The sequence below is a fragment of the Amaranthus tricolor genome, chromosome 5, assembly GCF_026212465.1.
Source record: "Amaranthus tricolor cultivar Red isolate AtriRed21 chromosome 5, ASM2621246v1, whole genome shotgun sequence".
Lineage (NCBI taxonomy): Eukaryota > Viridiplantae > Streptophyta > Magnoliopsida > Caryophyllales > Amaranthaceae > Amaranthus > Amaranthus tricolor.
The window spans coordinates 21399353-21524153 of record NC_080051.1 but is presented as its reverse complement, the minus strand read 5'-3'; the positions used below and the strand labels follow the sequence as shown (position 1 = coordinate 21524153).

The 124801-nt window shown below is 32.3% G+C and overlaps 14 protein-coding genes, 2 long non-coding RNA genes and 1 pseudogene across 18 annotated transcripts; 10 read left to right on the top strand and 7 right to left on the bottom strand.

The window, feature by feature from the left end:
* The first annotated feature begins 3756 nt into the window (after positions 1-3756).
* Positions 3757-8086, top strand: LOC130812954 (transcription factor MYB46). The gene is made up of 3 exons (XM_057678611.1): positions 3757-3956; positions 5526-5655; positions 7121-8086. The coding sequence occupies exons 1-3, from the start codon at positions 3824-3826 to the stop codon at positions 8073-8075; spliced, it is 1218 nt and encodes a 405-aa protein (XP_057534594.1). The 5' UTR covers positions 3757-3823; the 3' UTR covers positions 8076-8086.
* Positions 8087-12531: 4445 nt separating this feature from the next.
* Positions 12532-16493, bottom strand: LOC130812513 (uncharacterized). The gene is made up of 4 exons (XM_057677999.1): positions 16103-16493; positions 15921-16013; positions 13130-13226; positions 12532-12820 (listed from the first exon to the last, which is right to left on the bottom strand). The coding sequence occupies exons 1-4, from the start codon at positions 16323-16325 to the stop codon at positions 12748-12750; spliced, it is 486 nt and encodes a 161-aa protein (XP_057533982.1). The 5' UTR covers positions 16326-16493; the 3' UTR covers positions 12532-12747.
* A 395-nt stretch (positions 16494-16888) lies between these two features.
* Positions 16889-22110, top strand: LOC130812512 (uncharacterized). Its single transcript, XR_009042065.1, has 8 exons — positions 16889-17191; positions 17471-17639; positions 17857-19269; positions 19401-19583; positions 19669-19785; positions 20633-20770; positions 20864-21053; positions 21251-22110. It is a non-coding gene; the product is annotated as an uncharacterized LOC130812512 (long non-coding RNA).
* A 25-nt stretch (positions 22111-22135) lies between these two features.
* LOC130812511 (uncharacterized) lies at positions 22136-26354 on the bottom strand. 2 transcript variants are annotated; one of them, XR_009042064.1, is made up of 4 exons: positions 26162-26354; positions 25937-26065; positions 25083-25143; positions 22136-24541 (listed from the first exon to the last, which is right to left on the bottom strand). XR_009042064.1 is itself a non-coding variant. In XM_057677997.1 (3 exons), exons 1-3 carry the CDS (start codon positions 26208-26210, stop codon positions 24417-24419), a joined length of 303 nt encoding a protein of 100 aa, XP_057533980.1. In that variant the 5' UTR covers positions 26211-26354; the 3' UTR covers positions 22137-24416. The 2 variants fall into 2 exon arrangements, 1 of the variants encoding a protein (XP_057533980.1); XM_057677997.1 differs by lacking the exon at positions 25083-25143 and having other exon boundaries at positions 22137-24541.
* An 844-nt stretch (positions 26355-27198) lies between these two features.
* On the top strand, positions 27199-29083 carry LOC130813565 (uncharacterized). Its single transcript, XM_057679399.1, has 6 exons — positions 27199-27265; positions 27362-27460; positions 28394-28464; positions 28550-28612; positions 28698-28969; positions 29056-29083. Exons 1-6 carry the CDS (start codon positions 27199-27201, stop codon positions 29081-29083), a joined length of 600 nt encoding a protein of 199 aa, XP_057535382.1.
* A 1366-nt stretch (positions 29084-30449) lies between these two features.
* Positions 30450-34993, bottom strand: LOC130813221 (uncharacterized). Its single transcript, XM_057678997.1, has 10 exons — positions 34473-34993; positions 33575-33669; positions 33068-33135; positions 32950-32993; positions 32381-32458; positions 32140-32293; positions 31791-31931; positions 31565-31672; positions 30963-31028; positions 30450-30871 (listed from the first exon to the last, which is right to left on the bottom strand). The coding sequence occupies exons 1-10, from the start codon at positions 34748-34750 to the stop codon at positions 30776-30778; spliced, it is 1128 nt and encodes a 375-aa protein (XP_057534980.1). The 5' UTR covers positions 34751-34993; the 3' UTR covers positions 30450-30775.
* Positions 34994-36202: 1209 nt separating this feature from the next.
* Positions 36203-41186, top strand: LOC130813281 (transcription initiation factor TFIID subunit 7). The gene is made up of 2 exons (XM_057679082.1): positions 36203-36822; positions 40590-41186. Exons 1-2 carry the CDS (start codon positions 36336-36338, stop codon positions 41075-41077), a joined length of 975 nt encoding a protein of 324 aa, XP_057535065.1. The 5' UTR covers positions 36203-36335; the 3' UTR covers positions 41078-41186.
* Positions 41187-43548: 2362 nt separating this feature from the next.
* LOC130813168 (protein STABILIZED1) lies at positions 43549-47061 on the top strand. Its single transcript, XM_057678928.1, has one exon. The coding sequence runs from the start codon at positions 43752-43754 to the stop codon at positions 46827-46829; it is 3078 nt and encodes a 1025-aa protein (XP_057534911.1). The 5' UTR covers positions 43549-43751; the 3' UTR covers positions 46830-47061.
* Positions 47062-48359: 1298 nt separating this feature from the next.
* On the top strand, positions 48360-55497 carry LOC130813237 (glyoxylate/succinic semialdehyde reductase 2, chloroplastic). The gene is made up of 12 exons (XM_057679023.1): positions 48360-48706; positions 49314-49392; positions 50245-50310; positions 50800-50875; positions 50951-51006; positions 52132-52216; positions 52368-52428; positions 53300-53352; positions 53429-53499; positions 53597-53669; positions 54843-54947; positions 55044-55497. Exons 1-12 carry the CDS (start codon positions 48484-48486, stop codon positions 55200-55202), a joined length of 1107 nt encoding a protein of 368 aa, XP_057535006.1. The 5' UTR covers positions 48360-48483; the 3' UTR covers positions 55203-55497.
* Positions 55498-57603: 2106 nt separating this feature from the next.
* On the top strand, positions 57604-61647 carry LOC130813877 (nucleosome assembly protein 1;4-like). 2 transcript variants are annotated; one of them, XM_057679778.1, is made up of 12 exons: positions 57604-58010; positions 58096-58139; positions 58255-58350; positions 58957-59049; positions 59136-59220; positions 59385-59446; positions 59547-59731; positions 60211-60388; positions 60477-60520; positions 60632-60809; positions 61244-61285; positions 61368-61647. In XM_057679778.1, the coding sequence occupies exons 1-12, from the start codon at positions 57941-57943 to the stop codon at positions 61380-61382; spliced, it is 1092 nt and encodes a 363-aa protein (XP_057535761.1). In that variant the 5' UTR covers positions 57604-57940; the 3' UTR covers positions 61383-61647. The 2 variants fall into 2 exon arrangements, with proteins under 2 accessions (XP_057535761.1, XP_057535762.1); XM_057679779.1 differs by lacking the exon at positions 61244-61285 and having other exon boundaries at positions 57608-58010.
* Positions 61648-63949: 2302 nt separating this feature from the next.
* Positions 63950-66873, top strand: LOC130813900 (uncharacterized). The gene is made up of 3 exons (XR_009042255.1): positions 63950-64812; positions 65581-65654; positions 66110-66873. It is a non-coding gene; the product is annotated as an uncharacterized LOC130813900 (long non-coding RNA).
* A 2180-nt stretch (positions 66874-69053) lies between these two features.
* Positions 69054-69926, bottom strand: LOC130813182 (cell wall / vacuolar inhibitor of fructosidase 1-like). Its single transcript, XM_057678942.1, has one exon. The coding sequence runs from the start codon at positions 69850-69852 to the stop codon at positions 69304-69306; it is 549 nt and encodes a 182-aa protein (XP_057534925.1). The 5' UTR covers positions 69853-69926; the 3' UTR covers positions 69054-69303.
* A 13611-nt stretch (positions 69927-83537) lies between these two features.
* Positions 83538-84306, bottom strand: LOC130812876 (cell wall / vacuolar inhibitor of fructosidase 1-like). The gene has a single exon (XM_057678509.1). It carries the CDS (start codon positions 84217-84219, stop codon positions 83662-83664), a length of 558 nt encoding a protein of 185 aa, XP_057534492.1. The 5' UTR covers positions 84220-84306; the 3' UTR covers positions 83538-83661.
* Positions 84307-94918: 10612 nt separating this feature from the next.
* On the top strand, positions 94919-104064 carry LOC130813190 (kinesin-like protein KIN-14C). Its single transcript, XM_057678950.1, has 22 exons — positions 94919-95120; positions 96466-96643; positions 96723-96889; positions 96970-97080; positions 97183-97333; positions 97716-97840; positions 97922-98005; positions 98112-98189; positions 98274-98366; positions 98465-98494; positions 99069-99578; positions 99957-100038; positions 100119-100214; positions 100457-100633; positions 100736-100842; positions 100926-101104; positions 101339-101503; positions 101646-101899; positions 101993-102156; positions 102671-103104; positions 103649-103746; positions 103848-104064. The coding sequence occupies exons 2-22, from the start codon at positions 96568-96570 to the stop codon at positions 103913-103915; spliced, it is 3249 nt and encodes a 1082-aa protein (XP_057534933.1). The 5' UTR covers positions 94919-95120; positions 96466-96567; the 3' UTR covers positions 103916-104064.
* Positions 104065-106016: 1952 nt separating this feature from the next.
* Positions 106017-110595, top strand: LOC130813189 (fructan 6-exohydrolase-like). Its single transcript, XM_057678949.1, has 7 exons — positions 106017-106279; positions 106529-106537; positions 107170-108044; positions 108352-108510; positions 109431-109669; positions 109985-110075; positions 110174-110595. Exons 1-7 carry the CDS (start codon positions 106072-106074, stop codon positions 110396-110398), a joined length of 1806 nt encoding a protein of 601 aa, XP_057534932.1. The 5' UTR covers positions 106017-106071; the 3' UTR covers positions 110399-110595.
* A 373-nt stretch (positions 110596-110968) lies between these two features.
* LOC130813564 (fructan 6-exohydrolase-like) lies at positions 110969-114200 on the bottom strand (annotated as a pseudogene).
* Positions 114201-118554: 4354 nt separating this feature from the next.
* LOC130812951 (auxin-binding protein ABP19b-like) lies at positions 118555-119518 on the bottom strand. Its single transcript, XM_057678608.1, has one exon. The coding sequence runs from the start codon at positions 119441-119443 to the stop codon at positions 118817-118819; it is 627 nt and encodes a 208-aa protein (XP_057534591.1). The 5' UTR covers positions 119444-119518; the 3' UTR covers positions 118555-118816.
* Between the last annotated feature and the right edge of the window lie 5283 nt (positions 119519-124801).

Genomic DNA, 124801 nt, shown 5'->3' with positions numbered 1-124801 from the left:
TACATGTGACCAAAAATACTGTATTGTTTTCTTAGTTGTCATGTATTTCTTTCTCCCTCGATACCCCTTTGGATTCTTGACAAAGTATGTTTCCCTGTACCCTATGGTTGAAAAATTTGGAACACATGTGATTACTGAGACCGGTCATTGCAGACTGTTGGATTCCTTTTCCGATTCCTGGGTATTATTGAAACTTGTATTTTTGAGCTTTATTACCTGTTGTTTGGAACAAGGAAGAGTTTACCTTGTAAGGACTTGGATTTTGATTTTTATCTTCCTATTTTCTTCTTGAGTGATTAGTTCCTGGTGTGTCGCTGATCTCCATCTTGGCTTGGTACTGGTCTTGTTAGCTGTGTAATCGCATGATGAGCATGATAGAAGGCGTTCATTTGTTAAAAGCCATGCCACATTATTTCAGAAGACATAAATTGCCATATGATCCTTTATTTTAAGCCCTACATTTTCTTTCATAACTATCCGCATTATAAACCTTTTGACCCTATTTGATCAACCCAAGTCTAGCTTGGGGGAGCAATTTGTTAGTTAGTGGGCGGTATATATTCTGTCATCTGGCTCACATTTACGTGCATGGGGTACTTAAGTTAGGTTGATTATTTCCTCATTGTTGGAGTGTGCTTATCTAGTTTGTCATATATCATCATCTTCTTCATTGTTCAATTTAATTTCTAAAAAAAAAATAAAAAAATAAAAAAATAAAAAAATAAAAAAATAAAATTAAAAAAAAAAAAAAAGAAGAGTAGAGAAAAACCCTCTTGGTTTGTCATACGTTGTCATCTTCTCATTATTCATATTTATGTAGTTTCTTTCAAAAAAAAAAAAAAAAAAAAAAAAAAAAAAAAAAAAAGGGAGTAAAATTTGTCTCACATCTTTTATTTTATTGTACATTTTCGCCTTTGCAAGTTGTAAATCTCCTATCGTTTAATGATGATATGACGGTGCTTTCCATTAGTTGGGTTGGTTCGGTAGTTATGAGTTGAAGTTATTTGGAGTTGTTTTAGCCTCATCTTTAGGCTACGTTACTTTTTAGATTATGCTCCCCTAAAATAGACTTCCAGCCCGAATATTTCCAAATTTGATCCTACCTTTGACCCAAAACCTCACTACAAGCCCAATAAAGACCTTCTTGATAATCGTGCAGTTATATGTGCTTCCTCGACTTAGTACCTTACCAAGATCTGAGAGTATGTGATGCATTTCGAGTCGACCTTTATAGGCTGAGTGACATTATCTACCCTTTAAACACATGAGTGTTGTTGAGATGGGAGGGTGCCTTATTAGCATTTTAGGCTACAAAAAACTGATTCATATGCACATCTTTTGCATATTTATGGGCGGAGAGCGATCGAGTACATTTTATACTCGCCACAAATAGAGGAGTGTCCACCGTGAGAACTCTTCCCTTGATTCCTCGTTATTCCTCAGTGATAAGGCTTGAATTTGCTTATATGATATTTCACTCTTGGATCGGTATTGAATTAATTGGATGCTTTGATTGAGAGGATGTGATCACAAGTGCTCTGCGATGTTGCTTTTATAGGGTGAAGCATACTTTTATTCTTAGAACCTTGTCCTGTTTGCTTGAGGACAAGCAAAGGTTCGGCTCGGGGGAGTTTGATGTGCATGTTTTATATACTATTTCTTACCATTCCCCCATTGCATTTTCATAGCATTTCTCGCGTATTATGCTTCATTTTTCCATTGGTTTTTATACTTGGTTGGAGTGTTTGTTTCCCATCTGTTTTGTAGGAATAAAGCTCTAATTAGGCCAGGAATCGACCCTCGGAGCGAGATTTGCAAGTTGAAAGGTCGTAAGCTACTCGAAGTATCAATTTTGTGCTGACAAAGACACGCACCCGGGCGGGTTTCCACATACCCGGCCGGGTCAGCATCCAATACTTAGAAGATTTTTGAAGAGGTTTTTTTTTGGCAGAAATGCTATCACACGGACCCGGGCGGGTATCCACAGACCCGGCCGGGTGAACCTCTCAAACCCGGGCTGGTTTCCTCATACCCGGCCGGGTCTGTTCCAAAACTTAGAAAATCTTTGGTCTTTGAGATTTGGTTTTGCCTCGTACCCGGGCGGGTTTCTTCATACCCGGTCGGGTCCAGCGGTTATTTTTTTTGTAACTTCCGGTAACCTCCGATCTTTTTGGAAGGAGATATATATAGCATTTGAAGAGAATTTTAGGGCACGCTTTTTTCTCTGGTTTTTTTTCTTTTCCTTAGGATTTGATATCAATGGGGATTTCTATTATTTCTTGCTTTGGAAGATTGTAATTCAACAATCGGAATTTGTAATTTTAATTATATTAAAGGTATTTTCTTTCAATCCTAATTTCTTGTTCTCGTTTATCATCGTTATCCTTGCATGATTATCTCTCCATTAAGTTTGAATTTAATGTCCCCCATGAATTTCATTCTTGAATCTCTTGTTAGTTTTAATATGCGTAGTGAGTAGTTTTATTGCTAGGGCTTGGTGAAACTATGCAAAAGATCATGATTTTTGTTTGATTTTAGGATTTAAACTTGGTTTGTCTAGGTGATTCAATTGATAGGTTTTGTATTGATTGCATGTTTGGCCAATTTGCAAGTTTTATTCACTCAATTCTATAAGCGAAAGTTGCGAGTTTGAGTGAAAGATTTCCTTCTTTGAACAGTTAAGCTTTAATCGCGATAGCTTCTTTTATTGTTTGATTGTCGAATTTGTTTGCGAGAGCAACACATTCCTTCGCCTATATTCATTCCTATCCCAATTATTGTTCATGAATCATGATCGATGCATAGTGAATCCTTCTTAGCCCTAGGTTTTTAATTATTGAATTTCATTCATCTCTTGTTTTTGCATTATATTAGATAAACAAAAATTTCCAACATTTGATTGTTAGCGTTAGTGAACTTGGTTCAACTTGTGATTTTACTTGTCCTTCCACAGTGGTTCGACCCTACTTACCCAACTATACTAGTTAGGTGAATTAGGAATTATTTTTGGTAGCAAAACGACCTATCAATGATAGGTAGTGTTCTCGTTGGGAATGTGTTATATCAGCAAATGCAACTACATGGCCTAAAAACAATTAGCATAAAATTCAAGTACACAATTGAATTATGGTGTCCTTAATAATCCCACATATTGATTAAATATGAATAATCTCAATTTTTGAGGTATTTGCCTAGAATAAACTCGGGTAATCAAATGACCTATATAGTAGGTGATTTTAAAAAGTAAATTAAAAGTAATGGAAAATTAGAGAAATTTTTTAAATTTACATAAAAAATTCTAAAATAATAAAATAATTCAGAATTTTTTAACATTTTTATATATATTTTCTTCGACATTTATTTTAATTCATCTTTTTTTTAAAAAAATAAAACTTGCTATAACAAGTCATCCGGTTACTGGGTTTACTCTAGGAAAACACCCCCCACAGTTGGAATTATTCATGGTTAATCAATAGGTGAGACTATTGTAGGAAAATCATGAAAAGGTTAGATTATTTTAGGTAAAATTTCTTATATTATAATATAAAATGATAATATAAAATTGAATGAAAGATGACCTAGGCTAAAAAAAATGATGTTATGATATAGAAAATAGCTAGGAATGCAGCCATAGAAATAAATGATGAGTAGTGTGACCACCCTATTTACGTGAAATGTGCAACTTTTTTTTGTGATGATAATAAGCCAAAAACCATCAAGTAGTGACACCAACTTCTCGTTTAATTGACCCTTAAAACCCCTTCTTCCTTAGTAGTCACTCTTCAAAATTTTCACAACACAATCAATAAACAAAAGAGTAAGAATGGGGCATCATACATGTTGTAACAAGCAGAAAGTGAAGAGAGGATTATGGTCTCCTGAAGAAGATCAGAAGCTTATTAGCTACATTACTACTTTTGGTCATGGCTGTTGGAGTTCTGTACCTAGGCTTGCTGGTTACTTACTTACTCCTTTCTCTTTCTTTTTTTCTTTTTTCTTTTGTTGAGTTTAAAGCCCGAGGACGTTACCAAGAAAAATGTTACATCTCTCACTAAAGTCGCTAAAATTTAATTCTTTTTTTATGAAGTTATAGATGAAGTTGGAGAATTTCTACTGGCAAATAAAACTGAGAACTCAATCTTATCTGTCAGGGTGTTTTTGGATAGAAGGAAATAGATGGAAGGAAAGGAAAAGAAAAGGATTTGGAGGGGAGGAAATTAAAAGGATTTAATTAATACTTTTATTAAGGCTTCAATCTCTCTAAAGTTGGAAATAAGTGAAGGGAAAACTCTCATCTCCGTTCTTTTTCTTTCCATTCTCTCTATACAAACAAGAGATATTTCCCTTCTATTTCTCTAAAGTCAATGTCCATGTCGAAGAACAATCTCAATCAAAAGGTTAAAGCTAATGATTAAAACCCCATAATATATTATATATTTTGTAGGTACAAGTAAAATGAATAGCCTTCAAACTAACTACATCAACATTCTCTAAAGTCTCTATATTAAATTGATTGAATTTTTTGTTTCTTTGTTGACGTCTTTTAGAAACAACCTGTCAGCCACAGTTGACGTCTTCACAGGGTCTCCTTTCTTTTTGTTTTTGTTTATTTCTTCATTTAAGAGTTTTTTAATTTTAAATTAAAATTATTATAGATAAACGAAAACTACATAGCAATGCCTTAAAGGTAAAAATTTGGTATATAAACTTTGGTATGCGGTATTTATAGTGTGCATTAATTTAATAATAGCGAGAATTTTTCTATGATTTTACTTTTATTTGTCAAATACAAATATTTATTATTTTAATATATTTTAAAGTTAGTGCACTTTAAAATAATATGAATCAAGTCCATACAACACTTAAGCAAAAGGCTAAAACAGCCTTAAACAATGAGTGGATTTTCTTTGCTTGTAGTCTTTGGTCACTAATTTGCTACACTTAGATTAAAAATAAGGAATTAAATTATGTTTGCAGTAGGAGCGGAGTAAAAATTGAAATTTTTTTAAAAAAACTGTGCAATTCAAAAATTATGATATTTTTCTAATAATTTTGTATCCTTAGACACTATCATATACTGCGTAATCCACTACAACAAATTATGCTTTTTGTAACATTGGATTTAGTGGCATTAAAAAAAGCTACTGAATCATATTTTTAGTGCAATAATTATTGGTTTTTATTTTAAGTTCTACTATAAAGTGATTTAGCGCCACTTTATTTGGTTTTTAGTGGCATATATAATTGTCACTATAGTCTATAGTGACATTTGTGAGAAATGTCATTAGATCCTATGTCGCAAAAAGCTTTAGTGTGACTTTTTATTATACTGCTAAAGGGTCTAATAAATGTCACTAAATCCTCTATATATACTATAACAAATTTGAAATAACGACATTTAAATTAAATATCACTAAATATATCCTACTAAAAACAAATTATATTGTAGTGATCTAATAGTTAAGCCTCCGATTTTTCAAAACCCTATACGATTGAACATGCTCGGAATTTCTTATGATTTGCAGGGTTACAGAGATGTGGAAAGAGTTGCAGACTAAGGTGGATAAATTACTTGAGACCTGACTTAAAACGTGGGAGTTTCTCTCCTCAAGAAGCTGCACTTATCATTGACCTCCACAGAATTCTAGGCAACAGGTTTTTCTTTCTTTTTTAATATCCTTTTCTTCTTCCTTTTTGCCCTATTTTTCACCCTACATCTACTTCCTTTTATGTTTATTTTTTTAAAATTTAAATTATATTTTCTCTATTTCTTATTATGTTAACATTTGTTTTTTACACAATTTTAAAAAACATGTATTCAAAGTTTAGTATCAATAAATGCCTTTCATAAAAATATAAGAAATTGTATAAAATATATAGTAAATTTTATGGTCGAGATGAATATAAATAAAAAAGTTAATATTTAACTAATAAATACAAGTTTATTTTTCTTTAACTAGAATATTCTTTATGGTTATATCAATAAAAAATGGGGGGAGTATATTTATATTTTGTCAATTAAGAATTATTCATCTGTAAGATTGACCTTTACTAAGGTTTGATTTATTGGTAATTTTTTAAACGAAAAAGAATACTAGAGTATAATTCCGTTCTATTCGGAAACTATGATTTCATTTCAAAATCTATAATTGATCAGTTAAATTTAGTGTTAAGGAAATCCAAAAATACAAATTTTAATTTCAGCTAATTTTACTCTTACTTATGCGAATAATTAAAGTTGAGAAGATAAGAATTGATACTCAAATCTTGTCATTCGATTTTCAAATTTTTCATTTACGAATTTGTAAATTAAAGTTATAATTTAAAATAAATTTTCAGTTTTCAAACACAACCCACATTATTTGTACATATCCAAAATGTTGTTAAACTCATTAGTTTCTCTAGACTATACAGTTTCATTTGATAGGTATTGAACCATTACTTATACTCATATACTATTTTACTACATTAGAATTTATTTTTTTTATCAGTTAAGATTAAAGATTACCTACAAATAATTGAGAAAAAAGAGTTCAATCCTTTCAATAAGTATTGAAAAGTGTAAAAAATAATTCTTCAACAACTTAATCTAACCTACAATTTTTAAAATAATTATTGCTGTTTCATAACATGGTGAAATGATTATAACTTGGACTAAATAACACAAATAAAACATGGCATATGAAAAACTATATATATTTATATATATTACTGATCATTAATAATAATACAGTAAGTCATAATGATATAACATGATTTAAATTAATAGGCCGCCATGATGTTTGAATGAAAGAAGTTAACATGATATATTTTTATTATATTTTGGTCAATATCGAAATCATTATAGATGTTCATTCGGATTATTATTGGGTCAATTTCAGATTATGTGTTGCAGATTGGTTCAAAATAGGTTATCGCGTCCACATAGATTTTTATATAATTTTAAATTCATTTTGAAATCGAGTTAAGCCGGATTCGATTACAAAGTCAGGTATATATAGTGTTGTCGAGTCTGTTTTGAAACACCTGTAGAAAATAACATATAGTCAACTTTAATTTTTTGGGATTAAGGCTTTGATATTATTGGTTTTGATTGATCTTTCAACATATTATGGTGTAGATGGTCTCAAATAGCAAAGTATCTACCAGGAAGAACAGATAATGAAGTGAAGAACTTTTGGAATTCAAGCATTAAGAAAAAGCTCCTTTCACAAGTTGTTGCTAACAATACCACTAACAATAACCCTATTCTCAGTTCTAATAATCATCACCATCTTAATTATCTTCCTAACAATACTTCCTTAAATAACCTAATTGATCATAATCATCATATTGTTGGAGGATTTCCCCCTTTTTTGCCCTTGATTAGTAATTCCATTATTAGCCCTAATTATCTCCTTGATCCCCTACAAAATCATAATAACCAAGAACAAATTCCTCATCTCATTAATAGTTCTAATCAATCAATGAATCCCATCATCCAAGGTTTTGATAATTTGGATCATACTTTTCTTCCACCAATTGATACTTCTAATTATGATCCTACATTTTCTTCATCAGGGTTTCATGATTTAATTAATGAAGTTGGGATAGATAATCATAGTCTAGATTACCAATTTGGAAATTTTCATGAGTCATGCACACAATCATCATCCATCATTCATCCATCACCATATCATGATGATCACAATCGTCAAACAATCATGAAGATGAAGCTAACACCCATGATGCCAAAATTGGAAACTATGATCTCATTTGAAGGAGAGGTTAGTAATACCATGCCATCATCATTAACATCACATTATCATGATCATGATAACACATATCATACAATTCCTAAGCCAGCACTAATCACTCTATCATGTATACCAAATCCACAAGTACTAGAATACTATCTGAATCATGAGGATCATGATGAGCATCATGTCATGTTACCATCACTACCATCATCCTCATCATCATCATCATCACCACCACCACCATCATCATCATCATTGGCAGTCTTACCATGTGGTGGCAGTGGAGCTGTAATGAACCCTAGCATTATCCCTAGCACAAGCAGCTGGAATGCCTGATTATAGCAACTTTAGGCTTTTATAACATTTACTTCTTAGTCTTTTAAATATGTAAATGTGGAATATAATATATAATATTTAAATATATAATGCATGAACAATAATTATTATTATGGTATAGTATTTATGATGTTATTATTCCACATGTAATCTCGCATTCAAAAATTCAAACAAGTTAATTGACTCTTATAATATATAAGGTTGATGTGCTATTCCTCTTATCACCAATTGATTTTAAAATGAAACCTCATCGGGTTTGTATGCAGTCAACTCTCTTATTATGTGGGTCTTATGTACAAGCCTAAATTTATTATGGTATCAGAGCTGACAGTTTTCAATCAATTTGAAACTTAAAAATCTCAGTCTTCCATGAAAAACAATGTGAAGGGTTCGAAAGAATGATGTTCTCGCCCAATTAAAAAATGGACTCACATGTGAGCAGAATTGTGAAAAAATAACCCCACATGTGATCAAACCGAAAAGTTCAAGAGTAGTTGACTAACTATTATGTACAACACCAAATTTAACAATCATTAAATACAATCCATTAATATGAAGTATTATAATTATTTAGTACTTGTTTTTTCCAATTAAATATTGAATCAGAAGGAAACCTAAATATTTCTAGTTCAGGGTCTTAAGGAAGAAAGATAGAATGCTTAATCAGGTAGATGTAGATATGGTTTCACATGTTTAACAATAAAAATATAGTATGATACATTGGACCCACATAAATAGATATAGAAGTAAAAATAAGTTAATAAGAATAATATACATAAGAATCAGTTATTTTTCTGTGAAGATGAGGTTTCTAATTCAGGAAATGATATGTCTGTTTGTGTATGAAGAGTACATCTTACATTTATTATTTTACCAGCAGATCAAGCTCTTTGTATATGTATCTCATCTCATGATAGGACTATCTTTTTTTCTTCACCACACAGTATATACCCCAGCAAATCTCTACAGTACAATTTTGTTAACAGATCAATAATATCACACATAATAATATCCATATTTACATAAGTCAACTGTCTTGATCTTGATTTTTTTTTTTCTAGTGAGGAACCCTAATTATAGTTTGTTTTCTATGAGCGGAATACACTAGTATGATGATGACATAAGTCAACTCTCTGAAGCTTGAGTAGTTGAGCCCAAATCACAACCTTACCTGGGAATAGTTTTGAAGTGTAACCGTCTAGGGCCCAGCTTAAAAATTAGTTTATAAATTTATTTAACATTAATATGATGAAAAAAAAATTATATGACGCATAGGAGAAAAAAAACCTAAAACTTTACTCATACAAGAGTCTTTTTATGTTTCTCGTTTAGAGCCCAAAAACTGCCAGGAATAACACTACAGTTACTAGTATATATATTGCATAAGCAAAATGCTATTAAGTGGCTAGCTCCTATATATAGGATGGGGTTTGGAGAGCCATTACGCTAACTTACTCTTATGATTCTTATGTACTGATAAAATTGACAAGTTATTGTTGTTTTTGATTGATCCTTAGTAGCAAATATCATATGCAACTTTCCTTGAATAAGAAGTATAGATACATAATTTAGTAAGTCATTTAGACTATAAATCTAAAATTAAAAAATATATATCTTTAGTCCATCAAAATAAAAGACATTAAACCTTTCTAGTACGACAATTGTTATTTCATTTACAATAAAGTAGGTTAATCATTTCAGTTAGAATTATGATTGGAGATCAAATCAATGAATGAAGGTCATCCTCAGTGGTAAAGGTTTTATTTGAATTTTTTATTAAATGTGATAAACAATACTTCCTCCGTTCCCTTTTAGTTGTAATATAAGGATTTTTCACGCGGTCTAATACACTAATTCCATCCTTAATATCTCTAATTATGTATAATAAAAAATTATAAAAACTTGATATTATTAATCTTTACACCGAGACGAATCAAATAAGATCTCACTTGACTATGTTTAACTTATAGATTAAAAATTAATCACAGATTAAGAGAGCTAAGTGAATAGCGTATATACTTCCAATGTTACAACTAAATTGGAACGGAGGTTGTATAAAACAGTGCAATCAATTTATAATAATTTGATAAATCAACTCTAAGAACTTTGATCCCAAAAAAAACTTTAGTTCTATTTCATTTACAATTAATAAAGTGATTACACTATTTTGAAACATATAGATTATTAATTTTAAGGCAATATTGATAATTTAAAGAAATAATTTGAACAAAGGGCCACAAGAAGTAAAATTCAAATAATTACACCATTTGAATCACAATAGAAGTCATCTTGATGTGTAGAAAAATAAGACTCTAAATGTATGTTTTTGATAAAAAGGAAATCAATTTCTTATGAAAATATTAAGCCAAAATAATAAAATTTAAAGATTTTAAGCAGACAAAGATCAGGTTGTTTTTGATTGATCTTTATCATTTGCAACTTCTCTCAAATAAAAACTACAGATGCATTATTTAATGAGTCATTTTAATATAATCCATTGTAATTTAGAATCAAAAAATTATAAATTTGTATTTATTTAATTTTTTTTGAAAATAGACATTGTCAGGCTAAGGGTAATTATACAAATTAAATTGACTTTTTATTATATTTATATTTATTTATTTTTGCAAACTTAACATATTTTAACTATATTAAAAATATTGTTTGCTGAATTAAACTAGCTTACTTTATTGAAAGAAAAGTTTCTACTAAATATTTTGGAACATGATTTTATTATTATAATTATATAAATTTAATTTATATGATATCTAATTCAAATGATTTTTGGTCATATGTTTTTTTATTCAAATTCTCACAATAAATTGGATTTTTTCTTGATTAATTTTGAAAAATTCTACAAGGTAAATCTCTCTTAACTTTTCTATATGATAGACAAGTGTTTACGTGGTAACTCTTAACATTTTTACAAATTGAATAGCATGACCTTTTTTTGCCAAAAATTATTATGTGACCGTTTAAAATGATAAAATTATAAAACCAACCCTATTTTGATAGATAGTAACACTAAATGGCAAATTCAAACTTTTACTAGTCTTGTAAGAGATTATCTCTCAGTGAGACAGCCTCAAAATAAAAGGTTTATATATTCATATTTTACATTAGTTGAACTATTTAACCTATAAATAATAATACGCGTCTTACAAAAAACCGTCTTATATAAATATTTATGTATGTTAAAATATGTGAAGAGGATGTTAATTGGCGGTCTAAATCTAATTACACAGTTAGTGATTTAATTTTTTTTTAAAATTATAAGGTAGATTGAAAGATAAAGAATATTAGATAAAATTGAATTTATGATCTTTTATAAAAGTAGTGCTCGCTTTTCAATCGAGTTTTATCACGATGCATCCAAGAAACTTGCATGAATGAAGAATTTTACTTTCTCCCACTAAATCAGGTAAATTTACTTTCTTAGTCTTTGAAAAAATTACTATTCTTGAGCAAAAATTATTCAATATTTAGGTCTAAACACAATCTAGCTAACATTTTGCTCAGTAATAAAATAAAGCATATTCTTCAACAAATAGATCATGGAATTAAGATAAATTCGGAAAAATATTATATAGTAACATTTAAATTGGACAAAACGCTAGTGATTGTATTTTTAAAACTTTTTCAACGTGGTAGCAATAAGGTTTCGAAGTTTTCTACGTGGTAGATAACATCACCTTTTATCACTTTTTCGACCTATTTTCCGCTATTGTCTCTAGTAGCTATCTCTTACTTTTTCTCTTCTAAGAGGTGAAAACATTGCCCCTCTCCTTTCTCTTTGAGCTACTCTTATAAAAGACCGTTTCTCGATGAAGCAACTTCAAAACAAGAAACTCAAATGCTAAAAATTATGTTAGTTGGGCTTTTTAACCCATCTATAAAAAGCATCTCACCATGAGACAGTCTCTCACCAAAAATTGTGTTTCTCTTTTCCTTACACCTTAATTTATTACCCTCTCTCTAATTGGTATCTCCTATTTACAAGGTTACAAATATTTGTTTCCCTAAATTTTATAAACCCACTAGACAGTAGACATGCCCTTATATAAGGGAGTTAAGTACCAATCAGCTTTAAATTGGATGGGATGAGATATATGCTCATAAAAGGGCCACAGACCATAGTAAGAGTGGATGAGTTAAGGAATTGTGACCAGGTGTAAGCATAACAAACTGAATATTTGAAATAATAAACGTTTTTTATAAAAAAATCTCAAATCAAATTTAGCAAAATTTTAATTCCCAAAATAAATATCTTCCAATCTGAATGTGAACGTAAATCGACAAATTCATATCTTAACCAATCGTCCCCGTTGAATTTGAGTTTATAAAACTCGTGGGTAAACTCAAGCAAACCGGTGAAGATACCATATCCAAAGGACCTGCAGTACATAGATTATGTATGTTGTAAACACTAAACAGCATTGAAATGAAAACTTAACAATTTATGTAATTATTTTTCCATTAATTTTATCGAGAATGTAAATTAAACAAAGATGAATACGAATCATCAACGCACTATTTTATGTGATACTCTACTAGCATCATATACTTGTATCCCAACAAAACAAAGCCAATCCGACACACCAGATCAAGGTTTTCTCTTACGAACCCAAGTGTTGCAACGTTTTAGCGGAACTACATACGATTGACAAAAGCTCTAAGCTGTGACTCTGTGTCGTCCCTTTGCTATTCTTCGGGCAATCACTCTTCGCCCACCTTTTGTAGCCTTTCTGCAACGCAGAATATGTATAGACTTTAACATAATTGCCAATTGCTACCATGTCATTTTCATGACCAATTCAATTCGAATCAATTCTCTTATATTCTAGTATCACATTTTGTTCTCAATGTTACTATTCCCATTTTATCAAGTTTTCAAACAGAAGTTAATGAAGGAAATCCACTTGTTTGTAATGATACATGATGTCAAGGAAAAAGAAAGACGGTCAATCATTCAACCGCAACTTCAACTAGTCTGTTCCGCCAGCTTCAAAATGAAATGTGATGCAAAAAACAAAGCAAGGACAAATGAGACTAACCGTGCAAAGAAACCGTGATTCCTCTTACGCCGGAGGGTGCTTGGCTGGAAAGTTCTTTTGGGAAATAAGATCATTGGATCACCAGAAGAATCATCAGCTGCAAAGAACAACCACAAATTTATCAAGTTGCGGACAACATTCACATGAACTATGTTATATGTATAAGATCCACATGAAATATGTTATATGTAGCACAAAAAGATTACTCCCTAATCCTTACTTCAAAATACTACCAATAGTCAAATACTGCTAACATCCAACAACTTTGGTCATCTACAAGAGTGAAGATTAACACTACTTCATAGTCCTCACTCCTTACTCCTTAATCCTTACTACTATTAATCAATTAAACTTCATGATGCACTGAATCCTCTCTAGTCTGACTATATAATTTTGATGGGATGAAGTAGATCAAGTCAAAATATGTATTTGTTAACCACTTTTTTGTGGGCTTAGCAAAAAGGAGGGATAATGTATATGAGATCACTAGGTGATGAAGCATTGGTTCCACTCTCTTCTTTCTCCTCTCAACAAATCCTTATGATGGAGATAAACCTTTTTATGCACAATACAATTGGAGGATTATGGATTAGTGTAATGGTCGAAGGTTTTCTCTTCTACGCTTGTGATAAGGATTCGATTCTCACCACATAGGATGATCGATTCCTCCACCCTCTCTTGCTTGTAGTGGGAAAAAAGGCCAACCTCTACAACATGCGACTTACTAGGGTTGAGAAAAAAATGGGATTTCAAAATTAGAACTAAAACTGGTGTGGACCCATTGTGAAACTGACGGTTTAGGGGCCAAAACCACTCCAACCCCGTCTCGGTCCGATTGCCATTCCTAAAACCAGGCACCGTCTTCAACCGATTCTGGTTCCCAATTTATCAAAAGGTTTACCCCTAATACCCACCCATCATTTCTTCCATGCTTTATCATTAACTTCAAGTTTAAAAACAGCGTTGACTTTCTCTCTTTGCATTGCATTTTACAACTTCTAAGAAGTATATATAATTTCAATAATGTAATATTTTGCTTAACCTTAATAATTAGAAAGAAATGGTATTGGCACACTTTGGGGAGTTTGTTTAGTACTTTTTGATTTGCCATTTTGTTTGTGTTCTTATAAAAGTGGTTTTTAAATTCATTTGCACTGGAAATATTCATTTTTACATACAAATACCAAAACTTACGAAGTTAAGCTGCTAAAGGCTGAGGTTCAAGTTTCAGTTCTTGTTCCCCAAAGTTAGGAGTCGGTTCTTGTACCCACAATAATGAACAGGTACACTAACCGAGCTCCCCTTGCGACTTACAGTTTCATTCTAAACCAATGTTAACTATCATAGCATCTAGTCCAAAAAGATTATCGTCAAAGACAAAATTCCTATATGCAGTAACAATTAAAAATACTAATTTTGAGCCATTAAGTCCAAGAATATATAATTTCCACACCAAAAACATGTGGTTTAATGTAGTTGATAACAGACAGATGTAGTTAATAGTTGATCCCTTATACTAAGTCCACAAGTCTTCATTTTGACTTGTATGCCTAAAATATGGATAGTATTCTCTCAATGTTGAGAATATGTTAAACAAAATTCCAAAATCTGATTTAAGTGTTCAAGCATGTGTCTTTGCTATATTCAGCTTCTGAATTTGGAAAAAAAATGGTTCTCATTGCAAAAGAGTAGGCCATTTTAATCTCTTACAAGCGATGACGGAAACTTAATTTGGGACACCATAAAAATACCATTTTCAGAAGACACAATACCTAACGCTAAAAGAACAAGCCAAATGATCAATAGTCTTTAGACGCACTTCCATAATTCTAATCCATAATTATCAAGCATAGCACAAGAAAAGGGTCATGAACTTGAAACAACCAAAAAGAATCAGTTTAATATAAATACTTAGAATTTTAACTTTTCTATTATTGAAAATAAGCACACGTTTTACATCCAACTTTGAGCATATTATTTCAAAATTTTAGTTTAAAAATTGATGATGAAACTCTCGCCACCTAATTTCTACAAAAACTTCCCATAATCGACAAACCTCGATTAAGGTGCTACAGGAAAAGGTCTGACAAGGGAGACACAGCACTTGCTCATAAGTCATAACTCATAAGCTCTTCTTAGAGCCACTAAAAGGTTGGTCCCTAAGTATGTTGGACCACATGAATAGGTCACTTGTAAAAGCCCAAAGCAAGCTCAAGTAAAGCGAGCCCAGCTCCTACTTTGAGATCAAGTGATGATGCAGGCTAAGTTCAGTGGAGCTGCAAATAGGTGGTTTGTTCCAATAGATCTTTTATTTAAACACAGTTATATGTTAGACAATAGTTACATAGTATATAATTATAAATTAGCAACAAACCCATTGGAAGTATCAGAACTTAAGCTCTTTATGGCCAAATTCGAGTCTTTCAGCAACAAAATTCAAACTTGTTTTTCACCTCCAAATCTTCTACTCTCTAAATTCAAACATCTTAGGAACAACAACCAGCCCTTCAAACACCAGCCATTCCAACCTCAATTAAATTTGAGCTATAATTTCATTAGACCAATTTGAATTTCCTAGAAATGATCAAAAATAGACAACAAGAACTAAAAGTTGAATCATCACATTATACAATTCTACAAATCCCCCATAAATACATCACACATATCTTAGTATATTGCCATTATCAGAAAATACAATCAAAAAAAAAAATACTCCCAAATATCATACAATCATCAATATAGAACCACCAGAAAGTGCAAATCTTTTCGTAAATAATGGAACAAGAATTACCATCAGGAAGGAAGAATTCAAGGGAAGGCTGACCACAAGGGTTAACAATATTTGCAATCTCCAATCTTTTATCTTGTACCATTTTATCTTTTCCTACATTTTCATGATCAAATCAAACAAAAAGTTAAAAAACTAACCCAAAAAATTACTTTCCCTTGATATAGAGGGAGAATAAAGTGTACCATCAAGGAAAGGAAATGTAAAGCCATGCGAGGAGGTGATGTTGGACGAAACGGTATCGTTTTGAGGAGAAAATAGAAGAGATCGAAGATTTGATAGTGAAGGAGTAATCAATAACTTCGATTGGATTTGGTGAGTTAAATTTGATGAAAACTGAGTTGAACCCGTGCTGAGGAAGCGAGTTACGATGGAATTTCCTGAACGGAGTAGGGTTTTAGCTGCCATTTTTTCTAGATTTTTTGGAGGAAAAGAGGGAGGAGATGAGAGTAAAGTGCAGCCGTGCAGGAATCAGGATACTTTCATCTTTGTTAATGGGCCTTCGGGCCTTCAACTTGGTCTTTCAAGACCCATTTCATATAGTCCTTGTTTTGAAATCGTTTTATCAGCAGACGGCTAATCTGTAAATGATTAATTATAAATTATAATGACATGACGTTAAATAATCAATTTAAGATCATAAAATAATATTTCTAATTTTTTTAATTTGATCACCCTTATTCTTATAATATTAAAATGACAAAATAATATTAAAATGCTTATTTTTTATACTCGCAAAATAATTACTTATTACCATAGAGTGATCGCTTAAACTCTAAACTTTATAAAGACGGAAAAACTTTAATTTAGAAAATTGATTTGAAATCGGTTCTTATAAGCAGTGACTCATTGTCTAGGTTTTGCTGTTGTTTGTTGGTTGTTTATTTCTGAATACTTGACTTAGTGTAACTTTTCTTCGTATTTGGAAAGGCAATGTCTAAAATAGGGTTGATCCGCGTTAACTTTTGGGTGGACCAAGTTTTCACTCACTCCCGTACTCACTCTACTTCCAAGTTTTTTTTGGAAAAGAAAAAAAGTTATATTCCAAAAAAACACAAACAAAACTTTGATAGTTTCACTGCTACTTACCCATCGCCGATCGCCGATCACTGCTACTCGCCTCTCACTCGCCAATCACCGATCACCAATCACCAATCACCAATCACCAATCATCAATCACCAATCACCTTTACCGTTCACTCGCCGGTGGCCTTCAACGCTCTTCTCACTCATTGTCTCTCACTCACACTTTTCTAGGGTTTCATAAAAGAGAGGTAAACTTTCTTGAATTTGTGTATCAATTTTTTTATGCTCTCAATTATTTTGACAGCTTTTAGGGGTATGTAATGAATTTCATATACAAGAAATTTAATTAAGAAAGGATATTTGCATAATTGTATCATGTGAATTTGGGTCTTTATTATAATCATTCAAAAGAGGGTTTTGTCTTGGGTTGAGCTTCTCTGTGATGTTGCTGGCCTTTATTATGTTTCGTTGCTTCTGTTAACATTTTTGCTAAGGTTGTGAACAGAAATTTTTGTTTGTGTTTATAGATATGTCTAGCGAATCAGATTCTGAATATAAGAAAACGAGTGAACGCAACAATACTGATACTGAAGAATCTGATGTCAAGCCTAATAAAAGGAAAAGGAAGGGAAAATCTAAAAGGATTGAAGCTAAGAAAAAAGGAACGAAGGTTGCTGGAAACTCTGAAGTGCAAGTGTAAGTTTGTTTTGTTCTAATGTTGTTTTTGATTTGTACAAATCATTAGAGTCTTAGCATTTAAAAAGGGTAACTATGTTCTACAAGTGGGGTAACATCTAAAATGATTGAAGCTAAGGGTCACTGACTTGTTAGAATGTTACCTGGTTGTTTGTGCATATGTTTATTGACTGATTTGGTCATTTAATTGTATGCTGCATGTGTCATGTTATTTTAGGATCGAAGATGTTGTTTTGAGACAAGGTGTCGTCCATATCATTTGTACAATTTAATCAATCAATTTTCTGAAGACCAAATTAATTCTGTTAAGGAAATTGGGTTTGAGGGCTTGCTCCATTTAAAGGTGACGAACATAGTTACCAAAATGCTTTCTTGGTTTGTTAACAATTTCGACCAAAGCAGTCGTTACTTTGAAATAAGTCCTGGAGTTAGATTTGTATTGACCCCGTACGATGTGCATGATGTTTTTGGTCTTCCTTTGAATGAGGGAAACAACGTCATTGAGTGCCGTATGAATGTTGAAGATGACCTTGATTTTCATTTTAAAAGGGAGTTAAAGGATATCTTTAATTTGGACAAAGATATACCTTTACAAATGGTAGAAAAGAAAATATTGGAATTGAAAGAAGGGGGTGAGACTTTTAAAAAATTGTTTGTGCTTCATGCTTTCTCAAGCTTTTTGGCTCCCCATCGAAAGAGGTTAGTAGATATGAGGTTGGCAAGAGTAGTGTCCAATGTGGATCAAATTAGGACCTATGATTGGTGCTCATATGTTATTAACAGATTATGTGAAGTTGACAAGGCTTACAAGCATGGTAACTTGCAATTTCATTGTGGTTGTTTTAATTTTGTTGGAGATAGTTTATTTTCACCGTTTAAGGTTTAGAGATATTGGGGAACCAACTACTTTGCCCCTAATTCAACATTGGACTGACGAAAAATAAAGGTAAGGATCAACGGAGAAAAAGAGGCAAAACGTTTTGGACTTGGGATTCTTGATACGGTTACTTATCCTATAAGCAGAAAGTTGAAATTTGTTAATGGATTTGTTGTTATTGATGATGAGAGTGAAAAAATTTTAGATGAAGATTTGTTTAATAACAAAGTTTTTCTAAAGTTTGCTGACAAATTGTGTCAACTTTATTGGAAAGATAAGGCTGCTTTGGGCAATTTTGATGCAAACTACGAGGCTCAATTGGGTAATTTGACAGCTAGGGCCAATGAAGTTATTGGTGATGTTTTGATTGATAGAAACGTGACGGAAAATGCCCAAAATGATGAACAATCTGGACCTTCAAACCCTCCACCAAATGATAATTCAGAACCCCCACTTTCACCACCAGCCGAAGCTTCAAATGTCCCTCTTTCACCATCACTAGTAGCACAATTTGAGGAGGGTGAAAGAGAGGTTTTAGATTATGAAGAATATGTAGCGTTGGATGATGGCAAGTCCCTTATTTCTTCAATTCTCACTAGTGGGACAGCTGGGTGCTCATTACTCGAGGAGTTGAAGTTTTGTTTGTTTCACATTTCATGATCAATTCAAGAAAGAAATGAGGAACCTACACAAGCTCCAACAAGAGGTAGTTGATTACGTGTTGGTGGAGGATGATTTATATTGTGATGATGAGTAAGTTTTTTATTTCTTGTTTTTTTTTTTTTAAATTCTGTTTAGCCCTTTCATTAAGTTTGATTGTCACCAAATATGAATCAAAATTGAAATGTAGAGACTTTGACCAATGCTTATTTTTTTCATTGTAGTGAAGTAATGGTTACTTTTGGGCCTAAGCACAGCATTTCAAGATACGCGATCAAGAATTTGGCCTGTTACAAAAGAATCAAGTAGTTCCCCCAATTGTTATCGATTGTTGGGCACTAATTCTTAATAATGAACTTAGCAAATTTAGCAAGCCTCGAAAGTTTTGGTTTGGAGCTTCTCAATCAGTAAGTAAAATTACAAACTACATTTCATGATTCATTTATTGATTTTGCTTTTCATTTAATATCATTGTTGTATATTTGTTGACAGACTGAAATTGTACGTCTTATGGAGCTCGACAATGAACCAAATACCCAGGATAATGATTATGTACAATCAGTTTGGCTTGAATGGATCAATGATGTTAGTTTCGAGAACATTGAATTGGTAATTATTTTTTACACATTAACTGAAATGAAGTAGTAATACACTTTTTTGTTTTATTTTAGAAGATCAAGGATCTATTTAACCATGTTCAGTCTCTCTATATCTTGCTTGCCTTGTTACTACTCCTTTTTCTTAGCACTATATGATACAGAAGCAGCTGCATAGTACCTTTGTTTTGTTTATCATATTGATTATAATAAAGGGTAACTTCGTTTTGTAAGAGGGGTAACATTGACTCAAATCGGGGGTCACCTTGTTTCAAAACTAAAATTTTAGTGGTAATTATAAATAACTGTAAGTTTTATGTAAAAAAAAAATAACTTCACAAAATTGAGGGTAAATTTTATTTGATAAAAGGGTAACTTTGTTTTTCAAGTGGGGTAACATTTAATCACAATAAAGGGTAACTTCGTTTTGTTCAAGGGGTATCATTGACTCAAAATGGGGGTCACCTTGTTTTAAAACTAAAATATAATTGATAATTATAAATAACACTTAGATTTATGTAAAAAAAAAAAAAAAGGAAAAACTTCACAAAAAAATTGTGGGTAAATTTTATTAAAAAAAGGGGTAACTTTGTTTTATAAGTAGAGTAACATTTAATCACAATAAGGGTCATTGTTTTGTCAAAATGCATAGTGCCTTTTGGTTTGGTTTCTGAAGTATAATTTTACTTTGGATTTGCATGATGTATTTGCTAACTAAATTACATGAAGTTACTTTTTATATTTATAATGTATACGCCTGCTACATGATATAAAAGTACTATGATCTACAACGATTCTCTTAATTGACAAATCAATATATTATATAGAGTGATAAACTTTAACTCCTTGTGTTTTTACAGGTTTTTGTTCCCATCCTTTACAATGGACACTTTATGCTTTATGTAGTAGATTTCAAGAACATTCAAATAAAGTTTCTTGATAATCTTACTTATGAATCTACCGAACTCAAGACAATAAAGAAATTATCAAGTATTGTGGTAAGTGATTGAATACAATGTAATTTATTGATTAAATATTACTTATTTCGGTGGAATTCTAACTATGTTGTTATTTTTGTCTCCCCCCTGTAGGTTGATCAACTTGATTACGTTCTTTTAGGTCAAAATTTATCTTTGAGTGAAGAAACTGTGGCTTAAATTTAAGCTTATTCTGCCAAACTGGAAATCAAGTAAAGATGTTGATAATGAGTCTGCTATATACTTGATGATGACAATGTTGTTTGATGGAGAAAAATATCTTAAATGTGTTGAACTCACAAAGGTAAGTTTTCTTTTTGACTATGTTCTTTTTTCGTTTTGTAATGTTGTTGGATGTTGTTACCAAACCTCCCATTACAAGAGGGGTAACTATGTCTTACAAGATAGGTAACTATGTCTTACAAGAGGGGTAACTAATTCTTACTAGAGGGGCAACTATGTCTTACAAAAGGGGTAACATTGTTATTTGTGCCACACTAGTTTTATGTGACGTGAATGCTCGAAGAAATGAAATATTGGATCGTTGTAAAGCTTATAATACCAAAAGGGAAGAAAGGGAGCAAATAGTGGCACAACGACGTAAGCAAAGATTAGCCGAAGAAATATCAAGCAAAATATTTGGGAGAAGCATCAAAAGAAGACAAACATGGAAGCACAACCAAGAAGAAATGAAAAACGAAATGTACAAAAGAAACATTGTTGTTCCGGAAAATAAAACTCTGGTTAAACACTGTTATTTCCTATAGTAGTGTTTGAAAATTTGATCTTAATTCATGTAATTTGTTATTGTGTTTTGAAGGCTAACATTACCCAAGAATATTATAGGATCATATTATGTCCTTTTGAGTTTGGATACTGAATTAATTTATATTGCACTTGCTAAAGTCAGCTTGCACAAATTACTCCTATCCGAAACTACCAGAGCTAATGGTTTGAGATGCAACTTGGGCATGAATTTCTCTATTGATCAAGGAAGCCAATAGGCACTACTTTGACTACAATGTTCAATCTAAAATTTCTTAGTCCCTGGGCCACATCACAATTTTGCATATAAATTTATTATCGTCATTGTTGTAAAATTTTAAACAAAAAAATACAAGTTATTTATAATAAAGGGTAACTATGTTTTACAAAAGGAAAAATTTGTATATAATAAAGGGTAACTAAGTTTTACAAAAGGGGTAACGTTGAATAACAAATGGGGTCGCCTTAATTATAATTTTGAAAATAAGTAACAACTTTTTTGTTTAATTACTAACCAATTTCAAAATTTATTTTCAATGTGGTAGATTTCTAAATCAAACAAAATTAATACAAGATAATTTATCTTCCAAGAAGGATTACATATGTATATAATCAAGGGTAACTTCGTATTACATGAGGGGTAACATTAAAAAAAAAAGGGGTCACTTTAATTATAATCTTGAAAATAAATGATGTTCTTTGTTGCATTACAAACCAATGTTGGAAAAAAGGAGGGTAATATTTTTAGTGTGTTGACAGTAAAGGGTAAAATTTGGTGGACAAAACATTCAAAGTGATGGACAAAGTGTGCTAGATATTAAATCAAGCGTACATTTGGAGTTTTGGAACCAAATTCCTCATGTGCCTTTCCCTTCCCCTTCATATTCTTGCTTCCCTTTTTGTAGTGATCATAAGCTCCATTCATTCTTTTGCCACTGCTACCTTTTGTCTTTGAAACATTTGGATCACGAACACTTGGCCTAGGAAGAACATCAACCATTTGATTTGTTGTATGTACCAATGTAGCATCAGCAGTTTCAGCTCCAATTTCATTCTCAACTTCTACAGGCTTTGTCAATAAAGCATTGGTTTCCGCTACCATTAGCTTGTATTTTTCTTCTAAATAACTCCTGCCCTCTTCATTTGTGTGGCAATTGAGAATGAGATTTAAAATTTTCTTGCCATTTGAGGGCGCCACAGTGTGTAACTATTGATCAACCCCAATTCTTTACTTTTGGCATCCACTCTATCCCATACATCTTTCTTTGCAAATTTTGTCCACCTTGACATGATGTACTGTTCCGGAATCCTCACAATAGAAAACATATGCAAAATTATTATGATGTGGTAGCATAACCATCCAGACTCCTCAAAATTCTTACATGAACACGTTATTGTATCCACATTGTATGTCACTTCATGCGAGGAGTGTTGTTCAATGCTGGGAAATATGACTTGGTACTTGTTACCATGTGTAACGCCATGCTCATGTACTTAATTTACTATTGTACCATGGCATGTGTAAATTCATTCTCAAAATCACGAATAAGTGTCTCCGTGTAAACCTCCGAGGCATGCTCCAGCAGCCCAATCAAGGGCATATGTGAATTTGGAACTGATTTTGTACAGTGAAACTCATCATCAATTTTCGACCTTCTCCAACGTATCATTGTGTCTTCAAATATATGGAAGAACTCAATCAAGGTCGTCCTATTATCGTCTCGAAAACCAACAGCACGGTTTGAGCTTTCACTTCTCTGTGAAGATAAAATCCCGGAAGAGAAGAAGTCTTTACTTAACGCTGTTGCCCACTTTTCCTTCAGATTATACAACCTTTTGAACCATTTGTTATTCTCTAGCTTATATGTTGTTATCATAGACTTCCAACACACATCAAACTCATCCTTGTTCGAGCATCCACTTAAGCACTTCTGGAAGGTTTTCTTGAATGTAGCGTCCTTCTTTAGTGCACCATATCGCTTAACAGCATTCTAACCTTATCTGCCAGAGGCATAATCTGTGCCTTGATCCAGGAAAACACTTTTTTATTGCGTTAGACATGGCTGCATCTTGATCTGTAAATATGGTCACGGACACTTTCCGCCCATTGACTTCTTAAAAATATTAAGAAGCCATACGAACGACTCAACAGTCTCATCTCCCATAAATGCACAAGCAAACATTGTGTTCTTCCAATGGTTGTTAAAACCAACAAAGAGGGCGCATATGAGATTATACTTGTCTTTCTTGTAAGTTGTGTCCATTACAAAAACATCACCGAATATTTTAGAATCTTCCAACATCATAGCATCAAAATATACAACAAATCTTACCTTCTTCATCGAGTCTAACTCGATAAAAGAAGTCTGGATTATCAGAAAGTTTCTGGTCAAGCTGTTCAATTACAGAATTCGCATCACCACCATCAATTTTCTTCATTTTTAGCTTGTGGCAGAAGTTCGGATGGTCTTTCATGGTGTGACCTATTGTATCCTCACCACCAGCTTCAGCAGACAAGAGCCTATATGATTCCATTGGTTATAGTCCAGCTAGTTGCATTGTCTCAATTGCCTCTTTCTTATGATCAAGACATTTTTCGTTCTGAACGATGTCGGTAGTTCCATTGTGTTCTGGTCATTGGGTGATTGTGTGCCATAACATGGTCCATGACCTCAAAAAGTCCAAATGTATTCTTCTTTGCTCTTATGCACGCATTACATCCGGTTCTAGTTATTGCCACTCGTCTTTCTTTTCTTATTTTCGTTTTTTCTGTACCCTCTGTATCATGATTTTGTGTTCCTTTCAGGACCTTCTTCTCTGTGTTCCTAGTTCCAGCAGGCGAACACAGATAGTACTTCTCAATGACTTCAGAAGTTCCTTGTTTCATTCGATGTTTTCCCTTTCAAATGCTAAAACCAACTAAAGACACATGTTGTTTGTACAGTTCAAACATCTCTTCAAGTGTCCCTCGAGTTTCACTTAACAAAGAGCCACTTAAATGTTCGTTCGTTGTCACTGTGGTGCAACCTAAACCAAACAAAAAAAGAAGCTATTTGTTGATATACAAACAGAGCAAAGTATCTCCAAATAAATCTCATACTTTCTTTATGGATATATAAACAAAAAAATATCACCAAATAATTCCCACACTTTCTTTCTAGATATATGAACAGAGAAAATAGTAAACCAAATCCCCAAATTAATTTTACAGGGAACCAAATCCCAAAATTATACAGGGAATCAAATCCCAAAATTATACAGGGAATCAAATCCCAAAATTGTACAGGGAACCATACAATGAAGACTTACGGAAAAGTTTGGTTGCTGTTAAACATTGACTCACAAGAAGATATAGTTTATCACAGACATGGGTACAATAGTGAATAAAGACATAGTTACCCCTACACTGAGTTGTAGTTACCCCTAGCCGCCCTAGGCAAGCTTCTGGTAACTTACGTTATATAGAATCATACAACTTTTGTCATTTAGTATTTCTTTTGTATTCTACTCAATCATAATTTAAAGAACAAATTGAAAAGTTATTTGTTGATTTGAAAACTAATTTTACCTTCTGTGTGCTGGAACACATGACCCCTAATCCTAAGACCCTGAAAGAAGAACACAAATACCTGCAGAATGATAAAAAGGAACGTAAATACCTGCAGGATGGACTGATGGTCAATCCTGCAGAACGATAGCAGCGAATATAATGACATGGCATAAAATAACTGCAACCTTACTCAGAGAAAGCTGTCAACACTTGTATAAGGTGAGGCACCACACCTACCTCCTACCCTACCCAGGAAAATGTACTAAAGGACAGAGAGTGAGGACCACGGTACAAAGATCAGCAAATCACCAAATGCCACATAAGCTTACGAGATATTCCACTGATCCTTAAAAATATTTCATTCAAGGTAAAAGCCAAAAACGGCCATTAGGGTTTTGGGATCCTCTCCTAAGACCCGCTACTATACATACACGATGCCATGCAACACCAAGGGTAACGTATCTTCTTACACTAAAATCCATACAAAATATTCTCTTGAGCTTTAACAGCAATCTTATTAAGACCTTTACTAAATTAATCATCAGAGGAGGACCCCTCTCCGGCCCTCGTTTGTTACCTTGTCCAGGAGAACATAGTGAAACAGCCCAAAAAGCGACTTAAACCTCCCCAGTGGTTCATATCTACTGTGACTTAAACACTTCAACTTTTATATGCCTACTAATCATCTTTGGTGGTAACTTAAGTTATATATAATTATACAGCTTTTGTCATTAAGTATTTTTTAGTATTCTACTTAATTTTTGTTCAATCATAATTAAAAACAATAACTTAGAATCACTCCCAACAATTATATTTATCACATTTAAAGAACAAATTGAAAATTTATTTGTTGATTTGAAAACTAAATTCACCTTCATTTAAAATACAACTTGTAGAACCTTGGCTTGTTAATCCAACTGAATTTTCATCTCCTTCAATCTGATTTTCACCAACTTCAATTTGCATGAAATCCAACTGTATTTCAGTTTCATCAAATTGTTCTTCACAACAAAAAATTCAAAGTAATTAATTATAGTTGAATGAAATTCAACATGAATTTGAAGAAACCCTAAAAAAAAATTAAACTAGGAAATTACCTTCATTCAAATCGAATTCTTCAATTGGAAAGTCGTTTAGGTCAAACATTTTTTTTCAATTTGAAGTATTGTGGAGACAAAGTTTTCGAAAGAAAGTGAAGAAGATTAGTAGAGCATTGAGAGAGTTTTTTTGGGAATAAGTAATTTTGAGAGTGAGGAAGGACACTATTGATTTTTCAAGAGAATGACGGGAGTTGGGGAAATGGACTGAAAAATGAAAAGTGAGGTCACGTGTGCAAAGTAGTGTAGTAAGCATTTGGTCCACACAAGTCCTACTTGTTTGGGAAATGTTTTCTTGTAGTTTAGGTTCTAAAAAGTTTTTTGTAAGTTAATATATCATTTATTTATTGTAAAAAAAAAAATTTGAAATATTAAAAAAGACGAAAAAATTTAGAATTATTTTTTATTTATATTTATTTAAAATTTTTATTAAAAAAAAAGTTTATGTTATGTTTGAGAATGATTATTTCATTTGAAAATTTGAAATTAACTCAAATTTATTGTTTGATAAATTAAAAATTTTCAAATTTAAATTTGGATTAAATTCCACCATTATTTTTAAAGTACTTAAAGTTGAAAATTTAAAAAAATCTAGCTAAATTTTATTATTTTCAAATTTATTGATTTATGATTTCATTATTGAAATTCGTAAAATGCAGCTCCCGAACACTACATTAAACATTTAAAATCTCTATGTATGCCAGGGGTACATTGCTTAAGTTATTATTTTGGGTGTATATTTTGTTTTTTCTTTTTTTATCAATAAAACCTCCCTCTCCGTCTGCTTGACTGATTCTCTGTCTCCCTCTTCTTTCCGGCTGCCGTCCATCAACACCAGTCATCGGCCCACCGCATCTGCTTCCAGCCGCCAGCCGCCAGGTATTCTCTCTTCTCTTCTCATTCCATTTTTTGTGGTTTAAGTTTAGGGTTCTATGTTTTAAGTATTTCGAAACCTGCCTTTTGGGATCAATTTAGGTTAAATAAGCATTATTTAGTGTGTTGAAGAAAACGTTCTTTATTATTAAAGCTTCATAGTAATGGAAAATAGAACTACAAGCAATGAGTTGCTGCAATTGGAGCACAAGAACCCTTCTTCCTCTAAAGGTGCCATTTATATCTGATCTTTTCATATTTTTCTCTTTATTTTCATAAAATTTTAATTTTATCATTATGTTTTGTTTTATACGTGCGAAAAACCAGAATCAGGGCTGTTAATTTGTGGGAAGACCAAAAAATCAATCCAAGAAACCCCTAATCTTGAAGGGAAGCCTTTTACTGCACCACTACCTAAAAGCCAAGGTGTTTACTTCTTATTTAATTCAATTTTTCCAGTATTATAGTCTACTGCTATGGAATTCGAATTTTCCAATTGTAAAACCTAGTATAGAACCCAGGTATACATTGAAACTTTTGAAAGAATGAATAATGCATTTTTGTGTGGTTTGATAATGGAGTTATTCGTTATTAAGGGAGCATTTGGTTTGGCAGAAAGCATTTTCTTGGTGAACAGTTTCCTTGAAAACACTTTCGTTAGATTGATTTTATAGAACCTTTTATGATAATTGGAGATGTTAAATTTGAAGAACGGAAGAAAATTGGATTTCTTTAGGTGTAGGTTGAATTTTTGAAAGAATGAATAATGCATTTTGTGAGTGTAGATTGAATTGTTTGAAAGATTGAAAAATGCTTTTCATGAGTCTGATACTGGAGTTCATCAATTTTAATGCTATTGAATTTTTGTGTGATGATGGGTTAACTGGTTATTATGTTTTTTATGCATCCATTTTGATTCATTTTTGTATTTCTCGTTTCAATATTGTATAAGACCATCTCTAATTAGGACGGTCATTATATATTTTTTAGAATATTGTAAGTAGACATTAAGAATAATGTAAGTAGACATTAAGAATAATGTAAGTAGACATTTAAGATATTGAAAGTAGGCATTAAAGATACGGTAAGTAAGCATTAAGGATTATGTAAGGAGGCATTAAGAATACGGAAAATATGCATTAACCTTTAATGGATTGGGCTTGAGATACGTCTTTCAAAGAGACGGCCTCTCAAGAGATTAGCTGATATTGTATATTGGAGAATTTCTAAGGGTTGTAAGATTTTCAGTTTTTTTCGTCAGTCATATAAGGCCTGAACAACTTGATTGTGAAAATAATACTTCACATTAGAGAATTTCGATTAAGCATGTAAGAGTTAACTTTCTAGAATGTTGTGCAGTACTTGGTAAGGTTAAAGATTTTTTAGGAGTTATATCTGAAGCTAACAAAACTCTCGAGCTCAACGCAAAGGTAACAACCTTGTAAAAAAAATATTTCGGTGTGTTCTTTAATCTGTACCATGGTTCCTAAACCGAGCACATTTATTGATGCGCAGGACAAACCTGAGGATTTTGATATTGAAGTGCTCAAGGGTAATGAATCGGAGTACATCGAAATGGTATATCATAGTTAATTGTGTGTTAGGTAGGTAGCCTTAAGTGTGCTATGATGGCCCTAAAACTCAATTGGTTGAATCTTTATAGGATTTGATGTTGGGCGTTGCCGATCTTCACACACCAGAGGCAATGGCAGCCGCAGAGGCTGCAGTTGCTGGAAAACAACGGGTGGTTGATTTGCAGACCAATGATAGCTCTTCAGAATCAGATAGTAGTAATGATGATGATGATGATGATGAGGATGAAAAAGGGAAGGCTGGTTCTTCTAAAGGGCAATCAGAAACGGAGGTAGATGATTCGGTAAAACAGCAGCCTGAACGTCGTACAAAGAGAAAATGGCCGAAGATTGTTGAGCTCTCGTAATACGAATCGCTTTTGAATGTATCCTTGTGCAGTGTTGTAAGAGTTTGAATGTGATCACTTGCAATCTCTCAAGATTTTGCAGAGATGTTTCTGTCAATTTTTGGACTTAGGTACGTACTGTTTGTTATTTTGCACTCACAAGTCACAACACATTGCTGTTGAAAGTTCCTTAGTTTTATGTTTTAGGACTACCAAATACAAATGTACTTTGCTCTTAAAATCATATTCAAATTGCAAAGGTTCAGCCCTTATTTTTTTTCCTTCCTGAATAGCTATGTCAATTATTTGTTAATCTAATTTGTCGATCGATTTATTTCTTTTAAATTACTTAAATAAACAAAAATATATGAATTTCGTTTTAATTTAAGTTGAACTCAATGTAGACACAACTTTGAAATATCAAATGATTTAATTTCAATTCAATTATAAAAATATAAAAAAAATAATTTCTAAATCAACATAAGCACATTGTTGACAAAACTAAAATCAATCAATTAACTTTGATTTATTTAAAAAATAAAAAAAAATATTAAATTTGTTTTAATTAACGTAATCGCAATATAAACGCAAATCTAAAAATGTCGATCAATTTAATTTGAAAATATTAAAAATGACTAAGTCACACAAAATGTGCGACTTGGCTAGGTCAAGTCGCACAAAATTGAAGGCTAAACAGTGTTGTTATGGTAACATTTAAAATTCATTTATTTATTTATATTATTGTTATAATGTTACTTTGCTACCCATTGACCTTTGACTTTGACCTGTAGTCAAAGTCTTCTTATAACTTTTTCTGCTTTTTAAACTGCCATGTAATTTTTCTTATTTTTAGAAACCCTAACCCTCCTTGTGTAACTACCCACTACTCTCCACTTGTTACCATGATCTCCCATCATGCCAATGACCCCCATGATCCGAGTAACCTACCTTGCTTTCACTTATAAATATTTGCTAATGTCACATATAAGGACGGGTTCATAGATATCATGTCGAAACTCTATCCAAACCTCTACTCATTATCATCTTTATCAACATACCAAAACATAACCAATTAACATCCTGACACATATAGTCTTACATTCAATCTATTATCGTTCATTCATTAATCTCTTTTCTCCTATCTAACTTGAGTGTCGGAGGGGTTTTTCGGGAGATCACCCTCCGGGCAAGGCTAACGTGATCTCCCTTCCAGTTCGGGTCATTTCTACAGAAGAATTAAATCTCACTTCCAGTTCGTTGATCGTTGACTTTGATAACGCTTTCACTTCAGGTATTTCAAGTGTCTATTGCACTTCCTCGTATCATTATTGAAACATGTGCTTTGAACAATTGACTTAGAAGCTCGCCCTAAGGATTTGCCTTGCCCAACCTTATCCAAGCATTCGACCCGTTGGCCCATTCAAGGCACCAGCCCTAGACACGTCTAGGCAAATTTTTTGCAACTAGGGGTGAACCACAAGTTTAGAACACTCCCTAACAGAAACAATATTAGATCAAATGTCTAGTTTAGTAGGAAACCTTGATTACAAAATTTGTTTAAATACAACAGCCAAAAGCTGCAAGCCATAAGAGAGCTGCTTAGTTCGAAATAACCCCAGACTCCCAACTTGAAATGGTGGGAGAACAAGAAGAGAAAGTCTTTTACAACATACTAAAATTAGGAAGCATTTCTTAAGCTTCCAAAACCAGGATTAGAAAGGAAAGACAAGTCGAAAATATGGACCTAAAACGACCCGCGTGCTCTCTTAGTATATTGCTCGATAGCTTGTTCAAATTATGTGAGAAAACTCCTGAGCCTCTCGTTAGTCTTCTTTGAACGCAGACATAATCCATTCTGCAGCTGATGTTTCAACGTCTGATTCAGGGTATGGGGAAAGACACACGGGAGTAACAGCTACCTGTCGATAAATACGATGAATACCGAGTGAATTAACATATAATTCTTAGATTGGTGACAAATGGGGAGAAAAGCTCCAAATATTCACTTACAAAATTGCTCTCAAGTACTTTGACATCTGAATTTTCATCCATTCCATCAGATTCTTTGTCAATAAACTGAAAAGATTCAAAGGTATGACAGTTTATCTAACTCTGCCAATACAAAGCTTAAAACTAACCAATAAACTGAATTACTGACTTTGCCTGCAAGAAAACCCACCATGTGGCAGCCTGAAATAGGCAGCCTGGTGGGACCCAGAAAGAAGAATTTGTCCAGCAAGAATGCATTGTGTTGATACAGCATGCAGGACTACTTGCTTATACTGGTGGTAAAATAGTTGTTGCTTTCATGTAGGATTCATCCCACTTAAGTTATAATCTACGTTACTTGGACTCTTCATTTGTTTTACATACCTGTGTTCGATCCTTGATGCTCGGACATTGGTATGGCACTTAGACACTTCTTTTTAAGCTTAAAATTGAATATTTAGATGTATCCGACACTTGGACACGTACCAGTATCCGACGTCAGTATTCGAGTCCGAGTAACATAGGTTATAATGACATCAATTGTTTCAATTGATACAGAAAGAAAGCCTCAATCCTTAATGTTGATCTTTATTAGACTGTCTAGCAAATAGAACAATTCTTACCTCAAGGCGGAAATACTTTTTATTCTGGCCCGACTTGTGTTTTCCAGCAGCCCCAACAGATTCAATCTCTAGATTTTTCTTTTGACCGATCCCATGACGAGCTGCACCCTAAAGAACAAGTGGGATTCATTAGAAGAATAAAGATCACGCAAACTACTACAAAGGAGGAGAAATCAAAAAACAAGGTACAAGGAAAGATCAAGCAGCGATAGTTGGAGTTACTCACAGCAGCAGATGCATCTCGACCAAGCTGTGCAAGCTGGAAGCCTAAACCATGTTGGTTAGACATGTATGGATGTTTTTTGGTAGATGTTGCTTGCCAACACAAAGTAGATCTCCACAAGCTTTGCTTAGTCACCTTGAAACCCTGCAAACAGTCGAGTTCAGGTTCATGCCGTCTCTTAGGATCCTCAATTTTAGTAATGTTCATTGATTAAATAATGAAAACAAAAAACTGTCGTAAGTCACAACTATAGTAAACGAAGTGTTCTGTCGAGTAATTAGATTTTAAGCAAGATCGGAAAAATTATTAGACTAATGTTTAACAAGATACTGCATTGAAAGATGGTGTAAACCTTATTTGACGAAGGAGATGTTGGGATCTGTATGCAGAATGCACAATTTTTAGGGAATACACTATTTTGTATATCCCTGATAGCGGCCTTAATTACTGGCAGTGAAAGAGACACAGCATCCTTGATATTACTTTCCTGGCTTTCGTCCTTCTTCCTAAAAGCACATCATAAGACTGAGTAAGGTCTAATAAAACAATGCAGCTATAATAATTGTGGAAAAAAAGAGTCTTGGATTTTCTACCAATTCAATGATATGGAAATTGAAGGTACGCCACTAATCAATGCTTCTCTAGCCCCAGCAACAACACCAGAGTAAAACCTGGAGGTTCACGAGATATAACACAACGCAATGGGAATTACTGTAAATAAAAGGATATGGGTTGTTACAAAATATTTTCTCATTGTGTTATATTTGGTACATATGCTTCAATTTCCAATTCAACCAAAAACTTAAGCTGATGGTTGAGGCCCCAAAATATGTTATATAATCTAACACGTCCCCTCACATTACAGCCCTTTGGGTTAGAAGTGTGGATGCAGCCCTGCCTTATACATGGCCTTGAATATTCCACTTTAAATGAGGGGTGAGATTCGAACCTGTGATCTCTTGTCACATTGGCTTCTGCTATTATGTGAAGAAACCAACTTAACCAAAAGCTTAAATTAATGGTTGAGGCCTCAAGATATGTTATATAATCTAAAACATTGTTTCCAACCCATTGTTTATTACAAAGTATTTTTGATGTAATTGCTTAAGATTCCATATAACTATATAAGGAGATAAAGAAAGCATACAATACAAATACTTACATATTATGCCCACAACTTGATCCTTTGTTAATTCCACTAACCACCTAAACATAATACTAAATGGGTTAGTTTCCACATAAAATTTTAACGTTCCCAATTATGAAATTTCAAGTCATACCAGCATAGGCTTGGACCAAGTAAATAGAGCACCAGATAATGCCAACGACACACAGTCAACAGGTGTTCCTGTAATCAACAAAAGCAATAGCAAATAAACTTGGAGAGCTACCAAGAGCAGAATTGCTTGATCCACAGCTGACACAAAATTCGGCAAAGCTCAGACTGAAATGATTTATGTCCTTGTTTCTTATGCAATACTCGTTGGTGCGATTGCTAAAAGAACATAATTTAAGCACAAAATAAATAAAATAAGCGCGAACATTGAGGATCCAAAGTTCAGAATAGGGTATTCTCAGAACAGATCATCGGACAGAAATTAAGCGCCCATTTTATCCAAGAATTAAGAGATCACGGTTTGAACATGGGCGTTTTTGGTTCCAATGAAGTTCTAATTTTGTCAAATTCTTCTTATTTGAACCACTAAGAAGAGACCCAACCAATTGTAGCTTGAGAAAAATAATCAACAAATAACCAGTTTAGCTTAAGGGAAAAGATCTAGGCCTACCTGAAACCTCAAAAGCTGTGGCACCATTCATTTCAACAGAACTTACAGCTATTGTTTCTCCAAAGGTCACACCATGCCCGGATGATGATTTATCCCTATAATTACAAATCAACTTTTAGTTAACCAAACAAAGTATCTCATCAAGAAAATATATCTACCATATAGGAGTACATCAATAAGTGGAAATCACATTTTGGAAAATAAGCATTGCATCCTACTGTTGAAATGCCCATGAACAAACCAGCAAACTACCTTGGCAATTTGTTACATAGACCACGGATATTTACATTGTGTTTGGATAGAGAAAAGCAGAGGGAAAGGAACAGGAGGGATTCGAAATGATGGACGATCCCTTATTTGAATAACAAAAAGGGACGGGAGAGATTCGGAGGGAAAACATTAACAAATTTTGTTAAGAATACAACATCTTCAGAAAAAATACTCATTTTTCTTCCTTTTGTCTAGAACTCAAATAAAAGCTCAAGAACCCGCTCGATACTCTCTCCATTACTTTGATTTTGTTACACAACATAAAAAAGAATTTGACTTGCGATATGTAGCAAATTCAAAAGGCATGGTGCACATTTTGCAATATCTCCTATATAAAAGGGCATATTTACTTTATAGTGCAACATGGTAGCATACAAGTGGGTATATAACACTAGGATTATCATAAATACATGCCGGAAATAGATACAAGCAAAAGTTCATCCCAAAAAAGTGAAAACAATTATGATTAACCTATACCCAAATGACAAAGGATTTCTCATTAAGAAAGAAGAAACAGCCTTTTAAACTGGAAATACAATTCCATACAAACCCACATAACAGCGCATATAAGAAATTTGAATATAAATAATTAATAAAACAAAGATATTGAAGAGGAAAAAGAACCTACATTTGAGGGGCACAAACATAGACATCATAAAGACCCTCCTTAACAAGAGCTTCAACAATGTAGGTAAGACCAACGGAATCAATTCCATCACCATTAGTAACCAAAATCCTGGGTTTTGTACAGTCTTCTTCTACATTAGGGTTCACATTTTCATCCTGTGAAGAAGACGTAGTGGGTTCAGATGATTCATCTTGTTCGACATCTTTCCTTCTTAAAAGTGCCTGATTAAGGTTTGAAATTAAGTTGGGTGGCATGAAATTGTTCTTCACGGTTGTCATTTTCAACAATATTTCAAAAAGTTCAAAGGAAAAAATAAATTGGAATTTGATTATTGAAATAGGGGGAAATTACAGTTGGGGAATTTCAATGTTTGAAGATGGTGAACCGGATTAAACGGAGTGGTGTTGATAGAGAGAGAGTGAGAGAGAGAGAGAGCAGAGGAATTTGAAAGGGGGAGAGAGGGAAAAGGAGAGCGGGTGAAACAGGGGATAGATTGCTGTCTTAATTATTAGTAGGATGAGTTAAAGATGGTGTTTATCAGATTGTGAAAAGCATAATTGCATCTTTTGTGGAGTAATTTAAGCTTTTATTGGATGGCCTAACTACTTTTGTACACCTCATGCTCAATCACTTTTTTAAACAAGTTTAGAGAATAATATCAACTAATTAATATACAAATTTATAAATAACAACCATTAAATTTTTTACAAATTACTGCATCCAAAATATCAAAGTGTATCTCATTCAGACTAAGTGACTGTTGACTAATCTAAATGACATTTGACCAGCCTAAATGATTTTTGACTATCACTAATCACCTTTGACTTTCGTTGAGCATCTATAATCACCTTTGACTTTCCTAATTACCAATAGTATCCTTTTGTTTAGCACTTTAACGTCATTTTTACCCATCATAACGATATTTTTGCAAAAAAAGGACGTTACGCTTTTCCTTAGGACAACTCTTTCGGAAGTGCAGTCGAAACAAGCACTTATTTGCCTATTTCCCGATACGTAGACCGAAAAATATATTTAATGTCATTTTTACTGGATTAATTCAAACCAAACTCACCTATTTTTAATTTAAAAAAAAACTAACATATTTGATATAATTGTTATAATTGCTGAAAATAAAGTCAACAACCTCTTTTGAGAGCTTTTTGAGTCAAATGATCTGTTACAGAGGGACAAATAAAATATTGTTTATTCAATTACATGATTTACAAAGAAAATTTTAAAACAATTACTCCTATATCAATAGATTGATTTATTTTGAATGAAACACTGCTAATGCTAATGTTAATATTATTGGTAATAATTTTTGAAAGCAAAATATAGGAAACTAAGAAGCGTGTTTGATAAGATAAGAGGGAATTGAAGTTGGAAATTGAAATTTGATGCAATAAAAAACTTTTTTGTTTGTTCGAGAGGAATGAGAATTAATAAAGATTTAGACTTAGACATAAATATGGGAATGAGAAAGCCCAAAAAAAAGTCTTGAGGAGAGGGTCATAATTGGGGTTGAGAGTTAATAATTTAAAATGACATTTTTAAATATAATCAATAAATATAATCAATTTTGTAAATATAATCAATTTTTATCGAATTTTTTTATTTATTTTTATCATTTACCAATAAATATATAAGACATTTACTTTTAAATTTCAATTCAAGTTTTATTCTAAGTCTCAATTATAATCACTTAATTTTCATTTTCACGTACCAAACAGCGCCAAGGGAGATGATATTTGGAGACTTGGAGTCCATTAACGCTGTGGCCCTTGAGTTCGGCAAAGACAAAAGACAAAAATAACAATTCCCTCCCGAGTTGGTGAACTTCAACAAACGGCACATAGATCAACAATGGAAATAGAAGCTTCAGATGGCTCAAAAATCCTACTTAAACCAAATTCAACTACTATTTTCGGCAGAGGAAATGGGTTTTCTTCAAATGACTTATCAGTTTCTCGCCGTCACATTTCTTTCGAATTCATTCCCTCTTCCGACCCTGAAACTACCCCCACTGTTTCGTTTGAAGTCCTGGGAAAAAATCCTGTTTGGGTTTGCTTAAAACAGCAGGAAAATGGGGAAAATATCAAATCTTTCAAGAGACTTCAACGGGGTAAACTGGGTTTTGATGATATGTTCTGCGTTTCTGCTAAGACCCCAATTTGGTATACTCTTAATAAATCTGAAGAAGTTGATGAGGAAATAGATAGAAAAAGTGAGGAACCTGAAGAAAGAATCAATTCTGAATTGAGTCAAAGTTTGGAAACTGCTTCTGGGTTTGAAGGTATTCAGGATTTTGCCCTGGAAAATGTTGATGTTTCTGGTATTGACCCAGTTCAAGGTTTGTTTAATTTTTTCTAAATGGTTCCATATTAATTTTATTGTACTTCTATATGTTATGTTGATTTTTGCATTTTATTGAATAAGTGACCATTTTAGCAACTTATAATCTGTTTATTTTGCTGTTTTTGTTGTAGAATGTGAAGGTTGGATTGGGGGTTGAGTGCTAAATGCTAATTATGTCCTTTTGAAGTAGAAAATGTGGAGTCCTTCAATGAACTGACTTAGTATCTTTTGTTCAACAAATTTAGTCAAGTGACATAGTATCTTTTGTTCAACAAATTTAGAAAATGTGGAGTCCTTTAAATTGTTTATCTTGGTTAGTCTTGCATCTCTTGCACTTTGTGAGACTATAAATCCTTCATAAATTTTATTGTGGTGATGAAATTGGGTATTGGTAAGTTGATATTGGTTCTTAAAGGTTGCTATCCATTAGCAAAGTGGGCCAATTATTGGGACTTGGTCTGAGAATTCCATGTCCCTTATGGCTTCCATGTTGAGAGTGAGAAGAATTGTGCTTGTTTCAGGTTGTGAGGGATAATGAGAGGGGGATAGGCCATTGGTAAGATTGGGCCCACCGACAGTTGGGCTAAAAAGCATTCCATGGGGTTAGCTGAATGATGATTTTGTTAATTGTGCCTTTAGTTATTACGAAACTTGTGATGTTGGCCGTTATTGTTGCTACAACCATGATTTTTGTGAGTTGTGTCCACCATGGTTGACGCTGTAAGGTAATTGTGTCGGTAGTGAGGTGGTGAGGGTGAGTGGCGGGATTTTGGAGGCTTATTTGTAGAGGTGTTTTGAGAGATGAATGCGGTGTTATCGGTGTCATGGGAGTCGCATTGGATGATTGTTGTTTCTTCCAATACTAGCTTTGATTTGGTGGTGTCAAAGGGTGGTAGTGGGTTATTAACCGGAACATCAACATTGCCCAATTGATCCGCAATTAGTTTCAAACGATTACAATAAGTCGTGGTATTAGGAAAGTCTACCAATTTGGTGCTAGTAAGTTGATTTTCAAGGTGGAAAGCTTGAGAATGCTTATTGTCTTGAAACACGACCGCAATACGTAACCAAGCTTTTTCGGGGGTATCATTAGGTATAAGAATGAAAGAAAGAATATTCAGAGCGGCATACATGACATCCATTGAAGAACTGCATCATCTAGACGTTTCCATAGGATGGGATCGACATCCTTTGCGGTATCGAGATTCACACTTTCTTTTTCAACGGTAGGAGGAATAATATGTTCAAGGCCATGTTTGTGTCCTTCTATTTCAGATGACCTTTCTATATAATGTCAGGTTGCGGACACTAGAAAAGAGGGGATTTTTTTGAGTAACCTAGGACCCGACTCAAGGAAAGTGGTATCCAACTGAGACAAGACTCAATTCTCAAAAGAGAGGGGATTGATAATTACTTTGTGATTTCCTGATTATTTAACCTTTTTGTTTTGTCTTTGAAATTATGGTGATATAACAACTTTTAAGATCTTAAAGAGTATGTGTGTATAAGTTTTTATAGGGGAAGTAAAGGAAGGGAAGAGAAAGGAAGAGTCTTGTGTTTTTGTTATGAACTGAGGACTCACAGGTCGAGCACCACATCAATCAATGAAAAGCAGGACTGCTGCATTGAGATTCAGGTAATGGGTCTGCAGTAGAAATGCAAAATAACAGTAGGTGTAGAGAAGATGCAAAGTAACAGTGATGCTATGAAGTGAAATGTGATATGTAAATGTAATAGATTATATCAATATGATGAGTGATTGCCCGGTTATAGTATTTTGAGCATATTCCAAGCTCCCAAATGAGTAATACACTCTAGAATATTTTCATCATCCCGTTTTCCTTCTTTCATCCTGTCTGTTTATGATGCTCCATAGATTAAGATTTTCTTAATAGCAATAAGCCAACATCATAACCACCTGTCAGATTTTCCTAAAAAAAACCAGAGAATATTTGATAGCTAATTCATTTGTTACTATTCCTTATGTAGATGCTACTTGTAGTTGTGCTAAGCAACTAAGCTGTAACGCCTTCTCTTGGTATCAGTGGGTGTAGGCCATTCATAATAGTTTTTCCTTTCAAATCTTTTCATTGTGAAGGAGGTGTTCATGGGCGGGGTAGCTATGTAAGAGCTTTAGTTCATACTCCAAAACATGAAGAGACAAGCAACAACATGGGTCCTGATGGAGTCGATTAAAATTGTACATTTAGTCAAGTTACTTTTGTTAGTATCATTTCTTTCGACAGCATGTTTCATGGTTTTGGCTGCACCAACAAGACAAGCCATTTTACGTTGAACAAGGAGTAGAGGCCCGGCCAAATAAGATTCCCTGTTTGGTTCCAAGTTGTGGTACCAATCCTAGTAAAATTAGGATAATCTTAGTGGATTCATAGATTCATAGTAGATTTATTATTAGTAATATGATGCAGGAGTGTCGCTCCTATGCACACAGAAGTTGTAACTTGTAACCCATGTAAGGCTTGAGAAAAAGACTTGTGCCTGATATTGTTACGTGCAAAGGAGTCAAGTAGGTGCATGGGGCTAAGTCTTGTTGGACGGTTAGTTGCACGAGTAGAAAGGACTATAGCGAGCTTGTGTTATGTGCGTGTTTCTAGAGTTCCAAACCATCTGTATTATTATCTTGTTATCTTTTAAGTACTATATATACAACGGTCGTCACCCATAGATCGATAGAGTGAAAAAGAGAGTTGAATGATTAGACAAAGTTGTGAGAAATTAAACTTAAAACTTACATCTAATTAACATTATCAAGAGTGGTGTTATTGAGGAAAACTTGATATTGTTTCAGGATTGATCTAGGGGAGAAGAGCATTTGTATTTATTCTAACAATGGTCTAAAACAGTCATATCCGTATGACCTTTAGAGGTTACGATACACATCAAATTTCTTCTCAACAATTCCCTCCCCTCCATTTTCATCACCTTATGGTATTTAGATGAAGAGAACTCCCTCCCTTTAATTTCCTTCCATTTCTTTCCTCCTATTTTCTTCTATCCAAATATGCCAAAAATGACTACGAGCATTAAGGAAATACACTTGAACTTAATTTGTGATTGAGGCCAGATTACATTTCAAAAATATTACACAATTATACTAATGAATTAAAGATCCTTAATGAATAATGATGGTTGCATACCCCTTGCTGAATATGTTGTGAGTAGAGGTGCTCATTCGAGCCATCGGGTCAATTTCGAGTCAGATGTTTTGGGTCTATTCTAAATTGGGTCTTGTGTCCATGTTGATTTTTACATAATTGTTAATCCATTTTTAATGATGGGTCAAATCGGGTTTGATTACAAGGTCTCGGATCAGTGTAACATGATTCGCCAGTTAATTCGCTTTTTGAATTCGCGATTCGCAAGGAGATTAGTGAATCATGTGACAATTGTCTCGGATCATCGGGTTTGTTTGAACATTTCTAGTAGTGGGCCTGCACCGCAAATTACTATATGAGAGTTGTGACTCATCGGAATCAGGGTAATGCAATCGGAAAGATGAATAGAACTAGATTGCCAGTGAGGTACTTGTAGTTCATACAACCGTAGTAGAATGCTAGTCTTTCCAGAGCTCCTACTGGAACCCTTTAGGTACTTATTTATTTGGAAAGGATGTCGAATTTGCTAATGTCACTGGTGAGTTTCTAGGATGCCTTTGTTTCCTTTACTAATGACTATGCTGTAATGTGTATTTGTAAAAGGGATATAGTGACTCGTTTCCTTTGTTTCCTTTTTTTTCCGCAGAATTCGGCTTTCTAGTGATTGGACACGAGTTTGATCAATATCCAAAGCAAATGATTCGTGATATCAAGAAATGGGATTGGTTTCTCGAGGATCCTAGGGAAGATACAGACGATGAGGACCCTAAGAAGAAAGGTTCAACGAGTAGTAGGAAAAGGAAGAAAACTAGTAGAGGAAATGATGACGCAGACGAAGAGTGGACTGCTGAAAGTGAAGGCGAGGAACTAACCACAACACCGAAGAAAGCTCAAAGACCAAAATATCATACTCGATCAAAAGAACACGGTGTACAGAAAAAAGGTAGAATAAATAAAAAATCTTCTGCCGAAACAAGCAGAAGGGAAGAAGAGGAGGAAGAATCTGAAGATGAAGAGGATGAGACCTTGGGAGGATTTATTGTTGATGACGATACTGCTGCCGAAGATGAAGTAAACGAAATAGACGAGGATGAAGAGGAAGAATTTATCGAAGACGATGAACTTGAGGATTAAATTTTAGTGTGGACTAAAAGTTAATTCTAATCAGATGTTCAACATCTTTTCTGCACATTGTATATATTCTTCTATATAACTTCTCTAAGACTTCAACATCTTTTCTGCACATTGCATATATTTGACGAGGATGTAGGGGTATGATTTGCCTGCTATCCTACTCCCTCGGAACTCTTCTTTGTGCGAGATACTGGGTTGCTGACTTTGACTTAACTTTGCCTTGTTGTACCCGACCTTTGTATGAATAGAGGACACCAACACCTTGTTACATTAAAATTGCTTTGGTCTCATATGTCCAGTTGAAAATCAACATGAAATTGATAAAAAGAACATCTGTGCAAATATATACAAATATCCTGACTCATTAACGTGTTCAAAAACATAAACGATGATACTCTTATATTCTAGTTTTCATATAATCTATCACTTTTTTTTTTTTTTTTCTTATAATTCGCTTATTTGTCCTCTAAATTTATTGCATTTTCAATTAAGGATGTTCTCATAATTTTGCTAAATTTTCTTTTACGGTCCGTTTGGTTAGTGGTACTAAATAGTAATAATGGGAATGATTTATAGGTGTAAAATTTTATCAAAAGTTTCATATCATTTCTATAGTAATAAAACTTTGATCACAAAAAAAATTTTGTTTACAAATTTTCATTACCACCTAATACCACCTCTCCCAATAGTTATACATTGGAATGAATTTTATGAAGAAAATGAGATGATTAAAGTTGGACAAACATGTTCATTAAAGTAGTCAAGAGATTTTCCAACTAAATTACACTAATTTTTCATTATCATTACCACCGTTTATTACCAGCTAACAAACGGGCCGTTATAGTAATATCTCTCCAATTGTCATTAATTTTACACATTAGTTTTTTTTTTTTTATATAAAGTAGGAGTATCATTTATACAATTAATTTTTCCTTTTTTTTTGGTCAAATAAAAAAATTAAATTTTATATTTAGATAACCGTAGCAAATTTATCCCAACCTAAATTTATTATAATACAGCTTGGGGATAGTACTTTTTGGACATTGCTATATCTATTCACCGGAAAATAATTCATTATTGATTGATATCAGTAAAAAGTAAAATCTAACTTATTAACAACAAATACTATATTTATAATAGTAAACAGTTTATTCACCGTGTCAATTATTTTTTTTATCAGGACTCATGAGTGAGTGCCGTAGGAATATGGTATTTTTCAAAAGGGAAATAGTTAATAATAAATCAACCTTTGTTTGATCTGCTAAAAATAAATTTATTTATTGTTTATTTTTAAATGAATCCACCTATTAAATTTATTTGCTAAAAATAAACCCATCTATAGTTTATAAGCATTTGCAAAACTTTTTTGTGATCAAGCAATTAGGAATAAACATTAGTTGAGTAAATTCAGCAATTATACAAAATAAGTGAGTTTATTTAAAAATAATCAACAATTAGGTTTACAACAATTCTTACTTGAGACCATCTTTTGTAAAGACGGTTCTCAAAAGCCCAGCCCATTATGTTATTTTAAAAAAACAACTGACGCGCGCGTGTAAGTATAATATGAAAAGTCACATAATATATTTGGGGTTAAACAACATTTATTTGAGGTTATAATATAATATATTTGGTGCTATACCAGCATATATTAGGGGTTTATAACATAATTTATTTTGGATTATGATATATTTGAAGTTATAACAATATATATATATATATATATATATATATATATATATATATATATATATATATATATATGTATATATATATATATATATATGTATATATATATATATATATATATATATGTATATATATATATATATATATGTATATATATATATATGTATATATATATATATATATATATATATATATATGAGGTTATAACATAACATATATGGGGTTATAACAACATATATTTGTGGTTATAACATAATATATTTAGAGTTGTAACAATGTATATTTGAAGTAATAGAATAAAAAATATAGAGTTATAACAACATGCATTTGGGGTTATAACATAATATATTTGGTGTTATAAAAATACTTTACCCTCAAACACAAACTATTATATATCCAACTATATATTTTATATAACACCAAATATATGTTGTTATAACCTCATATATATTATGTTATAACCTCAAATATATATATTGTTATAGCTTCAAATATGTTATGTTATAACTCCAAATAAATTATGGTATAATCCTCAAATATAAGCTGGTATAACACCAAATATATTATGTTATAACCCCAAATAAATATTGTTATAACTCTAAATATATATTATGTGACTTTTGACAATACTATTACACACGCGCGTCAGTTTTTTTTATAAATTAACATAATAGACAGGGCTTTTGAGAACCGCCTTTAAAAAAGACGGCCTCTCTATCTATTTTGAGCGGATTGATTAAAGTCGGTTTATTTTTTACAAATTTTTTTCCTTTTCTAAAATACAAAAACCGACCTGTTTAAACCCACCTTTTTCTTTATCCGAGTTGAAAATACTACTCTCAAGTCCCAATTACTGTTCATCTCCATTGTTCACCGTTTTTTGTAGTGAGATTTAATTTTCGAGGTACTTTCTTAATCTTTACTCCCATATATTTCATTGTATTTTGTATTTTGTTTTTGCGTTTTTCAATTTTAACAAACAACCATGGTAGTTTACCTGAAATTATTTGACAACAAAACTATTTCCCTTGATATAAACCCTAATTTTACAACCCTGGCCAATCTTCATCAGACTATAACCGATAAATTAGGCCTTCCATTTCAATACCAGCGTTTGTTATCATCGTCTACAAAAAGGGTAATTAATGGTGATCTTAAATGTTTAATTTCTGATCTGGGTATTCAAAAGAATTCGATTTTAACATTAACTGTCCCGTTATTTGGTGGTATGCAAGCTCCTGTTCAACCTAAGGGCAAGCTAGAATTTCTTAATTTGAAACCCCCACCAAATTATGTGGCTGGGTTGGGGCGTGGTGCCACGGGGTTTACAACCCGTTCTGATATCGGACCTGCTCGTTCAGCCCCCGATTTGCCGGACCGGTCTGCTACTAATACCATTGGTAGTGCTGCGGCTCCGGCTGTGGGGCGTGGGCGGGGGAAGGGTGGTGAGGAGGAGGAAGAAGAGGAAGGAGAGGATAAAGGCTATGATGAGAATCAGAAATTTGATGAATTTGAGGGAAATGATGTCGGATTGTTTGCTTCGGCCGAGTATGATGAGGATGATAGAGAGGCAGATGCTGTGTGGGAGGAGATTGATAAGACGATGGATTCAAGGAGAAAGGACAAGAGGGAAGCTAGGTTAAAGGAAGAGATTGAGAAGTACAGGGCGTCAAACCCTAAGATTACGGAACAGTTTGCTGATCTGAAGAGAAAATTGCATACTTTGTCTGCGGAGGAATGGGATAGTATACCAGAGATTGGGGATTATTCATTGAGGAATAAGAAGAAGAGGTTTGAGAGTTTCGTGCCTGTGCCCGATACTCTTCTTGAGAAGGCTAGGCAGGAGAAAGAGCATGTTACAGCTCTTGATCCTAAGAGTAGAGCTGTTGGTGGGACGGAGACACCTTGGGCACAGACTCCTGTTACTGATCTGACTGCTGTTGGTGAAGGTAGGGGTACTGTGTTATCATTGAAGCTTGATAGGTTATCTGATTCTGTGTCGGGGCAGACAGTTGTTGATCCGAAAGGTTATTTGACTGATCTTAAGAGTATGAAGATTACTAGTGATGCTGAGATTTCGGATATTAAGAAGGCTAGGTTGCTGTTGAAATCTGTTATACAAACCAATCCGAAGCACCCTCCTGGTTGGATTGCAGCTGCGAGACTGGAGGAGGTTGCTGGAAAGATTCAGGCAGCTAGACAGTTTATTAAGAAAGGGTGTGAGGAGTGTCCTAAGAATGAGGATGTCTGGCTGGAAGCGTGTCGTCTGGCAAGCCCTGATGATGCCAAGGCTGTGATAGCTAAGGGAGTTAAAGCTATTCCAAATTCGGTCAAGTTGTGGCTTCAGGCTGCCAAATTGGAGCAAGATGATCATCAAAAGAGCAGGGTATTGAGGAAAGGGCTTGAAAATATACCTGACTCGGTGAGGCTGTGGAAGTCAGTAGTTGAACTTGCTAATGAGGAAGAGGCTATGTTATTGCTTCATAGAGCTGTGGAGTGTTGTCCTTTACATGTGGAATTATGGCTTGCTCTAGCTAGGCTGGAAACGTATGAGAAGGCAAGGAAAGTGCTAAATAGAGCCAGAGAAAAGCTCCCAAAAGAGCCTGCTATTTGGATTACTGCTGCAAAATTGGAAGAAGCTAATGGAAATACTGCGATGGTTGAGAAGATTATAGAGAGGGGTATCAGGGCCTTGCAAAGAGAGGGGGTTGTTATCGACAGAGAAGCATGGATGAGAGAGGCTGAAGCCTCCGAGCGTGCTGGGTCTGTCGTTACTTGTCAAGCAATAATAAAGCATACCGTTGGCATTGGGGTAGAGGAAGAAGACAGAAAGAGAACGTGGGTGGCTGATGCTGAAGAGTGCAAGAAGAGAGGATCAACTGAAACTGCAAGGGCAATATATGCTCATGCTCTTTCTGTTTTCTTGACAAAGAAGAGTATATGGCTTAAAGCAGCACAACTAGAGAAGAGTCATGGAACGAGGGAATCTCTTGATGCCTTGTTGCGGAGGGCTGTTACTTATGTGCCCCAGGCTGAAGTTCTTTGGCTTATGGGTGCAAAAGAGAAATGGCTTGCTGGTGATGTGCCAGCTGCTCGAGCTATCCTTCAGGAAGCTTATGCCGCTATTCCAAACTCTGAGGAGATTTGGCTTGCTGCTTTCAAGCTGGAATTCGAAAACCATGAGCCTGAAAGGGCAAAAATGCTCCTTGCTAAGGCTCGAGAAAGAGGAGGCACTGAAAGAGTTTGGATGAAATCTGCAATTGTTGAAAGAGAACTTGGTAATGTTGCGGAGGAGAAGAAACTGCTTGATGAAGGCCTGAAACACTTTCCATCATTCTTCAAGTTGTGGTTGATGCTTGGACAGCTTCATGAGCGGTTTGGAGAGCAAGCTAAGGCTAAAGAAGCTTATGAATCTGGTCTCAAGAACTGCCCACACTGCATTCCGTTGTGGCTCTCACTTGCAAATCTCGAAGAGAAGATGACCGGGCTTAGCAAGTCCCGAGCAGTTCTTACTATGGCTCGGAAAAGAAATCCTCAGAATCCCGAACTTTGGCTTGCTGCTGTTAGAGCTGAGCTTAGGCATGACAACAAGAAGGAAGCTGATAACTTGTTGGCAAAAGCTCTCCAAGAATGTCCCAAAAGTGGTATCTTATGGGCGACTCAAATTGACATTGTCCCCCGTCCTCAACGTAAATCAAAGAGTTCCGATGCACTTACAAAGTGTGACCACGATCCACACGTCATAGCTGCTGTGGCCAAGCTATTTTGGCATGACAGGAAGGTAGACAAGGCGAGGAGCTGGCTCAACAGAGCAGTGACACTTGCTCCAGATATCGGGGATTTCTGGGCTTTGTATTACAAATTTGAACTTCAGCATGGAACCGAAGACTCTCAGAAGGATGTGCTAAAACGTTGTGTTGCTGCAGAGCCCAAGCATGGTGAAACATGGCAAGCAATTTCAAAGGCAGTTGAGAATGCTCATCAGCCAACTGAAGCAATTTTGAAAAAAGTTGTAGTTGCTCTAGGGAAGGAAGAAAATGTTGCTGGGCACAACAAGAACTAGGTTTCTACATTTTGCTAATGCTTATGTTTTTCTGTTAAAGCTGAATGTATTCCGATTACGGATTGATGTATATTAGGATTGTATACTTTCTCCCTTCCAATTTTCTCTATATAATTTGGCTTCAAAATTTTGTATTGCTCTTGTTAGATTGTTGTCGATTAAACGAGATACTCTCTTCTGTGACGATTCTTTTTGTTTACAATCATAGCAGTTCGATTTTGAGTTTTTGGTATGTCATAGCTGCATCACTGTTTTGTGAAGATGCTGTAATTACTCTGTTTGTAGGTGAACCAAATCTGGTGCACAAGATTTGGGTGCAGGTTATATTAACCTGAAGGCCCATTCTATTTTGACCCAAAAGATATAACTGTCGAATGTTGAAGCTTTATTATCTGTTTTAGAGGCTTCTCTTTATATACGTAACTACATGCAGGCTTGGCGTCTGACAGGCCTGCAATCAGGATCCGTCTTGGCGTCAGAGCAGAAGCTCCTGGGCGCACCGCTTATGGGGTTAGAGGCTTCTTTTCGGGGCATAGTTTAAAAATACAGTTTTGGCTATGGTCGCAGTAACGGATGCAAAATGGATTTTACGACCAATACTGATGCTTTCGCGATCAATGCGGCCTATATTTCGATTGCGGTCAACTCAAAACCTTTACTATATGGTCTTGATACGGTGATGTGTCCTTGTTTTTGTACTTTGTTTCGGGGTAGGGTGTTTTCAAAGGGTAGTTTTGATCCTGCATGTATGCTGTGTCTATAATGTGCTTACTCAAATATTCAACCGATGGGCAAATGCTATGATGAGAAAGTAATTCATAGGTTACACAACTCTTTTATGGTACATAAGATGCAAATAAACTCTTTGTCTGACGAAGTAGCGGACTAGCGGCAAAGGAAGAAAATCAACACATCATTTTTCTAAACATTATGAATTTTGAAATTTTTTTTATAAACAAATTGATTCACTAATAAATAAATTCATTTTAACCCGCCGTTTTTGAAATTACTGATTAAGTTTTGTAATTGAGTTGAATATAAGAAAATTAGTTTCAATTATCTATAAATTATTAATTATTTTTATATTTGTCTCAATCAATCATTTATTTTTCTTAATAAGATATTTTTTTTATTATCTAACTGTAAATTTCTATTTACACCATAATAAAGGATAATAATTTGGATAGAAGAATCGAGCTTTTAATAATGATTAATTATACACAATTTAAAAAATCTAAGGTGAAATTAGTACATTAACAAATGTACAAGATAAAAAATATAACATGTAAGTTCGATAGACAATAAAGTTGTTATATGTCCCTAAATCCATAAAGAATTGCCCCTTTAAAATTACTACAGTTTTACTTTACGTAAGAAACACACTTAAATGTTATAATTATCAACCACATTTGTTATAATTATCAACCACATTTTTTTGATGGAGATATTTTCTTTATTTTTTAATAATTATCACAAATTAAATTATAGATTGTAGCAATTTTTAAAAAATAAAAAGAAAAAACATGGAATTTTATTTTGTAAGTGAAATGAAAGTTGGATAGTTGGATAGGAGTAATCGAGTTGAGTATTGCTCTTAGTTGGTGTTCTTTGATCCACAAAAAGCAAAATCACCAAACCTTGGGTTCCAATTGTAATGGCGAATTGCCATAACTGTCTCATTTCAAAAACACCAGCAATATGTTCTTCATTTACATTATCAATGGCTATCAACTATACCTCTGCCTCATCTTTTTGTCCGCAGATACCTAATCCTATCCAATTCAGGCCTAAACCCATTTTACATTTCTTCTCCAAACCTCTAATTTCATTCTCTTCAAGGCACTTTTCTTCTCGGATTGTCAATGCTTCTGTCAAAGGTACTTTGTTTCCGTTTTTCAACAACTATTTTATATTTATATGTTTGCGGTTTTAGTTGTTTGCATTAAGAATGTGTTGGTATATGTTTATCAGAATTTTCTTGTGTAATTAAGAATTATAGGTAAGGGACAATTGGTTGATGCAAATGTTGTTTAATACTAGAGAATGTCTCAATCTCATGACAGAATTTAAGGGATAACCATTCACTGGGTTTGTACATCAACAACTTCTACAATGCCAAAACCTTGATTAGAAAATATGGGGGTCGGGGTACATGAACCAATATATCAATCCGAGTGGTTGTTCAAATGGGTTTTGTAATAATTAAGTTTTGTATATGTTGGAGTTTTGGGTAGGAGATGATGTACTATTTAACTCAATAGGCTTGAGCAAAAGGCTTCTTGTTTAGATGAGGCAAGTAATTACCTTATGTACAAGAAAAATGGACTACTTAAGGTGATACCTGTTGACAGAATAAGGATTTTGCAGTTGTGCGCACTGCTTATGGCAATTGTGAGTAGTACAAGTATAATGTACATGTGTTAGTATAGTTTGTTTTGAATTATGTACATGGTGTTGTTAACTAGCCAATTGTTGATAATGCAGATGAATTTTCGGAGCGTGTTGGATTTCTTGGTATAGGAATCATGGGTTCTCCAATGGCTCAAAATCTCATAAAGGCCGGGTAAGAACTTATAAGCTACTTTTACATCGGAAGGAAGCGTTGATTAACAATGTGAAGGGTTGGGATATTTGGGGATTGATTTATGACTTGAGTTAGTCTAGATATACATGGATGTATGCATTCTTCAAACTGTGTTAAGAATTTACATGATTGTTTGTTTTTTGTGCTTATTAATATGTATATTCATATAGTACTTTTTGCGGGAAAAGCTATCTGCTTCCTGAAACAAATTGTTCATCAATTGACGTCAGTTCTTGGTTCCATCCTCCATAGGCGTGGAGCAAAAATACTCAAACTTTTGAGGACTTGTTTATTTGATATATTTTCTTGAAAATTTGGGCCCAAAAAAGAGAAATTGAACTAATGCAAATATAATTAACAACTCAATGTCATTAAGTGGCTCCCACCCAAGGGGAGGTTTGGGGGAGTCGGATGTATGTACGCAATCTTACCTTTGTTAGTAATAAAACAAACAAAGTTGTTTCAGATCTAATGCAAAAGTAATGTAAAGTAATATTTGAGGCCCCTTAACTTGAGGCTTGTGTGGTCAGTTGGTCGGTCAGGTACTTTGCAGTTTGCACATGCCAAGAAACAAACATGATCTTTCACTTGGTCATGTAACATGTGAAATACCCCTTTTCTTTAGAAGACGGACCTTCAACCCCTTTGCTTCAACTGGAATTGCTTATAACGAAGCTGGTCATTTTTTTAAAGAACAATACTCCTGTTCTAAAAAGGTTGTCTTGGATGCTCTGATTGTTTAAGCATGAAAGTTCTGTACTGCTTCTATTATATGAGTTATTGATTGGAACTTTCTTCTTATTGTTGTGACTTGTGAACTGTAAAATGTAGGTGTCATGTGACTGTTTGGAATAGGACAAAGAGCAAATGTGATCCTCTCATCAGCCTTGGTGCTGTGTAAGTTGTTGTACTTATATATAAGTAATATTCAAACTCGCACAACATAGATGATTGATTTGATTTCAATTTCATGTATCAATATGGGGTTGACTGTTAGCCTTTTCATTTTTATTTCATAAAATATAAAAAGAATTGGTACTAAAATATGTTTTGTGCTCTTAATAGATTGTTGGGGTTGGGGATGCTCAATTTGTCTCAATATTACAAAATACAAAATTTGATTTGATACAAGAAACGAAATGAGAAACAAAAAAATTAGTGCAGAAACTTGAGAAACAAAAATTGATCCAATAAAGCTAAGATGTTGTCCAAGTATGCTGGCTATAAGTAGTTATCATAGCCATAACAGTAATCCTAAATCAAAAGTCTTATATCACAAAAGTAAAACATAATGTAACCATAACGGTAACAGGAAAAAAGAAAAAGACAACTTTTTACATGTAACGAGAAATGAGAAATGTTAATTTAGTGTTTTCATCGATGCAGTTACAAACCCTCTCCGGAAGAAGTGGCTGCATCCTGTGATGTGACATTTGCCATGCTTGCTGATCCTGAGAGTGCAGTGAGTATGTTTCTTTTCTGCTCTCTTGCCTTGTCCCTTCCATGGTGATAGCAATATCAGTTCCTTTTGCGTTAGGTGCATGTTGCATGTGGGGAGCATGGAGCTGCTAACGGGATGGGTCCAGGCAAAGGGTGAGGAGTTATGCATTAATGTCAAACTTATATTTTGACACCGGTTGTTTAGTTTCTATCCTAGTGATTCTCTTGTAATTGTAATTCTAATACCATGCATTTTAACTCCCTTGCTATGAAGGCCTATGAAATGTTTACCTTTAACATGCTCACTTTTGCTCTTCTTACACGCTTCTTATCTTTGATAACCAAAAGTTTAACTGCTGTTACATAAAATGGTTGATTACGGAAATTTTTGCTAATTTAGTGTCATTGTGTTCAATTTATGACCTAAGGGCTTATGATTATATAAATTTCTTTTACATCTATTACTTGCTGTTGCTTCTAAATGAGTATTCAATTCAATATGGTACTTATTGAACCAGTGAATTGTGTTACGATATTTGATTTGTTTTCTGGATTACTAGGCATATCAAATACTCCTTTCTCTTTTCAATCAATTGATGTTGCATGTTTTTCTAGTTCAGCTGTTACGATCGTTGACTTGTTTTCTAAAACCCTAGGCGTATAAAAAACTTCCTCCTTTCTATTCTAAATAGGGCTACCTTTGGTTCGAGGATAATTTCTAGAGGCGAGTTAAGTTTCAACTTCACCCAATATTCTTTCTTCTCTCCGCTTCTTAGCTGCTCTCTTCTTGCCTTTCCATTTTTTATCTGCAAAAGAATAAACTCAAATTCAAGGAGATACTAAAGAGCTATTTAGCATTTAATGTTAGTCATGCTTAAGGATGAAAGTGTTCATTTCATTGGATTTTTCAGGAGCATCTTTGAATAGTAAAATCACAACTCATGGTGTGAAACTCTGTTTCTGTTAGAAGCCTAAAATCACAACTCATGGCGAAGATGATCAAATTTACAAACATGAAGTATGATTTCGCCTGGATTCAATGGACCAAAGTTGGGATTGGGAACTGTTTGAATCTTTTAATAGTGGTGTGGGAATAGGCACATCATTGATTTTCATCATCACATTGTGAATGCTCCGGGTTATCATTTAGGAGATGTAGAAGTTTTTATTTTTTTCAAAGGAAAAAGTAATGTTTAATACTATTAAGGAAACTCTCTTTGTGTGCCATGACAACACATGCTGATTACTGCCAAACTTTTATTGGATTGAAATTTGAAGGTATGTAGATGTTTCAACAGTTGATGCCGAGACATCTAAACTTATAAATGAGCGGATTACAAGGACTGGAGCCTCATTTTTGGAGGTATTACTCTTTTTTCGTTGAATTATGTCAAGGCTCATCAAAGATTGATGATTTTGATTCTTTAAGGGAAAAAATGTTATTATTTTGCATTCACGAAATATTAATAAGAAAAGAATGCGGATTTTTTCTCATGATTATACAATTTTAATAGGCTCCAGTTTCTGGCTCCAAGAAGCCAGCAGAGGATGGGCAATTGATATTTCTTACGGCAGGTGAGTGTAACCAACTTACTATCTACATTTTCAGTGACTTTTCCATATTCAGATTATTGTATTATTCTACTTAGTAAATACTCTACCTATACATGTAGGTAATAGTATACCCTTGACTTTATTACATCATCATCTGAAACATTCGGTGCTAAACCAATGCGGCAGCGTCAGTACAAGATAGGATAATTGAGAAAGAAGGGAGTTTAAAGGTGCAATTAATGAACTAAACAAATGCAAATGGATGATTAATAACAAAGTATGAACAACAAATACACAAGGATTACGTGGCTCACCCAACTTAGGCTACATTCACACTTAACTAGAGTTGTATTAATAATGCCTATAAAGGACAAAGTTTCAATCCTGATAGGAATTACAATGGAGATGTGATTTTAGGGAAGAGAGGAAATTTAATGAGATTTCGGCATAACAAACAAAGACTTAGGCATGTAGCATATATAGAGACTGATAGGGCATGAACCAAAGCGCATAAAAAATCTGCCAGAACAAACAGAACGCTGCAAACCCATTCTGCTCGTTCGAGCATCTGTTGAGCGCGTTTGAGCAGCTCCAGAACACCAGGTACCGAGGTTTTCTTGGCTCCCAACGTGTCCCTAAAGCTTCCAGTATCTTACTGCATTTGTCCTAGGATGATTGATGCCTTGCTCCCCAAGGTGTACGTCATCTAATGATTATTCCTCCATGACCAATCCTAAGAGCGTACTTGGGTCCCTCTCTTCCAGACTACTAAACTTAATTAATTAGCTTGAATAAATCCTAATTTTCTTGGTAACTTAAGTCACCCATTAACCTAACATCATTCTATCAAGTATTTCCTGTTTGATTATTGCTTGAAATTGCAATTTCACAGGTGACCAGTCCCTATACAATAAGGTTGCTCCCCTATTAGACATCATGGGAAAGGTACAATAGAGCTATAAAATAATCTCTCCTTGTTAGCTATATACGCCTTCACAATCAACTTGATGTATTATTTCAGTCGAGATTCTATCTTGGAGATGTTGGTAAGGGGGCTGCTATGAAACTTGTTGTCAACATGGTCATGGGAAGGTACTGTGCTTTTCAAAATTCAACACAGGTGGTATCACTTTAACAGCCAAATTGTAAAACTAATGAATATTTCATTCATGGCTTTTGCCATTTGCAGTATGATGGCATCATTTTCTGAAGGACTGCTGCTTAGTGATAAAGTTGGGCTGGATCCAAGTGTGCTTGTTGAGGTAATATTTAATATTTATAGAGAAATTCTTGTATGAGATAGTCTCACTGTAAGACAGGTTCAAAGTGACTCTTTCAAACAACTTATGTCTCATAGTGAGACCCTCTTAAATGAGAGTTTGTGATATTGATTTCTGTTGTTTCCTTGATTTTGCTACATATACTATTTTAGTCTGTTTTACATGATTTGCTACATTACTTCTCTTTTGGACTTGACCCCACCTACGGCTACAATACCCCACTAAAACCTATAATTTATTTCTCTCTTAGATTAAAACCTATAATTACTCCACTAAAGGACATGACCCCACCTACAATACCGCACTAAAATATCCACTTTCTCTCTTTTCCTTGGTTTATGTACAAACCCCTCGGTAGCAAACTCGAGTATTTCTTTTGAGTCCAATTGTGGTCATTGCTCTACTATGAATGCAATTCCATGCTAAGAAATGTTCTCGTATTACATGATGAATAGCATTTGCTTATTAACAATATAGTTTATGATCCATTCTTCGGAAGTTTAGATTGTTAACAGCGAGCCGGCAACGCTGCATATGTATGTACTTATCTTAACATAAGCTTTGGATTCCTTTTATGTATTTGCATTTCCCCCCTTTGTTTTCTTGCATGATTATGTTTTTTTTTTGACATTTATCAGTATGACAAAATGAAAATTTACTTTCTCTCACTTTCAATTTTTAGAACGTTTTCATCGTAAAAGAACTAGCACCTAGCGAAAATCTAAAACTATCGCAGTACAGGAAGCCAAGTGTAGACTTCTTAAGTTTACAAAAATTATAGACAAAAGTATAAATAGCCAACAATTAACAAGGCACAATTTTACGTAGTTGTCCTAACTTCTAACTAAGGGATGATGATTAACCAAAAAAGCAAAGCGTTGCAATCTTTTCACTTGGCACATCCGAGCATAGTGCAAAAAATAAGCTGCATCACCGTATCATTGTAAAGGTTTTTGAGTTTACCGCGACCGAAATATAAGCCGCATTGTCCATGAAATCATTCGTATTGATCGTGAAATTCGTTGCGACAGTTACCGCGACCGTGATCAAAACCATATTTTTGCACTATGCTTTAGTCTAATATCTATTAGATAGTTGGCCATTTTTAGTTAATCTTGCTTGATATTCTGTGCTATAAACTTTTCTTAATTACAGGTAATATCACAAGGTGCAATCAGTACACCAATGTATAAACTCAAAGGGCCATCCATGATACAATCCCAATATCCTACAGCATTCCCGTTGAAGCATCAACAGAAGGTCAGTTAACATATCACTACCCGTTAAGATTCACGAGAAGCTCACCGATTAGCTTCCTTTGCCAATATCCAACCTGAAAATCAACACCTAATGCAGGATTTAAGACTTGCACTTGGATTAGCAGAGTCTGTTTCTCAGTCAATACCACTTGCAGCTGCCGCAAATGAGATTTACAAGGTTGCCAAATCTCGTGGACTTAGTGACCACGACTTCTCTGCTGTAATCGAAGCTCTGAAATCGAAAACTTCTGAATAAACAGCTATCCGTCCAATTTTGCGCAAGATTCCACCCCTCCCTCACTCTCGTCTGAACATCCTGTAGAATGCTGCATTCACATTAAGCACGACTTAATCTGATTTGTTGTTCTTTTCCTTCTTCCCAGATTATGTCTTTAGATGAAGCACTTTGTTTTGCTTCTGGTGAAGAGTGTTAAGAAAGAGCATTCGAGTCATCTCTCTGAAAGTTTGAACTCTCGTCTGCTCGAAACCGTGTATAGGTGTATAACATGTATACCTCCATATAATAATGCAATGTTTTGTTAAGAGTGGCATTTTTCACTAAATCATATCATCATATGATTAATCATATTATATAATCTAATAAAAATATTGAATAATTTCAAATGTCACCATCTATCCCTGTCAAATGAAATAATATTATTGAGTGATGATGGCTTATTTGACAATTGAAATATATATTCTTAATTAAAGTGCATGATTTGCATAAACAAAATGACAAGTGTGTTGGGTTTCATTCTTTGCCTTCTTTTCTCTTTTTTTTTCATATTTTTTTTGGCTTTGTTTGCAGTTTTGAGGGACCAAGATAGGGCAGTCTTGTTGATGTTCTTTTTTTCTTTTTTTTTTTTTTTTTTTTGGTTTTTTAATTATGATTTTGTTTGTAGTTTTGAAGTATCAAGATGGGACAAATATTTTTTATTTTAATTTTTGGGATTATATTTATCAATGATTTTAATTGAAAGGATTTTTAGGGTTTTGATTTATTTTGTATTTTTGTCATATTATGTGAGGATAAAGTTTATTACTTTATTTAATTGATGTCAGATGATAATGACGATAAAAATGGTTATGTTTCTTATGATATTAAATGATGATGTTGTTAGATTAGCTTGAAAACTTTTAAGAATCTTTGAGGTAAAGTGTGTTGGGTTTAATGTTAAGAGATAGATTGTGAGCGCAAGATTATCCTTATATTAGAAGTAAATACTTGTGGTCTTAGGGAAGATAAAAGTAAAACTAAAAAGTTAATATTTTTGGACTAGAAACTAAAAAATTTGTTCTCGTTAAATGTAAGAAATAGTTGTAAGGTGAATAGGTGATGGGAAGAAAAAGTTGAAATATTAGACCCCTCATTTTAGATAAATATCATCTTATGGGTTATGAAAATGAAGGGGAAATGTTTTTCTCATTTTTCTCAAAATAACTCGATCATCTTTTCCTCCATCTTCCTTATAGTATTACATTCTTTATCTTTCATCCACCTTTCAAATTCACATTTACATACATGTACAATTTAACTTATATTTTTCCTTTAAACATGCATTCAGTAGTATATTAAATATATATTTTTTTTACCAAAAATGCAAGGTATAGCATGCGATTAATTTTGATCTTATGTTATTTATAATATATATATATATATATATATATATATATATATATATATATATATATATATATATATATATATATATATATATATATATATATATATGCAAACAAATTTAATAAGAACTCAGTCAAGCATGAATTCCTATTAAATTACATTTGATTTTTAATCAAGGATCTAGTTTGTTACAGTATAGATCCACTTATTAAAAGAATATGACTTTATACTCATGTAAAGTTATAAATGAAATATAACACATAAAAATAAATCTGTTAATTTTGTAAAAAATTGGCTCTCGGCGATACTATTTTACTTATATATAAAGTTTTATGATGATACTTGCTATCCATTAATTTTTTGCGTTTTAAAAATTAAACACTTTCCTTCCCATAAAATACCATTTCTATTCATTATATTTATTTACTCACCAAATAGCTATAGAATGAGAGGGGAGTCAGGGGACTTATAAATAGAAGTCAAAAATGTCTCCAAAGTCTAATTTGTCTAGGTTGAAAAATAAAAAATTTCAACTTTAATGTTCTTTAAAACTTAATTTTTAAAATGGTGTTCATATAATAAAATAGTTTTACTAAGCTATATTTTTTTGGTTTAGTATTTCCAAACCTACAGAAAGATAAAGTTGTTTTGTCAAGTAAATATATGCGTAAATAAATTAAAAAATCCTACAAGTCTTACAAAAAGAGTAAAATATCCAAAAAAAAAAAACTACATACAACCAAAAATCTCAATCAAATCCAAAAGTCAAAATCAATAAAGATGTTCGTCGAAGATAGCGTATCGTTGTGATTTATTGTTAGCATCATCCTTATGATCCATCGTAAAAAATCAAGTGAGTTTTTAATGTAAAAAATAATACATTAAATATTGTAATATTTAAACATTACACGTACCTTGACGAACATGTTTTTTTGTTCTGAACTTTTTTTATGACAAATACTACAAGTGACCTTCCCTTGTATCGAGTCATCAATCTTGTTCCATAAAAATTAAATAAATTTGATGTTGAAATTAAAATTAATTTAGTTTTAGTTTAGTTTTATTTAGGAGAGATTTAAGAGATTCTAAACTTTCCAAATCATAATTAAATAGAATTAATTAATTTTTTTGTTAATGAACATTAGTTTGAGAAATAAATTTTGATAAATCTGGAATTGAGAATTTTTTTATCGTCGTATTAGTCAAATTTAAAGAAAGAAATTAAGAGAAAGTCGGGATGGAAGCAAAGAAACAGAAACAATAATCCTATTCTTCAGGAGAGAAGAAACATAAATACTCCTAAGTACTATGAATTATGGAGTACAAAAAGGAAGGAACCGTCGATTCATCTCTTCAATCAAATTTTCATAATGGGGAGTAACAACATTATCATCAGTAAAAATCACTTTCATACGTCTGATCCTATCCATGCTACCGCCGGTTTCATTCTTTGCCTTCTTTTCTTTTCTTTTTTATTTTCTTCTATTTTTTCTATTTATTATTTAAATTTTGGTTTTGTTTGCAGCTTTGAGGGAATTCGATTGGGCAAGTCTTGTTGATGCGCTTAAGGTCTTTTTTATTTTCTTATTTGTTTTAATTTTTGGGATTTTATTTATCAATGATTTTAATTGAATGATTTTTTTAGGGTTTTGATTGGTTTTGTGGTTTTATTTGCACCTGTTAGAATAAGTGGCTGAATTTTGCTGGACAAGATTCAGATACTTTTGAATCTTTGACGCCAAATGTTCTCAAGCGTGTTGAAGCTCTTCAACGAATTCAGGTTTTTAATCCCTCTCTTTTCGATCATCATCAGTTTCTTTTTTTTTTGGTAATTATTTATTTGTATTGCATATTTTTATGTTTGAATTGATTGGCAACTGATTTTATATCCTAAAATAGAGGTATTCAAGTTGAATTTTACTTTATTTTTGAAAAAATTAGACATTATTAATTTCACTATACGCTTCTCATCTATCAAATTAATGTCTTTTTTTCCTTTATTTTATTGTTTGATGATGAAATAGTTTTACTACATTCCTTAATTGTAATACTGTTAGTCAAATCATGCATTTGGATTCTGGTTGGTGGGGTCGGGGTGGTTTTGGCCTTTTGGGTGAAGACAATTGTGCTATTTTGATGGATTATAACTTGTGTCTTTGGCTTTTTTATTGTGTGGGATTGTGGGGTAGAAAAAACGTTTCACCTCACACTATTGTATGGCACACTTGGAGTGATTCTTTATTGAGAATGGCATTCATCTTATTTTGAGTACCCCTGATACTGCATAACAATTGCAACCTGTTCCGCGATAAACAAATATTATCCGATTTCGACGCTCGTTTTTGCACCATGATCAAAGGGCTTGCTAACAAATGTTTCCAATCAGGGCGAACATGATGTGCTTGAGGCTAAATTTTTTGAGGAAAGGGCTGCACTTGAAGCTAAATATCAAAAACTCTATGAACCACTTTATGCAAAGGTCTGGTTCTTTCCTGATTTCTGCTTTGATAGATCAAACCTAAAGTTATGAAATTTACTTACCCTGTTTTTGTTTCTATGCGACAGAGATATGATATTGTTAATGGGATTGTCGAAGTTGAAGGAGTTAGAAATAAAACCACAAAGGAAGGAGAAGAAAAAGCACTAGGAGGTAATATAAGCTAGCATTAAAGCTCATTTCACCCTTTGCTCTCTCTTTGGAGGGAGTACGAGTATGGTCGATCTGCTACCTTCCTCCCTACTAGGGATATTAGGTTGATGACTATGAGTCTATGACTATGACTATGCTTTTATTCTTTTCTATACTTATTTCAGAGAAAGGTGTACCAAAATTTTGGCTCAATGCTATGAAGACCAATGAAGTATTGGCTGAAGAGGTGAGCATTCTTATAGATTATTGTTGAAATCTTTTTCCGTACACTTGTTCAATGTTCTTGAAGAATTAGAGTGTAAATGTGACATTCCTATGGATTTCAGATCACGGAGCAGGATGAGGGAGCTCTCAAGTATCTCAAAGATATAAAGTGTGCTAGGATTAATGATTCAAAGGGCTTTAAGCTTCAGTTCTTTTTTGATACAAATCTTTATTTTAGAAATACGGTTCTTACTAAAACCTACCGCATGATTGATGAGGATGAGCCTATGCTTGATAAGGCAATTGGGTAAGCTTTTGTTAATTTGGTCCAGATATTTCAGTTGTCAGTCCATAATGTAAAAATAAGGCGATATCGCATTGCATCAACCACGTTGTAAAGGTTTTCAAAACAAATGAATTGATATTTCTCGATTTGTAAAGGGGTAAAAAACCCGCGTTTTGGGCCTTTCAAGGGATATCTAATGATTCAACTGATATTCAGACGTTATAATAACCACATCACTCTGTTAGCGCATCACCGTTCCGCTACCGCGATCATAACCTTTTACTCATTTTTACACTTAACACTATGGTTGCCACATCCCTTGATACGGTTATGGTAACACCATTATATCGGTAGAATAATATAATATCCCTTGATACAACTCAAAACGCTACACCTTTACAGCGCATAAAATATCGATTCTTTTGTTTTGACAACCTTTACAACACAGCTGATACGACGCATCTAAAAAAAATTGATAATATAATTTTTGTTTTTTTTAGGACAGAAATTGAGTGGATACCAGGAAAGTGTTTGACACAGAAGATCACGATGAAGAAGCCTAAAAAGGGATCTAAGAGTTCCAAACCTATCACTAAGACTGAAAAATGTGAAAGCTTTTTCAACTTTTTCAATCCGCCCCCAATTCCTGATGACGATGATGATATTGATGAAGAAGCAGTGAGTTTGATTTTGAAGTTCTTTAATAATTTAAACCTCATTTAACTACCATTGACAATTACCAATTTGAAATATTGATATTTGATAGGCGGCAAAGCTTCAGAATCTGATGGAGCAAGATTATGAGATTGGGTAAGTTATCATGTGTAGTGTAATTGATGAATGGCGTGATCATCTCTTAGATTGACCATGCTTATTATTGTTGCTAACTACTCATTATGAATGTTCCCGGTCATGATTCAGATTGACCATTCGAGACAAAATTATTCCTCATGCTGTATCATGGTTTACTGGAGAGGCAGCTCAAGGGGATGAATTTGATGATATAAATGATGATGGGGATGATGAAGATGATGAAGAAGAGGAAGATGACGATGATGAAGATGAGGAGGATGCCGTGGTGGTTAAGGTCGTTAAGAAGGTAAGCTGCGACTGATTCAGCCTTTTCCTATTTACTTTTGAAGTCCATGTCTAACCTATAACTACTCCCTCTATTTTTACTTTGGTTTTCATTTGCATGTTAGTCTATTTGTTGTTTCTACAAAAAAATATTTCTATTTATACAATAAAGTATGAACAAAATTAACTTCATTTTAACATTTTTTATTGCTTATAGTCCTTAAATATTTCTTTTAACTTTATAAAAATATTTTTTTAATAGTGGTGGTTTCATATGTTTTCCACTTACCGGTTAACTTTTATTATTTTTTCAATGTTTCTAGTTTTCATTTTTTCTCCATCAAATTTATTATTTAATAAAATAATGGAACCGCTATTGAAGATTCTAATTTTTTAATTGAAGTTATCCACTATTTAAGATTTTTTTTTTTTTTGGAATTTCTTTAAAAAATGCAGGGAGTACATTCGAATTTTCTTTTGCAGACATCATGGTCTAAGGTGAATTTAAACAATCTCTACTACACAACTTGTGTTTGATATCTCTAACCATTTTCATACGAAAATTGTGATTTATGTACAGAAGGGTGGAATATAGCACATGGAAAAGGCCCGGCAGGTGGAGCACCCTCCAGAATGCAAGCTAAAGAAAATGGAAGCTGCAAAGTGGGGGTGTTTGGTCTAGGGTTGGTATCGTATATTGAGGTTTTACCTTTACCCTCAGGAGTTTTGATGGTTAAATTTTTTATTTTATTTTAATAATTGCTTAATTTATTTTATTCTTTTACTTTTTTCTGTTTCATTGGTATCTTCTTCTGGGTTTATGGATATGAAAATGAAGTTTTCCGATCGATTTAAACTTAGTCTTGTGTTCATATTGGTTTTTGCATAATTACTAACCTATTTTTTATAACGGGTTAAATTGAATTCGATTATAAAGTCGAGTAAGTTTTGATTTTATTTTGAAAACCTCTAAGCTAATATTATGATGATCACACAAGCATATCTTTTAGCATGAACTAGTATTTCCATCAACGTCAGATGAAGTAATAGTAAATTCTAGATTGTGAACACCTGTTTCCTGTTGGTATGTATGCTTACAGTACGTCACGACAAAGAATATGCTTATATGCGGTAATCTTTTGGCCACTTCACTATAGATGATATCATATTTGTTTCGTTTCGTTGAAATTAATGCAAATTTACATTGTTTTGGGGCAGTTGATGTTTGAAAACACAACAAAAATCAATTATTACTACTTTAGTTTGTTCAAAGTCTACAGAAAAAAAAAAAAAAAAAAAACACTTGGTTAATTTCATTTAAACAGATGTGAAGGTACCGTATAACTAAATTAAATGTAGATTTTAAACTTTCATTAGTTTTGGGTTTGATTTTCAATCGGTTTAACTTGTAAAAAAAAACTTAAATATAGATTTTATTTGATCATAGAAATGAACATGAACCAACAACAAATAGAATGGATTCAGGTCGATGTTTTAAATGTAGGATTGTGCATTGCTCGAATTAGGAGTACTAATTACACACATTTAGTGACAAGTTTAGGTACATAATGACGAGTTTAGGTAATTTTGTCAATGGTTCGGGTTAAGGCACTTATATTTAAGCAAATATATCATTATTCAAGAAAATAGCTTTTTAGGTAGTGTTTATTGATGCATGTAATTTTTAAAATGTTATAAAGCTAGATTAAAAGTAGCATTTAAAATTTTCTTCACATTTTTATAGGAAAAATAATCAAAAATAATGCAATTTTTTACTTATTTTTCTACAATAATACTAATTTTTGATTAAGTATAAATAATATAAACTATAGGAAAAGTTATAAGGAATAATACAACCTTTTATTTATTTTCTTATAATAATACTAACTTTTGATTAACCATGAACAATAGAAGTACTAACTTAGGGGGTGTTTTCCTAACATATTTCTAAAATGTTAAAAATCAAACAATATGAGATTATATGATAAAAGAATGATAAATTAGTTAATAAATTAAAGTTGATATTATTTTAGGAAAAAACCTCTTAAGTTGGTGTTATTTATGATTGATTAAAATTTGATATTATTGAAGAAAAATTAACAAAAGTTGTATTATTTACGGTAATTTTTCCTAAATTATATTGAGTTACCCAAAGTTATTACTTATTAGCCACTTAGACACTTAACACTAACTCCCTTTATCCAAATTAGCTATATTTTCCTTTTTAGTTCGTCCTATTGAATTTTTCTCATTTTTATTTTTGATTATGACTTATATTTTTTCTTTAATTTTCATTCACATTATACTTATTTTTTTATTTCACCCACACATTTCTCTTACATCTAATAAAATATATTTATATATCTTTTTTACTCATTTTTCTTGATTTTTACATCATTTGTAACCTATACCAAGCAATTCTTGAAACACTTGCATGAGCAAACAAAAAACATCCACTAGCCTAGATAATTTGTACTAGGAATTTGGTGATGGAGTAGACTTTTTGGTAAAAAAATTTTGCTTTAAATTGGCGAAAGCTAGTTGTGACTTGTGACCGGATTTGCCCCAATATATTACTTCTAGCTTTTAAGCTGTAGGCAATTATAATACCTTTTGTGTGGATTATTGAATAACATTTTTTCATGTTTGTATAGATAGCTACTTAAATTATGAAACCAACGAATAAAATCGTTTTCTACGTACTCCGAAAGTCCGAATAAAGTTATTCATTCAAATTCAGAATAATTATTTTATTTGCTTTTTGACACTATTTATTAATTAATCATAATATCTTTTGGTCGGAGATTTTGGTTGATTTAGCCAAATGGAAGTATTGACAACTTTGCTAACTATAAAGCCAACTATTTGATTTGACTCTCATCGAGATCATTTAAAAAAATTTAGTTGTTGATTGTTTAATAGAGAAAAAGCGATTAAAAGGTCAAAAGTAAATCGAAAAAGTACTCTTATTATTTTTTGGTTTTAGTTTAAACCAACTTTTCATTTGCTTCAAAAATCATTAATCAATATTTTTGGGTTGTTTGAGCAATTAAAAAACTAAAAGCCGTTGGAAATACTTCATATGTGAGACAAGATTCCAAATCGATAAAATAATGAGTTATGGACTTGCATATACATTGGGTGAGCTAATCCTCATACTACCATATGGTTTTGGAAAACAGAGCTAATCCTCATACTACCATATGGTTTTGGAAAACAATGAACCTCACCGAGTGTATGTGCAAGTCAACGCTTTTGACCCGTGGGTTTGTGGGCCCCAGCCTATGGGTGTCCCGTGTCCATACGAGGTGAGATTATGTGATGAATTGTCACGGTCTAATATGATATCAGAGCCAAAGGTGGTTCCTGGTATGTAATATTTGAGGAATTTAATACTTTGAAATTGAAAAATTTATAATAAATATTTGAACGAGGATTAATATGGGTTGAGTGAATAAATAATTGTGCATGATAAACTAAGAAACATTTGCGCCTAAGTTTATGACTAATAATATTATTATATAAATCTCTTTTAATTTTATTAGTTCTTTCCTTTTCTTTTCTCTTTTCTTTTCTCTTTTCTTATTTGAACGCCCATTTCTAATGACTAAACCAAAAATCAGAAAAATTGTTTTTCCTCATTTCCTATTCACCGTCTTCCTCAACACTAATTTTTTTTCTCAAACCATAATTCCATGAACTTCAAGAATTGAAACAATTGCTTCCCTTTTCAAACCATTCGAACCCCTGCCACTCATCCCTGTTCTCCTTCGCCTGATTTCGAAGCACAACCCTAACCCTATCTTCTTCATCTGATTTCGAAGCAACAATGGCTTTATTCATTTGATTTCGCTCCTTGTTTTTCTCTCTGCAAATCTAAATACCCTTTCAATTTCTGAGTTTCGAAACCCAAAGCAGCCAGCTACTTTCTTCTCTTGATGAATCTCATATTCTACCTCGAATTTTCGCAAGAGACACAACAGATCTTCCTTCCAAGCCTTTGATTCTGGCGCAAAAAGGAGCAGGTATAATTTTTTTCTGTGTTCTTTCTTTTATTGCTTTGGATTTTCGAAGAACAAGACTCTCCCATTCTCTCCTCTGATTTTCGAGCAATGGCCATGTCTGTACCTTCTATGGCCGAATGTTATAGCCATATCGTAGCTGTATTACATTGTTTTGGTTTCTATTATCTTATTTATTTTGTTTTGTGTTGATTATTGCTAGATTCTTGGATTATTGTGGATTGTAAGTTAGTGTACCTATCTTTCAGGCTAATGAAAATCTCTATTTGGGAATAAAGATGGTAGATTCAATTTGAAGAGATAGGATACATGACATTGAGATATGAGTTTTTGTTGAGATATGTGGTATATTGGTGAAATATTAAGTATTTTGATGTTCTTGATTGAATTAGGAGCTTCTTGTGAAAATCATCAATGGTGGGATAAATATTGGTTGTGTTATTGAATAGTTTGATATTCTTGAAGGGATTATCAGATTCTTTGAGGATTTTTGATGGTTGGTTCTGAATGTACACATTAAGTTTAATTAAAAATTATAAAGAATGATGAAGGTGAGTAATTTTTATAAAATATGTAAACAAGTTAGATCACGATTATAATATTTTGATGACAGTAAATTGTTTAAGCTTGGAGTGCACAATTCTTTTATGATTAGAAATGTTAGAATATAATCCATGAGTAAGTTAGGGTCTTAGGAGGAGTGTAATAGGTATATGTTAGTATTATAGCATCGAACGCCTTTTTGTTGATGCTGTGTTTGTTATGTTCCAGGAGGCGACCTAGTTGAGGAATCCTTCTAATCGATAGCTGTGATTTGGATTCGACTTTTTGAAGTATATTTTGTGGTGAGTAGTGGCAGTCCCTTAAAAGGGTCTGGCCAAACTTCAGTTTTGAAAATTGTTTTATTAAAGTTTGTGAAATTTATATTGTTGATAAAGTTGTTATGAATGATTATGCTGATATTGATATGGTCAATGAATCGGGCTCACGAGCTGGTCATTGACGGAGTAGAGGGAGAATCTCCCTTACTCCCTATTTTGAGGTGAATTGTCATTCAAATATTGACTGGCCTCATCCCTATTTTGAGGTGAATTGTCATTCAAATATTGACTGGCCTCACCCGAGAGTGACATAGCCTTAGAGCTATGGATGTTTCTCTCAACTAGACTCCCTGTGCGCACATAGATCTAGGAAACTAATGTTGCTTTTAAACTTCTGTTTTGAATTACTGTGTTTTGTTGTTTTGGATTATTACTTCTCATACTGTTTAATCTGATCCCCTATTATTTTCATCTTTTAGTTTGTTTACAGATCGGAACCAGTCGGGAACGATAGGTTAGCGAAGTTGATTAGAGTTTTAAGGATGTTATATTGAGCTGAGCATGTTAGAATTTTGTAGTTTTGTATTAGGCTTTGGTAATTGTATATTAGTTTAGACTGTATTGGTTATGTTGGACTTTTACAAAGACTTTTATGATTATTTTATGAATTAGATAGATGTTTGGATTGAGAATTAGCTGATTTAGCTATGATTTAGAACTAAAGTTTTATTTGGACAAGTTTTGGGATTGAGAATTGAGTTTTTGAGAAGTAAACTCCGTGATGACCCTATTTACTCAGTCAACAGTAAGTTGGGTTGTTACAATGATGTGGCTCATATGTGAGGGGGAGTGCTAGAAATACTTCACATGTGAGATAAGATCCCACATCGATAAAATAGTGGGTTGTGGACTTGCATATATATTGGATGAGCTAATCCTCCAACTACCATATGGTTTTGGGAAACAATGAACCTCACTGAGTGTATGTGCAAGTCAACGCTCTTGACCTGTGGGTTTGTGGGCCGAGCCCACGGGTGTCCCGTGTCCAAATGAGTGGGCCACGGTGAGATTATGTGACGAATTGTTACGGCCTAATAAAAGCTTATAGTCAATAAAAAAAATCTTTTTTTTCAAACACACCCATAATATTTAGGGGTGTTTAAAAATATCTAATTCAAATTATCTGATTCGGAATCTGATTTTAAAAATTGGATAATTTATCCGATTGTTAAACTAGATACCGGATCCAAATTCGGATATTCGGTTTTCCAATTTTTTATTTCATATTTTTTATTATTTATACTTGATATATATTTTTTTAATAAATTTTTTTGTTTAGGTTATTGAATTTATAATATGTGTAATTTTTATTTATAATTAAGTTGCATTACTAATTTATTGTTAATTATTTTAGACTTTTGAAAATCCAATCATATTCCCGAAACAATTTTATTCAATGTTTAAAAATAAGCTTGATTAAAGGAAGAAAGCGAAGTGAGCTTAAATACTTTTGTGTAAAAAAAATGTTAATTTGTCTAAAAAATGCAAAAAAAATATTGAAAGTTTTAAAACCAGATATTTGAGTTCTATATATTCGATTTTTTCAGACTGCAAACGAATCACAATTTCACTATCCGAAAAATCGAATATTTAGATTATCGAATTTGAATCGATACGCTATTCAATTTTAAACACCCTTAATAATATGACAAAAAAGTTACATATCCATAAACCATCTATTCTTATTTTAAATTGAATATGTAGCATTAGATATGGAACATGTTCCCTTGGCCATGTTTCTATGGCAAAATTTACATGTTAAGTTAATACTCAAGTTTCCATCTTATAATCAAGAAAAGTGATTAAAATTGAAGTTAGTGGATCTTCTTAGTTCTATATATGCCGTCAAAAAGATGTCGACTAATTTCCCTTAATCTATGCTAGTGCTCTTGGTTGTTGTATTTAGTGTGTTTATTCTATTTGGGTTCTGATTTTAGTTTAGGATGTTCTATTTCTCCTTTTGCATTCTAATCATTGGTTGTTGAAAAAAAGCTAGTTTGTTGAAAAAATTCGTCTATAGTACTAACGTTTATTTATACACTATACACCATATGTAGAGTTATTCATAAACCAATTTGCTCTAAAATATTATCCACCATTTTTAAATAATAAAAAAAATTCTTTGAAATTATACCTATAAAAGTAGGATTTTTGTAAAAAAAAAAGCCCAAAAAAGTTATTTTTTAAAAAAAATTACCAATTATTTTTAGGTGAATAGCATGTGACCAATTATTTTGTAAAAAATTATTTTTAGTGTGTTTAAAAAATTACCATTTTTGTACATGCTACACTTAACGAAAATTTGAATGTCTATTGTTAACAGATAGGAGTAGTTTATAATAAAAAAAAAAAGCTTTTTCTAGGTATTTTTGATAAAATAATTTTTTACATTAGTTTTTTTTAGAAAAAAACTATATTTTTATTTATAGTTTTGACAAGTTTTTCTCATAAACTTAGCCTTTTTAACAGATTTTTAATATTTTTTTCCCCATTGGCCCATAGAGGATGAGCCTCATGAGACCTTAAAACAAGAAGTTCATATTCTTATTTTTTCTTTAATTTGTATTAGTTGTGCTATTTAGTCCTTATATCTAATGTGTCTTTCGGAGAGACCATCTATTACAACAATTTGTGTATAAATTATCTTGGAAATTTTCATGTGGTGACCCTGAGTTTTTTGGCTTTTCCATAAATATTTTTTTAAATCTGCGTGGTTACTTTGAGCTTTCAACTTTTTCATGTGGTAAATAAAATGTTAACTTTTTGGTTAAATTAAGTACTTATCTCGACTGAATTTCGAAATATGTGATCAATTAGGATGATCACAACGTTGTTTTTGAAAAAAATGTCATTACATTGAGCAAAAAATAGGATAAAGTTAACAACAAAACTTCTATTTTATCTACCACGTGAAAAAATTAAAAAATCAAGTTCACCACGTGAATTAAATTAAAGATTTGTCTACCACATAGAAAAAGCAAAAATTCAAGATTAACCACATAAAATTAACCAATTATTTTTCATAGAAGAGAAAAAGTTAAAGATTAAGTAATACACCACATATCATAATATGTCATATGGAAACCTTCAAGGCTTCAATTCTCAATGCACATAATATTAGTTGCCACTTGTGCTCTAAAAATAATCCATCCACTTTTATTTATTTTTCTCAAATAAAATTTATAAATTTTAATGTTAAACTTTTACCATAATTTCCTATCAATCTATATTAGATAACATATATTCATATAAAATTTTGATAGATTCATCTTTAACATATATTTTCTAAATATCAAATTTTTAGAATTTTAAAAAACTCACAATTAAAATTATTTAACTTTTAATTGGATTTACATTAGAATTTGTAAAAATAAATGCCTAACAAAAAATAAAAACACAGCGACTAATAGTTACACTAGCTAGCTAATAAAGAGTACTGCTGACTAATAGGAGTAATTAATTATGGGTCATAAAGTCATTGTAGTATTTTACAGAAGCCACCTTATTCCAAAAACTATTTAATTATACAACTACAATTTAATATTAGACATAATAACAAAGTAAAGTACTGATTATTAAATATCAATAAATAACATAACATAAGATCAGCTTTTCACTCTAAAATCTTAATCATAGAAGCAGCTACATTACAAACTCCCTGTAGCATCCGGGTCCAACCCATGATCCGACCCGGAACCTTACCTTCCGGGAAGCCCATCATACACAGTTGGGCCTCCATACCAGCATCCGCCATAGCTTTTTCTCCGAACTTTGGTACTCCTTGTTTCACTGCTTTTACTGCTAATTCAACACTTGTTTCCACCACCACTTTGTAAACCCATATACACTCCTGTAAGGCTGGGATTATGTCCGGGTCTCGGGCCTTTTTGCTTAATTCCTTTACATATTGAAGAGAATCCGAAAACCCGGTTTTAACCACGTCCACCATGATCAAAATCAGTCCTTCGATGGTTTCGGTTTCCGAGGATCGAGGATCGGACCCGAGCACGGCTTGGCAGAGATTGGGATCGGGTGTTTGGTTACATGTTGCGGTTATGAGGTCGGTGGTGGTCGTACGAAAGTATATGGGGATGGATAGTGTAAGGATGTTGAAGAGAATAAGGAGACGTAGTAAAGGGTTAGTGTTTAGAGTTCTTTTCATGTTTGTGTTTGTATGATTAGAACTTAGAAGGTAATGGTAAGTTTGAGAAGGTGGAATTAAGAGACAAATTGTTATACTATTTTGGTTTGGTTACTATTTATAGAAGAAAAGGGTTGGTACTTGGTGATCGAAAAGGTTGTAAATGGTGGGGTCATTCTTTAAAAAACAATTACGCGGGGGAATATTACAATGGGCGCAATATCCTTTCGGGGCTGGCCTAAAATTAAAATATTAAACTAAATTTTTGATAGGCATTAAAAATATTGTAAGTAAGTATTTAGAATATTATAAGTACTTAAGTATTTTATTTGGTAGGCATTAAGTATAGAGTAATTAGACATTAAAGATATTATAAGTAGGTATTAAAGATATAATAAGTAGGAAAGTAGGCTAAGTTTCTCGGTAGCATTAAAAATATTGTAAGTAGGCATTTCACGTTTTTTTTCAGTGAGCATTAAGCATATTGTAAAGAGGCATTAAGAATAATGTAACTAGGCATTAAGGATACAGTAAGTGGACATTAAAACTTAATGGGTTGGGCCTGAGAGACGTCTTTCAAAGAGATGGTCTCTCAGGAGATCGACTGCCTTTCACGGCCCGACTTGTAACCAATCCATTCAAATCGAACTAATTTGGATCCATGGTTGAACTGATCAAGTTAAAGACCGTGAAAATCAAAACTTTTCCGACTTGTAAACCAATTGAATTTGACAAAAAACTGAATAGTTTTACAATTACTCGGACTTGAATCAAACCAACTTCAATTGACTAATTGAAGTGCATCCGTTGGAGATGACCTGTAATTAAAATTAGGCCAAAAAAATTTGAACCGAGTTAATCGATCACCCGAGAAGAACCAAATTGGACTTGTTTTACCGATTAATCGAACCCGATCATCAACCGTTATAATAACCGAATCGAATCGTCCAAAATGGAACTGATTATGATAATAAACCGTAAGAAATATAACTGAACTCGATTAATCTTTCGACTCTTTTGTCCTATACCGATGCTGATTGGGGTGGCTGTCTTGACACTCGCCGCTCTACTTCTGGTTACTGTGTTTTTCTGGATGATAATTTAATTTCTTGGTCTGCTAAACGACAGCCTACTGTTTCCAAATCTAGTGTTGAGACTGAATATCGTGGTGTTGCTAATGCTGTTTCTGAAACTTGTTGGATTCGCAATTTACTTCTTGAGCTTCACTGTGTTATTGCTACAACTACTCTTGTCTATTGTGACAATGTTAGTGCCGTCTATTTGGCTGGTAATTATTTGGCTGGTAATCCAGTGCATCACCAACGCACTAAACATATTGAGATCGACATTCACTTTGTTCGTTAAAAAGTTAAACGCCGCGATGTTCGGGTGCTTCATGTTTCAACTCGTTATCAGATTGCTGACATTTTTACCAAAGGCCTTCCTCAAGTATTATTTGATGATTTTCGTTCCAGTCTCAGCGTCTGTAAACCTCCCGATTCGACTGCGGGGGTGTGTTAGAATAATATCTTTTGATTGCTAGAATATTTTGTATAATCAATATGATTGTGTAGAATATTAGGTAAATATTTAGTTTTCTAAAGTATAGCTTGTAATATTATATATATTGACATTACTCCTAATGAGAATCACTCATTCAAGCCAAATAACTCTTTTACATATTTATTTATTGTAAGTCATCAACGATCATTTAACCATTGTCAAGTAAGGGTTTGAGGTATATCAAGTAAGGATTTGAGATTAGGGGTATTCAGAAAAATCCGACTCGCATGACACCACACATCGACTTGCCGACCCGCATCTTAAATGGCGGGTCAATTTTCAAAAAAATAATATGTTGCAGGTTGGGTATTCGGGTCGGGTCATGGGCCACCAAATAAATATTATCGGGAACCCGCCGATCCATTATACTAGAGAAATTTTTTTTTGAATAATATTTTGTTGATTTAGTTGCAGCTACCTTAATGTTGAGACTAAATAATATTCTCTCTATCCTTTTGACTTTGCATTCTAAGACTCAAAAAATTCTTATATATTTGAATTTTAAAGTGCAACCTCAAAGAAACCGAGAAACTAACCACATTAAACCAGACTAAAATAAAAGGGATAATGTTACGTTTTACTATTGCACTTTCTACTGCACCGTACAAGATCAGAAAACAACTACTTATTCCAAAAATATATTTAGTTTTACTTATAAAAAAGAAACAGTAGCTTTTTTTTTGAAATGTAAAAAGAAACACAGCTGGGAAAGTACTAATTTTTGCTATTGCATATTATAAATGAATACATTATCAAATAATCTCTAATGGTGCATTGAACAAGTGTTTAATTATTTTATTCTTATAAAGTGTGAAGTATAAATAAAATCGGGTACTCCTTGTCCCGGCCCGATGAATACGGGTACCCAAGTAAATCAGGTCGGGTCACGAGCCATTAAAATAGTTACCCGACTTTTTGAGTGCCCGAAATGCCGAGTACCCAGTTATGAACAACTCTATTTGAGATACATCAAGCAGGTATTTAGGGTTGTCAATAAGTGTTTGAAGTATACAAAGTAGATATTTGGGATATACCAATTAGGTATTTAGGGTATACCCAATAGGTGTTTGAGGTATGTCAGATAGGAATTTGAGGTATACCAAGTAGGTATTTGGGGTTGTCAAGCAGGTTTTTGAGGGTATATTAAGTATGTGTTTAGGTATGTAAAGTAGTTATTTAAGGTATATCGAGTAGTTGTTTGAGGTATGTCAAATAGGTGTTTTGAGGTTTACTAGTCAAATTTTTGCAATAATCAGGTGATTCAAAACTTTACTTGTCAAATTCAGCATGCTAAAAACACATACTTGACATACTATAAACCTCTACTTGACGTATAGTAAATGTTTATTTGAGATATCCTAAAACCCTACTTTGTGAATTTTCTTTTAATATAATGGACAACAATTTGTCAAAAAACAAAGATGCGCACTATTGCATGAGATTGGGTTGGATTTTAAATCGGTTATAGGTTATTTAATTTCACGGCTCTTACAAAAAAAAAAGAATTGAAATGAATAAGCAAAAATATATAAAAGAAAAACACATTATATTCAATTTTTGAAACTATTTCTCAAGATAAGTAGTTTTTTTTCAGACTTGAGGTTTGATAGTATTCGCAGTTATTAACAACAAACAATGATTGAAGGTTAATAAAAGTCAAAGAGTTGGTTCGCTGTTAGTAACAGCGAACAATGCTTTTGACTAATTTTGACCTTCAACCATTGTTCGTTGTTAATAACAACGAATAGATACGTGGTAAATTCAGCAGCAAGCTCTTCCTTCTTCATTTTCCCCCAAATTCATTAAACCCTAAACAGTTGTCGACACATACTCCCTCATTTTCCTCCATTAAAAAGCTCTAAATCTTCAATCAATCCCTTCCTCTTCCAATCCAACACTAGTAAAGTGGTCTAGTATATACTTGGAGTTGTCTAAGGTATATAATTCTTTGGTTTTTTGTATTTTTAGCCAAAAATTAGGGTTTATGCAAGTTTGAATATTGTGTTCAAATGCAGGTTGTTGATTGTGCATTTACTACTCCTTTAGGTCATATTAACTTGAGTAAGGTATGTATAATAGGATTTGTATTTATTTGTGCATTTTTTTGAGTTTTGATCTTCCTTATGAATTAACTTACTTAACAACTTTGCATAGCTCTAAACCTTATGAATTAACTTCATTATGAATTAACTTACTTAAATTGTTATAATGTGTTATTATCAATTAACTTCATATGTATAATTGGATTTGTATTTATTTGTGCATAGTTTATGTTTAATAATGTGTTGTAATGCTATACTTGTTTAAAGTATTATAAGTATGTTAATAATGTTGACATTGTTGTTTGATAGTGCTATTTTGAGGATTAAGTTTATGGATATTTTTATGTACATATGTATTATGTATGATGTTGTACTTTTTGATAATGCTACAAGGATGTTCACTTTATTTTCGTGAATGGACTTGGTGATGATGTTGATTTGATATGTATTCATGTATTAATGACATCATTTCGTGTGACTATTGCATGTTTTTGGAATGGTTCAATTCGAACAAGTGATAGCAATGTTGTGAATGCTACATTACTTCTAATCAAGTTATACGTATTTCAATCAAGTGATTGCCTAAGTGTACCTATTCCCTCTTTGGAGTTATACGTAGAAGAGGTACCCTTAGGCAATCAAATTGTGAATGTTACTTCCAATCGAAGAACACATGTACACCTCACATGCCACAGACATTATCACTAGAAACACTGAGAAGAAAACGCAATACTTATCGTCATTGTGGGAGTGAAGGTAACAACACTAAAACTTGCACATGAAGGTAATACTATATCATACACTTTACATTAACATTATAAACATTATACTCCATATACTTTGTATTATAAACATATACTTTGATATTATAAACATAAACATTATTATTATAAACAATATTACTATATCTTATAAACATAAACATAAACATGAATTTTGTATTATAAACATATACTTTAATATTATAAACATAAACTAATACTTATTGCAACAATAGTAGAGATGGATCTAGCAGCTCCAGGTTAGTTCAATTGATGAATATTTTATTCCAAAATGGTCAATATCTCATTATGTTGTGTTTGCTGCTACAGGTCTCCGACACAAACACTATATATTGCAGGCATCCCAACTCCGTACCGTGGGAGATAGACGCAAGAATTATTCCTTACGAACAACGAGCACGGTTATACGACTTCCACCTCGTCACGTACGGTAAGGTGGATCATGCGTTGGTTACCGCTCTGGTGGAGCGATGGCGTCAAGAGACGCACAATTTTCACTTTCCTTTAGGTGAGGCTATCATCACTCTCCTTGATATAGCTGTATTGACACTGCTTCCCATCGTGGGACATGCCGTGTGTATTGTTGGGCGCCAGCTAAATAACTAGCGAGATTTGGTCAAGAGGGTACTTGGAGTGCAACCTCCGGCAGACATAGCCCAAGGGAGTGGGTGCGCGTTACATGGTTAGCGCAGAACTTCTCGCACCTCCCTGAAGGTGCTGATGAGGTCACTATAGAGAGGTACGCTAAGGCGTATATATTTTACTTGCTTGGTGCGGTCTTGTTTGCCGACAAGACTGGTAGTCAAGTTCAAAATCTGTACTTGACGTTACTTGATGCGCCTTGGGAGCGCATTGCCGGATACAACTGGGGTTCCGCAGCCCTAGGCTATCTGTACAGACGGCTCTGCGGTGCTTCACGGAGGAATGTGAAGGAGATTGTTGGACCACTAGTTATACTCCAGGTAATTCAAACTTACAAATTATGATTGTTTTCTTTCGCAATACGTTTGGATTCCTACATTTACTTATTTATGTATAATTGTCATAGCTTTGGGCTTGGGAGCACATTCTCATTGGGCAACCAATGAGAACTGTTGGACGTGGTGCTGTTGCACCTCCAATCAACCCCCCTCCAGAGGTTCCATATGGATCTCGATGGACATTTACGCGACGCACAAGGACTCACACCGGATCGGTGTGGGATTCTTTCGTGATCATTTGGATCTATTACGAGCAGACCAGGTAAATGTTTCACTATTTAACATCATTACTATCATGTAGCCTAATTTATCAATTTCTTCTTAACTTGTAGTTTCGTTGGGACCCATACCCCGTTGAGGCATATGTTGCGTTGCCTCAGCACTCAAGCATAATGTCGGGTGCGTAAAGAGCGTTTGTACCATAGATTTGCTTCAACATTGTAACACCCCGAGATTTTATTAACGTAATTATTTAATATTTTAATAACTTTTAAAGATTTTACAATTATATTAAATTACTTCTGAATTAGTTTTAATAAATTTCTTTCATATACGAATTTAAATGTTAACTTTTATATATATATATATATATATATATATATATATATATATATATATATATATATATATATATATATAAATATATATACATATATATATATATATATATATATATATATATATATATATATATATATATATATATATATATATATATATATATATATATATTAAAAATGTAGTTACAATTTCTTAAATAAAGAGGTTCGAATCAAAATGATTATTTTATTATAAAGTGTGTAAGCCCACAAAGGTGAGTCTCTTAGTCGGATCTCGCAAGAAAATGAATCGAGATAAAAGTAAATAAATAAAAAAACGTAATAATAATAATAATAATAATAATAATAATAATAATAATAATAATAATAACAATAATAATTATAATAACAACAAGGATAAAAAGCAATGAAACCCTAAAGTTTCAAGCATAGCCGTCACTCCCAATCCCTTCTCTTCCCTCTCCTCTTCTCTCAATCCTTTCTCCCTCAGCTCCCGCCTACGTGACCACCAGCAAGCAGCCGCCAACCCTCCTTGCAACCAGCAGCAGGGGCTACGATTTTTCCCCTAAACAGCAGTTGCCCAGCAGCTAGCGCCACTACCTGCTGTGCGTCTGCTGCAGCCACGACCGCCAGCTTGCTCCTCCCCTACTGCCATGAAGGCTGCCGCCACCAGCAGCCACGGTCCAGCCGCGTTGTATCCTCCACAACCACCTAGTCTTCACTCCTTTTCTAATTACCCCATTGTAAGCCTCTCAAGTTTACTCTAAGTAATCTTCCTAGTATCTAATTGGAATTTTACTAAGTTTATGAATTTGGTGTTAATTTTGTATGATTGTCATTGAATCTTGTTATGGGTAAGAATTTGATTGATGATTTGAATGTACTTATGAATTGGATTTTGAAATATGAGTGAAAAGTGTTGAACTTTGTATTATTTTCATTGAATCTTTTTGTAGGTAAGAGTGTGTTTGATGAATTTAACATATTTATGACTTAGAGTTTGAAGTATGAATGAAAATAATGGTTGTGTACTATTTTGATAGGGTCTTAGTACATGAGTAACTTTATTTGTGTTGAAGGTGGGAGTTTTGTTAGGCATGGTAGTCTTAATTGGCCTTGTTGAAGTAAAAGATATTATTAATGTTGATTAAAAGTACTTCCATTAGGTTATCGAAGTTATAATTAAATGATATTTGTAAGGCTATGAACATAGTGTCAACTTGTTGAGAATTATTAAAGTTACTTGTTATGATGTCTTGATTTTAGTTCTTTCTAACCTTGGAGAATATAATAAATGATATTGCAATGTGATAACCTTAAGATTCGTCCTTATCGTCATATTAGCACTACATTAACATTGTGAGACTTAAGTGTGAATCGTCGTTTTATTTAAAGATAATGTGAATCATTATAACTCAAGGTTAGTTGGTGTAATGAAACAGTTGACATAATCCTTTTATTCTTTGTCAATGGAAAATCTTGTGTTATTCTTGAGTTGACGATTATGCTTGGTGTTGAATGAGATGCGTACGTGCTAGAAGTAATTGAAAACTTGTCGTGAATGGATGATAGTGGTTACTTAGGCATTTATTTGGTATAACAAAGTAGTTAAGGGAACTTATTAGTTCTATTCCTAACTTATATAGGTGCCCACTTCATAAGCGGAAAGTAGAACCTTAGTCGAGTGATTTTTGTAACTTGTGGTCGTGCAGTGACGCTTGCAGGTACGTACACGCTGTAATTAATTATCATATTCATCATTTCAAAGTATTATCCATATTTCATGATTATATGCATCGTATTAGAATTATAGAGCGCCAGAAAGTAAACCATGCTAGCGAATAGTCGTAATAGTGATATAGGAAAGTAGAATGAAAGCATTAGGAGACTATGAGAACAGATTTCTAAATATTAGAGAACGCACCATGGTTGTGTGTGGTATCGAAATAATTTCCTACTTATTGAGCCTTGATTTTGATTAGTTGGCGTGACTCAACTGGATTATGTCCGGTTGATTGAGTAGTCCCCTAGGTGAGATCCGATGGGATCACCGTAAGGGGGGAGGGGGGGGGGGGGTATGAGCATGCTTGGGTCATTGGACGCCGGATGGCCGATACTGCCCCTTGACCGAGGTGTTACCACGCGGGCCTTGCAAACCCCAATATGGTGGCCTCTTCACTGGTTTGGTACCCTAGTGTGTTAGTTTTTCCCGAAGGTAGGACCCGAGAGGGTCAGTTGGAGGGGGCATGAGCTCATACTTTGCCATAGGCGCCGGATGACCGATAACGCCCTTAGCCGTGTCACTATGCCATGAATAGAGAAAATATCCACTACCTTTGAATATAATTCGAGAGATTAGTAGTTTGAAAGAGAAATTATGAGTAAAGAGAGGTGATTAGACAGGTGAGTAGACTTGTTATTGCCATACTATATCGTTGTCTATAGTTTTGTTCAATGACTCTAATTGTTATAAGTTCATTAATTACTAACGTGTATGTATTTGTTGTTGTTTGTTCATGACTCCCTATGATGTTCCTGCTATGACACATCTGACTATGGCCATTATATTGAGCAACAGGAGGATCATAACTTGACATGACAGGTATAGGAGCTTCTTTTGCTTTGCATTGGGGGAAAGAGTGAAGTACGATCGTAACAATTGTGCACAAGTTGCCTAATACTTATAGCTTAAGCCAACGATGATTCATTCCGTCATGACATATTTTTGAAATTCATTAAAGGCCTTATATTAGTTTAGTTATGTTATCCATTTATATATCCTTGTTACATCCTTAGTTTTTAGCAGAGATCCTGCCGAAATTTTCACTTACCCACCTTTTCGATAAATCTTTAGCGTTATTTAAATTATTTTTCCCTTTTCTTTTTTTATCTAACACCCGAATTTCCTCCCTTCCTTCACGATTTCTGATTTTGTTTAAGGGGTTGGAAATTGAGGGGTGTTACAGACATAGTCGCAGCACATCTTCCCGAGCGTGTATTTCGCCAATATGAGATGGTACAGGGCATCCCTCGCCATGTGACACGGAGGTTAAGCTCCACCTCACCTCACGTAAGGGTCGGGACCTAAAGAACTGGCTTGAGATCAATGGGCGACACATCGCCTACTGGGATCGACGGTTGGAGCTGCTGGCGCAAGGTGCGGCAATTGATACTGTAGGCGCACCTATTTCTCCGAATTACATGGTGTGGTTTCTCTCCATCACTCGCCGATGGATGACACCACGAGGTATCATTACAGCAGCTTAGTATGCCCCGCCGCACCGATGATGACACAGTTTGTAAGTATTCTTCCATGTTGAATAATTAAACATACAATTTACATAATATAACTTTATTTAACGATCAAATGATTTGCAGGCACAAGGCGTCACATCTATGATCAGCTCCAGTCAAGAGGAGCCTGTACGGGAGATTGCCTAAGGCATTCTCCTAGGGACCCAATTTCAGCACTTCATTCCAGAAGTGGCTGCGCTGGAGACCTCAGGGGACATGCAGAGGGAACCTCCTCCTCACGACGATGTATCTTTAGAGGAGGTCAACCTGACTACCCCAAGGACATTGTGGGGTCCTCATAGGGTGCTGGACCATCCCAAGGTGCGGGGTCATCCCAGTATCAATCACCTCCCCTTCCCGAGCTTCATATGACTGCCTCCTAGACCATCACAGCTAGAGAGGGTACAGGAGGAGGATGAGCATTAGTGTATTGTTTGTAGTATATCGAACATTTGTGTATATTAAACATTTGTAATTTTGACATTTGTATATAGTTTGTATATATATGTAAATGTATATATGTTTATCTATCGTGTATACCATATGATTATTACGAATAGAATGTTATTGCTTAGATATTTCGACAATGAATCATTCCGCCTTGAATCATGCGATGAATCATACCTTGAATCATGTAAATGTATATAGTTTTGAATCATGTAAATGAATCATGCCTTTGTCACTAACAGGTCAAACAAAGGGAGACCTGGTCAAAAGAGGTCAAATCTCTGTTCGCTGTTACTAACAGCGAACAGAGGTTTGACCTGTTTTGACCTGGTCTCCCTTTGATTCCTGTTAGTATCAACGAACATACCCCTTGACTTTTGTTGACTTTCTCCTTCAGTTCGATGTTAGTAACAACGAGTGTACCCAAATCTCATGTCTAGGAAAAACTACGTATCTTGGGAAATAGTTTCAAAAGTTGGCTATAATGTAATTTTTTTATATATATATTTTTGCTTATTTGTTTCAAAATTTCCCTTACAAAGCAGAGCATGGCCCAAATGTCCAATTCTACATTATCTTATTTACGTTCTCTACATTATCTTATTACTTCCTACTATGTTTTACTGACTAATAAATACTTTGCACAATAAATGAGAAATGAGGTATGAGGTAGGAAAAAACAGAGATAAATTTTTAAGTAGTTATGTTTTATTAAAAATAATATATCAAGTAATTTAAGATGATTAATTTATAAGAAAAATGTAGTAAATATAATGTACTAGATAAAATATTTTTAGTTTTTCTTTGAATTTGCATGATTGAAATTCTGTTGTGAGTCCATACCTTTCGACCAAATTAAACATCAACTTTATTGTTACATTCTCATATTTTATTTTATATTCTTTTACTCCTATTATTTTTATCATATTTATAGAGAATTAATATTGCGGACATTGATTAATATACACAAATTCTATATTTATATACAATATAATTTCTCTGTCCCTTCAACTTTTCGAGTTTGTCTTTATTAAAAAAGCTTTCATAAATAATAGTTAATAGGATGACAAACTTGAAGTGACAGGGTAGAACTAGTCATTGGGCAGTTCACATAAAAAGTATGAATATATAGTTTTTTTTGGAATCGAGGATAATATTTGAAGAACATAGACTCAGTTTTAACGGTATTTAGTTTAAAAGGCGTCAACAGGTTTTTAATTTCCTAATCCTTAAACATCGTCACCTTTTTTATTTTATCGCCGCCCCCTTCAAATAAAATTACGAATTTGCCCCTAATTTATAAAAAATTACAATTTTACCACTCCCTACAAATTTCTTATTTATAATAATAATAATAATAATAATAATAATAATAATAATAATATCAATAACAATAATAATAATAATTAACTTTTTTATATTCTTCAAAAAGAATATAAATAAAATTAATAATAATAACAATAATAATAATAATAATAATAATAATAATAATAATAATAATAATAATAATAATAATAATAATAATAAAATTAAAAATAATTATTATTATTCAAAAAGAAAAAAAAAATTGAATCGTCCAGAACCGGGCGATTGGACCCCAGTTCAATCGCCCAAAAAGTGGCGATAGAACCGGGGTCCAATCGCCCAGTTCTGAGCGATTCAATTTTTTTTTTCTTTTTGGAAAATTTATAATAATAATAATAATAATAATAATAATAATAATAATAATAATAATAATAATATTAATAACAACAATAATAATATTATTAACTTTTTTATATTCTTTTAAATAATAGTAATAATAATAATAATAATAATAATAATAATAATAATAATAATAATATTAATAACAACAATAATAATATTATTAACTTTTTTAGATTCTTTTAAATAATAGTAACAATAATAATAATAATAATAATAATAATAATAATAATAATAATAATAATAATAATAATAATAATAATAATAATGAATTAATAATAATAATAATAATAATAATAATAATAATAATAATAATAATAATAATAATAATAATAATAAAATAAAAATAAATGAATTATTATTGTTGTTATTAATATTATTATTATATTATTATTGTTGTTATTATATTATTATTATTATTATTATTATTATTATTATTATTATTATTATTATTATTATTATTATTATTATAAATTTTCCAAAAAGAAAAAAAATAAAAAAAAGTGAATCGCCTAAAACTGGGCGATTGGACCCCAGTTCAATCGCTAGTTTTTTGGCGATTGAACCGGGGTCCAATCGCCCGGTTCTGGGCGATTCAATTTTTTTTTCTTTTCTTTTTGAATAATAATTATTATTTTTAATTTTATTATTGTTATTATTATTATTATTATTACTGTTATTATTATTAATTTTATTTATATTCTTTTTGAAGAATATAAAAAAGTTAATTATTATTATTATTATTGTTGTTATTGATATTATTATTATTATTATTAATATTATTATTATTATTATTATTATTATTATTATTATTATAAATAAGAAATTTGTAGGAAGTGGTAAAATTGTAATTTTTTAAAATTTAGGGACAAATTCGTAATTTTATTTGAAAGAGGGTGACGATAAAATAAAAAGGATGGCGATGTTTAATAACTCCCTTTAATTTTTCATGGATTTATTCATTTATCCCTTTGGTCCATTTCCTATGTTTCTCTAACTTCTTAGTCTTTTCATCTCTCAATACACTTTGATCTTCAAAGAACTCCACTTTTGATATTAATGCTCATCTTTTATCATCGGTTTCCATTACTACTTTTTAAATTTTATTTATACTTTTTAATCTACTCACTTTATATTGTTTTAAAATACAATATAAAAATTTGAGTTTCTCATCCAAAAATAAATTATGGAAATTCCACATGGCGACCTTTAGTTTTTGGCCTTTTCATGGTGACCTTAAGCTTTTAAATTTTTCATGTGGTAGACAAAATGTTAAATTTTTGATTAAATGAAATATTAATTTCGACTAAATTTCGAAATATGTTGTCAATTAAGATAATCACGATGTTTATTTATTTTTTTTAAAAATGTCCTAACGTTGGGTAAAAGTTGTGTAAAGTTAACAAAAAAAACTTTTCTTTTATCTACCACGTGAAAAAATTAGAAGGTTAAAGTCAACACATAAATTAAAATAAAAATTTATCTACTATATGTAAAAGTCAAAAATTCAAAGTTACGAGGTTAAATTTAGGGACTGAAACAACAAAAGCTTCTAGAGGACAAAAAAGTAATCAAGTACTCAATCAAATTTTATATGGAAGTACTACTCTATAGCTTATAGGACAAACCAACTCCACTTTTGATCTTAATACTCATCTTCAAAATGACCTATTAGAGATGGACAATTTTCTTTTGACCCATCCCACTCAATGAGTTAATCAAGCTTTCTTCCTCCTAAGACTATTAATTTCATTTACCAATTCTAGTTCTAATGCTCTCCTTTTGAAATACTCACACATGATTATAATATAGTATATGAAAAAAATGTAATTACGAATAGCAAATATTATAAAATGAAAAAAGTTTTATAAACGATCTAAAGTTATTCTAAATTAACTTATTTAATTCTCATATTGCCAAAAAATTCACTATTCATCAATTAATTTTAATTTATATTTTGTAGTTAATTTATAAATTAAAATATAATTTCTCGTTTATTTAAATTATTTTCCATCAATTATTTTTAGATAATATCTTTTTCTTTTTTTAATTTCATTCATACAATTTAACTCTTTTTTAAGTATCATTATCTATATACTTATTGCCAATTTTTTTTTCTTAAAAGCACTAATTTTCCTTTTGATGCTTTCAAAAAAGACAAAGGAATAATCAAGTAAATTCTTATTTAAATAGTTAATTAGCATAATCATATATATATATATATATATACTACGGCATTCGTTCCATTATATATATTATTAATAAACTAATAGTGACATTATGTCACATATGTCATAATCCGATGCAAGTATTTCAGAACCCAAAAAACAAACATAAGATTGAAAATTGTTCAATAGTTATATAAAGAAGTTATAATTATTTTAATAGGCGAAGGAAAATAATGGAGTGGTAGACATAAGATAAGGTTGGGACACTTATTTTGGCACAAATTAACACATCACTCTAAGGTCTTAATCATGGAAGCAGCCACATTAGAAACCCCATGGAGCATCTGAGTCCGACCCGTGATCTGACCCGGAACCTTACCTTCTGGAAACCCCATCCTACAAGCTTCCGCCTCATTACCCGCATCTACCATAGCTTCTTCCCCAAACTTAGGGTCTCCTTGCTGTACAGCTCTCTTTGCTAAATCTATACTTGTATCCACCACAACCCGGTAGAGTTGGATACACTGTTGAAGACCCTTGATCGTAACCCGATCGTGGGTCTTCCGGGTCAAGTCCTCAACGTAATGAAGCGAATCGGAGAAACGGGTTTTTACCACGTCTACCATGATGAGGATTAGTGATTGGGTATCGGTGGCTTTGGAGCTTCGTGGGTCGGATCCGAGAGCGGATTGGCAGAGGGCCGGGTCGGGTGTTTGTTTGCACGTGATTGTCACGAGGTTGTTTGTAGTTCTTGGGGAGTTTGCTAAGGTAAGGGGATTCAGTATTGCAAGGGAAGTAATTGTAATTGTAAAGAAGAGAAAAGATTGTAATGGGTTGAGATTTCTCATGATGTTGTGAGAAGTTTTGAGAAAATAAGTTTGTTATTGATGAAATTATTGATGGGGTTCACTCTCTTTTATAGTGGGATTGTAGATTAAGGATCCTTTCAAATGGTAGGGTATCCTTTTTGAAAATGTTGCCTCATCTATTATGGCATGGATAATTGGTTCTTTTATGGGTCAATTAATTATTATCTGATTTTTAAGTTTGTATTGGAATGTACTAAAAAAGTAAATGAGAAATATTAATGAAAAGAGAGGAAATAATTTTTATAACTTAATTACTTAAGTGATTCATACAAGGTGAAGCTTGAAAATAAAAAAAATTAAAGTGACCGAGAAATTATGAAGCAATATTAGTAATATATATAATTGAAAATTTGCGAAGGCCGAACTAGAAAAATAAGTCGCAAAATTGTACTGTAAAAGTAGACAGTGAGGACAGCCCCCAACGTGGTTTCGTCCTTGGATTCGTAGTACAATATACTCTCTCCGTTCTTTTTTGATCTTCCACTTTGGGTTTTTCACACATATTAAGGAAGATAGAATGTTTGGGTTGTAGTGAGTATTATTTTAATTAAATAGTAGTGTAAAGTAATGATTATATTGGAAGTATGAGGTTGTAGCGGGTATTATTTTAATTAAATAGTAGTGTGAAATAATGATTGTATTGAAAGTATGAGAGAGAAAATAATTATAAATAAAAGAAAAGGGGTACATTTAAAGAAAAGGGGGTTTTAAGGGGTAAAAGTGGGATAAAAACTTTCTAAAAATAGAAAGTATTCTAAAGTGGAAGAACTTTTGAAACTACCCGTTATAGTAATGTGGAAGATCAAAAAAGAACGGAGGGAGTATATATTTTCTTTGTTGTATAAGTTTATTTCACTGTATTTTATATGATGTAGCAGTAACTTTAAAATATGCCTTTGAATTTCATACATTGTTTCAAAAGGCTTTTAAATCAATTTGAATAATATAGGTGCAGTAAATTTATAGGGACTGTCAAACCAATAAGTAACAGTCTTATGAAAAAAAACTCCCTTAGGTGAATTTAAATTGGATGTAAATATTATTTGTGGAAATAACTTTATTGTATGAAAATATTACTTAATATTTTCACTTTTGCAGTTTTCAACTCAACATTTATCATATATATATATATATATATATATATATATATATATATATATATATATATATATATATATATTCAATAATATCTACCATAAAAAATATAATTATTTTATGAATTAGGCATGACAAATATAATTAACGAACATAATAACATGCATTGTCTCTGGCTATGTTGATTTTTATTTATTTATAGTAAGCTTTTGAAATAAAACTTTTTTTTATATGTACAATCTAAAAGCAACTTTATACATTTCACAATATTGCTTACATTAGATTTTTTTTTTTTTGCATATTTTTCAAGCATAATTCAAGTCCTAATATTTGTAAATATACTTTTAAAAACTATACCACGATCCAAAATAAATATATTTTAATGTTTTTTCATTTATGAAAAATCATTTTTAAAATTAAATACAAACGAATAACATAAAACGAATGGTAATTCAATATAGGTTTATTTGGGACGAATGAATATCAATAGGTCAATTTTTTGTATGATAAAGTTGATGTCGAGGGGCCATATTTAAGTAAAAGGGTGACACTTGGCGACTTTGATAAATGAATGGAGCAAAAGCATGTCAAATGTGTCAACGTAATTTTGACTTTTTTTGTTAAAATAAAAGAGCACTTGTGACTATGAGGTAATTAATGACAATAGAAAGCTTCTATATACTTAGATTCATACTATTTTAGTTTTTATCAACTTTAAAATATATTAAAATAATAATATATATTTTTATTTGACAAGTTGATAAATACTTCTTCTTTGTTCATTCATTTTGCTTAATTTTCTATTTTTAACAATGACTTACCATTTTTTAATCTCATTTATATACTTTAACGTCCTTTTAATTTCGATCATACATTTATTCTCTCTTTTTCATTTATTATTAATATCTACCTTTTTTTTGAAATAATGTTATCTTTTTGATGTAAAATCAAGGGGCAGAGTAGTAAAAATCATTATAATATACTCTCTGTAATTCACTTTTAATGTCTTATTTGCTTTATACACTCTATCCAATACACTTATTCAATCCTTAATATCTCTAATTGCGTATAATTAAAAATTATAAAAAATTGATATAAATAATTTTTTTATTAAGACGAATCGAATAAAATTCCACTTAACTATATTTTAACTTATAAATTAATAATAAAATGTAAATTAAAAATAAAAAATAAATAATGTCCAAAGGGAAAATAAAATATTATTAGTGAATTGAAGGAAATACTATTTAATAGTATTAGATTGATGTAGAGTATGAATGTATCGTAGACATTTACTGTTGAATGAATTGATAGTTGTGACGTGTGAGTTGTGAATGTGAGGGAAGACCTTGAAACGTGAGGAGTGAGAGGATCCACTAAACGAATTCCATGTGAGTATGCTGTTTTGGTAAGTGAAAGTACACTTACTTGTACGTGTCTTTCTATCTCTTTTTTCTGACGTTAATATGTCTTCCTGTCTACACTGCTACTTACTTCGTCCCTGCATTTATTGTTGTAACACCATTCTATTTAATTTAGAGTTCAATCCGTTTTATGACACGGTATTTATTTGGATCCGTGGGTCTTAGCAAATAAGATACAAATCCAAATCAAATGATTTTATGAGTTTGGATTCAAATCCAAATTTTAATCTCATACAACTTTTGAATTGATATTTGATTGGGTGTGGCCGTTTGGCTTTCTAAGAGGCCCAAATAAGTCAAGAGAGTCATACATTTTGAAATTTAAAACATTCATTAATTACATACGTAATGACGAATTATTAAAATTGGTGCCTGAACAATTGACAACTTGCCTAAATATATTCTTTTTACAGCAAACAAGTTGGCTAAACATGCGCTTGAAGGATAGGAATTGACATGTCTTATTTAAAATTAAAACGCCGGTATAAATACACCATTGTAGAGGGATTATAACCCGAGTCTAAGAGGAAAAGAGACAGCAACTCATGCCCATAAAAAAAAAATACGGCCAAACAGTCATTTTCTAATTTTCTCTTATGTAAATACAATGATGAGTTCCTTGTATCCATCTCATTATTATTCTTAATAATCCAGAGGTTCCATTTCAAAGTTGTGAAATGTGACCATGGTATATTGTAGCGGAATTGCAAACAACAAATTAAGAGAGGTCTAAGGGTGCATTCATCGTGCAAAATAAGAGTGCATCGCATTGCATCGGATGAAATGTAAAGATTTTCAAATAAAAGAACCAATATTTTGTCGCTTTGTAAAAGGTGTAAAAATCCCGTGATTTAGATTGAATCAATATCTTATAATTCGACTGATATTTAGGCGTTATGATGATTACATCACTTCCATTAATTCCAAATCATTATTTCGTTACCGCATTAGTGACTGTTACTACATTTTTACACTTTAAGTATTGATTTTGGAAGGTTGGATTTCTTGAAGGCAACAATGGTGATTACTGGAATAACTCAAAAAAATTTATCTAAAAATTAAAGGCTCTAAAGCTAGGGTGATGTTATTGTGCCTAAAAATGAACTTGCTAAACTACCTAATTGAGGGAAGGCTTTGGATTTGTATCATTGTATGGCTTTTTCTTGGATTTATGCTTAATTGCTTAGTGGTTTGAACATCCTTGGATCAATCATATTATGAAGAATGTGAGAGATTTGAGATGCAGATTCATCCTGCCATTGATATGCAAACTTGGAGGAAGAAGAGAACCGCCAGGAAGAAGAATGAGGAAGAAAATGATTTTATTGAAAATGTCAGAAATTACATTGCATAGAAAGGGAAAGGAGTATATATATATTATTAAAAAAGATGATGTGTCCTTCTTAGCCAGGTGTACCCCCAATACCCCCCCCCCCCCTCAAGCTAGGGGTGGTGGTTTGAACCAGGCCTAGCTTGGTCATCAAGTACTGAAGCTGTGCTGCAGATAAGTTCTTTGTGAAAGCATCCGCAAGTTGTTGGTCAGTGGGAAGATATTGTAGCTGTAGGAGACCATCCAAGACTTTTTCGCGAGTGAAATGGGCATCTAATTCAATGTGTTTTGTTCGCTCATGTTGCACAGGATTCTTTCCAATGCTAATGGCTGATTGATTATCACAGTATATAGTGACAGGTTTTAAGTTTGATACTCCAATCTCCTCTAGTAAACGTACCAGCCATGTAATTTCAGAAGCAACAGCTGCCATGGCACGATATTCTGCTTCTGATGAAGATTTGGAAATAGTGGACTGTTTTTTGCTTTTCCATGAAACTGGTGATTCACCAAACAAGACAAGGTACCCAGTGATGGACCTTCTAGTTGTGGGGCAAGTAGCCCAATCTGAGTCAGAGTAGCCAATGAGAGAAATGCTTGTACCAGCCTTTAGGAGAATACCTTGGCCAACTGAACCAACAACGTATCTCAGGGTATGGTGTAGAGCTTGCATATGATGAACCTTGGGGTCTTGCATCAACTGACTTAATGTCTGAACAGCAAAAGTGAGGTCAGGCCTGCTGTGAGTTAGAAAATTCAATTTTCCAACTAATGATCTGTAGAATGCGGGGTCAAAATAAGATTCCCCTATGTTTGGATGTAATTTGCAAGATGTTGGCAGAGGAGTAGTGGCTCTCTTGGATAGATCAAGACCAGTGAATTGAAGTAATTCCTTTGTGAATTTGTGTTGCGTCAAGATTATACTAGCAGATGTTCTACATATTTCCATGCCTAGGAAAAAACTAAGTGCACCCAAGTCCTTGATGCTGAATGTTCTGTGTAGATAATCTTTCAAATCCAGAATTGTGGGAGTATGATTCCCTGTAAGGATGATGTCATCCACATAACACAGCAGCCAATGTCAACTGATCACCCTTTCTTTTGATGAATAAAGAATAATCATTTTTTGATTGGACAAATCCTTGAGTTTGAAGTTGTGTGACTAATTTGGAGAACCATTTCTTGATGCTTGTTTTAATCCATATAGAGACTTTTTTAACTTGCAAACATAGCCATGTGGGTTTGAAATTCCTTCAGGCATCTTCATATAGACTTCCTCATGTAGATCTCCATGAAGAAATGCATTGTTTACATCTAATTGATGTAAATCCCAGTCCTTCTGTGCTGCTAATGCTAGTAAACATCTAATGGTGGGCATTTTGATGACAGGTGAAAAGGTTTCTTCAAAGTCGATGCCATATTTTTGGGTAAATCCTTTTGCCACTAGCCTGGCTTTAAACCTTTCTATACTCCCATCAGATTTGAACTTAAGTTTATACACCCATTTGCTTCCAATAGCTTTCTTGTGTGCTGGTAAGGGAACGATATCCCAAGTCTCATTTTCTGTTAAAGCTTTTAGTTCCTGTTCCATGGCTTTGACCCAATTTTGATCAGAGGCTGCCTCCAAAAAGGATGTGGGTTCTGAAGTCTGTGAATGATGAGCTATCAAGGCTTGATGTTTCTGAGGTAGGCTGGAATAGTTAATGGCATTGTTGTTGGAGTTGGAATAGGATATAGTTGGACAGATATAGTTACTGAGATATGAAGGAGGCTTATGAATTCTGGTAGATTGCCTAATTTTAGCAGGTGAAATGTTGGATGTTTCAGAAGAAGTACCTGTCAGATCTGGAGAACTTGTAGGAGATGGAATGGTACAAGGAGAAGTATGTTCAGAGATAGTGGTGATGTTATGCTTTGGAACAGAAGAAGGTGGAGTATGTTCTGGAGAGGTGTCAAAATTTTGAAAAATATCAGGTTCATCATTTGGTGTACCAGATGGATGAGAAGTTGTCTTGGGCAAGAAAATATTATGGAAGGGTATGGAGGCAGGTTCTGATGCTGAGGTATTTTGATGAAATGGGAAGTGTTGCTCATGGAACACAACATCCCTAGAAATGTGAATTTTGTTGGTGGCAAGATCAAGAACTTTATAAGCCTTCTGATGGGGTGGATAACCAAGGAAGACACATGGCCTGGCTCTTGCATCAAACTTGGTTCTGTTGTTGTATAAGGTTGAGGCGAAACAGAGGCAACCATAGCATTTGAGATGTTGTAAAGAAGGTTGTTGTCCATAGAGCCTTTCATAAGGTGAACTTAGATTTATGCTTTTGAGTGGCATTCTATTAATTATATGAGCAGCACACAATACAGATTCTCCCCAGAGGTTAGATGGCAATTTAGCTTGAAAATGTAGTGCCCGTGCTGTTTCAAGCAAATGTCTATGTTTTCTCTCAACAACTCCATTTTGTTATGGAGTTTCTGGGCAACTTGTCTGATGTATGATTCCCTTGCTAAGCAAAAACAACTTCATTTCACCTTCCTTGATTTCTCTAGCATTATCACTTCTTAAACACAAAATGACAGATGAAAATTGTGTTTCTACATACTGAACAAAATTCTTCAGAACTGAAATCACATCAGATTTGTATTTGATCAATGTAATCCAAACATGTCTAGAGTAATCATCTACAATAGTAACAAACTGATTAAAACCATTGTGTGTCTTAGTCTTGTATGGCCCCCACAAATCTACATGTATCAACTGAAATGGCTTCAAGCTCTTTATTGAACTATTTTCAAAAGGTAACCTAGTCTGTTTGGCAAGAGGACAGACTTTACAGATGATGTCTTCTGTTTTTAGTTGATGAGGAAAAAGAACCTTCACTTGATTAAAAGGAAGGTGACCAAGTCTGAGGTGCCATAATTGTGCTGTTGTGGTAGCATTCATACATTTGTCTGAGATATGAGCTTGAGCTTGAGCTGATGGCTGATACTTCTTGTTACACAAAGAATCCTCAATGTGATAAAGACCACCTCTTAGGCTACCAAGAAAAAGTGCTGGCTCTTTCCACTTCTGATCCTGAAGAAAACACTTGTCACTAGAGAAGGTGATTGTGCAATTAAGATCAGTAGATAGCTTGTGTATAGATATGAGATTAAACTCAAAGTTTGGTACATGAAGCACATTAAGGAGTTTAACTTTTTCAGACAATTGCACAGTCCCTACATGATTGACTGGTATTCTAGTACCATTAGGTATGGTGATAAAGCTTTCATTACCAGAAACAGGTTGCCATTCATAAAAAAAACTAAGGTCTGAGCAAAAATGGTTTGTTGCGCCACTATCCAGAATCCAAGAAGTCCTTATACAAGACAACAAACATATTTTACCTGCTAGATGAGCTTGAGCTGAGTGGGGAGTGTCAGAAGAGATAGACTGAATGTGTGATGATTCTTTCTTCTGTATGCATTGTAAGAGATACTTGTATTCTTCCATAGGAATAGTGGTAGTTTCAGCATTATCAGAAGGATCTTGAGAATCAGAAAACTGTTGGGCTAGAGCAGCAATGTTTTTGTTTTTGAAACCTTTAAAACCAGGAGGATAGCCATGTAATTCGAAACATCTTGAATTACTATGACCAGAAATCTTGCAATGTGTGCAATAGTAGGAAGAACTTGGTTTCTTGTTGCTATATCTCTGTTGGTTGCTTGAATTATGTCTTTGATGAGTAATGGAACTATCATTGAATCTTTGTTGATTATTCCCATGAGTAATTCTGTTGGCTGTATATGGTCTGAAAGAAAGAGACCTTTGAGCATTGAACGCCATGTGATCAGTGTTAGATGCTGACTGATCAGTGATTTCCTTATGTTTTTCTTCTTGCACGAGGAGTCTGTAAGCATGAGATACCGGTGGAAGAGGCTGTTGCATTAGGATGTTGCTTCTGACATGAGAGAAGTGCTCATTGACTTTCATCAGAAATTGAATAAGCCTTTGATCTTGTTGAGTTTTGAAAAACTTCTGAGTGAGATTACATGTGCACTTGTTACAGGTGCAAGTAGGTAGAGGAAATGCTGAGTTCAGTTCATCCCATAAGACTTTGAGCTTGGTGTAATATTCAGAAATGGATTGAGAACCTTGGTGTAATGCATACAATTGTTGTTCAAGATCATACAATTGAGCTCCAGAGGTATAACCAAATCTTTCTTCAAGATCAGTCCAAATTTCATAAGCAGTTTTGAAATAAAGAACAGATTTGCCTATTTGTGTGTCTAAAGAATAAAGAAGCCAAGATATGATCAAATCATTACATCTAATCCAAGCATCATATTCAGGTGTGTTAGGTTCAGGTTTAGGGTAATCTCCATTAAGAAAACCGAGTTTATTTCTAGCGGAAAGAGTAATAAGAACAGAACGCTTCCAATCAGTAAAGCCATTACCAGCAAATTTGATAGAACTTAAAGGATTAGTGCTATTTTCGGATGGATGAATGTAGTATATGCTAGCTGGATTAGAATTGAGATGTAACTTTGTTGAGATATTATCATTCATGATGATAGGCAAGAAAATCAGGAATGAATGCAAAACATCAAACACATGGAGTGCAAACAAATATAAGGGAGAAAAAGAAGAAGAAAAAGAGAAAAAAAAAAATTGTTCCACGGAAAAGGATGAAAGAACGGAAGAGATCGAAACGCCAGATGAAAAGAAGAACAAAAAAAAAAAGAATTTAATCAAGAACTTCAAGAAAATTATCGAAAAATCAGAAATTTCAAAGAAGAAAGAAAACATGCAAATTCATACTGAAATGTCTGTAGATGTATCTGAAAATCGTGAGCAACAATCAGTAGGCTCTGATACCATGAAGAATGTGAGAGATTTGAGATGCAGATTCATCCTGCCATTGATATGCAAACTTGGAGGAAGAAGAGAACCGCCAGGAAGAAGAATGAGGAAGAAAATGATTTTATTGAAAATGTCAGAAATTACATTGCATAGAAAGGGAAAGGAGTATATATATATATTATTAAAAAAGATGATGTGTCCTTCTTAGCCAGGTGTACCCCCAATATATTATAGAATTTATGTGTGGTCGGGATTTATGCTTAGTTGATTGAACACGGAGAGTATGTGTGGTCGGGATTTGAATAGATCTAATAGTTGCTCAGGTATTGATCTGTTGGATCTTTGTCATATTTTATGTATATATTTCTTTCTTATTTTAGTCTTATTTTGCATTAACGGTCTATTTGGTTAATGACATTAAATAGTGATAATGAGAATGATTTATATTATTAAATTCATCAAAAGTTTCATGTCATTCCTACAATGATGAAACTTTAATCACAAAAAATTTTTTGTTTACAAATTTACAATAATTATTCATATATTCATGTTACCATTATCAATTTATCATGTAATAATCAATTTATATTGATTATATTTATTGAAAATTTTTAAATTTAATGATGATTTTATATACTTACGTCATTTTATAAAAATATATTTATAAATATGATTTCTATGCTAATAACATCGTACATTGAAAGCGTAAGCTTATTAAGTAAAAATTAAATTATAGTTTCTATATTTCTTAAAATATATACAAATAAAGAAAAAGTTGGATTATAATGCCTATATCTCTTAAAATATATAATTAGACAAATAAATAAAGATTGCATTCAATTATATTTGTTTCTTTGATGATAAAAAAACTGGGACGTACTGCTCCCTTATTTTCCTTTTACGTGTCCTTAAATTTCATACTTAAATGCATAAAGGATTATAATTTTGCTTTTAATTGTTTGCAATAAAACAAAATGGACAAATAAAAAGAGATGTAAATGATTATATCTCAGTTAGAGAAAAAACATACTCCATTATTTTTCAAGAAAATTCTTGTGTTCTATTCTCATCTAATTCTCACAATCTCTTGACTTATCTAATGTGCACCGATCAAAACCCAGACATTAACTCGTTAAAACGGAAGACTGGAGACCAGACCAATTCTATGCGGTCTAATTCCACATGCCACATGCCAAACACCCTTTTAGGATTAGAACTTAAACCTAATTGGACTATTTGGCTCATCCTCGTTATGAGTACGAGTTGTCGTCTTTCTCCCTTTTCCATATCCTACAAATCCAAATTGATAAATTAGTAAGACTCAGAGCTCAGACTAAATTCAACCTTCGGGCTTATTTTCCAAAGTCCACACCAATTAAAGCACTCTCAATGGTGTACAAAAAAATTTTCTTCACCAATCTCACTCTATATTTTCCCTTTCATTCACATCATCCGGAATTTTTTGATATTCAAGTTTACCTCATTCATGAAAAAAAAAAAAAAGTTTCCTCACCAATCTTTCTTACTTTATATTTTATCTCACCTCATTTTCTCTCTTTATCCAAAAATATTAATAAGAAAAAAAAGTAATTCATAAAATATTATTAAAATTAAATACCAATACAACAAAAAATTAAAAATGACAAAATTAAACTAATAATGTAAACATTAAACTATTTGAATACTAATTTTATGAAATTAGAGAGAAAAGAGAATTTTTAAAGTGTGTCAAAAAATAGAAAAATGGGTGTCTATTTAATGAGAACTTTTTTTTATGAATATTGGTATATTTTAATTTTTTGTTTGAGTCTTTAAAATGAGTATTTTCCCAAATTAATGTTAATTATAAAAATAATTCTCAACATATGCCAACAGGAAAAAATATTTCCGATCGCCCGAATAAAAACCAATATAAATTTACAATGAAAAAAATAGTCCAAAGAAGATGGGCAGGCTTCCCGCCAAGTCAGACTGATTCCAAGAAAGTAGTCGCCCGGGGGACAAAAATATTCAACGGCCTTCAATATCTTATTCCTACAACAAAGGAATGCCATTTACATCCCTTCCTCTTCCTTTCATACTTGATTTCATCTTCCATTCTTTTAATTCCTTTACATTTTTATTCTTTCAGCTTCGATCATTTCTGGGTTTTTTTTTGATCGTCGGGTATTAATCATTAGATTAAGTAAGTTATCTTTTTAATCCTGTTTTTCATCATGCTAATTAGTGTCATGCATCAATTATTACATTGCTATCTATCTTTTTTTTTTCTAATGCTAAAAGTCAATTGGAAATTGGAATCCTATATATCATATGTTGCTTAAATTTTTTTGATCAACACACCTCATCATATGATCATTTCATGGGTGCATATAAATACATTAATTGGTGTAGATTTCTGGAGCTGTTTGTAGGATGATTTTAGATGTTTATGATGCTTTTGATTTGTACTTTTTTGACTTTGATTTATAATAGACTATCAAAATTTTGTTTTCGTGAAGTTGTTGATGTACTCTCCCGTCCCATTTAATTTGCAATATTTGCTATGGGTATTGGTTTGCCTTCTTTACCACCCTCCTCAAGCGGGACTCAATGAGATTATGATGATGACGATGACAATTTAACTTGCAAATGTATTAAATTCTATGGAATGAATGAGTATTTGTTATTGGGGGTTAATTAGAAACAACATCTTTGTTATATCAACATGGGCAAGGTTGCGTATATTTGTCCTTAAAAGATCGCCTAGGTGGGAGTAAACCTAATGAATTGGGATGCTGAAATGTTGATAATGTCTCACCTTACAATTAAAGCTTAATGAATATACTGAATAGATATTGCTTTTGATCTTTGATTCCTTAAGACTTGAATTGAGTGATTACTCCCAAACTATATGGATTTTGGACCCATTTTTTCATTACTATCTAATATTACGTAGGATCAAAGATCTTTCATGGTTTTCATATGCTTTCTAAGGTTTCTTCTATTAAGGAGGTAACATTATTTGTCGGTTGTGGACCCTATTAAACCTCGCTTAGGTGGGAGCTAATTATTGGCATTGAAGTAATGGGTTGGTGATGTCGTTGACCCTACAAGCTTTTCATCATAAACTAGGAAACATATCAAGGCTAATCTTATTTATGTAAAGTTACAAATGATGTTTGTCACCAATAGTCAATCAGAAATAATCTTTTTGTTGTCAATAACAAGGGTAAGTTGCATAAATATGATCTTCCAAACCCCACCTCAGTGGGAGCCCTTAATAGCATTGAGATATAGAATATTGTTGATGTTGGATTAAGTTTATTTTATATATATATATATATATATATATATATATATATATATATATATATATATATATATATATATGTTGTATATTTCTAAGTGATTCATCTATATCTAGTACATTTTAATGGTAGATAATCGAGGGTGGCGATTGGCTATTGCACTTTTGTTTGTAGAACACTGCCATTTACGTGCAGCTTGGAAGACCACAAATTCATTGTTTGTGCTCTCAATTCTTACAGAGACAGCAATGATCTCCCTGCATTAGAAATGATACGGAATTCCTTTTCGCCTGGTATATACGAACGAGTTTTGGAGTATAGTGTCTTTGTAAATACACCATTATGAATACCAGTCCAAGATATAATGTTAGAGGAAGTACTTTCGAAATGTTGTCGAGTCCTACATTCGAGGCTGACGGTAAGTAATTCGGATAGTAATTTCATACCTCTGAACCACCATCCTCGTCTACATTACTGAATTAACTTGTTATATGCAGTCTCAAAACGTTTGGCTCTGGTTGAGTGGATAAACGCTTTAGTCCCTCATTTCTATTTGTCGGTAGGAGCTTCCGATGAGGAGATTAGAGCATCCTTGCTTGATGGGTGCATATTTATTCAGATATTATACAAGTTAAAATACATTTCTGTCGATGAAGTTAGTAAGGTACTTCAAATTTTTTATTGCTTCATGTGTAGTTGACTGTGCACTAGAAATTATGATGTGTATTATCGATTTCACTATAGGTTGATGATTCTAGTCCCACCGTAGAGTCCAGACGAAGAAAAGTTCAGCGGTTTCTTACCATCATGTCTGAGATCGGTTTGCCAAGTTTTCAGATGTCAGACCTAGAGAAGGTAGTCCCTGCTCTGCCCTCATTTCCCTTCTAATTTTGGTGTCTCGGTTAACTTGTACTCTGAATTCGATTTTTATTTATTCTTTGCTTATATGGTTATAAGGGATCCATGAAGCCTGTACTAGATTGCCTTTTGGCTCTTAAAGAGCGCTCGATGATAAATTTTGGTAGCTCAGTTTCGAAAGCAGCAGATGAAAGGCGGAAAGCGTTGTCTGATCCGAAATACCAGCGAGCTTGTAGTCCCCTTTCACCTGGTTGGACTCACTTTTGCTCTCTCTTTCTCTCTTCCATAAGAATGAGTTGTAGTAACAATATCTTGATACTAGGATATAGTCGCATAAAAGATTGCGTATTGAGGACTACTTTCGAGGTGTATGTTTGAGAAACATTGTTAGCTAATATATAACATATTCTGGGGTCGCAACCAATTGTAACACCAATCGACTCAACTGAAAGCTTATGTTGATGGTTGAGGCCTCAGAATATATTATATACTCTAATAAAAATAATATAATATCTATAAAATGATCATTCAAATTAAATGAACATAGATCATATTTCAATTGAGGTAAAAAATTTTATGTGAGCTTTATGACCCGTTTTCTGACTTTTCATTGCCTTGTATGTGTATATTAGAATCACCTACTAAGCTACTCCATAGTGGAAGTAAGTTTCATGAAGTGTTTCAAATGAAGCAAGGATTCTACACTGATCAACCTGCTACAAAGATCTCGGAAATGTTAAGATCAAATAGCTTAGATGTAAGTTGTTGATGTTTGTACTTTAGTCAACACGAAAGCTCTTTCCAAGTGAACATTTTTGATTTTTTTTTTTGTGTGTAGAATGCTCCGACTCAGTCGCTTCTTGGTGTTATAAACGGAATCCTGGATGAAAGCATAGAGAGAAAGAACGCTGAAATACCTCAAGTACTTTGAGAGTTTGTCCTTTCAATCTTCATGTGATTTGAATTATACTTGTGCGTAAAGATGAACGACTACATCATTTAACGTTTGTTTCGTTTGTTTTTCTCAGCGCATAGCTTGCCTTTTGAGAAAGGTTGTGCAGGAGATAGAACGAAGAATTGCAACTCAAGCTGATCATTTGCGCACTGTAACTTGCTCGTCAAACTTGTCTTGTGCTACGTTATTTCTCAAGGAATGCTCTGATTTATGCATTTATTTGTCTTTCCTACAGCAAAGCAATCTTTTTAAGGCACGCGAACAAAAATATCAGTCAAGACTTAAAGCGCTTGAAACTCTCGCCAAAGGGACTAGTGATGAGAGTGAGGTATTATTTCAAATCATACATTTCGTGATGTTTTAACAAGTTATTTTCATATGTCGTATTTCTTTTTGTGACTTAAACATCGTCCAACTTATTGACAGATCGTTATGAACCAGCTTCAGAATATTAAGGTACGGTTCTCAAGAATTTATTTCTACATATCTTTTCATTGATCCTATTTCATATGCTTGAGATCGGTTGCATATGCTACAAAACTTCCTAGTGTTTACCTAGTCCGATTATCTTCGTTGTAGTTCAGCAGATGGAGAAGTTTGTAACTCTATTTGAACTTAACCTTTGTTGATATTGGTCATTCTTGATATCACATTCATATTGATTCTTAAGTTTCTTAATATATCCTTTACACGGTCCTATAAAAACTCGATAAATATTTTGCTCTTGTTATGTATGTCTAATTTCTAATGATGTTTGCTATCACGAAACAATTTTAAGTAACTTTTTTGTTATAGGATTGGTAAGTTTGAACACATATGACCCTCCAAATCCTGCCAAGGTGGGAGCCTAGGTGAATTTTATTAAATGGCGTTTGGGATGATGGAATATTGTATTAATGGTCCTATAAAACGCCATTTTTGATTGTTATTATGAATAAATTGTTTTCATACACATTATGTTTGCTTCAAGAAAATCAATATGGTTGATGAACTTTTGATGTGAACTCACATTTTGATGGACTAAATGTAGTCGGAGATTTGGAAGATTGAAGAGAAAAAAAGGTTCGAGCAGGAGGACAATGCGAAGTTGAAAAAACAGAAGGATGAAGATAATCTTGAGGTTTCAACACTAAAACAAGAGCTTGAAACGGCTAAAAAGATGCATGAAATGCGTTACACGGAGTTGGATACACAATCTAAAATGGTACAATCGCTTTTAGAAAAGCGGCTAAAGGAACAAGAGAAACTTCTCGAAAATTCAAAGGATAAGGCAGAAGGACTTGCCGAGGTCACAACACTGCAACAGGAGCTGGAAATGGCGAAAAAGAAGCATGAACTTCGTAGTTTGCAGTTGGAAACTGAAGCTAAAGTGGTAAAATCTGGCTTGGAAGAAAAGTTAAGGCAGCAAGAGAAGCTTCTTGAAGATTCCAAGGGTAAGATCAAAGAACTTGAGTTGAATTCTAAGACAATAAACCAGAGCTGGATCAAGAAAGAGCGCATCTTTGAAACGTTTTTGAAGATTCATCAGTCTGGTTTGGAGGTATGTGTTTAATGTGTTTTAGTTAAATCTTTGACATGGAAATTTATTGTCCGATGTGTTAAAGTGTTTAACATATTATGGGGCCTCAACCATCGACTAAGTTTTTGGTTGAGTTGGTTTCTTGACATGGTATCAGAAGCCAACGTGACAACATATCACGAGTTCGAATCTCAACCACCCCTCATTTAAAGCGGAATCTTCTGTGCCAGTTATGAAGATGGCCTGTGTTGCATCCACTTCTAGCCTTAGAGGCTCTCGTGTGAGGGGCGTGTTAGAGTATATCACATGTCCTGAAGCCTCAACCATCAACTTAAGCTTTTGATTAAGTGAGTTCCTTGACACGATGATTCATTGATATAATGTATTGCTACTACTCAGGAGCTTAGGCTTTCGTCAGAGGCCATCAAGCTTGAAATGTTGAATACACAGAGGACCTATCTCGAGGAATTGAACCATCTAGGTAAGAAATCACATCTTTTGAAGTTTCTAAACGTTTTGATTCGTTAAAACATAATAATGAATTTTATATAACTTGATCAGGTACAAAGCTCAAAAAATTGGCAAAAGCTGCTCAAAGCTATCACGAAGTTCTCAATGAAAATCGAAAATTATATAACGAGCTTCAAGATTTAAAAGGTTTGTTACCGGCTGTTCTTCTTGATTCGTCGTCGAACTAGTAAAGGTTTTTAAATTTACCAAATTGATACAACTCGCATCATAAAGATATAAAAAACTTCATTTTGATTAGTTCAGGGATATCTCATAGTTCTGACCGACATTTGTCCGGTGCAAGTATCGCATCAACATGATTTTACTGCTAAGTGATAGATCGGATTATTTGTTTCAGCCTATCATTTGTATTCTTTTTATTTGCGCAGGTAATATAAGAGTATATTGTCGTGTAAGGCCATTCCGTCCATGGGAGAATCAAAAGCAAACAATTGTACAGAACATTGGGGAACATGGAGAAATTATTGTTGCAAATCCCGCCAAACCGAAGGATGCTCCAAAGTCATTCAGATTCAATAAAGTTTATGGCTCTATGGTTACTCAAGGTTTCTTTTTTCTTTTTTTACCTCAAGGCTCTATCAAGTCTTTTTGGCCTATAAATATTTTACCCTGATTGCTTTTAACATGTATATTTTTTCTTATGACAGCTGAGGTTTTCTCGGATACTCAACCATTGATTCGAACTATTCTTGATGGATATAATGTTTGCATTTTTGCTTATGGTCAAACAGGTTCTGGGAAAACCTACACAATGGTAACTTTTATCTTCATTCCCAATGTTTATAATGGAGTTCTTGTTGCCTCGAAGAGTTAATCGTTTGATTTTTCTTCCCACAGAGTGGACCGGATAATGCATCTAAAGACGATTGGGGGGTCAATTATCGTGCTTTAGATGATCTTTTCCAAATATCAGAAGATAGAAAGAGTTTCTTTTCCTACGATGTAGGTGTTCAGATGATCGAAATATACAACGAACAAATCCGGGATTTACTTTCAAATGATGGTTCACAAAAGAAATATCCTTTTGTTACGGTTATTGTTGCTTGATGAGTGCTAAACACTGGCATCATACTCTACAGTTCAGTGTTACTTTATTCGTTAATCTTCTCGCGAATCACAAAAATAGAATTATGGTTGGTTTTGGGCTATTTTGGGCTATTTTGACCGAATCACGAATTCAAAAAGCGAATTAACTAGTGAATTATGTAATAGTGCTACAGTTTTAATTTTTTTTTCCTTAACTTGCACACACTTGGGATTCTAGCCACTCCTCAAGTACATGGACTTGCTGTACCTGATGCAAGCATGGTTTCGGTTCGATGCACCGAAGATGTTATCGAATTGATGAACATTGGACTATCAAACCGATCAGTCAGTGCTACTGCAATGAATGAAAGAAGTAGTCGCTCACACAGGTTGAATTCATCGCTCTTTTTTGTATTGGCATTCAAATGCACCAAGGGCCTATTTGAATGATACTGAACTATACTAAACTGAAAATCCGAGAGTCAAATCGAATTGCAGAACTGAATTGTATCAACTATACTTGTTCTGCAGTGTTGTCACCGTTCATGTTCAGGGAGTGGATTTAAAATCCGGAGCAACTTCACACGGTAGTCTGCATTTGGTGGATCTTGCTGGTAGTGAGCGAGTCGACAGGTCCGAAGTAGCAGGAGATAGGTTGAAGGAGGCACAACATATCAACAAGTCACTAGCTGCGCTTGGTGATGTCATCTTTTCACTCGCTCAAAAGAACCCTCATGTGCCGTACAGAAATAGCAAGCTTACGCAAGTTCTTCAGGCCTCTCTAGGTAAAACATTCTATTCCCTCACCTTTTTATTCACTGTTCGATTACCTGCCTAGCTAAATCATGTTAGTTTAACTATTGTTGTTTATGTTTTAGGTGGTAAAGCAAAGACGCTTATGTTTGTTCAGGTGAATCCTGATGTGGAATCGTACACAGAATCCTTAAGCACCCTAAAGTTTGCTGAAAGGGTGTCGGGTGTTGAGCTCGGTGCTGCACGGAGTAGTAAGGAAGGCAAGGATGTCAAAGAACTATTGGATCAGGTGCATGCATGACCTTATACATCTTATATTTCTCGATGGATTACTTCATTAAATTGACCTTGATGAGCTAGGATGTTAGAAATACTTCCACATCGATAAAATAGTGGGTCATGGACTTGCATATATATTGGGTGAGCTAATACTCCTACTACCATATGGTTTTGGGCAACAATAGTCTCACCAAGTGTATGTGCAAGTCAATGTTCTTGACCCGATGGTCTGTGGGTCTGAGCCCACGAGTGTCCCGTGTCCACACAAGCAGACCGATTATGTGACAAATTGTCACGGCCTAATACAGGACCTATGAGGCCTCAGTTTTTTTCCGAGTTATGCTATTGATTGGCATCAAGAAGGGACAATCTGAACCGAAACACTTCACTTAAATGCGTTACTCAATCGATCGTTTTATTTATATGAATTATACCTCATTAAATTCTTCCATGTATAACCATTCTATATTATATGTTAGAGGTAATATATCAAACTGGTTTTGATACTTATGAGGGACTTTCAGGTGGCATCTCTCAAAGATACAATCGCTAGAAAAGACGAGGAGATAGAGCGATTGCAGAACAATCCAACAACCAAAAGCCCAAGTTTAAGGCGGAACTTAAGCTCCTTGAAAAATGGACCTTCGTCACCATCAGGAAAGTCCTCCATAGAAACTAGTCCTCAACGGAGTCCTACAATTTCTAATATAAGACGCACAGGAAATCGTTCTAAATCAGCTTCTGATCAAGATACATTATCAGATTCTTCTGACCCTGTATTCCATGCCATAGAAGATGATGAAAACGAAGGATTACGAGTCTCAAGGTCCATGACCGACTTAAATGGTCCAAGGGACTCCGACAGTGATCTCTCTGCAGCAACGGACACTGACACTGACGGAACTTCTGAAGCTAGCTTTTCACATAAGACAACTAAATCATCAGATGGTGGAGATAAGTATGTTGTTCAACTACTATTAAGTGACTTTTATTTACACTGGTTTTTTCTTACTTTAAGGCCCTATAATTGCACAAGCCCAACAACTTAAGGCTTTTGCATTTACAGCCCGTTTGGTTAATGATATTAATTGGTGGTAATGGAAATGATTTGTAGTGTAAATTTTCATGATATGTATCATGGTAATGAAAGCTTGATCATAAAAAACTTTTTTTGTACACAAATTTTCATTACCACCTAATACCTCATGTTTAAGTGGTAACACATTGGAACGAATTTTGTAAAGAAAATGAGCTTGTTGAAAGAGAATAAGTATGGTCATTAAATTTATCAAGGGATACTCCTATCAAAACTACACTGACATTCCATTACTATTTCCACCATTTAGTACTAGTTTCGAAACAGGCCGTTAAAGGTAATGGCTTATGTTAACTTAGGAATATCCCCGACCCCTAGAGTTTAGAATCGAAGTTCTTCAGGAGGCGTGATAGAGTATATAACTGGTATACAAAACGATGATGCCTATATTGATTACTTTATGTAGGAGTAGGACAACAAGGGCTTCTCCGTCTCACCCATCAAGGTTATCAACTGGGGCCTCTCGATTGTCGCAAGTAAGGACCACCCTGAAAGCAGCGTCAGGTGTGTCATGTACACTCACTTATGTCTTTGTTAATTGGAAATCTACCCCAAGTGTTTGAAGTCACTTTAAGTCCTTAACCGTCTACTAAATTCTCTTGCAGCTTTAAAGAAACCTGTTAGTGGGAGCTCTTCTCCAGTCACACCTGCTAGTGGCCGAAGACGAGTGTAGGTTTAGTTGAACACAATTAGATTTTACATTACGGGGTGTTTGGTTTGAAGAAAAATATTTTTTTATCAATTCCATGCGAAACAAGCATCTGTTGTTGGTTCAGAAAAAAAATTTCTTTTGAACCCATTTTTTTCTTAGTCCAATGGAATGTGTAGATAAAGTTTAACAAAAGACTATATATTTCATTATCTTATCATTTATTTATTTTTTCGTAACTACTTCACATATTCATTCATTTACATACGAAGGTATCACAATATCTTTGAAATCAGCAAAATTAATAAAGCTTGATTGCTACATGCCTACATCTTCGAATCATGCTGAACTTATAGCAGTAAATGACGCTTGTCGAGAATGTATATCGTTGAGTTTCATAATCGACCAACTTCAAGAAGTATGTGGATAGATATCATAATAGGAGCACCAACTACAATATATGAGGATTATGCATCATATCGTAAAAGTTAGTAAAGTATACATCAAAGAAGACAAAAACATTTTTAAACAAACCTATTCTTTACGGTACTCATTTTACCTTCTTAAAGGTTGTTATTCTATTGAAACATTTCAGAAAAAGGTTTTTAACGAGGATGTATGGAGATGAATGTTACAATATAATTATTATTTATGGTTGTATTATATCTATAAAGGCAGTTGAAGTCGTTCAAGGGGAAGTGCTAAAGGATAAAATATGGAATATGATTGCCTTGTTGATTTGAAAAACATTAGTAAAATCAATAACTATAATCTTTTACAGGTTTAAGAGTTATTTAATTGTAGCTCATCCTAATATTTTGACTTTCTATTGAATTGATGGTTGAATATATTTTAAGTGGTTAGACATAATTGAGTTTATAAATTCTTATCAAAATTTTCTAAACTAAAATGAACTAAAAAAAGAATAATAAATGTACTCTTTCGCTTTTTTATTACAACGTAAACTTAGGGAAAGGGAGGGATGATGGAAAATCAACATAAAACCTTATCTAGAAAGTGGTACTTGTTCTCCAACTGAGACAAGTCTCGATTCACTACTCTTCCATCTTTTGATTACCCTTATAAATGGAATTAGACTTGTCAAACAGATCAAGTCGGGTTGAACTCGTGTTCGGTCATATTAAAACCTTTTCATCTGAATCTAACCCACTTAGATAATTAGGACGAAAATCACACTGACCCGATCTGTAATAGATCAGGTCAACCTGATGTCGAATATTTTGTTTCTATATTAGGAGTTTAAACATTCATTGACTACGTCCTTATTAAGTTCAGATCATGATGATTGATTTGAGTTGAAACAACTCATATAATTAAATGTCTTATGGAGTATATGTTTATTTCAAGTTTATAAGTTTGACCTTTACTTAACCCATTTAATAAATAAATCAGGTCGGATCCACTCATTTAATTAATTGGATCTAACCTCAAGCTTCAAATTAGGTTATGATTAAATTAGCAAATTAGATTAGTTTTTGCCAAACATAAATGGAATGTTAAAAACTAAATTTTGGACAAAACATTTAAGAATAATGCATACGTCCATAATAATATTTAAATTGAGGGTAGAGGAGAAACATCAAACACGTAATGTGCCATACTTAAAATGATTTCCTTAATACCGTTCACAAACATGATTAAATAAGAATTAAAAAGACAAAATCAGGGTCGTGACTAGTGATCAAGTATGACTATTCTTTAATCTGACAGTAATAGTTTAATTAAGAAGTACGAATTCTAATCTTAGCTAAATAAATAATTCAATTAATTACTTAATAAATAATCAATGACATAAAATAAATACAAAACCATTGACTTACAAATACCAAAAGCAATAGAGTCGTATCATCTAATTTTATTTAGATGAATTTATATAATTAGCTCATTTTTCTAATCAATTATTTTAATATAGATAGTAATTATTTTAAAGTTATAAATAATCACTCTAATACTCTAAAAAGTAATCATTTTAAAGTTATAAGTAAACACATTAAGACAATACATATATATTAAATCAGCTCAATAATAAATAGTCTCACCAGAATACATTTTATTTGAAAATTTGTGTAATTAACATATTATATATACTTCATCCAATTCATATAGCACTAGCAATACTTCCTTTTCAACTAATCTAATCAATACTTTCTCATCGATCAATGGCCAAAAATGAATGTTATAAATTAGTGGTAATGAGTATTTATCTTATGCTACTCAGCCATGGCGTAATTATCAGCATAGCAGAAGATCAAGAAGCAATCCACCATCATGATCATGATCGTGATATACTCACAATTGATGATCAGATTAATGATGATCCATACAGAACTGCTTATCACTTTCAACCACTTCAAAATTGGATGAATGGTATGTTTAATCTCTCTAATATTTAGTTTATTTTTTTAAAAAAATCTCTCTAATCTTTAGTTAATCATCTATTTAATTACATTTTATTTTAATAATTTTGTTTTAATTGTTTGATAAAATTTTGTGTACTATCAATAATATTGTTTTAATCATGCTCATGCTCATGCTCTTCTCTTTGCTGATCAATGATGGGATTGGTCATGAACTGATGATCGTGGATTTGTACGTTTTGGCTAATCTAATTTGAAGATCCAAATGGTTGGTTCTCATTTCTCTGTTAAGTTTAATTTCTTCTTCCCTTTTTTGATTTAATTAACATTATTACTTTTTTTTAGTATAATGACTAATATAAGTGCATATAGTTTGTACTTCATATATACTCCATAATTTATGTGTACAGACATTTGTGAATCTTGGGCCGTGAGCTGTAAGTTGGAGAGGGTAAAGTTTTAAAAAAGAATTAGTTGACTAAAGTTTAAATGTCCGACCTCTTATTTTAAAAATATAATTAACCTCTTCAATATATTTGAAAATATATTTATAATTCTAAAAATTGTGCATAAGATTGTCGTGAAAATAAATAATTAATGGTTTTTTTTTCATTTTTAAGAGAATCTCAAGTATGACTAAAAACCCATTAAATAACAAAGTATTAAATGATCGGTAAATGTTAAGAACTCATTAAACACTGTTGTTATTTTTTAAAAAAACAATTAATGCTAGTAAAAATTACTTTAGTTTACTATGATAAAAATTAGTCAATTCACTTAATTTTGTCATATCTTTTTTCCGTAAATTTTCACCCAAAAAGTAAATAGTGCAAAAAGTAATCACACATTAAAGGAGCAAACTACAAACTTATTTCCCCTCTTTTTTTGAAACTATAACAGGACCAATGATATACAAGGGAATATATCACCTTTTCTACCAATACTACCCGGAGCCTGTTTGGCACACCCAGATAATATGGGGACACTCCACATCAACTGACCTTATCAATTGGACTCCACAACCATTTGCCCTTTCTCCATCCGAACCTTACGACTTTAACGGATGTTGGTCCGGTTCTACCACAATCCTACCCGGCAACAAACCCGCAATTCTATACACCGGAATCGACAAACAAAATCACCAAGTTCAAAATCTAGCCTTACCCAAAGATCTATCTGACCCATACCTAAAACAATGGCTTAAATCACCCCATAATCCCATAATAATTGGAACACCCACAACCAATGACTTGATCAATGCCTCTTCTTTTCGGGACCCGACAACAGCATGGATCTTACCCGATGGAAAATGGAGGGTAGCGGTGGGTACACAGCAAGAAAAACGCGGTTTAGCAGTACTATTTACGAGTGATGATTTCTTGAATTGGAATGTTCTAGAACATCCTCTACATTCAGCGGAAGGTACTGGGATTTGGGAGTGTCCGGATTTCTTTCCTGTTTATGTTGGAGAATCAGATGGGGATGGAGCGGATATATCGGTGATTGGAAAGGATGTTAAACATGTTCTTAAAGTGAGCTTGTTTGATACACAATATGAATACTATACAATTGGAAAGTATGATATTGTTAAGGATGTTTATATACCTGATGAAGGTTCTGTTGAAAGTGATTTAGGATTAAGGTATGATTATGGTAAATATTATGCGTCTAAATCGTTTTTTGATGGTATGACTAAAAGAAGAATCTTATGGGGTTGGGTTAATGAATCTTCGACTCGAGCTGATGATATCGAAAAGGGTTGGTCAGGTGTTCAGGTAACTGAATCATGAACTAACAACGGCCTGTTTTTTAATCAATACTAAATGGTTGGAATGACGATGATTATACATATTTTGCTTCATCAATCTCATTTTTTACGCAAAGTTCATTTCTAATGCAACAAAAAATCGTTTTTATAATGAAACTTTCTTTACCATGAGAATTAAATGATACATATGATAAAATTTTACGGTACTAATCATCCTGAGTTCATCATTTAGTATTGATTATCAAATGAGCAGTTCTGGTGATTAGCTTAGCTTGCAGAGAATTGAATAGTGATAGTTTGTGGTAATGTAATAGGCAATTCCAAGAACGATTGTGCTTGATAAATCCGGCAAACAGTTGGTGCAGTGGCCAATAAAAGAAGTGGAGACACTAAGAGGAAATCAAATAGAGTTGGTTTCTCAAGTAATTGAAGGAGGATCTATCGTTGAAGTATCTGGAATCACAGCCTCTCAGGTAATATACATATCGCTATTCTGGGCGTAAGCTACTTAACGAAGTTGGGTAAAGGAATAGAACACTAATGTAGATAGCTTAATACGATCAACTCATGAAATCAAATGCAAGAGAAATTGAACGGTAGGGATGGTCATAGATTGAGTTTGGGTTAAGTCCACCTAAACCCAATCCCATTTATCATAAGTTTTCATATGAGTCTAATATACACTTACAATCTTAAAAAGATCGTTTATCGCCTTAAAGTCATCTCTTACAATTTTAAAGTAAACAATTATAACCTTAAAGTTATTACTTTTATAGTATAACTAGTATAGAAACTCGTGCAATGCACAAATTTATGAGTATGAAATATATAAAAGTATAACTTCACAGAATAATGCAAGTATATGTTGTTGTGATTAAATTTGTCGAACACATGATTTTTAAAGCAAAAATTAAATACATATTTTTAAAAATTATTTATTGAATACATCAATTTTTCATTCAATTAAATATGTCAAATTTTAGGTTAGTTATATAGAATTTCTATAAAAAATTATACTCCATACTATATCTAATTTAGCTCTAATTTTAAAAATAATCAAATTCTAAATGAGGTAAATATTGTCATGTAATCCGCTACCATCCAATAAAATAATAACATTTGTCATGCCTCCTTTGAGGATGACACTTGAAATTTTCCAACATTTTTATAGTATTGTATGATTAAATTGATCACTTATAATTTTAAAGTGATCAGATATGTTGATTGTATGATTCTATTTCATAATAAGACAATTTCATACAAGACGGTGTAAAATCTAATTATACCTATTGAATTTTAAAATTTTGAATTTAGATCAAAATCGATCGGATTTGATAGGTCTAGAGTGTAATCTTATTTTAAAGGCTAACTAATTGATATTGGTACGTTAAAGGCGGATGTGGAGGTTTCATTCAAAATACCAGAGTTAAAGAACGTTGAGGAGTTGGATCCAACATGGACCAACCCACAAATCTTGTGTAGTAGAAAAGGAGCATCCATTCAAGGAAAAGTTGGGCCATTTGGGCTTTTAACATTAGCTTCTACAGGCTTAGAAGAGTACACTGCTATCTTTTTCAGAATTTTCAAGGCCTCAAATAAATATGTCGTCTTAATGTGCACGGACCCAACAAGGTTTGTGGCTAATATTCACTCCCCTCTTTTACCTGTTTCAATTTAGATTTGAAAACAATTATTTATTGAAATTATTTTCTAATAAAAATGCAAATAATAACTAGTTTTTCTGTGGTTATTTTTTCAAGAGCTTTTTTAAATCTTAATTAATTGTTTATTAGTGTTGTCTATATTTAGTCTTTAGAGTCCTTCCTCATATTGCCATATGATTTCGAAATGATATCTTCTTAACTTATAAAGTGTGTACATGTCGTATTTTTCCAATTATATACCACCATTGACTCATATTTTATAAGACTTTTTTCTTGTTTTCAGCTCTTCTCTTAATCCAACTACCGATAAACTAAGTTTTGGAACTTTTATGGACGTGGACCCAATAAACGATGAGCTATCTTTAAGGGTTTTGGTAAGTTAATCAGTTTAAACCCTATTTGTTAATCAATCTATTTTTTCATTTATTGTTAACGAAATCCAAAATCAAAACAAATATTTTATGATGAATAGATTGATCATTCCATATTGGAGAGCTTTGGAGGGAAAGGAAAAAGTTGCATAACAGCAAGAGTATATCCAACATTGGCAATCAATGATAAAGCAAAGTTGTATGCTTTCAATAATGGAACAGAAAATGTTAAGATTACAAAACTAATTGCTTGGAGTATGAACAAGGCTCAACTCAATCTCCCTATGTCATCATCTCACAACAAGGGAGATAAAGAAGAGTTATGAATTAATTATCATAAAAAGTTCATAATCATACTTCACGACTATTTTTTACCATGAAATTGTCTGATTTTAAATTGCGTTATGTTTAAAACACTCATAGAGAGTGCTAGCATATATCATATAATGTATTATCTCTCCAAAAGGAACAAATTGGCTTGAGAATCTTAAATTAGTCTAATGATTAATTGCTTTTCATTTCATCTGTGATATGAATTTAATTTTCAATGCCTATACGAAAGAGAAACTCCCTCTAGAATGGTTGTCATTCACTCATTTATTTTTTCTAGAATGGTAATAACTTGATTTATTAATTTACTAATAAAAAACATCCTAATGACTTTTGCTATGCTATTCAATTTTAAAAAATTACACTTTCTTTTAAGTCTTATACTAGTTTTTAAAATTTTTTTTTCTTAAATTGTAAGGATCTATTGATGTGCAAATTTTATTTAACTGCAAGTGCAAGGTGTACGTGTAGTCGTGGGTCCAATATAAGGAAGTTAGAACAAGAAACTTGCTAATTTCTACTAATTATATGGCTCAATGAGAAAAATGTGTTTGATCGGTTGTTTTCTAACAAACTAAAAATGCAATAAGAATATGTGATTGAAACTATATGATGAAAGATCTAGGGTGTTGGGAATCCCCTAAATTCTTGTGTGATCAAACTCTCATTAATGTTTATGAAATGTCAGATTAATTGTGTGATTAAATATGATCTTGTTAATCTTAAACTCTCGCTCTGTTGATTAACTATTAAATTTAGACCTTACTAATTCAATTCTTACCCCCTAGTTTTCTTGAATGAATTAATAAGAATTTAAAGCAAAGTTGATCCTAATCTCACACGCTAGTTCTATTGACTAGTTCAACAAAGCATATTTAATTTAGGGTTATTGGCTCAATTTAACCACTTTAATCCTAATTTCATATACACTTTCAATAATCAAATCATATTTGAATTGTAGGTTCAAACCCTAACCCTAGAAAATAAATCTACTCACTATTCATGATGCAAACAATAAACACAAACAAAACATGATAAAAGATGAGAATGATGAAATTTACAAGGAAAAACAATAATTAAAATATAAGATAAACAATTAAAAATCCAAGAGACAAAAACAAGAACAATAATACTTTTATTAAATAACAATTTTTAGGAAAAACAATTAAAGTTTGAGCCTTGTTCATACTCCAAGCAGTCAATTTAGTAATCTTAACATCATCCGTAACCATTATTGAAGGCATACAACTTTGCCTTGTTATGAATTGCCATTGTAGGATAAACTCTAAGCCGTTATGCAACTTTTCCCCTTGCCTCCAAAGCTCTCCAATATAGAATGATCAATCTATCCAAAATTATATATTTAGTTGTGAATTTAGAATTTTTTTGATAGATTATAATTTATAAGAATAATAATTAATAATTTTTTTTAAATTAGGTTTATTTAGTAAATTACCAAAATCCTTAATGACACATCATCAATAGTAGGATCAACTTCCTTAAAAGTTCCAAAAGTTAGTTTATCTGTTGTTGGGTTAAGAGAAGACCTGCCAATATTAGAAGCAAATAACATATTGGTAATACAAAATATGGCCACGCAATAAAAAATATGACAACATAATCTAGTTATTTCCGGCACAAAAACTTAGACGAGATGATCTCATTATGAGACCGTCAATTTGGGGCGGCACAATTCATGCGTGTAATAACATTTTAATTTTTTGGGCATTTATCAATTTTGACCTTAAAAGTATCAATTTTGAAAATTGATACCTTTAAGGTCAAAATTGATACCTTTAAGATCAAAATTGAAAAATACCCAGGCTGTTACACACCCAAGTTGGGCGAGCTTAAATTGACAGTCTCATTATGAGTCATTCTCGTCCAAGACCAGCTGTATGCCCCGGGTTTACTTAGCTACTACTACTACACAATATCTGTGGATTGGTCCATGTTGAATCCAATTCCTCTACGTTCTTCAACTCTGATATTTTGAATGAAACCTCCACATCCGCCTTTAACGAACCAACCAACTAAGTATTATATGAATCAGAATTCACACCAAATATATGGGAATAAGTTCAGCTGGATCTAACCTATACTCAATCTATGATCATCCCTACTAAGCCATTACTATTACATGAAAAATATTTTAAGTGAGATCAGCCAGTAAGAACATTAGAAAGATTACACCTCTTACGGCCATTTGATAGTCGGTAATAAATAGTAAAAATAATAATGAAAAGTTAATTTTGGTATAAAGTTCTCTTGACAAGTTAATGGTCAGACTTGTTCTTTTTCAATCATATTATTTTCTTCGTAAAATTCATTTTAATGCCCTAACACTGTTAAGTAATGGGGATATTTATATTACCCGAAAGATACTTCAACAATAGATCCTCCTTCAATTACTTGAGAAACCAACTCTACTTGATTTCCTCTTAGTGTCTCTACTTCTTTTATTGGCCATTGAACAACTGTTTGCCAGATTCATCAAGCGCAATCGTTCTTGGAATTGCCTAATTAAATAAATTAATAACACAATTTCTCTAATCATTCTTCTGCGACCTAATAATTAGCACATGATTAATAAGCCAAGTGAGACGTAATTCGGTAGTTATGATTGGTTCGCCTTTTAAATTCACAATTCGCTCAAAATTATTCAAAAATAGCCTAAAACCAACCATAATTCACTTTAGGTAGTATTTGGCAATGATGATTTCATTTGAAAATTAGGATTTCAAATTTAAATTTTTAAAATATGACTTTCAAATCCAAATTCAATGTTTGGAAAACTTGCGAAAATTAGGGTTTAGAAGATGGGAAGGAGTTTAATATTATGAACTGATTCTTTGTGTTTTGTATTTCTAAATGAGAGCCCTTAGGTTCTTATTTTCAAATTTGGGCCTCTTACTTATTTTTAATTCAAGTCTTTGGAATTTGTGTGAATTCACATTTTAAAATTCTAAAGTATCCAAACAAATAGTTTAACTCAAATCTGCATTTGTAAATGAAAGTTAAGTTCCCAAACAAGCCATTATTCAATTGCAATTCTCAAGGTTATTAGCGAATTATGTCACACTATTAACATAAAACGATCATAAAATTTATTTATGATGAGATATTAAATTACGAGAAGTACAGACCATCCTTTTTTGTAATCATCATTTAGTGTAGAAGATTCATTAACCCAACCCCATAAGATTCTAAGACTTTGCTATCAAAAACTGATTTTGATGCGTATAATTTACCACAATCAAACCTTAATCCTACATCACTTTCAACAGTAGTTTCCTTATCTGGTATATAAACATCATTAAAAGTATCATACTTTCCAATTGTATAGTAGTCATATTGTCTATTAGCCAAGCTCACTTTAAAATCATGTTTAACATCTTTTCCAATAACAGATGTATCAGCTCCAACTGATTTTCCTACATAAACCGGGAAGAAATCCGGAAACTCCCATATCCCCGTACCTGTCACTAGACAACAGAAAACAGAATTAATTATGAACTATTTCTACATTAATTATTATTGTTTTACACGTACGTGACTAACAACTATAGCAAAATTAAAACATATGAAAATTACGCAAATTTTTATATAAGACAAGACGGTCTCATTATGAGACATGCCTTATACTTGAGTTAAATAGCCCAATAATAGAAATTTTTAGCTTATGGGCTTCTTGCATTGTTTTGAGATCGTCTCACCGTGAGACGATCTCATACAAGATGGGCTGAGAAAATTATTGTAGTGGCTGACCAGTATGTGTATGAAAATATTAACCGTCATGGTTAGTGGGTAGGTGGTGAGTATGAGGTTTTATCTGCTCCATACCCACTCGCCCAACCTCATACCCACCTGCCCTACCCCAAAGCCGTCACGCACTCTAGTCTAAAAAATACAAATTTATAGCAATTTTGTATATTTTTATAAAAAATAAATGTCACTTAATTTTATTTTATTATGTTGTAATAGTTTAAACAGAATTATATTTACAATTAAATTTGTAAAGATTTACAAAGTATATAACGCGGATTTAGAGTGAATGTGTATAAGGTGAGTACATACCCAATGGATGTATAAATATTTTACCCGCCACAAATAGTAGATACATAGGTTTTAACATATACTCTATTAATATCTTTATATTTTTTGTTATGTATAACTAAAAATCTTTTACAGTTTTGGTCAAAAGTATAATAAATAATATGAAATGGAGAGTGAAGTATTAAGAATGAATTCATGCTTCTTGTAAAAGTTTTCTATTGACTTGGTCCACTGTTAAATAGTAGACACGCACATTTCTATTAAAAGGTTAGAATTTAAGATACTTAAGTAGAAAATGAGTAGATATTATGATCCATGCACTCTATTTTAGTACTTACATGGATTATGTTTAGTTCACCTCAAAATATTATGTTGATAATTGACTTTAGTTCATTTACCTTATTAGTCTTTGTTTCTAATTGCACAACTAATTTTTATCAAGCAAAATTTATTTTATTAAATCATACATGTATTTGAAAACAAAAATTTGATTGATAAAAAAAGTTTGATTTAGTAAAAAAAATTACTACATATTTAACAAAATAAGATGACAAGAAGAGACAGAAGTGACAAGGAGATTTGGAAAACTAACCGCTGGGATCTGGAAAAGCAGCCAAAAATAACATCCATGATCAGCATCAATCCCACCTTAAATAGCAATAATTAGAGCACATCATTTTAAAGATAAATTTATATAATGGATTAACTAATTCACTTTTTAAATTCGTAATTTGTTTAAATTTTTCTAAGAATAGTCTAAAATTGACAATAATTTACTTTTCACGATTTACGGATGGAAAAAGATTAGTGAATCATGTGAAAATGACAAAGAGATTAACAAGATTAGAGAGATAAAAGATAACATTCATCTAATTATGAGGAGGTTGAAAGTGATAAGTAGTCATATAAGGATCATCATTAATCTGATCATCTGCTATGCTGCTCATTCCATGCCTGATTAGCATAACATTAACAATACTTATCAGCACTAACCAACTAGCTAATTCCCTGGTTAACCATTGCTTAGAAAGTTATATCAGTTTTTAGTTGAAAAGGTAGCTATATATTGCTTCTGCTTAATTTATGCATTGGATCAAATGTATTTTATACTTCTATATATCTAGTGCCTTTTTTCTAAGTCAATCATTTCCATATATATATATATATATATATATATATATATATATATATATATATATATATATATATATATATATATATATATATATATATATATATATATATATATATATATATATATATATATATATATATATATATATATATATATACATACACATATATATATATATATATATATATATATATATATATATATATATATATATATATATATATATATATATATATATATATATATATATATATATATATATATATTTTGCTTGGTAAGACTAAATTATACGTCATGATTTATTTAAAAATATAATCAATTTCATATTATGGAATTCATACATCACTGAGCCACTTTTTATTTCATAATACTTTATTTAATTATTATTACTCCTATTCTATGTTTGTGAACACTAATACTAGGAAAGCATTTAAATATATAACATTAATCTGATTTATTTGTATGAAGCTAATGTGTTAATAATTGAAATTAAGATATGTGCATATGCACAAGGGTTAAACCAGTTTCAACTAATTCAATTCTTTTGTAATAAATTACTAAACTTATCAATTTATTAAATCAAACTTATTTTGCTGAATTGAACATGAATTTATCAAATTAACTTTAGTTTTAAAGTATACTATATTTATTTTAGGAAAAATTATATAGAATAATCTAACTTTTTTATGATTTTCCTACAATAAACCCATTTATTGATTAACCATAAATAATCCAAACTTTAGGAGGTATTTGTCAAAAGTAAATCTTGTAACCCGATAACTTGTTATAGCAAGTTTTATAATAAAAAAATAAATTAAAATAAAATGTTGAAAAAACTGTAAAAATGTTTTAATAAATTTTGACTTTTTTTATTATTTATAATTTTTTGTGTAAATTTTCAAAATTTTTGTCTAATTTTAAATTAATCTTCAGTTTAATTTTTTGGTAAATTACCTACAATAGCTGGTCATCCAGTTACCATAATTTACTCTAGGCAAATAATCTATAAAATTGGAATTATTCATGGTTGATCTATAAGTGAGATTACTGTAGGAAAATCACAAAAATATTGAATTAATCTAGATAAATATTTCTTTATTTTACATATTTATGGGAAATAGTCATTTGTACTTCTATAATACTTTAAATTTATAATGAGTTTTTCTACTTAGAATTCTATTTTTATATGTTGACTTATTAGGGAGGTGTCTTTCTCGGATCTTTCTTAGATCGTTTCTAAGCTTACGCAATTGCCCTTATCAACCATAGTCAGCACAATAAGATTCAATTATTAATTAATTAATTAATTAAACAAGATTATTCTGGATTTAGCACCAAAAGAATAATTTACGCATTCATTCTCTCTCCGAGATGAGGCAATAACCACTGTGTGTACTCTTCACAAATTATCAAGTATTTTGATGGCCACATACCTTAATTTTTGGTATTAATAATTTATAAGTTTTGTTTTGTTTATGTACACAATTAGTTCAACACAAATAGTACATATATAGAGCATTGCGGATTAGCAAGGGTAAAGCATGTTATTATTTAAGGATCTAATTTTTTAGGGTTAAAAAATATCAGATAACAACTTGAATTAAATTTTAGTATGGTTTATATCTTTTGCTATGTAATATGAGTTATTAGGATGTAAATAGTTAAAATATCAATAATACAAAATAAAACAAGTATTATATTTATTATTACACTTTGAATTTTGAAGGGCCTTTTTTTTTATAGAACCGTAGTATATACTCTATATTTTTTCTCTTAATTTTTTCCATCAATATTATGCTTCATAATTAAAAAACCGCAGCATATATTACGTGTTAGATAGCTAGCTTTGTTTCTACTAACTTTGGAGTCCAAAAATAAACAAAATGACCCTGCTATTGCTATTGAGGTTAAGGAGATTGATGATCGTATTGGTGAAGGTTTATAGTGTACTCTCACCCTCCTCTTTAGAGATTATTGTAAAATGAACCAATGTTAGATAATCTAGAGTGTTGCCTCTAAAAACCACCTCTGATGCCTAAGTTCTAGCAGCATAGCTTGGGTGAACAATTATTAATTAGTATTTGTTTATGACTTGACGTCTTTGTGAGTAAATACTTCAATCACTATAAAAAATTGTGTCATTTGTGACATTTAAGGTATTAATTTATGTCGTTTATCAAATATAATCAAAATATTTGATGACACTTGTAAAAAATGTTATAAATTAAGATTGAAATATTAGGATAATCTAAAAATTGTGACATTTTGATAAAGTGTCAAAAATATTACGTCACAATTGACTTCTTTTTAAGTGAATGAATGTATGTGTAATAACGCTAAGTAAGTAGTATTCAATGATGATTAATAAATACTAGACATTCATTCTCTCATTGTTAAGCATATAACTTTAGTTGGTGAACTAGTTGTACTTTATTAGTTTCAAACTATAATATTTCTTATAAAATAGATAGAGAAATTTTAGAATGTATAGTGTTTTAAATGAAAAAAATTAATTGTAATTTATATAAATATTAATTAAGTTTTTAAGGCAAATTTGGATAATTTTCCAAAAATATTATCATAATTTTTTTGTGTCATCCTCAAAATAGCTTTTGATTATCATGTATATTTCGTTTCTTGATGAAATATTTTCAAAATAAAAATTTAATAAAAAAACTTTATTAATTAGCAAAAATTCAATATAAAAAAGCAAATATATATTCTAAGAAACTTTAGTCAAAAATTTTATGTAGCTTTTAAATTTAAAAAAAAATATTTTAAGAATTATCTCATATACTACTCATATATTAAAGGAATAAGTTGTTGATGTTAACTTTAGAAAGAATTATCTCATATGATAAATGATTATAAGAATGTCATATGAAATTTTACACGCACAAGGCACAAAAGCAACTAGTAGTACACACATATAGCAACTCTGCTGATCATAAATCTCAGAAAAATTATAACTTCTTCATTCGGTTGCAAAACACAGTGCATTTGCATTATAAACTTGAAATTCTGAAGAACATTACACAAATAATTTCCTAATTCAGAAATTTAAGTAAAAATAACAATGATAGAATGACATGACAAAACCATCAATAACAAAAAAAAAAAAAAAAAAAAAAAAAAATTGCACTTATAAAAGCATATAAAATAGCATAAGTAACTTAGGCAGTTGCCATGTAGAAGCAAAGATTTCTTAGCAACGGTACGTGAATTAAGCTGTGCCAAATAATCTCTTCATTCGCATTACTTCTTTGCGACTTAAAAGAGTGATTTGTGCAGCTAATTCAGCAGGTAAATTTCCAGCAAATAGCGATGGAGGAGTTAGTTGTACAGCTGGATTTGCGCCATTTAAGCTCACATATGCGGTGGCTGGAGTTCTTCCAACATTTACCTGAAAGTGAAGCATACTCTGAGGGAAAATCATGACATCACCAACTTCTAATTTTTTGTAATATGCAGTGTTATTAGTATCAATAAATCCTGCAATGATTGTGCCTTTTATAACAACGATAATTTCAGAAGTTCGATGAGAATGTACAGGGATAACCCCACCTACACCGAAGTCTAACCTTGCCATGGAGATACCTTGACCATTTAAGGCTGGGTATTCAATTACCGTTGCTGTAGTAATATTGTTTCGAAAAATATTTGTAATAGACTTTTCACCACGAAATCCAGTGAAAATAAAGTCATCAACTGTGAGTGTACTAGGGTCTCTGCAAGCATAACCTTGAGGCCCCTTAGGAAGATTCGGATCTCCCACACAATAGTCTATTTCAATAGCGTTGCTAAGAGTGAAAGAAAGAAAAACGATGAACAAAAATGAAAGGTTTTTCATCTTGTAGATTATACAATGTATGTGGTTACTTTGGAACAAATATATCAAGTTAATCTATATTTAGCTTTGTGGTGTATACTTGTTGCATTTTAGAATCACAAAATTGTACCCTATATATAGGAAGTTATTATGAGTTAAGAAGCTGCACCAAAGTCAACTTGAAAGCGTTGAAGTCAAATGCGCATACATTGAGGCAAAGTCAGCTTTAACAAGGTTATTTTCGGAACAAGGTTGCAATCTACAAGTTTTACATATTCTTTCTACTTGTTTCATTTATTTTTTTGTCACTATTTATTAATCACTTTTAATTTATATTTTATTTTTAATTTATAAGTTAAAATATAGTCAAATGAGATATATAATTTCTTACATCTTAATACAGGATTACTATAATATCTATTTATTTTGGCTACTATTCACCAATAACTCTTAATTATGCACAATAAAGAGTTAACTTATTACTTAGACAAATATGAGAAAGTAAATAGGACAAGTAGGCTGAATAGAAGAGAGAATTACTTATGGATTAAATCAATCAAAGGCGAATTTAGTATATAACTTTGGATAGCACGTGATACCAATGATTTTTTTAAGAATTAGTTTTGAGAGGAAACTTTTAGTCTTCATGCACGCTTTTTGTTTTTTCAAATTTAGGGTTTTTTCTTTCCCTAATGTCTATCTCTCACACTTTTCCTTCATTCTCCTCTCAATCGATCGATTCTTCTTCTTCCTCGCCCCTCAATATTGACTTCTCTTCAAATGGAATCTCTCCTCCTCAGAACTCAGAAGTCAAATCTTAGTCCTCGACTCCTTAGTACTAATAATTTTACAAATTATTTTACTTCAATACATTTATCTATTTATTTACTTCAATACATTTAGGCTAGACATGGGAAGGAGTCTGGATCCATGGTTATTAGAATCCCGATTCTGATACAGGATTCTACGATTCCACGATCCAAAAAGAGGCGAACAACTTAAATTTTAAGTAGGATCTAAATATTGGTAGGATTAAGATCAAGAATATGGGTGACAGGATCAAAACACGATCCTATGATCCAAAAATGAACCTATATGAACAATTATTATATATGACTCATAATCAATTAACTTATAGCACATCAAATCATATTTGTAAGATGTTATGATTCTACAATTCGATTCTACCGATTTTAATTCTATCTCTTATCGATTCTAGGTAAGATCCCAATTCTAACAACCTTGTTTGGATCTGCCACTAAAATCAACTATCATTAAGAAAAAATATTCCTTACTGTTAAAGCGTGTATTATTGTCCGAATATGAATTGGCCCTCATTATAAAAAAAAAATAATCTATATCACTTGATAAATTTAAGTTAAATCTTCTACCAACTAATTTTACTAATAAACTTAATTTTTAGCTTGTAAGCAAGTTATCTTTTCTTTTTGTTTAAGTTGCCCAAACTCAAGTAAATATATTTGTTGTGAAAATCATGAAAAAATCAAAAACAAATGTAAATGACAACCAAAATACATATAGAGCATAAAAATTATGACATAATAAGAAGAAAAATAGCCAGTAATATGAGATAAAAGGGAATTACACACTCGAATTTCGAAAACAACCAATCATATAGTTACAGAATTAATAATAATAATAATAATAATAATAATAATAATAATAATAATAATAATAATAATAATATTATTATTATTATTATTATTATTATTATTATTATTATTATTATTATTTACTTTTTTATATTCTTTTAAATAATAGTAATAATAATAATAATAATAATAATAATAATAATAATAATAATAATAATAATAAATGAATTATTAATGTTGTTATTAATATTATTATTATATTATTATTGTTGTTATTAATACTATTATTATTATTATTATTATTATTATTATTATTATTATTATTATTATAAATTTTCCAAAAAAAAAATTTTTTTTTAAATTAAATCGCCCAGAACCGGGCGATTGGACCCCGGTTCTGCCCGGTTCTGGGCGATTCAATTTTTATTTTTTTTATCTTTTTGAATAATAATTATTATTTTTAATTTTTTTATTGTTGTTGTTGTTGTTGTTGTTATTATTATTATTATTATTATTATTATTATTATTATTATTATTATTATTATTACTGTTATTATTATTAATTTTATTTATATTCATTTTGAAGAATATAAAAAAGTTAATTATTATTATTATTGTTGTTATTGATATTATTATTATTATTATTATTATAAATAAGAAATTTGTAGGGAGTGGCAAAATTGTAATTTTTTAAAAATCAGGGATAAATTCGTAATTTCATTTGGAAGAGGGTGGCGATAAAATGAAAAGGGGTGGCGAAATTTAGTAACTCCCTATTAAAAAATTGCAACTGAAGTATATCATCTACCCAATTACTTTTTGCCAAATGGCAATTTAACGCCGTGACATATATTCTTTTTCTTCCTTTATTTTCCTCATGCTGATTCTTGAATCCAAATTTTTATTGATTTCGTCTCAAACTCATCCTTATTTTTAGAATTTGGCTCTAATTTATGAGACCCATCAAAGTTAAATTTAAATCCGAATCCAAACAATACGAAGTAAACGGACTTGGGTCTGGATCTTAGATCTAGACCTAACCTAGCTATGATTTGAGTATAATTTTTCAAAACTTAAGATTCTAGATTTGAGCATATATAGGTCTTTTAAAAATTAATGCGTCCGAGTCCAATCGAAACCCAAGCACAACCTATTTCCATTACTGTGCTCACTTCTTATTTCATTTCTTGTCCGATATTCTCCAATCTTAACACACAACAAATCCTAAACTAAAAGAATTTCAAAAATGAACCAGCCCCCTTCACGGTTCACCCATATGGTAAAAAAAAATCCCAACCATTCGTTTGCTCACATTTAAAATGTAATTTTGGTTACCCGCTAAAGTAATCATGATTTCTTAAAAAACAATCGTTACTTTTTACTACAACATAATATTATTATGTTTTTAGTGAGATATTTTTGGTGAAGTTTAATTTAAGTTCACCATTTTAAATTTTTAATGGTATATATAATAAATTTAGTGATATTTTTTAGACCCTTTAGCAGCATAATAAAAATTCATACTAAAGCTTTTTGTGGCATAGAATTTAGTAATATTTCTCATAAATGTTACTATAGATTATAGTAACAATTACGTATGTCAATAAAAGCCAAATAAAATGTCACAATATCACTTTATAATGAAGTTTAAAATTAAAAATCAATAATAATTACACTAAAAATACAAATAAGTAACATTTTTTAAATGTCACTAAATTATGTCACGAAAAGTGAATATTGTTGTAGTGTTTGGATAGTCATTCTCATTTCACAACTCTAGAAAAAAATTCTACTTACGAAACATAAAGATTAACAATAAACAAGAGCGATTAAACCTAAACATGATAGTAGACATAAATAAAAAAAAAAAATTAAAGAACATAGAATAAATCAGAGAAATAAAGAACAATAAATATTAGAGAAAACTTGCTTGAAATTAAAATCAATAGATTGGAAACAATGAATTTTGAAATAAAATTAGGTTCAATTGTACTTTAATGGAAAACAATAAAATTGGGCAAAAACTAAAAACTAAAATAAAAAAAAATAATACTCCCTCTTATTCAGCTTATGTGTTCCATTTAGTTTTTCACGCTTGCTGAGGCAACATTTTAATCTTTAATATCTCAAATTATTCTTAATTAAAAATTATAAAAAGTTGATATTAATAATCCTTATATTGAGACAAATCAAACAAGATACCACATGATTATGTTTTAACTTATAGTTTTTCACACTTATATATATATGTGTGTGTATATATAAATATATATATATTCAGTTATATTTTCTCAGAATATAATAGATTTGAATTTTAAAGTTACATAAGGATTCCAGTTAATGTTTTTTCATCAAAATTTTCTTTTTAAAATATTTTATCAAGAAACAAAAGATATACATTATAATCAAAATTATTTTGACAATGACAAAGAACAATTATGATAAAATTGAAAGTTACCCAAATTTCTCTTAAAAGTATGAGAACTTTAATTAATATTTAAATTAATAATTTTGTGCATGCATTACTCGAGTTTCTATACTAATTTGCAATAATTAAAATCCAGCCTAAGAAAATCTTTCGACAAAAAGTTGATTGCAATGTATGCAATATAATTTTCCAAATTAAAATTGAAATTTTTTGAATACAAAATTATCAATAACCATTTTATTATATTTTCGTTATATTTTTCATATTAATCAAATTAATAAAATAATAAAATAATCTTAATCAAAAAATGGATTCATTCAACCCACCAAAACATCCAAATGGATTTAATTTAAAATAAAAAATGGTGGGGTAATATCTTAATTTATAAACTTATCATTTGTTACCATTTTAAATATATATGGTTTCCTCTTTTGAAATATTTGTGTATTAATTTGTGAGATTATTTACAAAATCATAAGGATTGCATTTATTGGCACCAACAAAGAATATATATTATTTCCTTTTTGAAATATTTTTCATTGAATTTGTGGAATGTATACCTTATAAAATGGTAATAAAATCATAGATTGCACACTCATTTTAGTAACAAAAATATATCAATCAATTATGATTCAAAATAAAATGCAATTATGCTAATTGCATTGATTAAGTATATTTAAAATAGAATGTTGTCTTGTTTAGTTTATCTGATTTTTACTGATTCAACTAATTTTTATTGATTTAAATTAATTTTTATTTATCAAATTGATTTTTACTGATTCGAATTGATTTTTAATTAGTTAACTAATTTTAACTTATTGAAACTGATTTATATTGAATCTAATTGATTTTTAATTATAAATTATAATCGAGTTGTAATTTTAGTAATTATAACTGCATTTTATTGATTATAATTAAGTTTTTCTAATGAAAACTATTTTTAAATTATTAAAACGTTTTTTTATTAATTAATAAATTTTTAAGGTAAACTAAACAGAGTCTAATTCTATGAACTTGTACAAAATAAAATTATCCTCAAATCTATAAATACCCCCACTACATGTTTATGTTCACCAAATTAACAAAGTTATTTACATACATCAACTATCTTTTTCTAAATCATCTCCTTAGAAGCAACAATGTCAAACTACCATCAATTTCTTTTTTTACTCTCTCTTGTTACCATCATTTTATCCACACATTCCTCCTCGATACGTAATGGAAATATCGGAGAATATCAACCCATTAAAAACCTTGACGACCCTTACGTTCAAGAAATCGCTAAATTCGCTATCACCGAACATGATAAAGAGACAAAGGACCATCTTGAACTTGTTA

Coding starts and splice junctions, on each gene's coding strand:
- LOC130812954 (XM_057678611.1), top strand. CDS start 3,824: ATGGGGCATCATACATGTTGTAACAAGCAGAAAGTGAAGAGAGGATTA. Junction 3,957..5,525: donor TTCTGTACCTAGGCTTGCTG/GTTACTTACTTA, acceptor TATGATTTGCAG/GGTTACAGAGATGTGGAAAG. Junction 5,656..7,120: donor CACAGAATTCTAGGCAACAG/GTTTTTCTTTCT, acceptor ATTATGGTGTAG/ATGGTCTCAAATAGCAAAGT.
- LOC130812513 (XM_057677999.1), bottom strand. CDS start 16,325: ATGGCAGCTAAAACCCTACTCCGTTCAGGAAATTCCATCGTAACTCGC. Junction 13,227..15,920: donor TGAATTCTTCCTTCCTGATG/GTAATTCTTGTT, acceptor TGTTCTTTGCAG/CTGATGATTCTTCTGGTGAT. Junction 12,821..13,129: donor AATCACGGTTTCTTTGCACG/GTTAGTCTCATT, acceptor TCTGCGTTGCAG/AAAGGCTACAAAAGGTGGGC.
- LOC130812511 (XM_057677997.1), bottom strand. CDS start 26,210: ATGTTTGACCTAAACGACTTTCCAATTGAAGAATTCGATTTGAATGAA. Junction 26,066..26,161: donor AGAATTCGATTTGAATGAAG/GTAATTTCCTAG, acceptor TTTGTTGTGAAG/AACAATTTGATGAAACTGAA. Junction 24,542..25,936: donor AAGTTGTATTTTAAATGAAG/GTGAATTTAGTT, acceptor TGTTTGGTTTAG/GTTGCACCACAGTGACAACG.
- LOC130813565 (XM_057679399.1), top strand. CDS start 27,199: ATGGAAAATAGAACTACAAGCAATGAGTTGCTGCAATTGGAGCACAAG. Junction 27,461..28,393: donor ACCACTACCTAAAAGCCAAG/GTGTTTACTTCT, acceptor AATGTTGTGCAG/TACTTGGTAAGGTTAAAGAT. Junction 28,970..29,055: donor CCGAAGATTGTTGAGCTCTC/GTAATACGAATC, acceptor AAGATTTTGCAG/AGATGTTTCTGTCAATTTTT.
- LOC130813221 (XM_057678997.1), bottom strand. CDS start 34,750: ATGACAACCGTGAAGAACAATTTCATGCCACCCAACTTAATTTCAAAC. Junction 32,294..32,380: donor ATTTCCATATCATTGAATTG/GTAGAAAATCCA, acceptor ATGTGCTTTTAG/GAAGAAGGACGAAAGCCAGG. Junction 31,029..31,564: donor AAAAGTATTTCCGCCTTGAG/GTAAGAATTGTT, acceptor GAATCTTTTCAG/TTTATTGACAAAGAATCTGA.
- LOC130813281 (XM_057679082.1), top strand. CDS start 36,336: ATGGAAATAGAAGCTTCAGATGGCTCAAAAATCCTACTTAAACCAAAT. Junction 36,823..40,589: donor TGGTATTGACCCAGTTCAAG/GTTTGTTTAATT, acceptor TTTTTTCCGCAG/AATTCGGCTTTCTAGTGATT.
- LOC130813168 (XM_057678928.1), top strand. CDS start 43,752: ATGGTAGTTTACCTGAAATTATTTGACAACAAAACTATTTCCCTTGAT.
- LOC130813237 (XM_057679023.1), top strand. CDS start 48,484: ATGGCGAATTGCCATAACTGTCTCATTTCAAAAACACCAGCAATATGT. Junction 50,311..50,799: donor CTCATCAGCCTTGGTGCTGT/GTAAGTTGTTGT, acceptor TCATCGATGCAG/TTACAAACCCTCTCCGGAAG. Junction 54,948..55,043: donor CGTTGAAGCATCAACAGAAG/GTCAGTTAACAT, acceptor CACCTAATGCAG/GATTTAAGACTTGCACTTGG.
- LOC130813877 (XM_057679778.1), top strand. CDS start 57,941: ATGGGGAGTAACAACATTATCATCAGTAAAAATCACTTTCATACGTCT. Junction 58,351..58,956: donor AAGCTCTTCAACGAATTCAG/GTTTTTAATCCC, acceptor GTTTCCAATCAG/GGCGAACATGATGTGCTTGA. Junction 59,447..59,546: donor ATGAAGTATTGGCTGAAGAG/GTGAGCATTCTT, acceptor TATGGATTTCAG/ATCACGGAGCAGGATGAGGG.
- LOC130813182 (XM_057678942.1), bottom strand. CDS start 69,852: ATGAAAAGAACTCTAAACACTAACCCTTTACTACGTCTCCTTATTCTC.
- LOC130812876 (XM_057678509.1), bottom strand. CDS start 84,219: ATGAGAAATCTCAACCCATTACAATCTTTTCTCTTCTTTACAATTACA.
- LOC130813190 (XM_057678950.1), top strand. CDS start 96,568: ATGAATACCAGTCCAAGATATAATGTTAGAGGAAGTACTTTCGAAATG. Junction 97,841..97,921: donor TAAGATCAAATAGCTTAGAT/GTAAGTTGTTGA, acceptor TTTTGTGTGTAG/AATGCTCCGACTCAGTCGCT. Junction 99,579..99,956: donor TTCATCAGTCTGGTTTGGAG/GTATGTGTTTAA, acceptor GCTACTACTCAG/GAGCTTAGGCTTTCGTCAGA.
- LOC130813189 (XM_057678949.1), top strand. CDS start 106,072: ATGGCCAAAAATGAATGTTATAAATTAGTGGTAATGAGTATTTATCTT. Junction 108,511..109,430: donor CTGGAATCACAGCCTCTCAG/GTAATATACATA, acceptor GGTACGTTAAAG/GCGGATGTGGAGGTTTCATT. Junction 109,670..109,984: donor ATGTGCACGGACCCAACAAG/GTTTGTGGCTAA, acceptor TCTTGTTTTCAG/CTCTTCTCTTAATCCAACTA.
- LOC130812951 (XM_057678608.1), bottom strand. CDS start 119,443: ATGAAAAACCTTTCATTTTTGTTCATCGTTTTTCTTTCTTTCACTCTT.